Consider the following 144,179-nt stretch of genomic DNA (forward strand, 5'->3'; position numbering starts at 1 on the left):
GTGCTCGTTGCACATCAAAAAAGCGTAGATGTCTACTGCGTACTGGAAATGAATTCCACGTCTATGTAAAACGTGTTCACTGCATACAGATATACTTCATTCTTTTTCTTTATTGCTCTTTATATGTCCTTGTGCTGATTCCTTGGCTTTTTACAGACTTGGGCCAGAAAACACAAACATCTAGAAGCTAGCAGACAAATTCCTGACACTACCCACATCCTGCCCACAATACAACCATGTCTCGCTCACGAGTTCTGCTGTGCTAGACACAGTTAACCAACACATTTTTGAGGTTTCATTGCTTTAATTCAACAGATTTCCTTCGAATGACACGTACGGACATAAGGTTAATCTATGCATGATTAAACTACGTCACCTAATCTAAAGTCATGTAAAAATCTTCACCCGCGGGTGTGTGAGGCATCTGATAGTGGCCATAAGCATTGTTTCATAGTCTTATCCCGTAAGGCAGGTCAGCATATACAGTTTCCCATACTGATCACCGCAGGCTATCTGACATGCCATGGAGGAGGCATCGCTTCCCGTTAGCGGATAGGGTGACAGGCAAGTAACTGCTCCATCACAGTGGAAAACTCCAACCTAGAAAGACAGAGTTTACATTGGAGTAATGTGAAGTATAACAATGCGAGGATTGTACCCACACTAATGTCCACCCACCTGTGTGAAGGGGCTGCGTTTCCAAACCTTCACGCTGTGATCGGTGGACGCTGTGATAACAAGATTATCCATCACACTGAGGCAAGAAACAGAAGCTGCATGAATCTGAAAACAGAGAAGCACAGCCAGTTGGAAATAATCGGCCGTCACAAAAAATTCTAATCTTCATAGTAAAAGCAGAACATTAGCCAGTGATCTACATGAATGTGACACGCAAGCAAACCATAGAGTATACATCATTCTGTTGTCCAGTTTATCCTCATCTACTATATTGTATATAACATGGCCCTTAACAGACTATACACGCCAATTTTATGGTCAATCTGGTGCCCTCCACTTGCATCCCCAGCTGAGACTAGCGTTCCAGTTATCTTGGCATAGGAAGTAGTGATGAGCGAACGTGTTCAGATAGTGTTATCTGAGCATGCTCGTGAGCTAACCAAGTGACTTTGGCGTGCTTGAATAATGCTTGAGTCCCCGTGGCTGCATGTCTCGAGCAGTTATAGATTCCCTGCATGTGTTGCAGCTGTCTAACAGGCAATACCTGCATGTGTCAAACAGCTGCAAGACATGCAGCCACGGGGAGTCATATTTTTCGAGCATGCCAAAGACACTCAATTAGCACACGATTAGCTCTTATCCAAGCCCGGTCTCTCATCACTAATAGGGAGCAAAGCATTCATCTGAACCACTCCTCCCCTGCGGAGCATGTGACCAAACCTGTCCATCAGCCTACCTTATAACTATCCTTACAAATGTGCATATCTGATGAAGGATAAGCTATCTAAAATGGTGGGGGGAACAAAGTGGCCTGGCACCTGGGACTCGTCCGGCTTCTCCAGGAGACACCCCTGTTTGCTGCTGCATAGAGTACTATGTAATATATACTGACAATATTTTTTTTGCAGTTACGGCGTTTATTCTGCCAGTATCAAAGTTATGATGAATATCCGTTATTAGATTTAGAGTGGAGTTTACCTGTTTTTGTTCCCATATGTCAGATTTACTCAGACTTGAAGTTTCTGGGCTTTTAAGCCACAAGGTCCCAACAGAATCACATACACCTACAACAATAAAACAACAAATCTGATAATAACTACACACTTTCATTTATACAATCTACCTTAGTCGCAGGGACACCTCATATCGCTGGAAAATGAATAATGAAATGTTAGAAAAAGTTGCTCCAGCATTGTCATTTGTTGCGGAGTGCAACTACTTAATAAAATAGTAAACCGAAATGAACCTCTTAAATTCTGTTGCACTATACAATCCAATATTATACTATACACTGTATATCAAGTAAATGTAACGCTTAACTTAAAAAAAAATTCTATAATACACAAGATGCACACTTGTGGGGGTTGGCCACGGCATGTCTAACATTTGCGAGGTACAGCTTTCTGTTATGAATGGGTCACCGAGGAGGATGGCAGGAACAGGCTAAGCCACCAGAAGACCAGAGAGGTTGGTAACTAAGCAGATTGCAGACCCCTGATCCCATCCACACAACTAGCAGTAGCCGTGCAGTGTTCCTACGATGCCCTAGACACTTCGTCACAGCCGGAGGACTAACTAAGCCTAAAGACAGAAAGATGAAATCTAACCTGCCCCGGAGCAGATCCCCAAAGGAATAGACAGCCCCCAAACATATATTGTCGATGAGACACAAACACAGGCAGAGAACAGACTGAGCAAACTGTGGGGCCCAAGCTGTCTAGACAGGACAGGACAGAAAAGATACTGTCTGCAATCACGCACAAATGCCTGAAAAAGTCCAACACTTCTAGATATACAAAAAACGACCTCACCCCCGCTAGATCAGCACTCTGGTATAAACTGGCAGCAAAGCAAAAAGATACTAACATATCAGGGGACTGAACAAGCTGCAACATATGAAGCAGGGCCCAGCGCTGCCCCCAGCAGGGAGCACGCTGAACCCTAGCAGCAAAACAGAAAGCAAAAAAAAGACACAACCAGATTAGATGCAAAGTATTAGCAAAAGAATCACTTAGCTGAACCATGCAGATCAGGGAGGGGACAAAAGAACTCCAAATGCACACAGAGAAATCACCAGCAACCTCCATCGCAGCCAGCTCAATTATATGCTCCCAGCCAGTAATCCCAGGTTCCCAATTATTGTCATCAGGTGGAGAACTTCCATCCACCTGGCCAGCTCCACTACTCTCAGTAACCACCAGAGGGAGCTTCGGCTCAGAAATTCGAGCAAGGGAATTCACAACAGCTTTCTCTTCCGTGTCTCCCAATTGACACCATTTAGAGAAGAGGAAGAGATCATATACATGCAGTCATGCGGCGAGTGCTGGGAGTGTGGAAACAGCAGGATCCTCGTAGTGAGTACACTACACACAAATAAGGTTCCCTATGTCTCACAAATGTTGGACATGTCTTGGACAACCCCTTGATTAATCATTGTAAAACAAATCTGGTGCTTACCAAAATGTGGATGAGATGCAGTGATAATGCTGCCAGGGTGTAGCTTTTCTTGTGGAGGGTAGACAGGTGGATCTGGTAGGGAAGCATTAGCAACAGCCGCATCCTGCCAAAGGAAAAAGAATTCTTGATAAATAAGTGCATTTTCTATGTTATATCTTTATTAAAAGGGCTAGATATTTTTATGTAAATATAGCTTAAAGGGTTTGTTCAGTTGGAACTAGTTACCACCTATCTATAGGCTAGGTAATAAATTTGGTGGGCTCCCACTACTGGAATTCACACCGGTTGCCAGAATGGGTCACTTTTACCACCTTATTCATCCTCTATAGGACTGCTGGAGCGGTGGTCAAGCGTGTACACTGCTGCTCCATTCTGCAGGTAAGTGGAGGGCCTCTGGATAGGAGATGACTTGTTCCAAATAGACAACCCCTTAAAGTAATCTTTCTTAAATCCTTTCACACAGTAGCATTCTGGTATGTAGTATCAGTCTTTGTAAGCTAAAACAGCAAAGATGTGCAGATCATCCATTTTACTACTTCCATACACTTCCGTGTATTAATCACCTCTAGTTTTAGCGTAAGAAAACTAATGCAAAATATTGTCCAAAACATAATTGCCATACCTGCAGAGATCCAGTCTTGGCATTCAAGAGAAAATCTTTTCCTGACAGCGTGTGCAGCTTCAGCTTCTGTGAGCTGGTGAGGACAGCGGACAGTACCAAGGACTCTATGGCCACACTGTAAGCCTTCTTAACTCTGCAATTATTTCAAATGCACATTGGAAGAGAAGAGCTATCAGAGAAGTATAACGTATGTATTCCTTCATATCATTACCATTTAGGACTGACCTGAAGCCACCTTGTTTACTAGGGAACAAGCGCCACCGTGAAATGGTGAGATCACTGGACACACAGCAGAAGGCAAGCCTGGCCGTGAAAATAATTGAGGAAATGCAGGATTCACCACACTGCAATAAATATAAAATGATCAGCCAGGACAATGTCGCAATAGTCAGGGTAATTCACATTAAAAGGAATACTTTAGGCAAAACTAATGCGCAAGGGTTTAATGGTTAGTCTATGGCCCAAGGAATGGCGAACACCGTACATGACGCAAGGGCTCTTGGTTTGGTACCCCAGGCCCTGTACTAAGCATGACACATTACAGAGTTCCTTTTAGAACTTGCATTTACCTGTATCGTCAGTAGAGTTTTTTGCTGGTTCGAAACAAGAATGTCTCCACCCTCTCCTCCTGACACCACCAGTTCCCCATCCAGGGACCATGCAATAGCAGTAACTGCACCCTTGTGACTAGCGACCAAAGATGGGTCTGTAATTAAGAGAATTTAAATTTTTACCCATACAATGCCTTCTTTAGATATTTATACTACCCAAATCATTTTTTCATACCATTTCTGCATGGGGCTCCCCATAGCCGTATGGAGCCATCTTTAGCTGCCGTTACAGTCACATCAAGCTGATCATCTGCCGCCGACGATATTACAGCAGCTCCATGACCATGTAGAGTCTGTATCTGATCCATCTGGAAGATATATAATTCATAATGCAGTACATGTCGGTAAGCATAAATTCTACATCCCATCCGATGTTACTAAGACGTTGGATATAAAATGCTGTACAAGATATGTCTGGCTCACCTGAAGGGGACTCCACTTTAATACCATGGCATCAGAACCAGCAGTATAAACCACTAAGTCAGCATCATCTGAAATAAATGGTTAAAACAGATATAATGTGCATAGAGCTATCCAAATATAGAAATTATTGCATAAATTCTCAGCATTTGTCAAAACAAGCCAGATACTTTTTAACTATGGCTTCCTTCATGGTTTAGGATTTGACTTGTAAAATAATGTGATATGATTATTAAAAAAGATCTATGTCAAATTAAATTTTTCTCCTATAGAGAATATTTTAATTAAATTGCAAGTGATCGTAAAAGGATTTTCCAATGTAATAAAATGGCCTTCTCCATCATTTAATTCAACTTGCAGCCCATCCTAGTCCTCTGTCAGGGTGGACTGCTGTCTGAAGAAACACAGCTCCAGAGACCTATGTCTTAACTGAATGAGGAGATGTATCATAAGCGCCCATACAGGTGATGCTGGAGAAGTGTGTGATAGTAGAAGAAATAAATCTTCATCTTGGCTGGCTGCATACATGAAGAACTGAGCATGGAGAGAAAAAAAATCTTTGTACTCAATAAGCCAAAAAGATTTATTTCTTCTCATGTCAAAGCACTGCTCCTTAGCTCAACGGTATGTGTGCTTACAATTCTGGTCTTCAGTCAACTGAAACAAAGATCTCGGGAACAGTGTTTCTTCAGACTATAGCATGTCCTGACATGTCATTAGTACGGGCAGCTGTATGAATTACGTGACGTGACAAGGCCATTTTACTGAATGATTGAAGAATACCCTTTAAGTTTCTTTGCTGTCTAGTGTAAATCAAGCAACAAACACAATAGAAATCACATATAGATAGGCTACATTATTACTGCTCAAGTCATTTTTGTATTGCTTGCATATTGTACCTCGGCTATGTTCCGGCTCCCAGTATGCGGTGCTCTGATTTATCTCACTGTGGTGAGTTTGAATACAAGCGATCTCTGTCCCAGTAAGATCCCAGACTTTTAGGAAACCATCCCGGCCAGTAGTGACAACACGGTTACCCTTATTAGAGAAGTCAAAAAAGTCAAACACACCATAGCACATTAGTGATAATGGTAAAAAAGAACATTTACACACCATGCATAGAGCACTGCTGACTGCACTTTGATGTCCTGCAAATGTCAAGAGCAGGTTCTCATTCTGAATGTCCCACAGACACACAGATCCATCTCCTGAAGACGAGACCTGTTAGAATAGGTAGAAAATGGAGAACAATGCACTATAAAATATACACTGCTCAAGAAATAAAGGGAACACTAAAATACCACATCCTTGATATCACTGAATTATTCCAGATGCAAATCTTTATTTATTACATAGTGGAATGTGTTAAGAACAATAAAAGATTAAAATGATCAATGTAAATTAAAACTAATATCCCATGGAGATCTGGACTTGGAATGATACTCAAAATCAAAGTGCAAAATCAAATTACAGGCTGATCCAACTTCAGTTGAAATACCTCAATACAAGGAAATGATGCTCAGTAGTATGTGTGGCCTCCACGTGCCTGTAGGACCTTCCTACAACGTCTGGGCATGCTTCTAATGAGGTGGAGGATGTTCTTCTGAGGGATCTCCTCCCGTCCTGGATTAAAGCATCGGTCACCTCATGGACAGTCTGTGGTTCAACATGGCGTTGGTGGATGAATAAGACATGATGTCCCAGATGTGCTCGATTGTATTCAGGTATGGGGAACACGCAGGCTAGCCCGCAGCATCAATGCCTTCATCATACAGGAACTGCTGACAGACTTCAGTCACATGAAGGCTAGCATTGTCATGCATCAGAAGGAACTCAGGGCCCACTGCTCCTTTATCTGGTCTCACAATGGTTCTGAGGATCTCATCTGGGTACCTAATGGCAGTTAAGCTACTTCTGGCTAGCACATGGAGCGCTATGTGGCCCTCTAAAGAAATGCCTCCCCACACCAGCATTGTGCTTACAGCATTGGGCTGTAAGCACAACACCCACTTATGGACGTCGGATCCTCATAACACCCTCATGAAATCTGTTTCTGACAGTTTGAGCAGACATATGGATGTTAGTGGCCTGCTGGAGGAAATTTTACAGCTCTCTGGCACTGTTCCTCCTTGCACAAAGGAGGCGGTAGCGGTCCTGCTGCTGGGTTGTTGCCGTCGTACGGCCTACACCACATCTCCTGGTGTACTGGCCTGTCTCCTGGTATCTGCTCCATGCTCTGGACACTGTGCTGACACAACTACCCTTCTTGCCACAGCTCGCATTGATGTGCCATCCTGGATGAGCTGCAATACCTGAGCAACTTCTGTGGGTTGTAGATACCACCTCATGCAATTGTGCAGTACCTCTAGGAGTGAGAGCAATGACAAAATGCAAAAGTGACCAAAACAACAGCCAAAAAGTATGAGAACAGAGAAATGGTCTGTGGTCACCAACTGCAGAACTACTCCTTTATATAGGGGTTGTCTTGCAAACTGCCTATCATTTCTACTGTTGAATTTGCACAACAGCAGGAGAAATTGATTCACAATCGGTGTTGCTTTATAACTGAACAGGTTAATTTCACAGAAGTGTGATTGATTTGGATTCACATTGAGTTGTTTAAGTATTCCCTTTATTTTTTTTTGATCAGTGTACAAAGACATACATCCTTTCCCCCACTATGCAAAAGTTTTAAGTATTTGTTGAAAAAATTCTGTAAAGTGAGAATGCTTTAACAAATAGATGTGCCCTACATTTAGCATTGTTAGAAACCTAAAGAACTACACATGTCAGACATGCAAAACCTCAGAAAGCCTGAAAACTGTTCAGTCTTTTTCTGCTACATGTACAGTACTGTGCAAAAGTTTAAGGCTGTTGTGAAACAAATTTTGCAAAGTAAGAATGTTTTCTCAATTAACAATATGCAAAGAGAGTGAACAAAATAGAAATCTAAATCAAATCAATATTTGTTTTGACCACCCTTTTGCCTGCAAAACAGCATCAAAACTTTCATTCTTCTAGTTACACTTGCACACGTGTTTTGAAGGAACTAGGCAGGGAGGTTGTTCCAAACATCTTGGAGAACAAACCACAGATCTTCTGTGGATGAAGGTTTGTGGAAATCCTTCTGTCTTTTCATGTAACCCCAGACAGCCTGGATGATGTTGACATCAGGGCTCTGTAGGAGTCATGTTATCACATTCAGGACGACTTCTTTACAGTGAAGAGAGTTCTTAATGACATTGGTTGTATACCGTATTTTTCGGACTATAAGACGCATTGTTTTCCCAATTTTCCAAATTTTGGGGAAAATGGGGGTGTGTCTTATAGTCGGAATATACTCACAAATATACTGAGGCGGCAGCAGGAGTCGAGCGATTCTGCGGCAATTCCAGTCCGATCCTGCAGGGCCATGATCACACTCCCTTCCCTGGCTGGTCCAACCGGTTCGGCAGCGGTGCTCTGTGGTGAGGGGGGGTCCGTCGGCATTTTGTGAAAGCCCCGCACATCCATTGCTACAATGCAGTGGCCTCCGGGAAAATGGCCGCTGGAGGCAGCACATGCTCAGATTGAGATCTCGTTGCCGGAATCTCAATCTGCTGCGATGCGGTGGTCTCCAGGAAAATGGAGGCAAGGTCGGCGCATGCTCAGATTGAGCTCTCAGCAACGAAATCTCGTCCTAAGGTCTTGTCTCCCGAGATCTCATTGCCGAGATCTCAAACTGAGCATGCGCCGCCCCTGGCGGCCATTTTTCCGGAGGCCACCGCATCGCAGCAATGGATATGCGGTGCCTCCGGGCTTTCACAAGATGCCGGCGGAGCCCCCCACACCGCAGAGCACCACCGCCGAACCTGCCGCACCAGTCTGGGATGGGATTTGCCAGAGGCCACCGCATCGCAGCAATGGATATGCGGGCCTCCGGACTTTCACAAGATGACAGCGGAGCCCCGAGCTCCACCGCCAAACCTGTCGCACCAGCCTTGGATGGGATTTTCCAGAGGTCACTGCACCTACCGCACCAGCCTTGGGATGGGAGTCATATCACCGGACCACCGAACATCTTCTGTGACTCCGCTCCACCAGTGCTGTTGATCCCCCCCGGGTAAGCTGAATTTGGACTGTAAGACGGACTTCCATTTGACACATTAATTTCTTTCCCCTATTTTCCTTCTGAAAATTTGGGGTGCGTTTTATAATCCGAAAATACGGTATTTGTTGTCATTCTGCAGAATAAATTTGAAGCCAATCATATGCGTCACTAATGGTATTGCATGATTAGTAAGCATGTGTCTTTATTTCTCAGCATCAAGGACACCAAGAATTTGGCAATATTAAGAAGCATAGACGCAGTGGTCGGCCAAGGATATTTAGTGTTGCCGATAAAAGAAATTACGCTTACTTACAAAAGCGGAAAAAAGTATTTAGTCCGCCACCAATTGCACAAGTTCTCCCACTTAAAATTATGAGAGAGGCCTGTAATTGACATCATAGGTAGACCACAACTATGAGAGTGAAAATGAGAAAACAAATCCAGAAAATCACCTTGTCTAATTTGGCAACATTTGTTTTACAAATTATGGCTTAAAATAAGTATTTGGTCACCTAAAAACATGCAAGATTTCTGGCTCTCACAGACCTGTAACTTCTTCTTTAAGAGGCTCCTCTGTCCTCCACTCATTACCTGTAGTAATGGCACCTGTTTGAACTTGTTATCTGTATAAAAGACACCTGTCCACAACCTCAAACAGTCACACTCCAAACTGCACTATGCTGAAGACCAAAGAGCTGTCGAAGGACACCAGAAACAAAATTGTAGCCCTGCACCAAGCTGAGAAGACTGAATCTGAAATAGGCAAGCAGCTTGGTGTGATGAAATCAACTATGGGAGCAATAATAAGAAAATGGAAGACATACAAGACCATTGATAATCTCCCTTAATCTGAGGCTTCACGCAAGATCTCACCCCGTGGGGTCAAAATGATCACAAGAATGGTGAGCAAAAATCCTAGAACCACACAGGGGGACCTAGTGAATGACTTGCATAGAGCTGGGACAATCGTAACAAAGGTTACTATGAGAAACACACTACGCCGCCAGGGACTCAGATCCTGCAGTGCCAGACGTGTCCCCCTGCTTAAGCCAGTACATGTCTGGGCCTCTCTGAAGTTTGTTAGAGAGTATTTGGATTATCCAGAAGAGTATTGGGAGAATGCTACATGGTCTGATAAAACCAAAGTAGAACTGTTTGGTATAAACAAAACTCGTCATGTTTGGAGGAGACAGAAGGCTGAGTTGCATCCACAAAACACCATACCTACTGTGAGGCATGGTGGTGGCAACATAATGCTTTGGGGCTGTTTCTCTGCAAAGGGGCCAGGACGACTGATCCGGGTACATGAAAGAATGAATGGGGCCATGTATCGTGAGATTTTGAGTGCAAACCTCCTTCCATCAGCAAGGGCATTGAAGATGAAACGTGGCTGGGTCTTTCAACATGACAATGATCCAAAGCACACCGCCAGGGCAACGAAGGAGTGGCTTCGTAAGAAGCATTTCAAGGTCCTGGAGTGGCCTAGCCAGTCTCCAGATCTCAACCCTATAGAAAACCTTTGGAGGGAGTTGAAAGTCCGTGTTGCCAAGCGAAAAGCCAAAAACATCACTGCTCTAGAGGAGATCTGCATGGAGGAATGGGCCAACATACCAACAACAGTGTGTGGCAACCTTGTGAAGACTTACAGAAAACGTTTGACCTCTGTCATTGCCAACAAAGGATATATCACAAAGTATTGAGATGAAATTTTGTTTCTGACCAAATACTTATTTTCCACCATAATATGCAAATAAAAGGAAAAAAAAACAGACAATGTGATTTTCTGGATTTTTTTTTATCAGTTTGTCTCCCATAGTTGAGGTCTACCTATGATGTAAATTACAGACGCCTCTCATCTTTTTAAGTGGTGGAACTTGCACTATTGCTGACTGACTAAATACTTTTTTCCCCACTGTATCTATGATGTCAATTACAGGCCTCTCTCATCTTTTTAAGTGGGAGAACTTGCACAATTGGTGGCTGACTAAATACTTTTTTTCCCCACTGTAGCTTCAAAGTCGGAAGATTTCGAGTAATGTCATCAGCTCAAACTTGGCAGAAACCAGTGGGACCTAATTACACCCATCTTCTGTTTGGAGAAGTCTGGCCAGAAGTGATATTCATGCAAGAACATACTTTGTAAATGGAAATAAGGACAAGAGACTCAACTATGCACAAAAACATAGGAACTGGGATACAGCAAAATTGCAGCAACTGCTCTGGACTGAGGAGTCAAATTGTGAAATATTTGGCTGTAATAGAAGAGTTTGTTTGCCAAAGGTTGGAGACCGGTGCAATAATGCGGGTCTGCAGGCCATAGTGAAGCATGGTGAAGGTTCCTTGAAAGTTTGGGGCTGCATTTCATCTTATAGAGTTGGGGATTTGATAAAGATTAATACAAGCAGATAATTATTCATCATGCAATACCAATAACGGATGCAACTAGTTCCAAATGTATTTTGCAGCAGCACAATGACACCATACATACATGCAATGTTATTAAGAACTATCTTCAGTGTAAAGAAGAACAAAGAGTCCTGGAAGCTGTGATATGGTCCCCCCACAAGGCTCTGATCTCAGCATCAAGTGTGTCTGGGGTTTCATGAAGAGACAGAAGGATTTACACAAGCCTACCTCCACAGAGGACATATAGATACATTTCAGCATCATTTTCTGCATCACATAGTAATAATATTTTTGGTTCTCACCAACATGCCGTCATCTGTCCATGAACAGTTGGTCACCCAGTCCTTGTGACATGACAGTAGAGTGTGCGCAAGAATAGGAGGATTATGTGAGACGTCCCAGCAAAGAAGAGACTGTGACAGAATAATACTGAATTACTGAACATTTGCTGCATATTACATCTTATATCATTTCCATCGTGTCGTTATATGACACATCTACAATCTTATTTTGGATGGCGCAGTGTCACATGCCTCCTGGTCATTGCACCATCCTCAGACTTCGCTCTCACAAAATCACTACGATATATCTCTTCTTGATTGTATGGTTGCATATACAAGCGCCAGCTCTCTTCACATTGCTCATGTCTTCCACACTCCACTGTTTGCTTCTTACCCGGTCTTTCCCACCAGTAGCCAACAGGTCGCCACCTGGGCTAAAAGCGCAGCATGTGACAGCTGCAGTGTGACCCCGAAGAATAGACATGGGAGAGATGGATGGAACAGCCATCATAAGATTATCCACTGACCACAGACAGATGGAAACATCCTCTGGAGTAAGAAAACATCACAATTAATGAGAAATTCTATACTGAATTAACCTTTTAAATACGGGACATAATTCAATATCTGCTTTAACTATTCCTTATTCAATCAATTACATGACCCATATTGATCATGGTAACGTGGTCATTATCTTCAAGTATGAAGGCGTCAAAAACAATTTATATATCATATCAATGTTTTAACCCCTTGATGACCGGGGTAATTTTTGGAAATCTGACATGTGTCACTTTATGTAGTAATATCTCTGAAATGCTTCAACATATCCCATTAATATTGAGATTGTTTTTTGTGACACATTATACTTTATGATAATGATAAATTTAGGTTGATATGTTTTGTTTTTCTTTCAGTTATATAAATATCAGAAATTCAACAAAAATGTTAAAAAAATTAGCAATTTTAAAACTTTGGATGATTATACCTTTAATCCAGTCGTATCACACAAACAAAAATAATAAATGATATTTCTCTCATATCTGCTTTACATCAGCACCATTTGTAAAATGTTCTTTTATCTTGTTAGTATTTTTGAAGGTTTAAAAATCTAGCAGTCATTTTTCATTTTTTATTGAAGTGACTTTGGGGGTCCTATATATTGGAAACCCCCCAAAAGTGATACCATTATAAAATCTCCACCCCTAAACGTATTCAAATTTGCTTTAAGATAGTTCGTTAACCCTTCAAGTGCTTTTCAGGAATTAATGCAAAAGTGACATGACAGAAATGAAAACAATTATTTTTACCACCTACATTTTGATAAGTTCTGAAAAGACCATTGTAGCCAGCAGACAGTAAGGCCATTATTTGGCCATGAACTGCCATGACAAACATCAGGACCACATGATCTCAGGGTGCCAATGGGCTTAAAGAGGGAGCCTGAGCACTTTCTTAACCATTTAGATGCTGTAGTCAGCATTAACAGCAGCATTTAAGGAGTTAAACAGCCATGATCGGTGCCAACACTGATCGTGGCTGATGCAGCAAGTTGTCAACTATAGTGTACAGCTGACAATTGCTGGATTGTCATCTGTATGGGGATGCTATTCCCTTACATCTCAGGTCAGCAAAAAGACGTGTTGGTGGTGACTAATGGGTTAAAATAGATTTCAGCAGTTCTCACCAGAAGCTGATGCTAGAAACTGGGGGGATAATGCCATGGCCTCAACAGATCGCTGGTGTCCACACAGAGTAAGATGACAAGAAGACTGTCCTGATGATATGGTCCACACACGTATTAAGCTATCAGAGCTACCAGTAGCCAGTGTGTTATTAGAGAGCCACAGAAGACTGCCCACCGCCACATTCTGAAAAGCACACTGCGACATAAGTTCTCCTGGAAAGAAAGCAAAATACTTGAGAACATGACATTACGCTGTATATTTTCTATAAACCATAGAAACCTTCCCAGAATTTACCATTTTTAACTTTATAGATGTAAACTGAATCAGAATGATGTCCAACAGCAAACAGTCCCCTGTCAGGAGAGAGGGCTACAGAAAGCGCAGGAGATAGGGCAGTCTTCACACAACCGTGTGCATGTAGCCTTCCGAGTCCGCCAGACGACACCTGCACCTGTACAGAGAATGAGATTTGTCAGTAATCCTGGAAATGACAACTAGAGTCACCATTTCATGTTATGAAACCATTACCTTGCCATCTTCTCCACCAGTCAGGAGATATTCTCCATGCCTCAAAAAGTTAGAAGTCAGAGCATAGCCACTGTGAGCCCTGAAACGAGACAGGAGAACTTGGGCTTCCCACGACCACAAGGACACCCATCCATCAAGACTCCCAGACACCACTACATTGCCATCTGATGAGAAGGACACTGTTCTGACGGATGAGGAACCACAGAGAACCTGCAAGAAAAACGTCATTGAACCCCTCATTAATATGACCAAACAATGACTTATCATTGGGAATCCTCACTTACAGCACTTCTTTTCCAATTGTCCAGTTGAACTATAGATACTTTGCCATCCCAAGATCCCACAGAAACCACATGACGGTTAGGATGAAATGCTGCGCAGTTCAGAGGACTGGAAAAGGAGCTGGAGCCTATGAGGGTGCAACGACTTGTGTCCCATATCTGAAAACAAAGGGTTTTAGAATAAATGAAAAGAAGTACCGTAGATTTAAACATAAGAAAGCCTAAAATAAAAGTTCCAGACCGAGGAGTTACCTTGATATCAAAATCCAATGAACAGGTGACTATCTGCCTGCGGTCAGCACTAACACAACATCCTGTGATCTGTCGTCTGTGAGCTTCAATTTTGTGTATTCTGGGTAAAAAGAAGCAATAAGTAAAATATTTAGGTAGGATATACAGTATAGTATGTAATCCAGCCCACATAACACTCTTTGAGATCTATGACGTTTCCTATTGCTGTGCAGCCAAAACATCCAAACTGACTCCTGGAGTGTACAAAATGGCTTATGGAGTATATAGCCTAAGTATAAGTAGACATGGACAAGCTGGGTTTTGAAAAAGAAAAAAAAATTTTGTGGTCTTCTCATGTTTTTGCATCCCTTTTGGAAAATCATCTTCCTGACAGCAACTTGTGAATTAATCCTAAAAGGCCCCATGTAGAGAAAACCCTTATTTTATTACTCCCTTGATTTCATCCTTCTGGCTGAGAAATTATTATATCAGATTATTAAAAACTAAATTTTTACTTATAAATATTAACCCGTTCATCCTCCAGCCTGTTTTCATCTTCAAATAACAAACAAAAAACTGACTGTCACTTCCAAACAGAAACAAGGTGTGTATAGGTGCAAACTAAGAGTACACATCTCCACGTACAACTAACAAATAGAGTTGCACGCTGTGGCGCTACAGCATGAAAACATGAAACATATGAACTTTTAATTGCATTACTGCTCTAGAAAATAGGAAAAAATGAGAATACTTAGCGCATAAATTGGCCATTTCACATATACCCAGCAGCAGTGATAAGGCGATTCTCTTTGCTGGAAACCTGTCCTAATGCGAATCCTCTTTTAGGCTGAAGCCTACATTTATATGGGTAGACAGAATTCTGCTGTGATTAAAACCTCCAGAGGCTGATGGGTGGAGTTCTCGGTCAGAGAGCCTATGTATACAAATAATAAAAGACTGACAGTCACTTCCAACTTTATTTGTTGGTTACATAGGGAGATGGCCACTCTTAGTTCACACCTGTACACACCAGTTTTCTGTTTGGGAAGTGATGGTCAGTCTTTTGGTATTTGTATACATAGGCTCTCTGACTGAGCACTCCACCCATCAGCCTCTGGGGGTTTTAATAACCGCAGGTTCCTTTCTACCCATATTTTATTTTTATTGGTACCATTTCAGTGTACATAACATTTTTTTAATGCATTCTATTATGATTTTTGGGTGGCAGAATGAACAGAAATACAGAAATTCATGATTTTTTTTTTTACATTTTATTAACTGTGTGGTAAAAGTGATAAGGCAGATTTATTCTTCAGGTCAGTACGACTATAACAATACCACATTGATATATTTTTTGTTTATGTTTTGCCACTTTCACACAATAAAAACGATTTTATTCAAAAGATTTTTTTTGCATCCCTTTAGTCTGAGAGTTATAGCTTTTTTTTTTACTTCTAAGATGATGGAGCAGTATGGCAGCGTGTTTTTTTTTTCGGGACAACCTGACGGTTTCAGTGATAGCATTTTGTATTTCTATTCGACTTTGTGATCACGTTTTATTCCACTTTTTAAAGACAAAAAAAAAAATAATCTGAGGGCACCATTAATATAAATGGGATCATACAAGCGCATTACTGAAATGGAAATGTGCAAAGAGGAAAGAAGTATGCAAACGCTGTGATCATCAAAATAAGGAAAATACTTATTATTTTACAAGGCTAAATCTACACAAACAATGAAAATATGTAAAAGCCAAATGGATATGTAGAAAAACTAAGTGTATCCATAATAGGGCTAAGGCCTCACTCCCACATGCGTATAAACTTGACGACTGCAATGCGACAAAACATCAAATTGTACTCTGACCAATGTTAGAAAATGATTCCTTGCTCATTTGCGAGTTTTTCCTCAGCTTGGTTCGGAGTTAGAAGAAAAATCGCAGCATGCAGCAACTGTCTGCCAGAATCAGGTCGCACTCACCAATACAAGTCAATGGGTGCAAGAAAAAAAATTGCATGGCACAGGGACCATGCATGTACCAGTCGCCTTTTACGCACACATATGAAAGGAAACCCAACATTTCATCAGTCAAATACAGTAAATTCACAGCCCAAACTGTCAGAATTGAATATATACAATACAGTTGTGGCCAAAAGTATTGACACCCCTGCAATTCTGTCAGATAATACTCAGTTTCTTCCTGAAAATGATTGCAATCACAAATTCTTTGGTATTATTATCTTCATTTAATTTGTCTTAAATGAAAAAACACAAAAGAGAATGAAGCAAAAAGCAAAACATTGATCATTTCACACAAAACTCCAAAAATGGGCCAGACAAAAGTATTAGCACCCTCAGCCTAATACTTGGTTGCACAACCTTTAGCCAAAATAACTGCGACCAACCGCTTCCGGTAACCATCAATGAGTTTCTTACAATGCTCTGCTGGAATTTTAGACCATTCTTCTTTGGCAAACTGCTCCATGTCCCTGATATTTGAAGGGTGCCTTCTCCAAACTGCCAGTTTTAGATCTTTCCACAGGTGTTCTATAGGATTCAGGTCTGGACTCATTGCTGGCCACCTTAGAAGTCTCCAGTGCTTTCTCTCAAACCATTTTCTAGTGCTTTTTGAAGTGTGTTTTGGGTCACTGTCCTACTGGAAGACCAATGACCTCTGAGGGAGACCCAGCTTTCTCACACTGGGCCCTACATTATGCTGCAAAATTTGTTGGTAGTCTTCAGACTTCATAATGCCATGCACATGGTCAAGCAATCCAGTGCCTGAGGCAGCAAAGCAACCCCAAAATATCAGGGAACCTCCGCTATGTTTGACTGTAGGTACCGTGTTTTTTTCTTTGAATGCCTCTTTTTTTCTCCTGTAAACTCTATGTTGATGCCTTTGCCCAAAAAGCTCTACTTTTGTCTCATCTGACCAGAGAACATTCTTCCAAAACGCTTTAGGCTTTTTCAGGTAAGTTTTTGCAAACTCCAGCCTGGCTTTTTATGTCTCGAGGTAAGAAGTGGGGTCTTACTGGGTCTCCTATCATGCAATCCTTTTTCATTCAGACGCCGACGGGTTGACACTGCTGTACCCTTGGACTGCAGGGCAGCTTGAACTTGTTTGGATGTTAGTCGAGGTTCTTTATCCAACATCCGCACAATCTTGCGTTGAAATCTCTTGTCAATTTTTCTTTTCTGTCTAAATCTAGGGAGGTTAGCCACAGTGCCATGGGTTTTAAACTTCTTGATGACACTGCGCACGGTAGACACAGGAACATTCAGGTCTTTGGAGATGGACTTGTAGCCTTGAGATTGCTCATGCTTCCTCACAATTTGGTTTCTCAAGTCCTCAGACAGTTCTTTGGTCTTCTTTCTTTTCTCCATGCTCAATGTGGTACACACAAGGACACAGGACAGAGGTTGAGTCAACTTTAATCCATGTCAACTGGCTGCAAGTGTGATTTAGTTATTGCCAACACCTGTTAGGTGCCACAGGTAAGTTACAGGTGCTGTTAATTACACAAATTAGAGAAGCATCACATGATTTTTTGAACAGTGCCAATACTTTTGTCTACCCTCTTTTTTATGTTTGGTGTGGAATTATATCCAATTTGGCTTTAGGACAATTCTTTTTGTGTTTTTCCATTTAAGACAAATTAAATGAAGATAATAATACCAAAGAATTTGTGTTTGCAATAATTTTCAGGAAGAAACTGAGTATTATCTGACAGAATTGCAGGGGTGTCAATACTTTTGGCCACCACTGTATATAGAAATATGTCAGTAAATCAGTGCTTTGTGTGTGTAGTTTTCTGTACTTGCACTTAGATAAAAATTAAATAAATGAGAAAAATTATGTGGAGGCCCCCCTTATTTTTTAATAACCAGCTGAGGGAAAGCAGACAGCTGTTAGCTGGTGTTATTATTCTGGGAAGGGGGCAATATCCATGTGTAGCCTTTACTGGTTATTAAAAAAAAGAGGGGCCTCAAAAAAGTGAAGATGGGGTCACCCTTATCTTTTAGTAACTAGCAAAGGCTAAGCAGACAGCTGCAAGCTGATATTAAAGACTGGGAAGGGGCCATGGATACTGTCCATTTCCCAGGCTAAAAACACCAGCCCTCAGCCACCTCAGAAATGGTATATTCATTTGATGCGCCTAGTTTGGTAATTAGCCTTGGCTCTTTCGGAATATCCTGGTGCAGTGGCAATCGGGGTAATGGTTTTGGGGTTGATGTCAGCTGTGTAATGTCCACTGACATCAAGCCCAGTGGTTAGTAATGGATAGATGTCTGTTAGACACCCCCATTACTAACCCCGTAGTCAAAAGAAATAAATACACACACATACAAAAGCCATTTAATTATAAAAAGCACTCCCTGACAAATTTTCTCTTTTACCCATTTATTAGCAAAAAAAATCCACAGGGTCTGCTGTAAATCCATAATATGGACATCCCACTACAATCCCTGACTCTGCTACATCCGGAGGCTGTGTTGAGCAGTGATATCAGTAACATGATTGCTTACCACAGCCGCTGGAACACAGTAGCGTGTGAACCCAGCTTCTGTGATGAGCAGTGACGTCAGTAAGGTTACCGCAGGTCAAAGCCAGTGTTTCTCATGCTGTATTTTGCAGCTCACATAGAGGTTACTGTGAGAACCTGTCAGAGAGTGCTTAATACAATTAAAGGACTTTTGTGTGTGTATTTATTTCTTTTGACTATGGGGTTAGTAATGAGGGTGTCTGACAGAAACTTCTCTATTACTAGCCCCTGGGCTTGATGTCAATGGATATCATCCCCAAAACCATTACCCAGATTGTCACCGCACCAGGCCAATCGGAAAGAGCCGAGGCTAAGTGCCAGAACTGGCACATCTAATGGATGCACCATTTCTGGAGCGGCTGAGGGCTGGTGTTATTAGTCTGCGAAGGGGTAAATATATATAACCCCTTCCCAGCCTATTAATTTCAGCCCGCAGCTATCTGCTTGGCCTTTGCTGGTTATTAAAACTAGGGGGAAATCCAGCATCATTTTTTTGAAAGAGCTGAAAACTGCTGTTAACAAACGATCTCCATCAAACCTCACTGAGCTCAAGCTGTTTGCCAAGGAAGAATGGGCAAGAATTTCAGTCTCTTGATGTACAAAACTGATAGAGACATACCGCAAGTGACTTGCAGCTGTAATCGCAGCAAAAGGTGGCGCAACAAAGTATTAATTTAAAAGGGCCGAATAATATTGCACGCCCCACTTTTCAGTTTTTGAATTTCCACAAAAATTCAAAATAACCAATAAATTTCGTTCAACTTCACAATTGTGTTCCACTTGTTGATTCTTCACCAAAAATTTACAATTGGTATCTTTATGTTAGAAGCATGATATGTGGGGAAAGGTTGAAAAAACAGAGGTGGAGTACCTTTTAAGAAGCCAGGGTTACCTAAAAAAGGTTGAAATGGAGATAACTTGGAAGGTAGTTTACAAATCTTCCTACACCGCCTCCATGTTAATATAGTTTGCCATAATGTTGGGTGTTCCCGGACTTCAACAGGGAGTTCCTCAGTGCTCAGATGCATCATGGCAGTCAGTGAGATATATGGACAAAGTTGTTGTTCCAAGCTTACGTTAGTGAAATGAGAGATCACCCTTATCCAGTCTACAGTGTACCTAAGATTTGCTGCCAAATTATATCTGTTTATGTCTGGGAAATTAATTCCACCCTCCGCCCTTGATGCTTGTAATTTTGAGAATACTATACGTGCCCTACCTGAAACGCCCCATATAAATTTTTGGAAGGCTGTGTTTAACAGTTTGAGATCTGCTCGAGATATTAATAGGGGAAGGGTCTGAAAAGCATACATTTGTTTAAAAAACGCCACCATTTTAATAAGATGGCATCAACCTGAGAAAGATAGTGTGAAATGTTTCTAGGAATTTAGAAGATTTATTAACGATGATATTCGTGGTCTATAATTAATCCTATATAGAATTGATCGGTCTGCAGGAAGCTGTATGCCTAAATATTTGATAAATTCTTGGCTCCAGTGATATGGAAACAAAGGGTCAGACAACCTCCCCGATCTGAAGAGTGCCAAGGCCTCAGACTTATTATAATTAATTTTGAAGCCCGAACATTTACCAAAGTCCCTCAAGACCTCCATTATAGCTGGAACTGCTTGAATGGGATTGGCGATAAACAAAAGAATGTCATCAGCAAAAGCTGAAATTTTAACTGAGGTGGTCGCAACCCGTATGCCTTCAAACACCGTCAGATCTTGGAGAGTTCTCAACTGTATAAATCCTGACTGCTGAGGTGTAATCAAGTTTGGGATTATTTTTTGGATTATATCGGCTAAAATTTTTGTAAATAATTTATAACCAGAATTAAGTAATGAGATTGGTCTGTGCCCCTCAACCTACATATGGTCCTTGCTCGGTTTGGGAAGAACAGGGATGACTGCTTCATTGAACCGGTCCGGAAGACATCCACTTTTGACTATATTGTTGTATACCTCACAAAGGTGAGGGGCTACAGAATTTCCCAGAATTTTATAGTGTTTGTTGCTGAACCCATCCTTGGATAACTTTAAGGTGCTAATGACCTCATGAATTTCTGTGGGGGAAAATTAAGGGCTTTCCTGTGATCTTCATTGAGTGTAGGTGCTGTATTATTTTGTAGAAACTTTGTGTGTACACCCCCTCCCCCTCTGGCTCTGCTTTGTACAACGCACTAAAGAATGACCTAAACTCATTTACTATATACTCGTTTTTTATTAAGATATGACCATTATGTTGTTGGATTTTGTGTATTCTCGTGGATGTTTTTGTGTGGCCTAGTGAGAGATGCAAGTACCTTTCCCGGTTTGATACCCCATTTAAAGTATTTATGTTTCTGATAATCTAGATTGTACATGGCCATTTCATGTGCCAGAGTGTCCGTTTCCTCCTTGGCCTCTAGAATTTTTTGTTTTGTAAGAAGTGTATTCTTGGATTTAAATTCTTTATATGCTTGGGTTAGCTCCTTTGGTGATTCCAATGTATGTTCTAATATCCTCTTCTTTTTATGGCTAATGTAGGAGATAATCTGTCCTCTCACTACAGCTTTAGAGGCTGTCCAAAATAAATGTATTTCTCCGCAATGATCTTGGTTGTCACTGTTATAAACATCCCAAGAGACCTGAAGGTACTTTTTGAAATCATCCGAATGATAGAGATAAGAGGGAAACTGCCACCTTCTCTCTTGATTTATCGGGTTCCTTAAACTAGATTTAAAGATTATTGGAGCATGGTCTAAAATATGAATATTTAGAATATCTGTCTGCAGAACCAATGGTAATAGTGACGAGTGAAATAACCAATATTCTATCCTGGCATGTGAGTCATGTACATGAGAGTAATGAGAAAAGTCCCTCTCTATCGGGTGCTGTAGTCTCCATATGTCTATTAAGCCTAAATGATCTGACAATGATTGTATACAACCCCCCTGTGTTGTTTGTTGCAATGTCTAAGCGTAAAGCCCCCGTTACACTAAACGATGTCCCAGCGATCCCACCAACGATCTGACATGATGGGATTGCTGGGACATCGTTAGACAGCCCCAGTGATCAGGACCAGCGACGCTGGACGCTGATTTCTAATGTAATCGTCGGTTTCCAAGGTGAACATTGGGTATTTAGGAGCCACACGACTCCCGGATATCTGACGTTTACCTTGGAAACCGCGGCTCCTGGATACCCGACGTTTACATTAGGAACCAGTGTCCAGCGTCGCTGTTCGCTGGTCTCTCGCTGCCACACGCAGCGATGCGCGCTGGGCAGCGGGAGACCAGCGATCGAAAAACAGCCCTGGCCACTTGAGCACGATCAGCGATAACCGGCAGGGGGGCCAGTCGCTGATCCCCGTCACACACAGCGATCTCGCTGGCGAGATCGCTGAGGTGTCACAAAATCAGCGATCTCGCTAGCGAGATCGCTTAGTGTGATGGGGCCTTTAGATCTATCTAAAGAGACATCATGAGCCTCGTTAAAGTCACCGCCCACAATTATCTGAGATGTGTCCCATCCCGCTATACTCTCCAATAATTTGGTCTGAAAGTGTGGGTCTGGAGTATTAGGGGTATATATATTAATCAAGCTGAATATCATCCCCTCTATAGAAGCTCTGACAACGCGATATCTCCCCATTGGATCCTCCAACACATCTACAACATCATCGTTAAAGTTTTTATTGATAAGTATGCCTAACCCCTCGCTGTTTCTTTGAACATGATGCCTTAGCACACAAAGCATACTTCTTGCTCAGAAAAGAGGGATGACTGCCCATTATCCAGTGTGTCTCCTGCAAAAAAGAATACCTTTTTACGCTTAATTGGTGGGTTTAACCCATTGACATTCCACGAACACCAGTGGAGAGAGTAGATCGTGGACACCTCCTGATTTATCTGGTCAGCCATCTAACCCACTCCCGTGAGTTGAAACAGAAGTCTAAAATCCAACAAGTATGAATGAGTTTCCCTCCCATCCCAGCGAGTAAGTGTAGAAACCCTTGAACCAATAACATTATGTATGTGCACGCAGAGACCCACCCCTTCAATACCCCCAATAAAATTAACTTTTCATTTGTAACTACAGTACATTGCTCAAAAGCAGAATGAGCAAAACTTGGAGGACAAACTTGCCCAGAAAAAAAAAGCACAAAAAAAAAAAAAAAGATAATAAACAAAGTGATAATAAATTGCGACTTCACCATATTTGGGTTAAACTGAATTGGCATCATAAGTTCAGGTATTTTCATTTTCGAACTGCATCATCTGAGATTCTCCCAGGAGAAACTTTAGGGCCTTCATCAGATCATCAAAAATCCAGTTCTTTCCAGGCATGCCAAAGCGCAGAACTGCGGGGTATTGCAACTCAAAGCGGATTTTTTTGTCCACTAATATTTTTCAAGCAGAGTTAAAAGCCCTGCGCTTGGCTGCCAAGGTAGCCGAGTAATCCTGGAAAAGGAGAATTTCATTATTGTTATAGGATAAGGATTGTTTCCTTCTGTATGCCGACAGTATGCATACTTTGTCTTGGAAGTCTAGGACCTTGAAGATGACTGGTCGTGGTCTATCCTTTTCACCTCCTCTGGGGGGTCCCAGTCTGTGGGCTTTTTCAATGGCTATTACTCGTGATGTTGGTTGTATGTCTAGTATTTCCGAAAGCCATTTTGAAGTTATTTTTATTAAATCGGGAGGAATTGACTTTGGAAGGCTCACCAATCTTAAATTGCTGCGCCGAGATCTATTTTAAAGGTCATCCACCTTATCCATTAAGCTAGAGATATCTTTCTCCTTGTTGTTTAACTTTTCCTTGAGATCCTTGGTAACTTCCTCCAGATCCGAGATCCTTTGCTCAGCCTCTGCAAGACGTGATCCCTGAGCGATGACTTGTGAAACAACCAAGTCCAGGGAAGTCTGGAAAGCTGCAAGCCCATTATCCACTTTAGGCATTAAACAATCTATGAAGGCTTTTGCAATGGATTGTGAGTCTTCGCCGTTCGTGTCGGCGGATGTTGTTAATGGAGAGGTGCCAGCCTGATTGCGTGTGGAGACCCTGCTGCCTCTAGCATTCTTGCCCACAAATTTATCCATAGTATTCAGTGTGCCAGTAATAATAAGCAAAGAAGTCGGCAATGTCGCTTTAAAAAAAATGGCTACATCAGTACCGGAGTTAAAATGATTGACCTCAGAATAAACTTAGGCAATTAGAGTTGGTACTAAGTATGTCCAAAATCTGAGAAATTATAGGTAGAGTAGGGTAAATGCTGCCCCCTGCAGTGAGATGTTGGTAATGCTGCTACCCTTGAGCAAATGTCTCATAGAAAAAGAAAAAAAGAGGTACTTATGAGGATCAGCTTCACCCCTGCAATCTCCCTCACCTTTTTCTGCCTGGTGCCTTCAGTCCCTTTCTCCTTCTGCCTCTCAGTCACTGTCTTGTGTTTTCCTGAGCCAGGGAGTGCTAAAGAGTGCTGCAAAGGTGCCCCGCCTGCGCTCTGTGTCCCCCAGTCAAAGATGGCACCGGCCCACGTGGGTCTTCCTCCTGACATTCACCACCAACGGCCAGGGACAGCCACGAGGCTTAAGGCCCCGTCACACTAAGCGACTTACCAGCGATCCCGACAACGATATCAACATGTCAGGATCGCTGGTGAATCGCTATGTGATCGCTGGTGAGCTGTCAAACAGACAGCTTCACCAGCGATTAGCAGAGCGACGCTGCGCGTGTGGCATCGCTGTCTTCAGCACTGATTCATGTCAAAAATAGAATTAAAATAAAAAATATTGTTATTCTCACCTTCCGACGTCCCGCGCAGCATTCCCGCCTCTCTCCACGCTCCGGTCCCAGCAATCCTTTGCGAGAATTACCGCGATGACGTCCGTTCTCGCTGGTCATTCTTGCAAAGGATTACTGGGACCGGAGCGTGGAGAGAGGCGGGAATGCTGCGCGGGATGTCGGAAGGTGAGAATAGTAATATTTTTTTTTTATTATTTTATCGCTGATCGCTGGTCTCCCGCCTGTCACACACAGCGATGCGTGCTGGCCAGCGGGAGATCAGCGACGAAAGAAATGTCCAGAGGTTTCCAAGAGCGATCAGCGATACCGGCTGGGGGGCCGGTCGCTGATCGCTGTCACACATAGCGATCTCGCTGGTGAGATCGCTGTTGTGTCACAAAACTTGTGACTCAGCAGCGATCTCGCTAGCGAGATCGCTATGTGTGACGGGGCCTTTAATCTCCTCCTCCAGCCTCGGCTTATCTCCCTCCTGCAGCCGTCAGGTACGTGGGCTCTGGGGTCCGGGATCACAGCTGTTATGCGCCATCCAGGGCTCCGGGTAACCTCGTGGCGTGCACCTCCTCTGTCTCCTGCTCTGGGGCCTCCCTTGCCATGCGGTGCTGCCTGCGTCCTGTAACTCCAGGGTAACCTCCAATGAGGACCCTTGTCCAGCAGTTATCCTGGCCGTTCGATATCCCTGCGTGGGTGATTGGAATAGATTGTTTCCCGGCGGCCAGGGAGCGCTTCTAAAAAGTGGCCATCGCTAAGCTCCAGCTCCCGGAACTCTCTCTTTTTTTTTCCTATGGTGTTAACTGAAAGGGTTAACTAGTGTGACAGTTTTATAGTGTGGGTCGTTCCGGATACGGCTATACCAAATGGTGACCAGAAAAATGCCAACAGGAAAAATGCCCACAGGAAAAATGCCCACAGGAAAAATGCCCACATGGAAAATTGCCCACACGGAAAACTGCCCACATGGAAAATTGCCCACACGGAAAACTGCCCACACAGAATTGCCAATTGCATCATCACAAAGTTTCAGATCTATGATATTTGAGGTGCAAGGTGAGGATGTTCACATGATATGTGAAAAATGCCCACAGAAAATTGCCCACAGACATGAATACCCACAGGAAAACAGTAGCGAGTTATAGGTGAGATGCTCTGCAAGGCAGAGAGTAGCATAGATCTATAGGTTAAACCTCAATAAACCTCATTTGAATCCAGAAATATAACTGAGTCCAGACATATGAAACTGAAATAGCTGTTAACCAAAATTGTTATAAAGAAAAAAGGTTAGCATTAATAGGGGTGCCCAAACTTTAACATATGACTGTATAGGTGAGATGCTCTGCAGGGCAGGAAAATAATATACAATTATAGGTGAGATGCTCTGCAGGGCAGGAAAATAATATACAATTATAGGTGAGATGCTCTGCAGGGCAGGAAAATAATATACAATTATAGGTAAGATGCTCTGCAGGACAGGAGAATAGTATACAGGTATAGGTGAGATGGTCTGCAGGTCAGGAGAATAATATAGAATTATTGGTGAGATGCTCTGCAGGACATAGAATAGTATAAAATTATAGGTTATCCATGCAAAGAGAAAAGGTCGCACTCATCGAGATGCAAGTTTCACTGATTTATTGACATATCATAAACATGTCAAGTCGGGGGAGTGACATAAGGAGTGCAAGAAAGGCTGACAACGGCCGTTTCGCGCTGCTCGAGCGCTTCAACGGGTCAAACAGTGGGGGGAAGTGCCGGGTTCATATGCAAATCACATCACTCCGTACCTCCTCCCTCCACAGCTGCTGTCTAAATGACATTGGTGAATTAAAAACATGCTGAGATGCATTATAACATACAAAAGCATAAATACAACTTACTGCACAAGCAGAAAAAATGGTTACATCGAGAGATAAATTACAATGCATATTCATATATCGAAGACTACTGTTATTTTCATATGTCGAAAACTACTATTTTTTTCTTTTCTTCCTTCTTATGGAAAACATCTACAATCATATGTATTCAGAGACCAAACTGTCTCACTATTATTATAATAATGAACTATTAATATACTCACAGAAAAAAAAAAAAAAATAATAATTTCAAAAAAATTCTCCCCAAAAAATTTTTTTGAAAAATTTTTTCCTTCCTGAAATAAAAAATACAAATTGTGTGCAACTTAATATCTGTTTTTTCATAAACGACTATGTACATGCATAGCTGTGTCTTATTATGGATAAACACACAAATGGACTATCAATGACAAATCTCAATCCTAGCGGACAGAAACCGCTGCACTGAAAACGCACAATGTATATGTGCACGTATACTAAACGAACAAAAAACAAGTCACTAAACGATTCAAATGTTACGGGAAAGAAAACCCACCAAATTCAAAAAGATGTCTTTGCCTCAAATATGTGAAAGTTCATCAAACTGCGATAAGAGACTCCAGAAGAAAGGTACCAACCAGAAAAGCCACATGTATACATATGTGACCTAGTTCTCCTATCAACATCAAAGGAAATGAGGGAAAATATAAACTCCTTCATAAAAAAACAGCCATGTCTATTCTATCATTAAAACCCAGCGGACCTGTCGCCTGTGTATTCATAATCCACCTGGATTCTCGTTTTAATAAGATTTTATTTAAATGCCCTCCCTGCGGCGGTAAAACCACCTTCTCGATTCCTGCAAAGGAGAGAACATTAGGGTCATTTCCATGTGCATCTCTTACATGGTTAATTAAACGTGGGACTCCTTTTCCCGTTCTAATGGACTTAAAATGCTCACGAAAACGAATGTATAGCGGACGTATGGTTTTACCTATGTAGAAAAACCGACATGTGCAAAAAATCACATAAACTACATGGTCTGTCTTGCATGTGATCAAATCTGTTACTGTATGCGTGACCGCGCCCATGTGTAGTGTACGATCAGTACGATGAAATTTACAATAAGGACAATGGCCACACCTATAATTCCCTTGTGGTGTTCCTTGACTCAGCCAAGTGTCACACTTAGTGACGATCCGATTCTTAACCAAAATATCTCTAATTCTTGTACTCCGCTTACATGAGATAAGGGGCCCTCTAGATACTATGTCGCTTAAATCCCTATCTTGTGCCAAAATATGCCAATTTTTTCTGATTGCTGCTCGCATCTGACGATCCATGGGACTATATCGAAAACAAAAGGTAAATCTCTTATCATTTTCGACTCTTATTTTTTAGAGGCACACCTCCTCTAACATTATTACTGTGCTGAGATTTTACTTTTTCAAGTGTGGTATCTAATAGAACCTTAGGATATCCCCGTTGTCTGAACCTATTATATAACTCTCTAGATTGTGTTTCAAAGCCCTCCAAGGTATTATTTAAACGGTGGACTCTCAAAAATTGGCCATATGGCAATGAATTGATGGTATGTGATGGATGGAAACTATCATAACGCAATATGGAATTGGTAGCCAAAGGTTTCCTGTAAACTGACGTGCAGATTTAATTATCCTTTACTTCCAGCAAGACATCAAGAAATTCCAGCCGTGTCCCTCCAAAATTGTGTGTGAACAGCATGTTCATCTGGTTCACCTCATTTAGGTGACTGACAATCTTGTCAAAAGAATCTCTGGTGCCATCCCAGACAATGAACACGTCGTCCACATACCTAAGATCCAGTCTGATATGTTGAAAAAATTGTTTGACATTGTAGACATATTTTTCTTCCAGGGCACCCAAAAAGAGATTGGCGAATGTACATGCTGCCGTGGTACCCATCGCGGTACCCACATTTTGGCGGTACCACGTACAATCAAAAGTGAATGCATTGTGAGTAAGTATGAAATTCAAAGCTTCACAAACAAAATCCACAAAGTCCTGTTCTTTGCCTGTGGAGTTCAATATTTCTCTAATAGTATCCACACCCAACTTCTGGGGAATTCGTGTATATAAACTCTCCACATCTATGGATGCCAGCATGAAGCCGGGTTGCCAAGCAAAGTCCCGTATCACATGCAGAAAAGCATTGGTGTCCTTTATGTACGACGGGATCTCTCCCAATAAAGGGCACAGCAACCAATCAATATACTGGGACAGGGATTCCGTGACGGATCCTATTCCAGATACGATTGGGCGTCCTGGGGGACAAGAACCAGACTTGTGGATTTTGGGTACGTGGTACCAGTGGGGGCGCGTGGGAAACTCCGGCAGCAATTTCTCTGCCTTTTTCTCAGAAATAACATCCATCATGACATATTTCCTGAGTAACGACCTTAATTCCCTGATGTACCTGGGAGTGGGATCAGTCTTCAATCTGGTATATGTTACTATATCAGATAGCTGTCGGTGTGCCTCAGAAAAATACATATCCCTGGGCAACAAAACCGTGTTGCCGCCTTTATCTGAGGGTCTCACTATGGTATCAGACCATTCTCTGATCTCCACCATGGCCTTCCTTTCTGAGTCTGTCAGATTAGAAGGCACTACAGGATATACCAATGATTCAATGTCCTTTATAACTTGCATTTCAAACACATCAATAAGGTTACCCGGGGATATGGGAGGCATGTATTGTGAAGCAACACCCCCTGTAAGCGGTCTATTGATCAACTGTGATTCATTCATAATTACCCTATCTGAGCCTGTGATACTGAGTAGTAAATTGACATCTTCATGTAAATCAGCTAATGCTCCTGTGCCAGCCATGAAACCTAAAGGGCCCACCCTACATTGTGCTTCCCCAGATAATTTACTATCAATGGGGGGTTTTGCTGTAAAGTGTTTATGCAAATGATCTTCCTGATAGACTTAAATAAATCAATTCTAAATTCAGTCATATCGAAAGGCTGTGGTATGCAAAAATTAAGACCTTTAGATAATAATGCAAAATGGGAATCATTCAAAACATGTCCTGTCAAATTGATCACTGAAAATGGTTGAGAGTCCGTTATTACTTCTGTCTCCACGAGACCTGTTTCCTCTTGCGGTACCGACCGAAAACTCTTCCTCCTTCCTCTTCTGACTCTCCGCCTAAAGGGACATTAGATCCAGCTCGGGCTACTACACATGCTGATTGCTGGTCGGGTGAGGTAGTATTGTAACTGACCCCCTCCCCCACGCTGGAATCTGAATCTGTAGTGAGGTAATCTTTTTTTACTGGTGCCCGTTACTGTTTGTGATAGAAACGTTTATTTTTCCCTTTACCAAAATGCCCAAAGTTAGTATTAATATTGGATCGTTGTTTATTCCAATTAAAAATCTGACCACTGGCGAAATCATTTTTGTCCCGTAGAATTTTATCACGTTTTCTTGATTTAATTTCCGCCTGTATCGGTAGAAGTTTACTGTCCATCTTTTTATTAAACAATGTCCACTGATTGTCTGTCAGTCTGGATTTTAATTCCTCTTGTGCTTTAACAAGATCATGTTTTACTGTCTCATAATTATGTAAATTCGTGGCCAAAACTAGTTGCAACAAATCCTGTGAGCATTTCAATAGAATCTTCTCCCATTCTGTACGGAACGAAGTGTTATCACTAAAATTAGAAATATCTTTCCATACTCGTAGTCCTCGTGGTACTCGTCCACAATCGCTGTATGACTTTAATGAATTATTAGTCCAAAACAATTTTATCTCTCTCTCAGCCAAATTCATGAGTTTAAATTCTATTGATTTTGTGCTTAAAGTTTGCACCTCATCACAAGTTTCGCACTCCTTAAAATAATTGTCCACATCCTCCCGACCTGCTTGCAGGTTACTGCCCAGTGTGGTTACTTCTGACTCCATGTTAACTGACATGGTTATATATAATGTTCAAGCCGTTAAAACATCACTGTGAAAGGCAAAACAAGCGTGCACAGTCCTGGAACTAGTCCAATATTGAATCACAAAACTCAAGCTAAAAAGCGGACGGCACCGCTGTTACCGTGTGACTTCAAGTGATGTGCGGCATACACAAGCCCAGCAGCTGGGAATCTCGGGTGCCAGACCTGGAAACAGTCAATCCTGGGAATCCATGCAAAGAGAAAAGGTCACACTCATCGAGATGGAAGTTTCACTGATTTATTGACATATCATAAACATGTCAAGTCGGGGGAGTGACATAAGGAGTGCAAGAAAGGCTGACAACGGCCGTTTCGCGCTGCTCGAGCGCTTCAACGGGTCAAACAGTGGGGGGAAGTGCCGGGTTCATATGCAAATCACATCACTCCGTACATCCTCCCTCCACAGCTGCTGTCTAAATGACATTGGTGAATTAAAAACATGCTGTGATGCATTATAACATACAAAAGCATAAATACAACTTACTGCACAAGCAGAAAAAATGGTTACATCGAGAGATAAATTACAATGCATATTCATATATCGAAGACTACTGTTATTTTCATATGTCGAAAACTACTATTTTTTTCTTTTCTTCCTTCTTAGCCTCCCATATCCCCGGGTAACCTTATTGATGTGTTTGAAATGCAAGTTATAAAGGACATTGAATCATTGGTATATCCTGTAGTGCCTTCTAATCTGACAGACTCAGAAAGGAAGGCCATGGTGGAGATCAGAGAATGGTCTGATACCATAGTGAGACCTTCAGACAAAGGCGGCAACACGGTTTTATTGCCCAGGGATATGTATTTTTCTGAGGCACACCGGCAGCTATCTGATACAGTAACATATACCAGATTGAAGACTGATCCCACTCCCAGGTACATCAGGGAATTAAGGTCGTTACTCAGGAAATATGTCATGATGGATGTTATTTCTGAGAAAAAGGCAGAGAAATTGCTGCCGGAGTTTGCCACGCGCCCCCACTGGTACCACGTACCCAAAATCCACAAGTCTGCTTCTTGTCCCCCAGGACGCCCAATCGTATCTGGAATAGGATCCGTCACGGAATCCCTGTCCCAGTATATTGATTGGTTGCTGCGCCCTTTGTTAGGAGAGATCCCGTCATATATAAAGGACACCAATGCTTTTCTGCATGTGATACGGGACTTTGCTTGGCAACCCGGCTTCATGCTGGCATCCATAGATGTGGAGAGTTTATATACACGAATTCCCCAGAAGTTGGGTGTGGATACTATTAGAGAAATATTGAACTCCACAGGCAAAGAACAGGGCTTTGTGGATTTTGTTTGTGAAGCTTTGAATTTCATACTTACTCACAATGCATTCACTTTTGATTGTACGTGGTACCGCCAAAATGTGGGTACCGCGATGGGTACCACGGCAGCATGTACATTCGCCAATCTCTTTTTGGGTGCCCTGGAAGAAAAATATGTCTACAATGCCAAACTATTTTTTCAACATATCAGACTGTATCTTAGGTATGTGGACAACGTGTTCATTGTCTGGGATGGCACCAGAGATTCTTTTGACAAGTTTGTCAGTCACCTAAATGAGGTGAACCAGATGAACATGCTGTTCACACACAATTTTGGAGGGACACGGCTGGAATTTCTTGATGTCTTGCTGGAAGTAAAGGATAATGAAATCTGCACGTCAGTTTACAGGAAACCTTTGGCTACCAATTCCATATTGCGTTATGATAGTTTCCATCCATCACATACCATCAATTCATTGCCATATGACCAATTTTTGAGAGTCCACCGTTTAAATAATACCTTGGAGGGCTTTGAAACACAATCTAGAGAGTTATATAATAGGTTCAGACAACGGGGATATCCTAAGGTTCTATTAGATACCACACTTGAAAAAGTAAAATCTCAGTACAGTAATAAAGTTAGAGGAGGTGTGCCTCTAAAAAATAAAAAATAGTCGAAAATGATAAGAGATTTACCTTTTGTTTTCGATATAGTCCCATGGATCGTCAGATACGAGCAGCAATCAGAAAAAATTGGCATATTTTGGCACAAGATAGGGATTTAAGCGACATAGTATCTAGAGGGCCCCTTATCTCATGTAAGCGGAGTACAAGAATTAGAGATATTCTGGTTAAGAATCGGATCGTCACTAAGCGTGACACTTGGCTGAGTAAAGGAACACCACAAGGGAATTATAAGTGTGGCCATTGTCCTTATTGTAAATTTCATCGTACTGATCGTACACTACACATGGGCGCGGTCACGCATACAGTAACAGATTTGATCACATGCAAGACAGACCATGTAGTTTATGTGATTTTTTGCACATGTCGGTTTTTCTACATAGGTAAAACCATACGTCCGCTATACATTCGTTTTCGTGAGCATTTTAAGTCCATTAGAACGGGAAAAGGAGTCCCACGTTTAATTAACCATGTAAGAGATGCACATGGAAATGACCCTAATGTTCTCTCCTTTGCAGGAATCGAGAAGGTGGTTTTACCGCCGCAGGGAGGGCATTTAAATAAAATCTTATTAAAACGAGAATCCAGGTGGATTATGAATACACAGGCGACAGGTCCGCTGGGTTTTAATGATAGAATAGACATGGCTGTTTTTTTATGAAGGAGTTTATATTTTCCCTCATTTCCTTTGATGTTGATAGGAGAACTAGGTCACATATGTATACATGTGGCTTTTCTGGTTGGTACCTTTCTTCTGGAGTCTCTTATCGCAGTTTGATGAACTTTCACATATTTGAGGCAAAGACATCTTTTTGAATTTGGTGGGTTTTCTTTCCCGTAACATTTGAATCGTTTAGTGACTTGTTTTTTGTTCGTTTAGTATACGTGCACATATACATTGTGCGTTTTCAGTGCAGCGGTTTCTGTCCGCTAGGATTGAGATTTGTCATTGATAGTCCATTTGTGTGTTTATCCATAATAAGACACAGCTATGCATGTACATAGTTGTTTATGAAAAAACAGATATTAAGTTGCACACAATTTGTATTTTTTTATTTCAGGAAGGAAAAATTTTTTGAAAAAAATTTTTTGGGGAGAATTTTTTTGAAATTTTTTTTTTTTTTTTTTCTGTGAGTATATTAATAGTTCATTATTATTATTATTATAATAATAGTGAGACAGTTTGGTCTCTGATTACATATGATTGTAGATGTTTTCCATAAGAAGGAAGAAAAGAAAAAAATAGTAGTTTTCGACATATGAAAATAACAGTAGTCTTCGATATATGAATATGCATTGTAATTTATCGCTCGATGTAACCATTTTTTCTGCTTGTGCAGTAAGTTGTATTTATGCTTTTGTATGTTATAATGCATCTCAGCATGTTTTTAATTCACCAATGTCATTTAGACAGCAGCTGTGGAGGGAGGAGGTACGGAGTGATGTGATTTGCATATGAACCCGGCACTTCCCCCCACTGTTTGACCCGTTGAAGCGCTCGAGCAGCGCGAAACGGCCGTTGTCAGCCTTTCTTGCACTCCTTATGTCACTCCCCCGACTTGACATGTTTATGATATGTCAATAAATCAGTGAAACTTCCATCTCGATGAGTGCGACCTTTTCTCTTTGCATGGATTCCCAGGATTGACTGTTTCCAGGTCTGGCACCCGAGATTCCCAGCTGCTGGGCTTCTGTATGCCGCACATCATTTGAAGTCACACGGTAACAGCGGTGCCGTCCGCTTTTTAGCTTGAGTTTTGTGATTCAAAATTATAGGTTAAATGCTCTGCAGGACAGGGGGATAGCATACAGGTATAGGTGAGTTGCTCTGCAGGACAGGAGAATAATATACAATTCTAGGTGAGATGCTCTGCAGCACAGAAGCACATTTGCTTCTGCTTTTTGAGGGCAGGAGTCATGATAATGTTCTATTGGTTCTTGAACTACGTTGTCATCTTTTGTTTTGAGAACTGAATGGCACTCTGAAGAGCGATGCAGTCGGCATCTCCAAGTCACCACTGCGTTGATAGTATGAAATGCAAGATATTCAAACCCCAAGTAAATCATAACTTTGTTGTACCTCTGGCTAGAATACTTTAGATGAACTCAAAATACACTTTTATTGAAAAGAAATTAAAAAATATGGGGATAGAGCTATTAAAGTACATGTTTTAACCAACCAAAACACAATTGGCTGGCACACTGGGGTTGTACCAAAAGGAATGACACGATTGCCAATTGGAAACAATGGGGGAGGGGAAACGCTGGAAGGAACATGTGAAATGTCAACAAGGAAAGCCCGGTGACTTCCATGGGCCCCATTGAAATACAATACAGCACAACACAGGCAGCAAAGAAAATGCAGAATGGATTTCACCACGGGTCTCTGGGCCCAGTTTACTTCTCCGGGTTCTACAGGTTCGGTTCACTCATACCTAGTCCCAGAGTACAGATTCTGTTCTTACGAGCTGTCAGTCCACTGTGCTAAAAATAATTCCACTCTCAGTGTGGTGTGTATGGGCCTAGAGACCCTTAAGCAAATCCATTCTGTATTTTCTTTCATCCTATGCCTGCCTACAACCGGAGTATATGTGTATGATACATAACTACGTAGGATCTGTTCACCCTTACTCTTGGTAGTCATAAGTGGACAGGGAAGGAAGTGCAGGCACCCGATTCACTGCCACTGAAATCAATAGGAGAGCGGCGCTGCTCTGGCACTTCCGGCTCCTGTGTTGGTCAGTGACATCACTATGGAGACACATGGGTCAGTGGGTGCTCTTGTATGCTGACCTGGCTGTCTTTCGAGAGCCCGCAAAAACCAGGGCTCATCCCACTGAACGCCCGCACTCGATCCCCATGGGTAGAACACCACTCAGACAACACAGGGTGAGGGGAACACACATTGGTAAGACTATTGGTTCACCAATAGAAAAAAACACAGAGGCGCAACGACAGTGGTCGCAGCGATGAAGGCCACGAACAGGCACGGGGGTGCAGATGCCTGCTTCTGCTGGATCTCCATCCTCACTGAAGACACAGATCCAGATGACATGCATGGTGTTGCAGAGGCCCATCGGGTCCCTGCACTGCGATACATGCTGCACTGCGACACATGCAGTGGCTGTGAGCTGAGCTGACATCAGAGGTGCAGCCACAGGGAGAGGCGCATGACAATGGCGCACACTCCGATGTCAGCTGCCGGGCCGTGCGGTGGATACAAAAGGCACAGGGTGAGGTCGGAGCAGAGGAAAGGTGAGTAGAATGTTTTTGTTTTTAATTATGCATTAGGGGCAGAACGGGGACACATACACTAGGATTGGGGACCATGTATTGAAATATGCCAGAAATGAGCCAGAAGTGACCAGAAGGTATGCCAAAACTCTGCTTAAAATACCACATTTCTTTCTGTCAGCTCCACACTTACTCTTACCATGCTGAAATATGCTCTAATGGTTTTGCCTCCATTACTCCTGACTCTCCTTCGCTATCCACAGAACCCAGCACCATCTAACCAGGTAATGATCTCTCCTTCCCTCTTGCCCCCCCATCTGACCACCTCCACTGACCTGCTCCTCAACTTCAGATCGCTCCTAATAACACACAAAACACGTCTCCCACTCTCCTCCTCTCACCTGCTCTGCCTCTCTCTGCTTCTCCTCACTGCTGGCGACATATCTCCCAATCCTGGACCCCTACAGCTCACACCTCCCATTATTACCCCCTTCTATCACTCCCAATCCAAAATAAACACCCAAGATCTTTCACCACCCTGCTCCCTCTCTCTGTATCACTCTGAAATGCCCGCTCCGTCTGCAATAAACTCCATGTGATTCACGACCTCTTTACCTCTCACAATTTTTCCTTCCTTGGCCTCAAAACATGGCTGACACCCTCCGACACCACCTCCCCTGCTGCGCTATGCTATGGCGGCCTCCACTTCACCCACACTCCTCGCCCTGGCAACAGATATGGTGGAGGAGTGGGCCTTCTCCTTTCTTCCAACTGCACCTTCAACCCAATCCCACCTCTACCCTCTCTTATCCTCCCCTCTTTTGAAGTCCACTCTATCCGCATCTATTTTCCCTCTAACCTCCAAGTGGCTGTCATATACCGACCTCCAGGCCGCACCACTGCCTTTATTGACCAATTCTCCACCTGGCTCCTCCACTTTCTCTCTGCTGACATTCCCACCATCATCATGGGTGACTTCAACATCCCCAATGACACCCACCAGTCAGCAGCCGCAAAACTTCTGTCGCTCACTTGTTCCTTTGGACTTACTTAGTGGTCCTCCTCAGCCACCCACACAGACGTACACACATTAGACCTGGTCTTCACCCGTCTCTGTAACCTCACAACCTCCCCTCTCCCTCTATCTGACCACCATCTACTCACTTTCTCATCCCTGTCCTCCTCACCTGTCACCCATGTCCAGCAACACGCGCACCCCCACACATCTAGACACTCGCACGCTCACTGACTATCCTACCACTGTCCTCTATATCTTCACTCCACGACACAGACACTGCCACTAGTTTCTACAATGCCACTCTTGCATCAGCCATCAACTCGGTCGCCCCTGTCATGCATAACAGAGTGCGACAAATCAATAGACAACCCTGGCACAATAACACGAATAAAAAGCTTCGGCAAGCATCCAGAATTGCTGAACGGCGCTGGAAGAGAATGCATTCACCAAGACGAATTCACTGCACTCAAACAAGCAACACTCGCATTCAAATCAGCTCTCACCTGTGCTAAACAGGCCTACTTTACATCCCTTGTATCTTCCTTATCCCACAACCCCAAACAGTTGTTCAATACTTTTAACTCCCTCCTCCGCCCACCACTGCCCCCTCCAACTTCCCTAATATCTGCTGAGGACTTCGCCATGCACTTCAAAAACAAGATAGACCAAACACGGCAAGTCTTTATTATTCAACTACCACAACCCCTTTGTATACCAGACCAATGCCCAAACCCTATAACCTCCTTATCCAACATCACTGAAGGGGAGCTTGCTCATCTTCTCTCCAAATCACACCTCACCACTTGTGCACTTGACCCCATCCCATCCCACCTCCTCCCCAACCTCGCCACCACTCTTATCCCATCTCTAACCCACCTCTTCAACCTATCACTAACTTCCGGTACCTTCCCTTCTGCTTTCAAACATGCTACAATCACACCTATCCTCAAAAAGCCAACCCTCGACCCAACCGCTATATCCAGCCCAATATCGCTGCTCCCATTCGCTTCCAAACTCCTGGAGCAGCACGTCCACGCTGAACTCTCCTCTCATCTCTCATCTAACCTGCTCTTTGACAATCTACAATCTGGTTTCCGCCCCCATCACTCCACTGAGACAGCCCTTACCAAAATTACTAACGACCTACTTACAGCCAAAGCAAACGGACAATACTCTATACTCCTCCTTCTAGACCTGTCCTCTGCCTTCGACACAGTTGACCTCTGCCTCCTACTACAGATCCTCTCTTCCTTTGGCATCAAAGACCTTGCCCTATCCTGGATCAACTCATACCTCTCCAACCGAACATTCAACATCTCCCACTTCCATACTACCTCCTCATCCCACCCTCTCTCTGTTGGAGTCCCCCAAGGCTCTGTTCTAGGACCCCTACCCTTCTCAATCTATACACTTGGCCTGGCGCAACTCAAAGTCCCACGGATTTCAGTACCATCTTTATGCCGATGACACTCAGATCTACCTCTCTGGCCCAGACGTCACGTCTCTGCTGTCCAGAATCCCGGAGTGTCTATCAACCATATCCTCCTTCTTCTCCTCCCGCTTCCTCAAACTGAATGTGGACAAATCTGAACTGATCATCTTTCCCCCATTTCACAGATCCTCCTAACCTGACCTATCTATAACAATTGACAACATCACGCTTTCCCCCATACCGGAGGTCCGCTGCCTCGGAGTAACCCTTGACTCTGCCCTGTCCATCAAACCGCACATCCAAGCTCTATCCACCTCCTGCCCCCTCCAGCTGAAAAATATTTCCAGAATCCGTCCCTTCCTCAACCCTCAATCTACTAAAATGCTTGTGCATGCCCTCCTCATCTCCCATCTCGACTACTGCAACATCCTTTTCTGTGGCCTCCCTGCTAACACCCTCGCACCTCTGCAGTCCATCCTTAACTTTGTTGCCCGACTAATTCATCTCTCTCCTCGCTACTCCTCCGCTTCGCCCCTCTGCAAATCTCTTCACTGGCTTCCAATCCCTCAGCGTACCCAATTCAAATTACTAATATTGACCTACAAAGCCATCTATAACCTGTCTCCTCCATATATCTTTGAATTAATCTCCCGATATCTTCCCTCACGTAATCTCCGATCCTCCCAAGACCTCCTTCTCTCCTCCACACTTATTCGCTCCTCACTCAACCGCCTCCAAGACTTCTCCCGAATAGCCCCCATCCTCTGGAATTCTTTGCCCCAACACATCCGGCTATCAACCACACTCGGATCATTCAGACGGAACCTGAAAACTTATCTCTTCAGGAAAGCCTACAGCATGCAATGATCCCCGCTCCCCCTCACCACTACTGGAGCTACCGCCTCACCATCACTGGAGCTGCTGCAACCCCCCAACCTACTGTCTCCTTCCCCACCATCCTGTAGAATGTAAGCCCGAAAGGGCAGGGTCCGCTCTCCCCTCTATATCAGTCTGATTGCTAGTTTGTTTACTGTAATTGATATCTGCAATTTGCATGTAACCCCTTTCATGTAGAGCACCATGGAATCAATGGCTCTACATAAAAAAATATTAATAATAATAATATATACCAGGAAGTGGGCATATATACCAGGATGGAGACCATTTGGACCATACATACCAGGATGGGGACCATATATACCAGCATTGGGACATATACTGTATACCAGGAAGCGGACATATTCACCAGAATGATGGGCATATATACCAGGATGGGGGACATTTCACTACATAATGAAAGGGGCAATTCATATGCCTTTATAGAATTTAGAAAGCTACAGGGGCCCATACATCTCACCAACGTGTGTGTGTGTGTGTGTGTGTGTGTGGGGGGCAGGTCCAAATTTGGCACTGGGGCCCATCGGACTCCAGTTACACCATTGCAAAAACATACATTCTCAGCAAGTACACAAGGTGGTACAAGTGGCAGAATTTCACCTTTCTGCTGTGCCTTCTGGGCTTCCAGGAACAACTATCTCTGCCAGCAGCTCCCTGCTTGTGGTGGGCTCCCACTGAGATGATAATGTATTAGATGTGACCTGCAGTCCCATGTAACTCCACAGATAATAGAGTGATACTTTTGTGAGTACTGATAGCAGTGATAGCTCCTCTGGATCACATTGCTGCTGGTTCTGCATGTGCTGCTGTTTGGGGTTGGTGGGAGGAGTAAGGCAGACTCAGTGAGAGAAGAGAGCAGACTATATCTATCTATTGCTGATAATGACAGACTGCTACAAACACAGATCTTCATTTTTGCAGTTTTGCACTAGATCAACTGTAAATCACAAGTTATCACATATCATGTGAACATTCTCACCTTGCACCTCAAAAATCATAGATATTAAACTTTGTGATGCTGCAATTGGCAATTTTCTGTGTGGGCAATTTTCGATGTGGGCAATTTTCCGTGTGGGCAATTTTCCTGTTGGCATTTTTCAGGGAACCGCCCCGGACCCCCAGGCAGTGAAGTGGGCACCACTACTGTAGTGCCCTGCCGAGGACTATAAGCGTTCAGATACCGGCTTATGAGCTACCACTTCTACTGCTGCTTCCGCTGCTGTTGCCGCTTATACTGCGGTGAACGTTGCTAGGGAAAGTCTTATCCAGTTTATTGCATCTTCTTTTTCTACAATATACTGTATTGTTTTTCCCTGTTGGATTAAAGCTGTGCCTGGGTTGTGTTCCTGGACCCTTATTGCCTGTGCTGCATTGACTGTGGAAAAAAAAAAAAGTAAATTGCCTGGGATCACATCTGTCCTGTCTGTTTTATGTGAAAGGGGACGGGGTGCTCACTGACTGTGCCTTAGTGGACTCGCCCACGACTACCCCCCCATGCCATCTTGTTACATTTGGTGTCGACGGCAGGATGGACCTCCACAACCTCGCAACTGCAAGACTGCAAGAGAATACTCTTGGGACTTATGAATCAGTGATTGATGTGAAAGAGACAAAGATGGCGAAGACCGCTGCTGAGAAGATGATGGCCGTTGGCGCGAAAATGAGAGATGTTGCCACCTTTCGTAGGCTTCATGGAGAAGATTTGGCACCAAAAGGCAGGAGGTTACGCCTCTCTGTGGAAAAGGCCTGCCCTAAATGGTGCGGGCGAAGAAGTTCCCACCCGTGCAGCAGAATCCAAGGTAACGGTGGAACAGCCAAGTGTGACCCTGCCCACGAATGGGTGGAATCCAGCAGAGCAAGATGACGCGTCGAGGGGAGACGCTGTGATGGAAAGGAGAAGCATGTCGTTTCGCGGCAGCATCGGTCGCCAGGACTGGAGGTGATCCGTGGCCCGGGCGGAGACAGGCCTGCGCTTCGAGGCCTGGTGGTCGGAGGAGCTTGAGGAATGGCATCCTTTCCGGCATCTGAACAAGCGGCCGGTGGAGAGCGAGGAACCTGTGGAACTGTAGGAGCCGGAACCAGAAAGAGCCCAGAGGATATTAGAAGCTGCATTGAGGGGGATCTTTACGGCTACTATCAACGGTCCACGCGACCGCACAGGAGGACTGTCAATGGACGCAGCGGCGGTGAGTAGGAAGTTTCCATCTGAATGACCTGCCACCCTGACTGCTGCCCCTGCACCTCCTGTGGCCCCGCCGTCATCTCCAGCTGCACCACGTCTCCCGACTCCACCATCTCTCCTCCTGGTCCGTCCCTGTCCTGTCCGACGCCTGCTGCAAGTATGTGGAGGAACCACAGGTACCCACGGCGAGGGAGGCTCGGTGGATCCGGAGTGTCATCAAGAAGAAGAAGCAGCGGGAGCGCCGTATTGTCCAAGAGTTGCAGCGCCCTGGCGGAGAATCTATGACCAGATGAATGACCAGTGGCGTGGTCCGACATCTGGACATAGCCCGAGGATACGGCTTCATTCAGGAGACTGATACTGGGGCCAAAGTATATGTAAACGCTGGGTCCCTTACTTTCCACGGCTCTCTTCAGGTGGAGAACTGTGTTGCCTTTGTTAAAGAACAAGGGCTCAGAGGGCCATATGCGGTGACCGTGCGGATGGCCTCCGATTGGGAGCCAAGCCCACCGCAGGAGGCTCAATGCGATGAACGGCCGGTTGCCACGGCCACGGTTCCTGCAGCTGTGCAGGAGGAAGTGGCGCCTGGACAGAATGTGGCAGCCGCAAGTGAGTTGCCGGAGCAAGTAGCTCTGGCTGCAGTGGGACCACCGCTGGGGAGGGTGCCGAGTCGGAGGAACAGTGGAGACTCCTCCTCCAGCGGATCTTCATCCCACACATATATCGTGGTGCAGGGCCCGCATGCGGCCCATTATACCAACTAGCGGCCATGCATAGACTGAAGCGGCCCCTTTAAAAAATGTGAGTTGTGCTATTTGCACCTAAGGAACACAAGGGGACTATTCCGCGTCCCTGACAGGGCAGTGGGCCCTGCATAGCGCCCAGGATGGGGTGCCGGTGGTGGCCAATGTGGTCACAATGGATCAAAGTTGTCTTTCCCCTCCCACCTGGCTAATGGGGTTGTAACCCTATGAGGGTTGATTACTGTGAACTAGAGAACTGGACTGTTTTGTCCCTGGACACTGCCCTACTTCTAACCTTCGACTGGCCCCTGTTATATGCACCACACCACCGTCTAAAGTCCCGTGGTCCACTAAAAGGAGGGAGGGGGAAAGCTTTGCACAGGAGACCTGAGGAGCGAGCCGGGTCTGGATCAGGTGCGCTGGTGTTAAATGGCCATCGGGCCCCTTTAAGAGACTAAGCTCGACTTAAGGACTGTAAATGTTTTATGGACTGTTTTAACTGGAATGCGTTAATCTAGCCAAGGCCACGTTTGATCCACCGGTAACAACAGAGACTTTGTCCATTTTGAAGGGCTACATTGCGTTGCCTTTTCAAGAACCCTTACGGTCAAGGATGACCATGTTTTTTGGAAGGAGTGGTGTAAGGAGGTGGCGGAGACCCTCGTTTGCCTCCCCTCTCCTACACACGGAGCCCATGCGACCCTTTTTGTATGTTGAATATGTCATGTCTCATGAGTAATGTTTTTACGTCTGCTGTGTACTATGGTTTACTATGTAAGGTTCCATTTAATTCTGTGTATTGTAATATGATGTCTGTGCCCATGTTTTAGGTAGGGGCAGAAGAGGTTAAGGGAAGGAGGTTGGGAAGTTCCTGCTCCTCAGGCTTGCCCAGGGCAGGTGCTCAGCAGCGTCTGGAGCCATAAACTCCCCTGGAGAGGAGAGAGGGCTGCCCCGGACCCCCGGGCAATGTAGTGGGCACCAAGATGGTGTAAGTGCCCCGCAGAGGACTATAAACATCCAGATACCAGATTGTGAGCTACCACTACTACTGCTGCTGTTGTTGCCGCAGAAACTGTGGTGAACGTTGCTAGGGAAAGTGCGGGAAGTCTTATCCAGTTTAGTGCATCTTCCTTTTCTTCAATAAATCGTTTTCCCTGTTGGATTACAACTGTGCCTGGGTTGTGTTACTACTGCTGCTGCCGCTGATGTTGCCGCTTATACTGCGGTGAATGTTGCTAGGGAAAGTCTTATCCAGTTAATTGCATCTTCTTTTTCTACAATAAATCATTTTTCCCTGTTGGATTACAGCTGTGCCTGGGTTGTGTTCCTAGACCCTTATTGCCTGTGCTGCAGTGACTGTGGGAAAAAAAGGTAAATTGCCTGGGATCACATCTTTCCTGTCTGTTTTATGTGCAAGGGGCTGGGGTGCTCACTGACTGTGCCTTAGTGAACTCGCCCACAACTACCACCCCTTGCCACCTTGTTGCATAAGCACCACTGCTGGCTGTGACAGTAGGGTCTTAGCTACCACATAAGCCGAGTTCCTGGCAGCAGTTGCGCGGGAACAGCTCCCGTGTCGCGCACGATCACCATAAAATTCCTATATGTCAAGGGTTGGGAACCCTTTCTCGACTATGATGTATAGGTACATCAAAGGTCATGAAGGGGTTAAACTACATTATAGAGGTGTAGAATGAGGCTTCCTCTCATATACCGTAGACCCTTTCTATGGGTTGAAATCCCACCAAGGACAACATCTGCATGGAGTTTGTATGTTCTCCCCGTGTTTGCATGGGTTTCCTCCAGGTTCTCAGGTTTCCTCCCACACTCCAAAGACATACTGATAGGTAATCTAGATTGTGAGCCCCATTAGGGACAGCAATGATAATCTATGTAAAGCACTGTGGATTATGATAGCACTATATAAGCAAAGCATAATAACAAATATGCAAGTATGACCATCTTACCGGCACCCATCTGTTATGTTCCATATCTCCAATGAGCCATCATATGAGCCAACACAAAGCAATGAGTCAGAAATAAATGCACAACAAGAGACTCCATCACAGCCACTGTACATGGTTCGGATTTCCTGCAAAACAAACACAAGTAAATATAATCTGAGCTCTGCAGATACAAGTGCCAGAAACCAGCATCAACCCCAAAATAAATGTGTTTGGGTAGTCTAGTTTGAAGAGTAACAATCATTGGGTGCTTTTTCCTAACACTGCAGAAAAAGTGTTGTAGTAACAAACTTACTATATCATTGCTCTCCTGGTCTTTGCTTGTGATAGGTTTCTTTCTGGCTGGTGGTTCTTACAAGCAGGAGGCACAGGAGAGAAGTAAAGCAGCATCTCAAAGGAGTACACTGGGGACTATGAACTCAGGGAGTATAAACATTCTGAGTGTGCATATCGAAATTTATTTTTTAAATTTGCAGCAAATCATTGTAGTCACTCACTTACTATATCACTGCTCTCCTGGTCTCTAATATAAAGCATAAATATTATCTTCAGTAGCATTGTATGTATTGTGATAAATATATAAAAAAGGAGGACAGAGCTTGCCAGAAAGGTAATGTATCTGAGAGTTGTCAGGTAGGATTTGAGAGATAAGACTGATCTACTGTCTACATAGGAGATCCGGACTGGTAGTCACAGTGCTAAAAGTGTATGGATGTAACTGAGATGGAATGAACAAATTAAACAGCCAAAATATAGATGGCAAGTTATCATTATATGTGCAAAAATATTCATGAAGTGCTGCTTTAATTGTCAAACTGATTTATCGGTATTACCACATCTGTGGATTTGGTGCACTTACCTTATTTCTAACCTGTTACATAGAAAATAATTGACTCAAAAGTAAATTGAAGTAGTCACCTCTCCGCTGTCTGTATGAAGAATATGCAGTGAGCCATCACTAGTGCCCACTACTGCCAAGTCTCCTTTGCTACTCAGTCCAACACCACCTGGGGTAGAAGGAACATCCAAGGATTTGCTGCAGTGGAAATAGAAACTTCAGTTGATGACACAAAATGACAATGACAACAAAATCCAAAGTAGAATTCCATCACACACTGCCTTACCTGCTGCAGAAATTGACAGAGTTGGGCTTATTGTCCCATGCTGTGATGAGCTGGTCTTCTGAGCTCTTCCAGTCTGCCAAAACCTCTTGAGCTTGGGTGCAAACTGGAGAACAATCAGGCTCATTCAGAGCCAACTGATAAAACAGAGAAGGATTACGGGATAGAATGTGAATGGATCGCTCAATGAATTCTCTGAATACCCTGACTGGAAGTTCAGGGGTTGGCGGATCTGTCTCCATGTGTTCCAAAGATGAAGGTTTTTTTGAACGTGCAATCCCTGGATGAAAAATACATGGGTTAACATGCATAAATGCCAAAACACATTGCCTAACATAGGATGACAACAATAACTCAAGACTTATGTGACGCATAGATGGCTGAGGAATAACTGCATCCACTCACCATAGCTGCTGTAAACCTGGCACAAGTGTGGTAAGAGGCCCAAACTGGCATGTGCCCGCAGAAAAGGAAGGTGCACCAGAAGCTGACCAAGAGTGTGTAACTCCATGCCACTGAGCTGAGAGATTAAATACAGACATCTAATTGTGCACATTGGCATCCAAACAAAAACTTCCAAGACATTTTGTGTAGAGAAGACATACCAGGTGATGGGAAAGCTCACTCAGGCCTTCCGCATGGAGCACAGGAGAAGCATCGGGATTGTTAGGGGAAGACACGGTCCAGAAGTGTGCTATCAGAAAGAAAGAATTAGGCCGGGGTCACACTGGCGATTAAATCGGACGAATGCAATGCGATAAAAAATCGCATTGCATTCGTCCCAATGTTATTCTATGGGGCAGCTCCCATCATGCGATTTTTGATCGGATCCGATCCTCGGACCGAGACAATCGCAGCATGCTGCGATTGTCACTGATTTTCGGATCGGATTCGACAATACAAGTCTATGGGGCGAGAAAAAAATGGGACTAAAAACGGACTAGATGTGTGACTTGCAGGGACTCCCTGCAGCCTCAGTGACGTCAGCAGGAGTCCCTGCAATTTCATACAACGAATTAACCCCTTAAATTAACCCCTACAAGTCCAACATTTTACCCACAAACCCTCATCTAATTAATTGTGATAGACATAACAAAAAAACATGAAATGAAATGGTTAACTATATGTAAACCATGTGTCATTTCATGTCGGGCAGGAGAATAATTAAACAAAAGCCGGCAAATGTTTCTGCGGCTATTCTGCTATGATGAACTGTATGAATTTGTAATATATGTATAAATGTGTCTCTATGACATGTATAAAATACATATTATATATATATATATATATATATGTATATATATATATATATATATGTGTCTAGATCTATTCATTCTTTGTGTGCGGAAACCTGTCATTGGGCTCCATTATATGTCCATTTTGCTATCCTGCGAGAAAATCTCGCCAGACGGATGTCAAACGGATCCTTACATGCGATTAAAATCGCATCAAATAAGAAAAATCGCATCAAAAATGGATCAATGGTTAAGATACCTTTGTGTGATTTCGGACCGTTAAAATGGGACCGTTTTTTTAATGGTTGTGTGTGACTCCAGCCTAAGATTGACTTTTCATGATATAAATGTGATTAGGCAGAAGGGAAAAGGCTTCTGACCTGCCATAAGAAGATGCACTGCACGCACAACTTCTGGTCTTCCAAAGTAACGCTTCTCCACAGCTTCTCGTAAAAGACAGCTAAAGAGATGCAGCCTGGGGTCAGACGTTAAGTTGTGGCTCCAGAGACCGAGAACGCTGCAAAAGGGAAAGAAAACATCAGTCTGCTTTTCCCAAAAATCTGCTATGATGCAGATAGTCGATTCCCTATGACAAATGTGAAGATAAAGGAGACCCATCAGCTCTCCTATGTCTTTCAGTAAATATTCACACGTAAAGCACCATGGAATAAATGGCGCTATAGTAATAAATAATAATATTTGTATAGTCCATAGCAACAGCTCAGTATTGTGGTGTCCTCCTGGAAATGTATAAATTAGTTGATGTAACCATTTCCTTTGTGGGGTGTGTCCTTACACACTGTAAGGCTATGTGCACACGTATGCAGAAATTTCTGCATAAAAACGGGACTCCCTTCCCAGAAAGTTTTTTTTCCGCGCGTTTTCTGCGCAAAAAAACATGCGTTTTGTATGCGTTTTTTCCGCGCGTTTCCAGACACAGAAAATAGCTAGAAACGCGGAATTTTCCGCGAAATTAATGAGCATGCTGCGTTTTTTACCGCGAAGCGTTTTTTTGGCGTTAAAAAAACGCATCAATATGCACAAAAAGTGCAAAATGCATAGAAATTAATTGGAAGCTTATTTTAAGCGTTTTTTGAGCGGATTTTTTGGCAAATCCGCGAAAAAAAGCTACGTGTGAACACAGCCTAAGGGTGCAGTCAGATGACCGTATCAATTGAACAGAGATTGGACAGTAATGCTCGGACTGGCGGCAGGTTTCGAGACCCGAGAGTGACCGCTGCATAACAATATCTGAAGCTGCCATGCTCGGATAAGGAGAGCGGATGGCCAGTCCGTGCACTGCGGTTAAATCTCTGTCCAATTTATACATTTGCTTAAACACAAGAGCTAGCAGGTCCACTAGAAAGGAAGTGTTTGGACAGAACAGAGCTTCAATGGTCTCACCTTCTAAGTCCCCCGAGAAGCAGGGAAAATGTGGCCATGGGAAGATTGTCCGTAGAAGTGGCTGCCGCCAGCATTTCTGTCCAGTTGGTTGTGTAGATAGACCTAACCTGCTGCAGAGAACTCAAGATCCTGAGCAAATCTCTCTCCAAAAGTCCTGAAAGAGAATACAGATTACTGTTAGCACCAATTGCTAACTTATTTACATATACTCCAAAAAGGCTCCCCTCATACCTTTTCGTGAAATGCAAATGGAAGTCAAAGCGACAGTGACGGTGTCTGCGCCATGTTCTTCTTCTAAGGTACTTAGTCTCTTCTGAAGTAATTGTGGAAGGGTGGCTGGTAACTTCTGTATGTCCTTGGAGAGCTGCACAAGTAATCGGAGGGGTAAGAATGGATAATGTTATTACCTTACCACGAAATATATGCTGGGGAGGGATGTGTATGGGGTGGAAACGGACCTTCTCAAAGATGGCGTTCGCTCGCAGCTCCTCACAGGCAAGAGTTAGATACAGAGGGTCACGTGTCCCCTTCTTGGTCATCAAGAGACGCATCTGCATGAAATCATGGAAAAACAAGTATTGGTGGGGGAACATTCATGACAGTCAATGAGTTTCAGTGAATTACCACTGCAGGCTAGCTACAAAAACATAACTAAAAGATCAAGATTAATTCACCACTGTAAATTAAATTCTCTTATGAAATAGAATATAGAACCAATCAACACTAACTGGGGGTTAACCACATATAATTAAAAGGCACTAACCACTTCACAGATCCGCCCAGCATCTCCCTGCCAGAACGTTAGAAGTAAATTAGCCAATAAACATTAAAATTATTGGATCTTTTTGTCACACATGCTCAGCAGTTCTCTGGCTAAAATGGGATCCCAAGTAGACCCCTCTATCATAGCATATTTCTCCTCTGCTCTTAACAGGTTATTACAAGTACCATACTTTACTTTTTATGTGTTTTATTATTTAAAGAGGATCTGTCACCAGATTTCACACTATAAACAGTACACATTTATTAAGAAATGTCTTACACCTGTTGAGGCTGGTGTATTTATTTTCAAAATCCATGGCGGTTGCACTATATAATCTCTTTATGAATGTTTAGCTAAATATTCACCCTCCTAGTATGAATTGACAGCTCCTCAGTGTCCCTCCTCTCTGCTGCTGCAACCTCACACCGTTCACTATAAGCTGCAGCTGTCAGTAATGATCAGTGTGTGGAGATTGAATACACATGGATCAATTAAATATTTCATTTTATAGCTGGACTTTTAAAATCCTCACCTTAACACCAGGATTATACAGTCATGCTAACGCAGATTTTCAAAGTAAATACACCAGTCTCATCAGCTCTACTGAAGACTATGGTCTTTAGTAATTAAAAAAAAAAAAGTTTACACTGTGAAATCCGGTGACAGATCCATTATAATATTGCTTTCGGTTTTACAGTCGCTTTCAAAGTTGTGTGTATGGCCCTAGTTAATTGACAAGAGTTTCACTGGTAGGGCTCACTGACATGTGCGTAGAACACGGCCGATGTTATATATCTAATGTTTTATCGCATAGCACTCAGCACAATATTATATAATGGGGCAGTGCTGATCTGTGATTATGCCGAGTCGGCACGAGAAAACACTGTGGGTGCATCTGATGGTCGGCTCATGCGCACTCATACAAGTCTGTGGTGTGTGTAAAACATGGGACTGCACTCGGATTTCATACACGCACAAAAACAATGGAGAAGATGGAGAAATTAAATTCTCCGTCTTCTCCACACCTGTGCTGCAATTCTCTCATGCGAGAGAATCGGATCATACACAGGTGCCACTTGGATCAAACTCTGACCTGATAACAAGAGATCAGTAGAATCTTGAACAAATGCAAAACAAAACAAATAAGTAAAAAAGATTTCAAAATGATTAACAATTTGTGTTTATGTAGAAACTAGAGCATTCCTTAAAAGGGAATGTGTTATCCCCCCAAAAAAATTCTACAATTGCAAAATATGTAACATAATAATGCCTAATAATACTGAAAGTGCAGTACCATTTTGTTGGTGACTGCAGTGAGTATGAAAAAACGCAATCTAGGCATTTTGATTATTTTTTTTGTTAATTTATTTTAAATTTTGACAGACCATAATTTTGCAGATGCAGCAATACCATCTATTTTACTTTTTTAATATATTTCTAAAGAAGCATTCCTGTTATTTATTCCCTTACCTGTGTAAAATTGAATGTATTGTAGTGTAAAGGCACTGCTATACTCACCGACTGCTGTCTCCACCCTGCTCCCTGCGCCGCTCCTGTCTTCTTCTCAGTCATGTAACGGCGATTCCACCCAACTATGGTCTATGTGTGACCCAGAAGTCACTATTGCAGTGTAAGCCTATGGAGCGTCTGAACCCGGTAAAAGCGACTTCCCGCTCACACAGAGACGACACTCAGTGTAGTGTAAGTAATATCTGTATACTCTCTTTTGTGTCCCCCTTGCCCAGGAGCTGTGGTGTGATCAGACCATGTCCCTGTACGGTCAGACACAGCCAATACAAAGTACACAGCAGGGACACATTTATAAGATTATCTCAGCACAGGGACATTTTATTTAACACATCCAATTGTGGAACTTAATTTTAATCAATAGTTCTTGGAATAATAATAACTTTAGTTTGTGGGAAAATCCTTTTATGTGAGCTGTCTGGCCCAGATCACTGCCACTCAAAGCTTCTGCTCTCTAGTGTGTGTTTGCCTGTTTCCTGTGCTGCGAGTTCTGATCTACTGCTGCTGACCTTTGGACCGTGTTCTGACTATATGTTTGTTTTGCCCCTTTTCATAGAGCTACTATTTATCTGGTATTCTGACCCCGGACTTACACCTTTGTCTCTTCCCTTAGTTTACTACGTGCTCTCTTGATACTGTCCCCGGAACGTCTGACTAATCTGCCTCACAGCCTGTCCGAGAGTAGTGACTGGCATCACAAGTAAATTGTATTTTGTTTTAAACATAAATGCTTATAGAATTATTCAGAAAAATTAAGAATAGTGACTCATTCCCATTAAAGGGTACATAGAGAGCTGATCTTCTTAAGAAGGAGGACATTATACAGACAAAACACTACATATGGACACTCGAAGAATGTGAGCACCAACATCTGACCTGATTATTAAAAGCAGATTCTTCCAGCTTTTTTCCATACACCGCAAGCTTTCCTCTGACCAGCTCGGCCCGCTCACTGGGTTCCAGTCTGCCCAGCGGAATGAGAGTGATGGCCTTACGCTTGCTTAAAGTGCTACACAAAGAGGATCCCTCCGTTACACTCAGAACCAGGTTTATTCTCTGCAGAAACAAAATACAACTTGTTACCAACAACTATAATCCACTTTATAATATAAGATATTTCACCATTTTTGCAACCTTATTTTTAGTCTGAAATCATTTAAAGGGAATCTGTCACTCCATTTTAGCCCTATCAGCTGCCGGCACCGCCATCAGGGGCTTATCTACAGCATTCTGTAATGCTGTAGATAAGCCCCCGATGTAACCTGGTCCGATGGGTGTCGCGGTCCGCTCCGGCACCTCCCATCTTCTAGCGATGAAGTCCTCCTTCTTACTTCTGCCGAGGCAGACCGGACCGAGACACCCATCGGACCAGACCGGACGCCCGGGTGAATATAATCTAACTCGTTTTTCTTATCTTTCAGGTTACATCGGGGGCCTATCTACAGAATTACAGAATGTTGTAAGGATAATAAAAAATAGAGCTTCAGAATTGTGTGCACACAGCTACCTCGAGGGAAAATTGAGAACATTACGTGCTGCCATGTAGTCCTCTATATTTTCATGAGTTCTGTATAACTCTGCACTCATCAGTGATAGGCAGTTTTACGCCTACGCATAGTGTACTACATTTAAAAATGCAACATGCTGCCCAGTAAGTGACATATCGCTGCAATCAGGGTCTCTGCCCCTAAGTCATGCTGCTCTCAAATGTGGTAGCAAAAACTCAGTGGCAGACTCCCTTTAAGAATTATAATGTCCGTTTCTGTTTACAGCACAATGAAAAAAAGCAAAACAAAAAACACAAAAGAACAATTGCAGAATTTTTTGTATGATTTTTTTTCAGTACATTGAATGGTAAAATAATAGTGTAATTGAAAACTGTAATTCATTGCGTAAAAAAATAAATCCTCAAGTGACTGAAAAATAAAAGAGTTATGGCTTTTGGAAGAAGGGGATGAAAAAAACAAAATCGTAAAAACAGAAATTCGATCAGTCAGGAACAGGATAATCACACAGATAGTGATTTCCACTCTTTTAGGCATGGAAGAAATTATACAGCATTATTAAGCAATGATCTTGGAACTCTGCCATCCAGGCCATTTTTGCCCAGTCTCTTTCTTATGGTGGAGTCGTGAACATTGACTGAGGCAAGTGAGGCCTGCAGTTCTTTGGATCTTGTTGTGGGGTCTTTTGTGACCTCTTGGATGAGTCGTCACTAGAATCTTGGAGTAATTTTGGTCGGCCAGCCACTCCTGGGACGGCTCACCATTGTTCCATGCTTTTGCCATTTGTGGATAATGGCTCTCACTGTGGTTCACTGGAGTCATAAAGCCATTTCTAAAGCTTTGGAACCTTTGCCAGACTGATAGATCTCAAGTTCTTTGTTTCTCATTTGTTCCAGAATTTCTTTGGATCGCGGTATGATGTCTAGCTTTCGAGGTTCTTTTGGTCTACTTTACTTTGTCAGTCAAATTCTATTTAAGTGATTTCTTGATTGAGAACAGGTGTCGCAATAATCAGGCCTGGGTGAGGCTAGGGAATTTGTTTTGTGATAAACCACAGTTAATTTATGGTTTAAGGGAAGGGGAGGAGGAACAACTTTTTCACACAGGGCCCTGTGAATTTGGATTTATTTTTATCTTAATAATAAAGACCTTCATTTACAAATTGCATTTTGTGGTTACTTGTGTTATCTTTGTATAATATTTAAATTTGTTTGGTGATCTGAAACATTTCAATGTGACAAACATGGAAAAGAATGGGAAATCAGGAAGGGGGCAAATACTTTTTCACACAACTGTATCTGTGAAATCAGCACTGGATTAACTAGTTATAATCTGTTTATCAGCCTCCCAACTCTGCTCCTCTTCCCTCCAGAGATTATATGTAACATGGAACTTTACTGATCTGGCGCCCATCTTGTCGTGAAAAACGTGGATTTGTGAATTTTTGGGGTTTTTTTTCAGAATGAATGAAGAGTTTGGAGAGCATGGGAGGAGTGGAATAAGTGGCTCATGAGTGGAGAAAAAAAGCAAACTTCTCTAATAACATATGACAACATTTCTTATAGCCACATGTACGAATAAGTTATGCAGTTTCTTGAAAGTATAATTCCATTTTAATAACAGATAATATATATTTATTAAAGCTGGAGCATTTCACTAACTGCTTCACAAGTTGTCATTTTTGTCATTTTAGTAACTAGAGGTAAGATTACTACCTGAGGAAGGAGATCCGGGATCCAGTCAGAAGTCAGGGCCCCAGCATATCCACACAGGACATCGGCCCCATCAATGAGTAGTGTTAATGTGTCATTCCTTTTTAAAGAGCGGGAAATTAAAAGTAGTAGAACTTGAAACTCGGCTAAGGCGTCCCTGTAGCAGGATAATAAAAGTTTTCCATTTAGTGATGAGGTATTTGCTTTTTAAAGAAAATCAGACATCTGTACACCATATATATATATAGTCATGGCCGAAAGTGTTGGCACCCTTGAAATTGTTCCACATAATGAAGTATATCTCCCAGAAAATTATTGTAATTACACATCTTTTGTTATACACATTTTTATTTCCTTTGTGTGTATTGGAACAACACAAAACAATAGAGGAAAAAGACAAAGTGGACAACATTTCACACAAAACCTCAAAAATGGGCAGGACAAAATTGGCATTTTCTCAAAATGAGGGTAAACAACTTTATTTCAAGCATGGGATGCTCGTTCAACCTCACCTGTGGCAAGTAATAGGTGTGAGCAATATGAAAATCACATCTGAGAGCAGATAAAAAGGGGAGAAGTTGATTCAATCTTTGCATTGTATGTCTGTGTGTGCCACACTAAGCATGGAGAACAGAAAGAGAAGAACTGTCTAAGGACTTGAGAACCAAAATAGTTGAAAAATATCAATAATCTCATAGTTACAAATCCATCTTTAGAGACCTTGATCTTCTTTTGTCCACAATACGCAACTAAATCAAGAAGTTTACAACCCATGTCACTGTAGCTTATCTCCCTGGATGTAGACAGAAGAGAACAATTGATGAAAGGTTGCAATGCAGGATAGTCCGGATGGAGGATAAGCAGCCCCAAACAAGATGTAAAGAAAGTCAAGCTGTCCTGCAGGCTCAGGGTGTATCAGTGTCAGCGCAAACTATACGTCAACATTTGAATGAAATTAAACACTATGGCAGGAGATCCAGGAAGACCCCACTGCTGACATAGAGACATTAAAAAGTATGTGGCTGCATTCGTCTGTTGGCTGCATTGAGGCTATCCAAAGTTTGTTGAAATAAAGTATTAAAAAAAATCTTTACTGATATAAATTGTCCAATTGAGAACAAAAGAGTTCACCAGTGGTCAACAAAAATCAAAGTCATCAACCAATTGAGGGCTGCATTTCAGATTACCTCAAAATTCAAAGAAAAAGTGTAAACTATAGGTGGATCCAATTTGCCTGAAGTTTATCATGACAATTGATCATGTGAATCAGTAGTGTGTATGGTCACCACTGGCCTGCATGCTCCTCATGTGATGGCAGATGGTATAATGGCGGTTGAGGAATCTCCTCCCAGACCTGGATCAGGGCATCAGTGAGTTCCTTGACATTCTTTGGCACCATTTTGGTCATCACATGCACGAATACATAATCTCTGAGAAGTTTTCAACTAGATTCAAGTGTAAGGAATATGAGAGCCAGTCAATGAATACCATCAATGCTTTCATGATCCAGGAACTACACACTCTTGACAATATGATGCATTGTCTAACAATGACCCAGAAGATTTCATCTCAGTGCTTAAAAGAACGTAGGGTACTGTAGGCTAGCAAGTAGAGGTTTGTGCAACCCTTCAAGAATATACTACCCCAGACCATCACAGACACATTACTAGCCATGCTGGATAATGTTGTGGGCAGCCTAACTTTCACCATGGCATCTCCAGGACGTTTCACGTCTGTCACATATACTCAGTGGGAACCAGTTCTCACCTATGAAAAAAATTGTCAGCCAATGGCATAAGCAAGTTCTTGTGTTCCTTGGCAGTCAAGTTGCACAGTGCTGAGATGGTGCCCAAGTCCCACTACAGGATGCAGCGGTTTCTTTAAGTTTGGTCAGAAACATGCACACCAGTAGTCCACTTGCATTCATGCTCTGGCAGTGCTCCTCCCAGTCCTCATACATTGAAACAGATACTGAAATATTGGTCCTGCTGCTGGTCAGATGTCCCGATATCCGCTCCGTGCTCTTGGGACTGGGTTGAGAGACACAGCAAACCTTCTTACAATGACACATAAGTGTGCCATCCTGGAGGAGCTGAACTAACTATACAATCTGAATGAGTTGGAGGTACCACTTCATCCATAAAAAAGAAAATGGCACTCAGCTCCACTCCCTAAAGCATTAAGCAGACAATGGAAAAACTAGGTTTAAGAAGGTAACAGTCATGGTGGTGCTCTGTAACTTATTGAGGTACGGCAATCATCAAAAAGTATAACATAATCTTCCTTTATTTAGAAAGGTGAATATCATTGGGAGAGTGTATGATACGGTGCAATCAAACATGCTTTCTGTGACCCACGAAATGGCCGTTGCCCGGATTGATACCCTGTAATACACTATCTCCCATGAATATGCACTTTTATAAATAAAGGAAAATACTTTACATAGTTTGGCGAGTGTCGTATTTCCTTCTATCCCTTTCAGTTGCAGCTTCATGCTCCCAATAGAGATGACAACTAACAAAGTGCAAAAAGTAAAGAAGAATCAGTCAGGAAGGTTAAGGAGAGGGTAACTGTGGCCACCAGCTACAATACATTTCCTTTTGGGGCTTGTCTTGCTTTTTTCTCTCCAGTACTCCTACTGTCAGTTTCAATTTTCACCAAAGCAGATGAAACTGACTCTCAATCACTTCTGCTTCCAAACAGCACAGACTTGTATCCTTGACGTTTAGTTGAGTTTGGGTTAATAATGTGATGTGCAAATGTTCCCTTAATTTTTTGAGCAGGGTGTATAACCCATGACACTGAATGCTATTTTTCTGATTCCAAATTTAGAATGACTTTCAAAATATGCATTCTCCATGTGAGCTATGTGCTAATCTGGGGTTTGTTAGGAACTTGCATGGGAGGAGAGTGAAAATTCCCATGGGAGATTAGCGCTGGCTTTTCATGTTTAGTTTCAGTCTTAGAAGAAAACTTACACAGCATCTGGCACCAAAGTGCTGGATATAATAATTCTAGAATCACCTGATACATATTCCGAACTAGTTTACTTGCATTTGTGTGTTTCAATAATGAATGCTTTTGTATGTGCGATCATTTGTTTTCTCTACATTTCCTACAATGTTTATGACAATTGGAAGGCCTGAATACCCAAGGGAGTGTAATGATTTTTATGTCAGTTGTGAGGGGTTCACACACTCAGCTGTTTCACAAGGTAGACACAGGAACAGTTCTGGCAGAAGATCACCTACTGGTTTATTATGGACAGCATAAACCTTGGCAGGGTTCAGCAAAATAAACAGAGCATTTCTGGCATAACGGTAAAACAAACAAAGACACAGTCCATAAAATTCCTTTCCCTGCAGGATTCCCCTGCAGGTAACCCACACAGTCCTCAGCTCCTCCTTGAGCTATGTGGGAGTTCCTGCTCTCCCAAGATACAACAACAGCCTGACTCTCATATCCAGGTATTTAACAACCCATGTGATGATCATATGACTTTGGCATCACACAGGTCCTGTCAGGACTCTGCAGGTGGAGATATGGTGGACCTTCTCCCACCCACTCTATGAATGTCCACTAAAACCAGCCCATAACATAGCTTTCAATTAATCCTCTCAGCACATAGTGTCCTGGAGGCAAAACATTCTGTTTCTACATCACTGACTGCAGTATGCGCAGTGACACGTATCTCAATTCATACACTGTGCCAGTGACTGTCACACAGTATAAAAGGTGCAACCAACAAATGAGCGAATTTTCATCTGTCATTTGACCGCTGCACGTGTTTACACTGGACAACAATTGCAAACAATCCTTTGTATAAATGAAAGTTCAGGAGACCCTGTAAAAGCAATTATCGATAGAAGATTTTTAGGCATACATTTCAATACACGGTATGTATTTAAATATGCAAGTAATGGCCTGGCTGTACGGGCTCTTGTCCCCCAATAAAAAGGATGACTTTTGTAAAGATTAGATGTGCCAGTCATGAGAAATCTAGCATCTAGCAAAAGTGAATTGGGGGCATGTCAAGCAACAAACAGGGTAGCATGGAGGCTCAGTGGTTAACACTGCAGCCTTGCAGCGCTGGGGTCCTGGATTCAAATCCCACCAAGGACAACATCTGCAAGGAGTATGCATGTTCTCCCCATGTTTGTGTGGGTTTCCTCCGGGTACTCAGGTTTTCTCCCACACTCCAAAGACATACGGATAGGGAATCTAAATTGTCAGCCTCAAAGGTGATAGCGACAATGATGTATGTGGAGCTCTGCAGAATATGATGGTGCTATACAAGCAAAGCATAATAAATAACCAGATGACTAAGTCCACTTTCAGCCGGATTTGCATATTTCTTTTTCCCCTTTCTCACAAATGACACACTAGATCTCTACAATAAACATATTTTTACTTGGAGCTATGGCTTATATAGCAATACCATTTCTTCCATATGAAAAACGTGCTAACAAGATCTCTTTCAGTACCAGCTCCAACAAAAACACTTCTTCCATCATCGAAGATTTCACACGTTTCTAATGTTGCCTAGATAAACGCCAAATGTATAGAAACACAAACCTGTATGAGTTGAGGCTCTTGTTTTCTCTTTGCAGACGTTTATTCAGTTGCTTGCAAAAACGTTTTATCATGGTCTCTACATCTTTTGATCTTTGAGTTGCCCCCGTAAAATGATAGATCACTGATGCCGCACTTGCAAGTGTCAGTTGTGCTACAAGGTCTGCCTGCAATTGATATACAAGAGAAGGTGTTGGTTATAAGAACACTATACGTGGAACCCTTATCACATTCTCCAATGTCATATTCAATATTCACCCTGTGATCACACAATAAATCCCACAAGTATTCAACAGTATGTGACAAAAATTACCATAAAGACAGTTTTTCCTTGGCTCGGCTGTCCAGTCACCAAAAACACTCTTCCCGATAATGGAGATGCTCGCCTCTTCTCAAGAATCTGAGCACACACTTGTGTAATTTGTTTGTTTCTAGCAAAAGAATGTCGCTCTTGCCATTCTTGAAAGCCTTCCTGGGTTAGCTGATCTTCATCATCGTCAGATTCATTTGACTCTTCCTAGGAGAAATGAGCATTGATCTATAAATGATGCAGAAGACATATATACAAATATATGATGAAATATCATTTGCACATACCCCAAGATAATCATGCTCAATCACTTGCCAAACATCATGTAAAACTCTAGCTCCAAAGTCCTCAAGTGCAGACATTTGTGGCTTCCCATCATTTTCACCGCCCCACTGACAGGAGTACCTACAGAAGAAGAAACAAGAACCAGTAGCTTGTAAGCAGGAAGCACCATAAAGCAACGTTCAAGGTACCTACCATGGGCTGGAAACTTACACATAACTTCTCACACCGGGATGTTTGACAACTCTGTTCTTGAGGTCCAACATACGTTTTTCAGCTTCTTTAGATTCAGAAGCAAAATCTGGAAGCCAATGGCTGGGTACAGACCTGAATGGCAAAATAGATACAGAGAATATGGAAAATATGTACAAAAAACCTCTGAAAGGGAAATGAGATCTATCAAATTTCAACTCAGCTTCTAAATGGTACAACAATAAAAATGCTGTGTTTCATTAACATGATTAAAGCAATAATCCCTACCAAAACTGTGTGATCTTACTGTATACTGTGATCCCTATTCAAAGCAAGATCAAAACTCCCTATATCACATTAAGATCTCCTCCTAGAGGAGGAAGACCTGTGAAGACTCAGACGTCAAGGTTAGATTTCAGAAAGGCTGATTTTAAGGGATTCAGAAAGAGAATTGGAGGGATCCAATGGCTGGATATCCTTAAAGACAAAAATGTCCAGGAAGGATGGGAAATCTTGAAAAATGAAATTCTCAAAGCACAATTGTTAACAATTCCGAAAAGAGGGAAGAATAGGAAGCATTTAAGGAAGCCAGGATGGATGAACACAGAACTTAAGCACATGCTAAAAAGGAAGAAAAAAATGTTTATAAAATGGAAAGAGGGAGGCATATCTAAAGAAGAATATAATGCTGTCTGTAGAACCTGCAGGGCACAAATCAGATTATCTAAAGCTGACAATGAATTGAGGCTTGCAAGAGATGTCAAAAGCAATAATAAAGGATTTTGGGGATATGTCAAAAGTAAAAGAAAAGTCAAAGATGCTATAGGATTTTTACAGGATGAAAATGATGAAATGGTAAGACAGGATGTTGAGAAGGCAGAACTTTTAAATTCCTATTTTGCATCTGTTTTCTCTCAGAAAGGAAATGTGACATCAACTGTTCTTCACTGTCCTATTAAGGGTATAGAAGAATCCAGGATATCTATAAACAGAAAGATAGTGAGGAAACACTTAGCTAACCTAAATGAATTCAAGTCTCCAGGTCCAGATGAATTACACCCCAGAGTACTGAAGGAGATAGCAGAAGAAATTTTTGAACCCCTCTCCATAATATTTGAAAAGTCTTGGAGAACAGGAGAAGTCCCAGAAGACTGGAGAAGAGCAAATGTTGTTCCTATCTTCAAAAATGGGAAGAAGGTGGACCCAGGCAACTATAGGCCGGTGAGTCTGACTTCTATACCAGGAAAGATCTTTGAACAAATTATTAAACAACATGTATGTCAGTACCTGGATAAGAATGAAGTGATTAAACAGAGTCAGCATGGGTTTGTAACTAATAAGTCATGTCAGACTAACTTAATTTCCTTCTATGACGGAATCACTGATTGGGTGGATCAAGGAAATGCTGTAGATATAGTATATCTTGACTTCAGCAAAGCATTTGACAAAGTATCTCATACAATCCTTATTGAAAAAATGACTAAGTATGGAATGGACAAGGCAACTGTTAGGTGGATTCATAACTGGCTTAGTGATCGGACCCAAAGAGTGGTCGTAAATGGCTGCACATCCAGTTGGAAGAATGTCTCAAGTGGGGTACCACAGGGCTCTGTCCTGGGCCCTGTATTGTTCAACATCTTTATCAACGATTTAGATGAAGGAATTGAGGGTAAACTGATTAAATTTGCTGATGACACAAAGCTAGGAGGGATAGCTAATACTAGAGAAGAGAGAGAGAGGATTCAAAAAGATATAAATAAACTGGAGAAGTGGGCAGCAACTAACAGAATGGTTTTTAACAGGGACAAATGCAAAGTACTACATCTGGGCAATAAAAATGAAAAAAGCATATACAGAATGGGAGGAATAGGCCTAAGCAACAGCACATGTGAAAAAGACTTGGGTATACTAATAGATCACAAACTGAATATGAGTCAACAGTGTGATGCAGCAGCAAAAAAAGCAAATGCAATTCTAGGATGTATTAACAGAAGCATACAGTCTAGATCACGTGAAGTCATTATTTCCCTCTACTACTCTTTGGTCAGACCTCATCTGGAATATTGTGTCCAGTTTTGGGCACCACATTTTAAAAAAGACATCAACAAACTGGAGCAAGTTCAGAAAAGAGCAACCAGAATGGTGACCGGTCTGCAAACCCTGTCTTATGAGGAAAGGTTGCAGGATTTGGGATTGTTTAGTTTGTAAAAGAGAAGACTGAGAGGAGACTTAATAGCAGGGCTGTGGAGTCGGTAAGCCAAACCTGCGACTCCGACTCCGACTCCTCAATTTCCCTTACACCGACTCCGACTCCAACTCCGACTCCGACTCCACGACTCCGACTCAGACTCCCACACATATTGCTTATATTTAAGTGAAAAATTTATTGTAGTACAATGTGAACCTCAGACATTTAATCATTTCTATGATCCAATAATCAAGATATTTAGATAGAACAGAATATATATTGGTGTACTACCCGGTTTTCATTCTTTTTGGTAGAGATACGATATGGATAGACAGATATGGATAAATGGATAGATAGAGCAGATTTCTAATCTGCTTTTGCTATTGAAAACATTATCTATGAGCTCAAAAACCTTTCAGGTGATGCGGTTTTTTAAAAAGATGATCAGCTTTTGCAGCTGAAAAACGTATCCTCAAAAAACACAGGAAAAACGCTGTGTGTGAATGTAGCCTTAGATCAGGAATAGAACAGCCATTTATAGGACATTTCATAACTTTCCCAAACTCCTATGAAAAAATATTCAGCACATCCTGCATTGAATTACTGTACCCAATTTATTATATATTTTAGGAGTCGGAGTCGGTCCATTTTATACCGACTCCAACTCCGACTCCGACTCCACCAAAATGAGAACCGACTCCGACTCCGACTCCACGACTCCGACTCCGACTCCACAGCCCTGCTTAATAGCTGTCTACAAAAATCTCAAGGGCTGTCACATTGTAGAAGGATCATCTTTATTCTCATTTGCACAAGGAAAGACTAGAAGCAATGGGATGAAACTGAATGGGAGGAGACACAGATTAGATATTAGAAAAAACTTTTTGACAGTTAGAGTGATCAATGAGTGGAACAAGCTGCCACGAGAAGTGGTGAGTTCTCCTTCAATGGATGTCTTCAAACAGAGGCTGGACAGACATCTGACTGGGATGATTTAGCGAATCCTGCTTTGAGCAGGGGGTTGGACCAGATGGCCCAGGAGGTCCCTTCCAACTCTACGATTCTATGATTCTATGTTGTTCTAGGGGGTCTCACTAGCTCCCACCAAGCAGAAATTACTTCATACATGCCTTCTTCTTTCATCAGAATTCACAGTCATATATCACAATTGTTAAGAATGACAATCAATATGATATTCACAGTGAATAGTCACCCAGAACACACCAATCCATTTTATCCGCCACACAAAATTCCTGGAAATGAGCAAAAAAAAAATTCACTGCCCTGGTCTAGAAACCACTTTGGTGCATCATGGCAGCTGGACCTGGGCAGTACAAACTTCCTCGACCGCCACTTGAATGCTGGTACCCTGGGTGTCTCTTGCATTTACTAGGTCACTTCATAACATTGTGTCAGGCCAAGTCACTAGGCCTCATGTGAAATCATAACGTGTCAGGACGTTGCAGGGTCCTAGTAGTCGCTAAAGGCAACCAGGTTGCTGGCATACCACAGCCATGGTCTACCATTCACTTTGGTACTGTGTGGCAGCTGGATCATGGCAGTGCAAACTTCCATGGCCAGTTCTCAAATGTCAGCATGCTGGATACCTCTCTTGCGCTTACTTGGCTCCGGTGATATCATGAGGCCTCATGGGAAATGATAACATATGCCATGGAGTCACAGGGGCCTAGTTATCGCAATCGTCATCTAGGAAAACTGCATTTGTGTGCCTAGCAAGGAAGTTTTCCACTGCTCTGGCCCGAATACCATGGAGTCCTGAACTGGACACTGGACCAGGGTCTTGCAAATCTTTATTTCTATACATATGGAAACACTGCATGGGGCAAGTTCAGCATAAAGACATGGGGGCTGCACATTTCAAAAACAAGCCCCATCCTAAGAATATTAATGTCATAGTTATTTGCATTCTCAAGAGTTTTAGCATATTCTGATGAATGAAGATAAAGACATACAGTATATGAAGTATATTCCACATCATGTTAATTCTATACGGCTGATTGTGACCCCTGTTTACACTGCAACAAAATGGTTTCTACATTGTAGTAAGTAGTGGCTTCTTCATTCATGGATTACTTCCAGTACACACTCCAATAACTAGTTCAACTCCATCTTATTACCATTGGAACTTTCCCAACACAAGTGTCAGATACAAGTAGGCATGCTCATACTCTATTAGGTGATGACATATGATGACATCTAATTAATGTTACTCCTGAAACCTTGTATTACAATCTGCTATGACAAGGGACATATTCAGACTATTCATATATACATTTCTTCATCCTTATTTTACCTAATGGCGTCAGGGTTTCGAAAGTAGAATAAAGCCCTTGGGTGCCCTGATAAGCTGGTCTTACAGCTCTGCAAAAACTGCATAGCCTCCAACTCTGTGATGGATCGCCCTGCAGGATAGGTCTGAATCTGCCAAAGAAATAGGACAATAAAACACCACAAAGAGTGTATAAAGCAAGGAGACTGTCTCATAATCATTTATTCTGCCGGACTGTGACAATCAAGATATTTAGAGGAGAGGAAGCTATTTCAATGAATTTTTTTTCCAAACCTGTGAGTGTCCGGAATCATCTTAAAGCACAGGAAGAGGCGCTTACCCACTGATACTCAGGTAGGAGAGGAACCGAGTACTTATTGGGGACATGACCGTATCTTTCTCCCAGAATACCGATGAAGATTTGACTTCGAACAACTTCAGAGAGACATAGAGACAGCTGCCTAATGTCAAAAACATAGAAGTTACGGCAGAGAATGACTACAATGTTATTTCCACTGTCCTCACTGGTCCCTTCCATCTCACCTGTCTTTCTTAGTTTCCTCTTCTGTAATTCCCCACCGCAGATCAACTTCTTCCAGTGAGAGGAAGTGACACGCAGCCCGCTGACGCAGTTGTGGCATCACCTGTCCGATCAACAGATCTCTTTCTGAGTGCATATCCCGGAACGTGGAGGAGATAAACACACGGACACTGCGCCACCTTAAAAAAAGTGCAACGACTATAACCCTATATCACCAGCGCTATAACCAAAGTTGCAAAATGTATATTTAACTGAAATCTGCAATTTAGAGCGAGATTCTCAATCTTTTTATACTAGCGCCTCACCACCCAGAACACGGTGATGTCTAGGCTTTAGCGCTCATGGTAAAAAAATAACAACATTAAAACTTTCCCAATTCACTACTTAACTCTTTGTACAATATTAAAATACACCCAAAAGGAACCAATTATGTTGTTAAACCAGGAATAGCTGAAGCCATAGAATGTACAGTGGGGCTTATAATTCGGCCATGATTAAGAACCCATGCTGAGTTTGGAATACATTTTGTTTTGTATTTTTCTGAAAAACAAAAAATGCAATTCCGCCATTGTTTTCTGGGATTTGTTTTACTTGTATAGATTTTTATCATTATTATTTTACGTTGTAAATTCACAAATTTCTAAAAAAATAAATAAATAATTTTGCCATTTTTCAAAACGTTTTTACTTTCCACATCAGTGGAGTTGTGGAGAGAGTCTTTTTACTTGCGTGGTGAGCTGACGGTTTTAGGCTATGTGCCCACATAGCGTTTTTTAAACACTCAGGAAACGGGTTCTCCTTCCCAGAAAACGAGCGTTTTTGCCGCGATTTTTGCGCGTTTTTGATGCGTTTTTTTCCGCGCGTCTTTTGGACTATAGGAAATAGCCAAAAACGCGGACCTAAGCGGAAATTAATGAACATGCTGCGTTTTTTACCGCTAAGCGTTTCCTTAGCGGTAAAAAATGCATTTCATTGGCACATAAAGGCCAAAATGCATTTAAATGAATGGGATGCTTCTTTTAAGCGTTTTTGATGCGGTTTGACCCCGAAAAACGCATCAAAAACGCTTAAAAAAACACTACGTGGGCACACAGCCTTATTGTTACTGACGTACTGATCCTATCTCTATAAATGCTTAAGCCTATTTCACACATCCGTTTTTTGACGTCCGCTAAAGTGTGAAAAAACGGATTCATTTCCGTTTTGCCACAAACGGATGCTACCGGATCCGTTTTTTGAACGGATCCGCTTTAGCCACTAATGCAAGTCTATGGGAAAAAAACGGATTTTTTCTGGCGGATCCATTTTTTTCTAAAACGGCGGATTTTGACGGACGTCAAAAAACGGATGTGTGAAACAGGGCTTAACAGCGATGGGAGCTGCTAGAATGCAATGGCTCCATCATTTCCAATGTGGCCACGGCTGAGTACTGCAGGTCCACCCGCTATTCAAATGATTGGGGAGGTGGATCTGAAATACCTAACTGTGGCCACTATAGTTTTCATGGAGCTGCTGTGTTTCGGCAGGATACGAGTAACTCCAGCTGGCAGAGGCGCCAGTAACAGCTGATCGGTGAGGTGGCCTGGTGATACCCCGCCCCCCCACAATCAGGTTGACTGAATAAAAAAAAAAAATAGCGGCCAACCTTTTTAATGAATCGGACAACTTTTATCTGCTCAACCACACAAAACTTGTACTCCAGGCAGGGGCTGGCATATATTCCTGTTGACCACGCTTGGCCTCGACTCCTGTAGCTAAGATCTACCCACTTTTCAAGAAGTTTGCAGGGCTGACTATGACAAATTTTGGAACATTTCAAAACAGTTTTACAACAGAATTCTACGCTGTTTGATTAATTTTTCACGACTACCAATAACCATGAACACATGGATTGGGCAAGAGTGTGTATAAGACTCCACGAGGAGAGGGGATTATCTCTCTAAGGGGACCAAAGAATCAAGCATATTGACATTCGACATGTCTGATCAAGAAGGAGGAGGAAGCCCCACTCACAATCTCAGAGAGTTCAGCCAGCGTTAAAGGAACCTGTGCTGATAGAAGGTCTATCCATTATTATTACTAGTGATTTTTAAAGCACCATTAATACAAAGGAAAAGGGTTCCAGAAATATAATACATAAGTAAAACATATATACGGTAACATTCAGTAGCCAAACAGCGACACCCTGTTACGGAGGGGTGGAGGACCCTACCCTCACAGGCTTACAATACGTATCCATGTGATATTGTGACAAAATCACTTACTTCTGCTTGGGAACAGAGACGAGTAGACTACCCGCTGCCGCATGTCTCTTTTTAACATTCTCTGGGTCTTCTGGAATATTGAACCTTTCATCGATTTTCTCCACATGATCCAATAATCGGTCAGTTCCCCTCTCTGATACATATCTAAAACAAAAAAATCAAAGTTCATAAAACGTTAAAACTTGCATTATATTAATTAACCAAATCAAAGAAAAAAAACCATCAGGGCAAATTGCAAACAGGAGCATCCATTTTTTATTTACGATAAATGTGCCGGGAAGGCAGCAGTTCAAGCCTCTTTGTGCAGAATGCCTATCATTAGATTTTCATGTCAAGGTATCAAACTTTGTGATATGTTTTGGGGCTTGTACACATTGCATTTTTGTAACATTTTTTCCCCCAAATAAAAAAAAAACAGCAAAGTGAAAGAGATTTTTAACTACTTCTTGTGCACACGCTGCTTATTTTTTCCTTGCAGATTTGAGCCTTCCAAAATGTTTTTTAAAATCCGTAACATGTCAATTATTTCAGTGTTTTTTGCAGCATTTGTTTCACTCATTCAAAAGAAAGACAACGCAAGTAAAAGTATGTCAAAAATCACGCATTTTAGGCAGCACTTTTCCTGCCAACATTCTAGTTTGTGCAGCAGAAAAATCTGTTGCAAATACTGAATGTGTGAACATGCCCTTAAACACATTGTTAGTATTCACAAATGTCCTGGGTAACCAACTAGTCCATTTTGTATAAAGAGAAAACAGGGAGGATGATATAGATGCCACTACATCATGGTTTTAAACTGCACGAGGGGGATAGAAGCCCGGCAGCAGATGGCAGACACGTGACTACCCAAAGCATACAAGAAAACCTGTCTATTTAGCAAGCAATGGGAGAAAATCTACAGAAACCAGCGGTAGACACCCAACACTACATACATGTGCGGCATTCCCAGGTATGATAATGTCAGGATTCAGTCTGGTTCTGTTTTTCTAACATGTGCCACAGCCGAATTTAGTCTTTAAGTCAATACTTACTTCAACACCTGCTCTGTAAAACCGCACAGAGTCACGTCATTACACTGATCAATGGAGTCTTCGCTAGAAAGAGAGAAATAAGAGTACTGGTAAAGAATGCAATGTGACCAGCAGGCTACATTAGCACAGGAGAAATAAAAACAGTGTGTCAAGCTCATTCTGGGACAATAAAATTACCCATTTATTGTAAAATTTTAAAATCCATGGTAAAGTGGTGAGTACGACAGTGCATACAGCATGCGAAACGCGTTGATGACCATGTTTTACTAACTACTTTTAATATGGATTGATGACCATGTTCTACTCACCCCTTTTACTCTGGATGTTAAAAGTATGCAATAAAGAAGTGATTGTGTTGTCTGGGAATGAGCTGGACACAGTCTCGGACTAAGATGTCAAGGGACCAACAGTAACATCAACTCCATGGCCCCACTTTTCAGCTACATGAAAATATGACTTTAGTTTCTAGGGCAATATAATGGGTAGATGGTTAAATAAATTAGATTCTACCTTTGTCTGTACATAGTGCATCAGGTGTATTGTGCCAAGTGCTGCTCATATAAGAGGGAGGTTGCCCATTCATACACGGGCCCACCGGAGGATTCTACTGTTCTCTTGTGAGCCAGTCTTGGACTGGCTGGACATAAGTACCGTTTTATTTCTCTTTTCCTTATCGCACTGCAATGTTTCATTGATCATTCTAAAAACAGATCCATGTGTCTCTTCAGTGAGACTCAGAGCATGTCCTAAACTTCTCACTTTTTTCGGATCAGACTAAGCCATTAAACTCTATGGGGATCCATTTAAATGTGCAGCACATGAAAGATACAGTATATTTGGCACTTCAGAGGTCCATCCTAGTTTCACAGATACATTGTTAAGTGTCAATGGATCAATAAATGTTCAGGCTGACTACCTCCGACAGCTTTTAATAATGGATGCGAAAACAAAAAAAGAAAGACAGATGCATCATGGATGATATGGGAGAAAAAAAAAAAATGGTTCCTTTCCTTTGGATTTAAATATAGACGCTCGAGTAGCGTGAAACGGCCGTAGTCAGCCATTTGACACACTCCTTCACATCTCCGACGTGACATGTAATTCAGAGTCAATAAACATTCATCATTATCCCGCAGAGTGCGACTTTTTTCTCTTGGAAACTACATTCGTCTTGCTACGAGGTCAAGCACCCGGGAGTCCTGGATGTGAGCTCTCCGCCTGCTGCCAGCCACGGACCTTAGCACGGTAACAGCGGTGCCGTCCGCTTTCTTGCATTGACTATTTATATGTGCATATAGCTCTTTCAAAGACAAGTGCAGCAATATCTTTACATGGCCAGTCTGTCCCTCGGTTACTGAGAAATCAGTGATAGAATTGGTATGCAAAAGAGGCTGATGAACTATTGTAGATCTGAAGCATGTGTCACTCCAGCTCTATTCCCTACCTAGTGCCACCTCCTCCTGCTTAATTGACAACTCCGTTGCCTGAAGTCACAAAGCACAGAGGCTGTTGGTCAAACAGGAGGCGGCGGCGATGGGTGGGGAATAGAGATGGAGTGACAGAGGTATTCAGATTTACAACCTTATTTCAATATCAATTCAAAGGCTAATTTCTCAGAAACGGAAAAATGGGCTGGCCACGTAACGGTACTGCTGGACTTGCATGATCAAGAGTTATATACACATATAAATAGTTGGGAACAGTATGCCATTTCTTTTTGTACAAAATAGTAAGTAAGGGTCTCTAATTCCACACACTAGAACCAACAACTTCCAGCAGGTATTTTCATATCTTTCTACCAGTCATTGAAATCAACTGAGAGAATTTTTCCCTTCTCCTCCAAGGAAAATATGTTCAATTAGATAACATATTACATTCAGATGACAAGCAAGATTATCCGTGACATGGTGCTGTGAGGCCTGAGACAGAGGCGCAATCGCAGCCATACAGGACTAGAACAAGGCTGCAATATGGGAATGAGGCCTTAGTGTTTGGCGATAGCAAGAAGGATGAAAAAAAAAACACAGAGAAAGGAGAATAAGGAGTGTACCTTTTGAAGCCATTAGGCAGCACCGTCACACAGAGACAGTCCGCATTCACTACTCGTCGATAATGCTTCAGAACAGTCTTAAAATGTTCATTTAGTGGATTTTTCTCGAAAATTAGTAGAGTATCCACCTGCATAAAGGAACACTTCATTGTATAGTATGCTTTTATACATATGAAACAACACAACTACTTATTTTACCAATTATGGTAGTCTTAAAGGAGTTGGATACTTTATAAAAAAAAAAAAATCCTAAAAGCTTGTAAAAAGGTTATTGTGCCAAATAAACTTTACCCCAGCTCCTCAGTAGAATGTCCTTATATGTGTCAGGGCTATGTAAGCACTGCAGAGAGAGGTCTATGCTTACATAGAGGACACGATCAAAACTGCAGGGGCAAACGGATCATTGGTGAAACCTGTGCAGTCACTTATGGGCCCCAGAGGTAAGGGGGCCCACTACACGAAGCCTTCTTCTGAACAGCTGTGGGAAAGTATGATGATAGCTATATATTGATGTAGCACAACAGATTACAGACTTTTAGAAAGTTTAGGGAATCTTTCATAATGTGGCCTTCCCTTTCACGCGGCAGAACTTAATAGATGTAACGTCTTACCTTAGTACGTTTCATTAGAAGTTCTAAGAGGTATTCCGCTAAGGGGTCTCCTTCTTCATAGGGCAGGTGTGGAAGAGCTTGCATTTTCTGAATGGAAATTATGCCATGATTAACTTTATTACAGACTTACAGTATATACTTCAATGATGTGGGCAGGCATTAGCAGTGACCTTCTCCAAAGTAATGTATTACGATATAATACCATGTAATTCAATGTAATGTCATTGGACAGGAGTAGAAGAATAAAGGGGCTCCATGCTATGATTATTAGTCGTTGCATACCCTTCGCAGCCTTGTCTCCACAATCTCAGCTAAGGGACCGTATCAATAGTTTAAAATCAAAATTCTAAAATGTTGCTTCAAAGTTCAACCTCTTCTGATTATTTCTTTAATAGGTCATCTGTTTTCTGCATTTAAATGCCAGTTCTCTAAAGACACCACTTGAGGGAGCTTCAAGAGACTACTCATCAATCTGCGGCTGCCCCTGCTGAGGGATCTGACAACCCTTCGCAGCCCAAGCAACTATTGTTGTGTTATACCTAAAACAGAGGAGCAGATTAAGTGGATATATGGCTCTGTAGGTTAAAAGGATTGTCTCTTAAAGGGAATTTGTCAGGATTGTGCACAGTAGCCTACAGACAGTGTCATGTCAGCATCGTTATACTGGTTAACATGATACATTGGTTGATGAAATCTGTCTTGTGCTTGTTGTGTAATCTTTATTTTCAGTTTTGAGTTAATAATATGCCCGTGCTCTGGGGCGGCTTGTGTGTGGGGGGGTCTTTATGTGGTGCTCTGATTAGGTATTCATACTGATGGCTTATGACAGGTCAGTGACCTGCCCCCTACTTTATTATATGTATTGAAAAAAAAAAAAACAATCACCTTCAGCACACAGGCCCTGGCGTATAATGCGCATTTAATTGTTTTATTTAGCCATATACATGGATTCTGAAAATAAAAATTCTCAAAATGGATCTGGCCATCCAATAGATGCTACTTGCACAAGCGCCGCCGGCGCCATTTTGCTGGAGGAAAAAAATTATCTCCACCAAGATGCTGCCGGCGCCATTTTGAGAGTGTTTTTTTTTTTTTTTCTTCATAATCAATGCATATGGCTAAATAAAACAATTTAATGCACATTATACATGCGATCATGCTGTAGCGCAGGCTGCAGTGCCTGCCTGCTGAAGGTGATTTTGCTTTTGTTTCTTCAATACATATAATAATTAGGGATGAGTGAGTATACTCGTTGCTCGGGTAATCTCCGAGTATTTTGGCGCGCTCGGAGATTTAGTGTTTTTCAATGCAGCTGCATGATTTGCGGCTGCTAGACAACCTGAATGCAAGTGTAAAATTCCTAACAAATAGGCAATCCCCACATGTATTCAGCCTGTCTAGCAGCAGCAAATCATGCACCTGCGTCAACAAAAGGTAAATCTCCAGGCACACCAAATACTCGGAGGACACCCGACCATGCTCGAGAAAACCCAAGCAACGAGTATACTCGCTCATCACTAATAATAATCAGTATGTAAAACAGAGGGCAGGTCACTGATGGATCAGAGCATCACATGAAGACCTCCCCCTCCAGGCCCGCCCCGAAGTACGAATATATCATTAACTCAAAACTGAAACTAAAGATTAACCCCTTTCCTACAATGGACGTAATATTCCGTCCATGTGATCTGGGACCTAATTCCATGGACGAAATATTACGTCACAGTGATCAGCGGTGCCCACATGGTGAGCGCCGCTGATCGCGGCCGGGTGTCAGCTGATTATCACAGCTGACACCCGGCACAATGTGTCAGGGGCGGTCACGGACCGCTCCCGACACGTTAACCCCTGGCACACCGCGATCAAACACGATCGCGGTGTACCGGGGGTTAAAGGGAAGCATCGGCAGGGAGGGGGCTTCCTCCGTGCTTCCCTGAGCCCCCCACATCAGCGCAATGTGCAGCGCTGCTGTGGGGGGCTCCTTCCCTGCAGGTCCCCAGATGCAATATGGCGACGGGGACCTTCGGGGGGCCTGCAGGGAGCTAGCTTCCTCATGCCTGCAAAGCGCAGGCAAGGAGGAAGCCTGCAGCACTGCCTGTGACAGATCGCTGATCTGTCAGAGTGATCTGTGATGTGACAGATCAGCGATCTGTCCCAGGACAGTGATGTCCCACCTGGGACAATGTAATAAAGTTAAAAAAAAAAAAGTGTAAAAATAATTTTTTAAAAAAATCTCTAAATAAATTAAAAAAAATAAAAAATATTCCATATTAAATTCATTTTTTGGAAATAAAAAACAAACAATAAAAGTACACATATTTGGTATCGCTGGGTCCGTAGCGACCCGCCCTATAAAACTGTCCCATTAGTTAACCTCTTCAGTGAACCCCTTAAAAAATAAAAATAAAAAACGAAGCAAAAAATAATGATTTATTGTCATACCGCCGAACAAAAAGTGCAATAACGCGCGATCAAAAAGACGCATATAAATATCCATTGTACCGCTGAAAACGTCATCTTGTCCCGCAAAAAACGAGCCGCCAAACAGCATCATCAGCGAAAAAATTAAAAAAGTTATAGCTCGCAGAATAAAGCGATGCAAAAATAATTATTTTTTATATAAAATTGTTTTCGTTGCATAAAAGCGCTAAAACATAAAAAAAAGACATAAATAAGGTATCGCTGTAACCATACTGACCCGAACAATAAAACCGCTTTATCAATTTTACCGCAAGCGGAACGGTGTAAAAGCGCCCCCCAAAAGAAATTCATGAAACGCTGGTTTTTGTTCATTCTGCGTCCCAAAAATCGGAATAAAAAGCGATCAAAAGATTTCACGTGCCCGAAAATGATACCAATAAAAACGTCAACTCGTCCCGCAAAAAATAAGACCTCACATGACTCAGTGGGTCAAAATATGGAAAAATTATAGCTCTCAATATGTGGTGATGCAAAAACTATTTTTACAATAAAAAGCGTCTTTTAGCGTGTGACAGCTGCCAAATATAAAAACCCGCCATAAATAGTAAATCAAACCCCCCGTTATCACCCCCTTAGTTAGGGAAAAATAATACAATTAAAAAAATGTATTTATTTCCATTTTCCCATTAGGGTTAGGGCTAGGGTTAGGGCTGAGATGAGGGTTAGGGGTGTGTTGGGGTTAGAGTTGGAGTTAGAATTGGGGGTTTCCACTGTTTGGGCACATCAGGTGCTCTCCAAACGCAACATGGCATCTGATCTCAAATCCAGCCAATTCTGCGTTGAAAAAGTCAAATGGTGCTCCTTCCCTTCCAAGCTCTGCCATGCACCCAAACAGTGTTTTACCCCCACATATGGGGTAAAAGCCTACTCAGGACAAATTGCAAAACAACTTTTGGGGTCCAATTTCTCCTGGTACCCTTGGGAAAATAAAAAAAATGGGGACTAAATGATCATGTTTGTGGAAAAAATACGATTTTTTTATTTTCACGCCCGGGCATTATAAACTTCTGTGAAGCACTGGGGGGTTCAAAGTGCTCACCACACATCTAGATAAGTTCCTTGGATGGGTCTAGTTTCCAAAATGGTGTCATTTGTGGAGGGTTTCCGCTGTTTTGGTTCATCAGGGGCTTTCCAAACGCGACATGGTGTCCGATCTCAATTCCAGCCAAAAAAGTCAAATGGCGCTGCTTCCCTTCCGAGCTCTGCCATGCGCCCAAATAGTCGTTTACACCCACATATGGGGTATCAGCGTAATCAGGACAAATTGCAAAATAACTTTTAGGGTCCTGTTACCTTTGGGAAAATAAAAATTGGGGGTGAAAAGATCATTTTTGTGGAAAAAATATGATTTTTTTAATTGTACTGCTGTAGGTTATAAACTTCTGTGAAGCCCTTGTGGGTTCAAAGTTCTCACCACATATCTAGATAAGTTCCTTGGGGGGGGGGGTCTAGTTTCCAAAATGGGGTCACCACTGTTTAGGTACATCAGGGGCTCTCCAAACGTGACATGGCGTCCGATCTGAATTCCAGCCAATTTTTCATTGAAAAAGTCAAACGGCGCTCCTTCCCTTCTGAGCTCTGCCATGCGCCGAAACAGTGGTTCCCTCCACATATCAGGTAACAGCGTACTCAGGACAAACTGCACAATAACTTTTGCAGTCCAATTTCTCCTGTTACCCTTGGTAAAATAAAAAAAATTGAACCTGAAGTATTTTTTTTGTGAAAAAAAGTTAAATGTTAATTTTTCTTTGAATATTCAAAAAATTCCTGTGAAACATTTGAAGGGTTAATAAACTTCTTGAATGTGGTTTTGAGCACCTTAAGGGGTGCAGTTTTTAGAATGGTGTCACTTTTGGGTATTTTCTATCATATAGACCCCTCAAAGTGGCTTCAAATGGGTTTTGTTCCGTAAAAATAAAATGGTGTTGCAAAAATGAGAAATCGCTGGTCAAATTTTAACCCTTATAACTTCCTAACAAAAAAAAATTTTGGTTCAAAAATTGTGCTGATATAACATAAACATGTGGGAAATGTTACTTATTAAGTTTTTTGTGTGCCGTATCTCTGTGATTTAAGGGCATAAAATTTCAAAGTTGGAAAATTGCGAAATTTTCAAAATTTTCGCCACATTTCCGTTTTTTCACAAATAGTTTTCAAAAGTTATTTGAATGAAATTTTACCACTAACATGAAGTACAATATGTCACGAGAAAACAATGTCAGAATCACCGAGATCCATGGAAGCGTTTCAGAGTTATTATCTCATAAAGGGACAGTGGCCAGAATTGTAAAAATTGGCCTGGGAGTTAACGTGCAAACCACCCTTGGTGGTAAAGGGGTTAAACAACCACCACAAGATGGATTTCATCAACCAAGGTATCATTTTAATCAGCAGAAACCGTGCCAAACTGACACTGTCTGTAGGTTACGGAGCACAATCCTGCTGACAGCTTCCCTTTACGGCCACCATACACATTAGACTAATGTAAGCTGAACTTGCGGAATTCGACGGGCTCAGCTGACTGTCTAATTTTATATGAAGGCGCCGGCCGATTGATGGTTGGGGGAGATATCAACTGCACTTGTCTGATTTCGGACTGTCAATTGTATTGTTTTCTCTGATATCAGCCACCAGCAATCATGTCAGTCGGTGACTTTCTCATAGAAAAAAACAAGAGTGCTAGGCAGAGCAAGCGCTTCTGTGTATGAGAGCGTTGGCCGAGTTGACCATAGGCTGAATGAACGTTCGGCCAAAAGTCATCCAATGTGCATGGACAGCCACAATTACAATCCATCACAAAGCCACAGGGTAGCTGATAAGTACAGTATCGCTAGGAGTCCCACCAAAAGCAGGAGCCCTGTGTCTCACTAAGGTTGCACATGCATGATGCTGCGCTATTCATTACCTATGAGAGTCAATAGTCAAATACTGGTCATTCAGCTTCATAGATGATGAATGAAGGACATCACACATTTGTTACCTCAAAAAACAGACACAGGACCCCTGCTCTTATGTCCAGTGGGGAATCAGCCATTTATTGCGATAATGTACACATTTACTTGCTTTCCTTTTCTAAAAAGGCAGAACATATTGGCTAGAACAATGGTCTCTTTTTTCCCGACATATGAGAATCTACTGTATATAATGTGGAGCCTTAAAGTATTGAATGTGTTGCTTGATATTCTACCCTTTCTTTTCTGGTCCTACTTTACCTCAGCTTGTTCTTTGACCTGGCTCACTCGTTCAAGGAGTGGACTTGATGAGTGGTCAGCCAAGGCATAGCAGTGGCTAGTATACAGGATCAGCTGGGCGTTTTCTGCTGTGTCCTTCACCATGAGGCTTAATAGTAAACCCACATCTAGGAGCTATGAAGAGGAGAAAAAGATATATGAGCACTGAATCAAATCACTAAACCAACATTTCAAGCATCAATATATTGAGTCACGTATCACACGCTACTTACTCAAGCATACATTAAAGGGAACCTGTCATCTGTTTTGGCCGCTATAAGACGCGACCACCACTTTTCAGAGCTTATCTACAGCATTCTATAATGCTGTAGATAAGCCCCCGGTCTGACCTGAAAAATAAGTAAATAAGTTTTATTATACTCACCCGGGGGGGTGGTCCGGTGTGGTCTGGTCCATTGGGTGTTGCAGGTCCAGGGCCTCCCATCTTTTTGCGATGCCGCCCTCCTGCTTGCTTCCTCGCTCCCGGCATCACACTTCTGCACAGGTGTACTTCTCTGCCCAGTTGAGGGCAGAGCAAAGTACTGCAGTGCGCAGGTGCTGGGAAAGGTCAGAGAGGCCCAGCGCCTGCACACTGCAGGAATCTGCTCTGCTCTCAACAGGGCAGAGAAATACGACTGTGCAGAAGTGCGATACCGGGAGCGAGGAAGCAAGCTGGAGGACGAAGTCGCAAGAAGATGGGAGGCGCCGGACCCGGACCTGCGACACCCATGGGACCGTACTGCCCCTCCGAGTGAGTATAATAAAACTTATTTTTATTATCTTTCAGTTTGGACCGGGGGCTTAGCTGTATAGAATGCTGTAAATAAGCCCTGAAAAGTGGTAGCCACATCTTATAGCGGCCAAAACAGGTGACAGGTTCACTTAAAGTGTGCAAACAATTTTTATGTCCCATGACACTAGGAATACTATGCTTTTCTCAATAATAGGACTTAATATTTGCCCAGTTAGAGGTGAAACATCATGACATATTAAATACTAGAGCACATAGGGCTTGTTCACATGCAGAGCACTTGCTGTGGACAACTCAGTGTTTTACAGTACCAGCAAAGAATGAGATTTTTGAAATCTCCTACACAAGCTACTTATTTTTTCCTTGTGGATTTGAACCATCACAGGCTTTTTTCAAATATACATCATGTCAACTTTCTGCGTGTTTGCAGTGTTTCTCGCTCATTCAAATGAATGGGGGAAAGAGATTAAGTAATGCGCATCAAAAACACAGGCAAAAACTAATAAAAATGCACATATTTTACGCATTGTTTTTCCTACTAACACTGCAGAAAAATCTGCTGCAAATACTCAATGTGTGAACATATCTATATTGCTGTTTATCACTAACTTTGTATAGTGTAATGCTCATTTCCTTGGTTAGTGGCCTCCTCTGCAAGCAGTCTCATTGAGAATGAAAGGAGCGGCCGTGCGCATGATCGACCAGTGCTCTATTTACAATGGGTTCTTCAGGACCCCGATCCTCAGGATCAGTGGGTGTCTCGGCAGTTAGAACCCCAGCGATCGGGAAGTTATCTCCTTATCATGTACATGGGGGATAACTTCCAAAATTGAGAATACCCTTTTAAAACACTCATACACATGATATGAAAGTCGAACTGAAGTGGCTACCCAGCTTATGTAAATGGGGGTCTCCAGAACTTGGTATGAATTTCAACACCTGATCCTTTTGTTTTCAGAGATAAACTGCTGCCAGAAGTGTCTGGTTGTGAGCAAATATGTTCTGAATCGTTTGCCGAATCTGAATTTGCCATATTCATGTCACATTGGTACTATGTTTGTGCCGAATTTATGTTTGACGATCGATTCGGAACATATTCATTTTTACTCCCATACACTCCAATGACATTCGGCTGTGTTCGGCAAATTCTGCAAATTCAATATTCGCTGCAGATTGTAATCGGAATGAGTTTTGAAAAATTCGCTCATCTTTAGTTGTGATCTTCACCTCTCTAGCCATTGAAAAAACGCGATCGCTCAGACAAATACTGCAGGGTATGGCAGAGTCTGGAGCTATCTCCATCTAATACTATAGGTAGTTCTGGCCGATTGCTTTCATTCTGAAGAAAATATAGAAAACAAAAGTTAAACAATATGTGATGACTTACTGAGGGTGTTGACCTAGTGGAAATTACTTCACTGCTTATAGCTAGCTCTTTGGCTCCATGACATGATTCATACATCGAGTAGTCCACAAGCATGAGGATTACTGTACGTCCAGGTATTGGTGGGATATTGTGACGTGCTGATATTTTAATGGCTTCCTCCAGCGATTTCTTATACCTCTCCACAACACCTTCATTAAATTTTACCACCCTTCAGAAAAACAAAAGGAAAAGTGAGAGACAGAAAGTCAATCCATTCCTGTGAACCAGTCATCGGATGTTATGCTCTAACCTGGCTTTCCTCAAGGCTTCTTTCTCTCTTTTAAGTAGGCGATGGACAACTGGGAAAGCCAGACATGCTCTTAGCTCGCGTCGAGAGAAATGCTTGCGCGCAAGCAGCGGAATAGTGGCCTTTTCCTTGCGAAAGATTTTCCGGAGAAGGTCGCTATTGGAGGGGAACGGTTCCTCTGCAGGAGACGAAAGAGAAAGTTCAGCTATTACCTTGTAGCAATACATTAAGTATTTGTAATTTCTCTCAGATTAAACTCTATAGAATAGGATTTACATTCAGGCATCTGTTTTTGTTCCCCACGGTTTTGCTGCATTACTCTATTACTAGAATACATTACATGTTGGTTGATACTTTTATTAGAGAAATGCTACCAAAAGTAAGGCTATGTGCACGCAATGCGTTTTTGCGGCGTTCTTTTCAGCGCGGAAATGGTCCAAAAATGCAATGGAATCCTTATGCAAGCTTAGTCAATGACAACCCTGAAGTGTTGTGCACATGAGCAGTAAATTTGGTGGCCTCTTGTGATTTTGTAAACTCTATAAAAGCTATTTAGAGATGTTCCATCATAAAATAAAGCTCTCTGCTTACATTTTCTTTCCACACCCAAATCCTTCTGAAATGTGCCACATGTTTTCATAGCTAACTAATGGTTTTGTGGGTTGCCAGAACTTCTAAATTCAGTCATAGACTACAGTTTCCATTTTTCCATGCATGGAATAATGAAATACTCCCACTCAGCAAACAAGGTAGCTCCATAACTTCCTGCCCACTTCCCCCACTGTAAGGGTGCTTTTACATTACATTCAGGCACTCGTTTGGTGGCACCGTCAGGGCTTACATCTGAACCACCTGCAGAACAAGGTCAGACATATGCACCGAAGGGGCCATAGGTTATAATGGTGCTGATAGAGTGATTGTGTGATTTGTCGTGAATCATCATTTTCGGGCATGTACACCTACTTGAGACGGACACCCAGACACAGTCTATTGTGTCTGAGTGTCTGCCTACAGTGGGCATACATGTGTAAGTCATGTACTGGGGTGGGCTCCTCAGGATACAGTAAAGTCAGGAACAAGAACAACGACTAACACCAATTCAAACACCGAAAATACTTTGCTCAGACAGGAGGTTGTCGCTGGATCTCTCTCTGTCCTCAGTAACTCCCAACTGTCTCTAACAAGGTCTCCCCTCTCCTTCCTGTGACACTCATACAACTGTCAACTGCCTCTGACCCTGCAGTCTGTTGCTGGGCAGACTTAACTTTTTAGTTGTGCTTAGGAAACAGCAGACTCTTGTGGCCAAATAATGGCATTTCAGTGAATGTAAAGCAGTATCTTGTCATTACTGACAGCAAGCAGGAGATTAAACTTATATACAACAGGTACAATGTTTACACTTATATGGACACAGATATGCACATCTATACCATGCTGGTGAGCCAGTGCTACACCGCATGTACAAGGGTTTACTGTCTGCCTCTTTAACCAGGTACATATCTCTGGTCATGGGCAATTGGGGCTGTTTCACCATCTCAAACACGCGCACGATCGCTCTACCGTCACCATTATAATGTATGGCTCCCTATAAATTAATGTGAAGCAGCTTTTTCTAGAAATCTACTTTGTATTTGGAAACATATGAATAAGTTGCCAAGTAAGTTTTACCATTCCTCATGTCAATAGGGGACATCAGCTGTAGTTAAACAATGTCACACTTTAAAGGACATAATGCTGTTACAGTGGGGAAAAAAAGTATTTAGTCAGTCAGCAATAGTGCAAGTTCCACCACTTAAAAAGATGAGAGGCGTCTGTAATTTACATCATAGGTAGACCTCAACTATGGGAGACAAACAGAAAAAAAAATCCAGAAAATCACATTGTCTGGTTTTTTTTCATTTTATTTGCATATTATGGTGGAAAATAAGTATTTGGTCAGAAACAAAATTTCATCTCAATACTTTGTGATATATCCTTTGTTGGCAATGACAGAGGTCAAACGTTTTCTGTAAGTCTTCACAAGGTTGCCACACACTGTTGTTGGTATGTTGGCCCATTCCTCCATGCAGATCTCCTCTAGAGCAGTGATGTGTTTGGCTTTTCGCTTGGCAACACGGACTTTCAACTCCCTCCAAAGGTTTTCTATAGGGTTGAGATCTGGAGACTGGCTAGGCCACTCCAGGACCTTGAAATGCTTCTTACGAAGCCACTCCTTCGTTGCCCTGGCGGTGTGCTTTGGATCATTGTCATGTTGAAAGACCCAGCCACGTTTCATCTTCAATGCCCTTGCTGATGGAAGGAGGTTTGCACTCAAAATCTCACGATACATGGCCCCATTCATTCTTTCATGTACCCGGATCAGTCGTCCTGGCCCCTTTGCAGAGAAACAGCCCCAAAGCATGATGTTTCCACCACCATGCTTACAGTAGGTATGGTGTTTGATGGATGCAACTCAGTATTCTTTTTCCTCCAAACACGACAAGTTGTGTTTCTACCAAACAGTTCCAGTTTGGTTTCATCAGACCATAGGACATTCTCCCAAAACTCCTCTGGATCATCCAAATGCTCTCTAGCAAACTTCAGACGGGCCCGGACATGTACAGGCTTAAGCAGTGGGACACGTCTGGCACTGCAGGATCTGAGTCCATGGTGGCGTAGTGTGTTACTTATGGTAGGCCTTGTTACATTGGTCCCAGCTCTCTGCAGTTCATTCACTAGGTCCCCCTGCGTGGTTCTGGGATTTTTGCTCACTGTTCTTGTGATCATTCTGACCCCACGGGGTGGGATTTTGCGTGGAGCACCAGATCGAGGGAGATTATCAGTGGTCTTGTATGTCTTCCATTTTCTAATTATTGCTCCCACAGTTGATTTCTTCACTCCAAGCTGGTTGGCTATTGCAGATTCAGTCTTCCCAGCCTGGTGCAGGGCTACAATTTTGTTTCTGGTGTCCTTTGACAGCTCTTTGGTCTTCACCATAGTGGAGTTTGGAGTCAGACTGTTTGAGGGTGTGCACAGGTGTCTTTTTATACTGATAACAAGTTTAAACAGGTGCCATTACTACAGGTAATGAGTGGAAGAAAGAGGAGACTCTTAAAGAAGAAGTTACAGGTCTGTGAGAGCCAGAAATCTTGATTGTTTGTTTCTGACCAAATACTTATTTTCCACCATAATATGCAAATAAAATGAAAAAAAAAACAGACAATGTGATTTTCTGGATTTTTTTTTCTCAGTTTGTCTCCCATAGTTGAGGTCTACCTATGATGTAAATTACAGACGCCTCTCATCTTTTTAAGTGGTGGAACTTGCACTATTGCTGACTGACTAAATACTTTTTTTCCCCACTGTACATGGAGAATGGTAACACCCATTAGGAAATGTATTCATAATTTTCAGTGAATTGACTTCTAAAAAACATTATCCAGCATTGTTATCTTAGGGGAAATTCAACAGTGTATCCTAAAAAGAGTACGAAAGGCGAGCTGACATCTCGAAAAACATTTAACATCTGATAGTTCTCATCTGTGGAGGTCTGAGTGCTCAGATCCCCACTAATTACTAAAGTGAATGAGCAGAAAAGCTTAGCAATGTTCTCCTTCTAAGCTGGAATACAAACTTTAGAGTCTCTATTCATCCCTTCTTTAGCATCAAAGTTTTTTTTAAATAAAATTAAGGCCTACATCCATGGTCTGGTCTGAGGACTCCTGACCTGAACTTAACCTCATGTATGCTTGTGAGGCTATTGAGCTGAGGTCAGGAGACCCATGGCTTAAACAGAAATTGTGGAGCCTACTTGGACTGAAATTTGGATCGTGTATCGACCACTCTCATCACAAACCACATATATTAGAAGAACAACTGACCTGCTTTCTTTAGCTGACGGTCTAGATCCTGAATGACTTTGTAAGCAGAAAGAAAGCGAAATGGAAAAAGACGGCTTTTGATGACCGAATTCTAAAAAACAAAAATTGGAATTAGTCAAATAATTGCAATGATCATAGACTCGTCATATCAGCAAAATTCAGTTTTGATACAAGCTTGTCATACCTGGTTAGACAAGCGTGAATTCACTTCATTATGATGTTTTTCACTGATACCTGCTCGGATCAGATTCCTCAGATTCCTTAATAACGCCATGAAAGGCACTTTACGATTGTCTGTGAAATAAAGCAAAAAGATGTAAATGCTTTAGTACAATGCCTAATTGTAAGAATATTTGCATCCATTGATTATTGGTACTCACCAAGCAAACTCTCCCATACGGGACCTGTATTCCCTTTCTGACTTAATTCCCTTTCCCATGTTTCTGGTTGCTTTAATTTCATTCTCTTTCCTGAGAGTTGGGACTGCCATGGACCTTCAAGACCACTGCGTGAGTAGGAGTTCAGATCTTTGGGGTACCTATAAAAAAAACCAGAAAAAGTAAAATGAAACAAGGATGAAGTTACAAATGGCACAAAGTAGAGGGAGAAAGGCAAGAAAAGAGGAGGTTGAGAACTGAAGGACAAGACAGATGAGGAGTAAGATTACAGAAAGAAAAAAGAGAAAGAAAAAAAGAGAGATGTAGTAACCTGCATCCGAGGAGACTCATGACATGATTAGCTGGCTTAGAAATATGTAATCTCTGAATCAGGTTCTTCATGGAGAACTTGTCTTTAGTCTTTTTTCCAGCTCCAGCAGGAGGGGGAGGTTCGTCCTGAGAGATATGTTTTACAGAAATGAATATCACACTATGCTCTTGACTGATAGTCATCATGATAAAGTCTCTCTAGGATGGTGAAACTCACCTTCTTTTCTAGAAGTGTGAATAAGGCTTTCAGTTTTAGCAAGCTTCTACCAGCCTTAATAGCTCTGAAATCCTAAAATAAAGAAATCAGTCAGTCAAGAGAAAAATTTATGTTTAAAAATGCAAAATATATATTCTTTCTTTATACCCAGTGTTACATGACTGCCAGGAACCTCATCAATTCACAGAGCGAATGATAGGGGTCAGGATAAAGAAACATCAGCCATGTTGGATTTCAACATGCCCCATCCATTGTTCCCACAGGAGCTGTCAGATGGGTCTGGTAGCAGCCTAATCCGCCCAATTCAATGAAGCGGAACAGTGGTTTAAAGTAGTGTCTGAAGGAATAACAGCTTACATGATTGCAGCCAGCTAAGTTTTATTCTGAAACCAAGAGAACATATGTAAACATACTTGGAAAAGCCATCAAGAACTACTATATGTGTCTTTGATGACTAGTCCAATGCAGTCAACGGCCTGCTTCTCCCTACTCCGCAGTACCAACAGATCTCTCAGTGTCAATCAACTTGGGAGAGGAGGGAAGAAGCCAACTGTGGACCACACTGAGCTAGTCAGTGGAGACACATTTTTCCCAGCCGGTTTTCAGAGACTGTTTATTCTGAAACACTGCAGCATTACAGGGAAAAACATACAAGTCTGCAGTCATGCAGCCAATATACTGCTTGTGGTTCAGGCAGCATGAATCTGTTGACAGGTTCACTGTAAGTCTCTGTTCACATCACACTTGAGGTCTATATGTCACATAGGTTTGAATATATACGGCTAAATCCCATAATTTCTGTTGTCTAAAATGTATAAACATGATATGGTTTATTTTTTCTTCTGCCATATACCGTAGTTGTATAGGCTACACTTTTCAATACAACTTTAAAAAGAAAGAAACAAAGAGGGGAAAGAAAGAGAACAGAGAGAGAAAGAACAGAGAGAGAGAGAAAGAACAGAGAGAGAGAGAAAGAACAGAGAGAGAGAGAGAAAGAACAGAGAGAGGAAAGAAAGAACAGAGAGAGAGAAAGAAAGAAAGAAAGAGAGAGAACAGAAAGAAAGAGGGGACAGAAAGAAAGAAAGAACAGAGAGAGAGAGAAAGAAAGAAAGAGGGGAAAGAAAGAACAGAGAGAGAAAGAAAGAACAGAGAGAGAAAAAGAAAGTGTAGTTGTATAGGCTACACTTTTCAATACAACTTTAAAAAGTGGTATATCAACACTTACCGGCCAAATGCTGAAAAGACAAACATATACACATAAGAAGTGTGTGTCGACCACACAGTTCAAACATTATGTGAATAGAGCTTAAAGGGAACCTGTCAGAATGATTATGTAATGTAAAGTAAAGACATGGCTGTAATGAGGCTGTAATACTGATTACTTTGATACCTTTGGTGAAGAACCCAGCTTTATTGTTCTATTTTAATCGCCATTTGAAGTTTTCTGCCCATTAAATTCTGTTGCACAGGGGCCGGACTGTACACTGGGTCTTCTCCTCTATGTCCGTGATTCCTTGGCCCCTCTGGACTGTGAAAGACCTGCCTCCTCTGTTTGAGATTTCAGCAGTGATCTGTCATTTACAGACTGTAGACAGGTGGAGGAGCCGGGAATCACAGAAACAGAGGAATAGACCCAGTGCACAGTCCAGCCTCTGTGCACCGAAATCTAATTAGCAGAAAACCTCAAACAGTGATTAAAGAAGAACAACAAAGCAGATTTCTTCACCAAAGGTATCAATGTAATCAGTATTACAGCCATGTATTTACTTTAGATTTCATTACAAAATTGTGCTGATAACCAAGTCACATAGTGTGGAAGCAAAAAAAAAAAAAAAAAAAGTTGTTTGGATGACACACTCTTACCCTAGTCTTCTTCTCGTTCTTTTTCTTGGAGGCATGTTTTCCACGCTGCTTCCGAGTATTGTATTTTGCAAGCTGATATTCACTGAATGCTTGAAACTTGAGGGTCAATGCTCTACGGAGGCAGGAAGGCAGTGGAGCTAGTTTATCTCCTTCCCCTGCTAAGCTCTGTAAATTAAAGAGAAATTGAAGGCTTAAAATTAAAACTATATTCATCCAATACAACAGTCATGATATTTAGATAGAGATTAGATATGCATTTTAATAGTGTTTAATACACATTTCTTTTTACAAAAATTCAAACCTGGTACATCCGTGGTACGTCCATCCAGTCACTTGGTAGCTGCACAGAAGAACACAAGTACCTACGTAGATGTGGTTGACAGGGAGGAAGAAAAGCAGACAGGGCGAGTAGAAAATTGGCAGTAGTCCGTATATTGAGCTCTTGTCGTGTATAAAGAGCAACCTGCAGAGACCAAATAATTATCATATCAGCTCCGAAACAGATGATTATAACCCACTATTTGCTTCCTTGCAACTACCCTCATATGATATATCACCGTAAATACTGGCTGATACTATGGACTACTTATTTCTTCTTACCTTTAATATGAACTCTGGATCAGATTGTGCAATATCTTCACACAAGTTCTTAATATCAGCCCGCGTAACGTCTGACGAATCAGTGAACTTGGGTGAATTTACCAGTGAGCAACATACAGCAGAAATTAAAGCCATCTGTAAAATATAGAATAAAAATGCAACAAAATACATATTATATTAAATGCACTCGAAAACTTGGATATTTCACCTGAAAAGGAGCAATTAGCGTCTACCTCATGGGGTTTTTGCCTTTCTCTGGATCAACATGTTAAGCTATAGGGAAAACTTGATGGAATTATGTATATCTTCAACCTTAAAAACCAATGAAAATAACTCTTCTGAAAGCTTCTAAATTATGCTTAGTAGTGGCCTCAGCAGGGAAACAAAGGGTTTACAGCTAGGTAACAGAAATATAAAAATAAGACTGACCTTCTTCTGCTTGACTAAGTTGTCTGACTTCTCAATATCAAGAATGTTAGGCTTTTCCTCCATATGTTTCACTTTTTTGGGGGCAAGGCTTTCAGTCTCTGAAGGTTGAGGAGATTGTGGTGGCCAATACTCCATGGAAAGCTAGATGGAAAAGCACACAATCTATAAGCTTTTCAACGCATCAGCTTGTTGATATCACCACGAAATTCTATGACTTTAATATACCTCAACTTGTGGCATAGATATTTCACTGGTCCGCTCCTCTTGTTCAAGGGATACTGGAATAAATGTGTTATCTTCCACATCATCTTGTATTTCAAGCTCTTTTGTCTCAATAGCAATTAAAGAGGATTGCAGTAACACAGTATTGCTTGAGTAATGCGTAGAGGCTTCAACATTAGGTATCGAAGTAGAATTTAGTTTTGTGGTCACATCTGTAGGTAAAGGTGACACAAAGATTTCATCCTGCTTAGTGGACAATGGGATTCTTGAAGTATCAAGCTTAGTAGTCAAAGATGAATTAGGAGATATATCCACCTCAGCAGAGAAGGCGCTTACTGCACATTTAGTGGACAATAAAATGTTGGAGGTAAGGGCCGAAGAAGCAACCTCAGATGATAGACAACTATTGGTGGTTGAAATTGTGGTTGAGGTTAGTAGGCCCGAAAATGATGTAGATAAAGGTTTATTGTCTAGAGATGAATGAGAGATCATAGAAGAGCCGCTATTCAAAATAGAGTTAAAGGTGGATGAATGGTTTGATGGTGAAAAGGATTGAGAGGACAATTTCAAACTATTGGATAAAATGGAATTAGTGGTCATAAGAGGACCAAGAGGTCCTTTTTCCCAGGATGGCTGAAGCAATTCATTTGAAGGTGCACTGAGCTCCATCTTAGATTGAATGGTTGTGCCCAAACGATCACAACCAGGCAAGGTTAAAGCAAGTCTTCGCCGAGGCTGTGATATCTGCCTTGTCCCACGTAAGCCAGTATTCTCCAGAGGAAAGCCAAAGTCAGAAGAAGGCATGATGCAAGTTCTGGACCTAAAATTGTAACATACCATATTAGATGAAAAGCTAATTTACATGTGGAAAGAAAACATCTATTTACTGCAATTATGGATGACTGCTATTTACCTAGTCAGTACACCATGATACAGTGGGTACGGAAAGTATTCAGACCCCTTTAAATGTTTCACTCTTTGTTTCATTGCAGCCATTTGGTAAATTCAGAAAAGTTCATTTTTTTTTCTCATTAATGTACACTATACCCCATCTTGACAGAAAAAAAACAGAAATGTAGGAATTTTTGCAAATGTATTAAAAAAGAAAAACTGAAATATCACATGGTCATAACTATTCAGACCATTTGCTCAGTATTGAGTAGAAGCACCTTTTGAGCTTGTACAGCCATGAGTCTTCTTGGGAATGATGCAACAAGTTTTTTACACCTGGATTTGGGGATCCTCTGCCATTCTTCCTTGCAGATCCTCTCCAGTTCCGTCAGGTTGGATGGTGAAGGTTGGTGGACAGCCATTTTCAGGTCTCTCCAGAGATGCTCAATTGGGTTTAGGTCATGGCTCTGGCTGGGCCAGTCAAGAATGGTCACAGAGTTGTTCTGAAGCCACTCCTTTGTTATTTTAGCTGTGTGTTTAGGGTTTTTGTCTTGTTGGAAGGTGAACCTTCAGCCAAGCTCAAAAGGTGCTTCTACTCAATACTGAACAAAGGGTCTGAATCATTATGACCATGTGATATTTCAGGTTTTTCTTTAATAAATTTGCAAAAATTTCTACATTTCTGTTTTTTTTCAGTCAAGATGGGGTGCAGAGTGTACATTAATGAGAAAAAAAATAACTTTTTTTGAATTTACCAAATGGCTGCAATGAAACAAAGAGTAAAAAATTGAAAGGGGTCTGAATACTTTCCATACCCACTGTATATCTGCATAACTTACCAGCATAAAGCATAAACAATTCTTTACTGGTTACTGTCGTTACTGTTAGGTTCAACTGATGACTAATGCACATTTATTCTGCTGCATATTATATATAAATGAGCCATGACTATCCTGGAGACAAGTCACTTGTCACTTCCCCAGATAGTCCTGCTTAGGATCCTCTATTCAGAACCCCTGGGCATGATTGGCACCCTTTACCTCTCATGGCGGGATTACCGGCATATCACTTGCATATGCAAGACTTCAAGTGAGCTTGCGAAGAAGTATATTGTATGAAAAAAAATACCCGGGCACCTTATGAGCCTTCCCAGTTACTTGCATTATAATGTTTAGAGTGTCTTCAGAGTGGAACAATGGTCAGGTCACATCTTTTAACAGCTTTGTGTTTTTTCAAGCCTAAAAAAAAAGCGTTAAAAGACGCTCGAAAGACTGAATGTGAGTCACTTCTCACCAACAAGCCGTGAGTCAGTATAGTCAAGGAGCCCGAGGTCAAAAGCCAGGAGGTTATGTCATAAACAGAAGGAAAAGTAAGGTGTAGGTACCGCGGCGCCATTTTGCTAGAGGAAAAAAAAAATTAGGCTACATCAAGATGGCGCCGGCGGCGCCTGTGCAGTAGCATTGTTCCGAGAGATAAATAAATTCAGAAATATAGTTTTATTATAAAAAAAAAATTTGGTAAAAAAAAAAAAATCTATTTATGAATGTGATTTTTTTCAAACCATAGTTCTATGCAGTGTGGGGGCTGGTCATTGAGGGGTCAGTGGTCAGAAGTCATACTGATGAATAGCTAATCAGAGCACCACATGTAGACCGCCCTCCACAGGCCGCCCTGGAGCACGAGCATATCATTACCTGAAAATAAAGATTAAACAACACGCACAAGATGGGTTTAATCAATCCAGGTATCATTGTAATCAGTATAACGGCGCCAACCTGACACTGTCGGTAGGTTACTGTGCACAATCCTGCCAACAGATTCACTTTAACATATTCTTTCATGGCGGTCAGTTCAGGCCCAGACAAATTGCAAATCCGAGTTTTAGGTAATTGGCATCAGTGAAAAGATTAATTAGTTCAATTTAACAATCTCTTTCTGACACCAATCAATAACAAGATCGTGAATCTGCAACCATGGAAGCTCAAGTACCAACCCAGCAGGTAAATTATCCAAAACAAAAGAGGCGATGGATTTAGAGTGGAGTGCTCTCACTTGGAGTGTGAAATCCAGTTACCTTCTTGACCAGATTCCGGGCTATCGGTGTCTTGCCAAGGGAGAAAATTTGAATGGGTCCTTCTGAACTAATTGTCCCTAACCCTAACTTCAGAACCAGTCCCAAATCAAAAAAGTTGGCAGCAGACCCACAGTCAATGAACACCAATGTTGATAACGGGTTCTTGAAGGATAACACTGTATATCTTTTATTTTCTCCACAACACGAAGAATGGCAACTCTAATTTCCAATGGCTCCATCTCCAATAAATGGACCTGCTCCGGGGAAGTATAAAGGCCAGCCTGTTCACCATGTCTCTCACGGAATCTGCGGTCTATTTGTATGGCCTGGGTCATGGCCTCAACCAGAAAACAAGGGGCATCAATGAAGGACCAGAACATTCTTAAGAGTTTCGGAAAGGCCTTTGTGGAACTGGCACCTGCGAGCTGCATCGTTCCACAGAACTTCAGTGGACCACTGCTGGAACTTAGTACAGTAGTCCTCAGCTGTGTGGTCCCCTGTGCCAAGTTCATGATCATAGCCTCAGCAACCTGGATTCTGTCAGGTTCATCATAAATCAGGCCTAAACTGTCAAAAAAAGATGTCAACAGAAGACCGTTATGGGACTTGTGAGGACAAGAAAAATGCCCAGGTCTGAGGACCCCCACACAGTAGGGACCTGATTATTCCCACCAGCTAGAACTTGTCCCCTGATGACCAGTGGAGCAGGGTAAAAAATAACCTACAACTCACCCTGAGTACCCAAACTGATCTTTCTCTCCCGAGAATTTATCAGGTGGGCCATTACAGGTTCAGGAGAGACCAACTGTACATCACTGGGTACTGACATCACAGCGGGTCACCCTACAAATTGATATACATCTACACTGGTTGCATGTATAGCAATTTTAGATACAATTTTAATACATCTACTATATAATTGTCTAATTCTGTCTGTCTGTAACGGAAATCCCGCCTCGCTGATTGGTCGCGGTCTAACTGCCGCGACCAATCAGCGACAGTCGCTTAGTCGTCACGGCAACACGGCCACATCGCTTATTGTACAGGCACATTACAGCCGTTAAAGGCATCACTGCTGCGTCGCTCATTACAGTCCAGTACATATTCTAGAATACCCGATTCGTTATAATCGGGCCACCATCTAGTATGGAATAAAAGTTAAATTTTAGTTAGACATTTTCTTTTTTTCTTCTATATTGGCTTCATAACCTACTGATGGTGTACATCTATGTGTAACCTTGTCCTTTGAGAATGGATTAATCATAAATTTAATTATCTGACCATGCAGCTGATATTGCGATGACTCCACATGCTGGCATTCTTTAGCCAGATCCTGACTCATCTGGTCACTAAGAGTGTGAACAGGATCCATAGTAGCGAAAAAGAAAAGCATATAGGCCAGAAGCAATGTGAGACTGAGTCACTTCTTATGGACAAGCCGTGAGTTGGGATAGTCAAGGAGTCTGAGGTCAAAAGACAAGGAGGTTATGTCATAAACAGAAGGAAGAGACAAAAGGTGCAGTCAGATAACGGTCCGAGGATAAAAAAAAACCAAAAAAACAGGAGGATAGTGGATCAGAGCAAAAGATTTAAACAGACGGATGGTGAGAACGAAGTCGAAGGTCAGGCAACGAAAAATCAACAAACGGAATACAAGGCACAGAGCAATAAACCACACAAAAGCTGAATGTATGTCTGGCATAGGTCTTGGATTAACAGTCCAGTTAAGTAGCCTGACAATTATTTGGGACATTGAACACCTGGAGACAGCAAGCACCTCCCAGTCTCAGATTGGACGGCAGAGCTGTCAATCAAAACACCAACAGCATGCCCCTGCACCAGGCTGGATGACAAAATTACTGTCATTGTGAACCGTTATGCAAGTGCCATGCCCACTCCGCAAGCCACAGGGAAAGAGCCCCTGGTCCAGGGACACACAACAACAGTTGTAACACACAGCTTGGCCTCACATACATTGCACACACACCTCTGCTGCAGGAGGGACCCTCTGATCTCATGTATAGGGGTTACTATACTTCCCCCAGTGATGTGATATAACAGCCTGCTCTGTGACACAAGCTGATACTTCTACTCCAGCACCAGCACAGCCCTGCGTCTGACTCCTCCTCCCAAGGACGTGACTGGTCACATGGTTGTGACATCATCACAGGTCCTTTAGCTGCCCAGGATCTCAAATCGACTGAGAGTTCAGGCAGGGCAGAGAGGAAAAAAGCATCAGCAGGTGGCGCAGGGCGGTGCCATCCTCTTCGGCAGCAGTGACCGCCCCTCTCTGGAGTTTCACTCTGTCTGCGTTACTTGCAGCGGCCAATGTGCTGATTGGGACATAAAGCCCAGAAACTATCCGGACCCGGGTATGATCTGTGCACCAGCTGCTGGCCTGGCAAGAAGGAGGAAAGAAGAAACCCACCACACACAGGCAGAGCCCCTGCTGTCAGTCTGCGCTGGAGAAGAGCAGCGACATGTACACCAGCAGGAAGAGGTGCAAATGCGTGCAGAAGGAGTAAGTCACACCCATGCCCTGCTACAGGTCCCAGCAGGCCTAATAGGGGTTAATGGAAATGACATGAGAGCGGTGGAGGGCCACTGCTGGCATGGAGGGGATGGGGCAGCGCTGTCTGCACGGTGACACTACCTGCCACTGTGTGTATATAAATGCTGTGTATAAAGAAAGAGTGGGAGGTGCAGGAGGAGGCTGTGTAAAAAGTATGTAAGGCTAGTTTCACACTTGCTTTTTTTTTGCAGCGCGTTTTTCCCGCAAAAAAACGCATTGAAAAAACGCATACATAAGCATACAACTGCTGCGTTTTTTTCAAGCATTTTTATGAGCATGCATGAAAAAACGCAGCGTTTTTAAGCGTTTGTACGCGTTTTTAGTGCGTTTTTACCGCGTTTGCGTTTTTTTCCAACATTTTTAGGTGGCCCCTCACACTACCCAAACCATGACTTTACTAACCCTAACCCTGACCCTAACCCTAACCCTAACCCTGACCCTAACCCTAACCCTGACCCTAACCCTTAACCAAATCATACTTAACCCTAACCCAAACCCTAAACCCTAACTAACCCTAACCCTAACCCTAACCCTGACCCTAACCCTAACCCTAACCCTGACCCTAACCCTAACCCTAACCCTGACCCTAACCCTAACCCTGACCCTAACCCTTAACAAAACCATACTTAACCCTAATCCTGACCCTAACCCTGACCCTAATCCTTAACAAAACCATACTTAACCCTAACCCTGACCCTAACCCTGACCCTAACCCTAACCCTGACCCTAACCCTAACCCTGACCCTAACCCTTAACAAAACCATACTTAACCCTAATCCTGACCCTAACCCTGACCCTAACCCTTAACAAAACCATACTTAACCCTAACCCTGACCCTAACCCTAACCCTGACCCTAACCCTAACCCTTAACAAAACCATACTTAACCCTAATCCTGACCCTAACCCTGACCCTAATCCTTAACAAAACCATACTTAACCCTAACCCTGACCCTAACCCTAACCCTGACCCTAACCCTTAACAAAACCATACTTAACCCTAACCCTGACCCTAACCCTAACCCTGACCCCAACCCTAACCCTAACCCTAACCCTAACCCTGACCCTAACCCTAACCCTTAACAAAACCATACTTAACCCTAATCCTGACCCTAACCCTGACCCTAACCAAACCATACTTAACCCTAACCCTGACCCAAACCCCAACCCTAACCCTGACCCTGACCCTAACCCTAACCCTAAACCCCCTTAACTAACCCTAACTCTAACCCAAACCCCTAAATTCCATGGTTAAAAAAAAAAAACGCATATGCAAAAAAACGCATACATGAGCATGCCAGTGCGCACATATGCGCATCCATAGGCTATAATGGCCATTTTTAGCGCAAAACGTGCGCATATGTGCGCATGCGCTTTTTTGCAGGGCCAAAAAATGCAACATGCTGCGTCTGGAAAATACCAACGCACACCCCAAAAAAACGCAGCGCATGAAAATCGCATACATGCGCTTACCAGCGCGCAGGTATGCGCACCCATGTTAAATATAGGGGAAAAAACGCATGCGCAGGTATGCGTTTTTTTCCAGCGCTAAAAAACGCAAATGTGAAACCAGCCTTAAAGAACATCTAAACAAGCCTGATACATAGTGGTAACATGTCCTGTGGACTGATGCAGTTAAAAATTCTCTCTTTGGCCACAACGATCAAAGGTATGTGTGGAGAAAAGAACATCTCTCCAACCATTAAGCATGGGGATGGATCAATCATGCTTTGGAGTTGTGTTGCAGACAATGGCACAGGGAACATTTCACAGGTAGAGGGAAGAATGGAGTCAATGAAATTTCAACAAATTCTTGATGCAAACATAACACCATGTGTAAAAAAGCTGAAGATGAAAAGAGGATGGCTTCTACAAAAGGATAATGATCCTAAACACACATCAAAAGCCACAATAGACTACCTCAAAAAGTGGAACTTGAAGGTTTTACAATGGCCCTCACAGTCCCCTGATCTGAACATCATTGAGAATCTGTGGCTAGTCCTCAAAATAGCAATGCATGCAAGACGACCCAGGAATCTCACAGAACTGGAAGCATTTTCCACAGAAGGATGGATGAAAATCCCTGAAAGAAGAAATGAAAGACTCTTGGCTGGCTACAAACAGTGTTCACAAGCTGTGATACTTTCAAAAGGGGGTGCTACTAGGGTGCCCAAACTTTTGCATCGGCCCATTTTTGTAATTTTTAAAATATAGAAGATAAATATGTATTTTTTTGCCTAAATATAAAGGAAATGTGTCATCTTTAACTTTAGCCCATTTAGAGATCATTTAATCTTCAGCTTGCTCAACTGTTCACAATAACAGTAATTTTGACCAGGGGTACCCAAACTTTTACATGACACTGTATTATAATTGGAATGATAAGTCACTCGTATGGTGGGGAGAATTGTGTGTCTGCTCTTAGTGCACTTAGTACACAGCGTATGTCACCGTAGTAGCACAGGCAGCCTGCCAATCATCCGGGCACAGAACGCCATGTTCCTAAATGTGACAGGCTGGGGCAGAGGTCCACTGCGGGCTGTGTAGAACGTCTAGGACCCCAGAACTGGACACCCCGTGTAATCTCACTGTCCACCACTAGAGGGCATCACGGCTAGATATCATACTCCACAGCCGTGTCGCATCATTCCTGGGCTGAGGCAGGGGTCCACTGCGGGCTGTGTAGAACGTCTAGGACCCCAGAACTGGACACCCCGTGCAATCTCACTGTCCACCACTAGAGGGCAGCACGGCTAGCTATCATACTCCACAGCCGTGCCGCATCATTCCTGGGCTGAGACAGGGGTCCACTGCGGGCTATGTAGAACGTCTAGGACTCCAGAACTGGACACCCCCATGTAATCTCACTGTCCACCACTAGAGGGCAGCACGGCTAGCTATCATACTCCACAGTCGTGCCGCATCATTCCTGGGCTGAGGCAGGGGTCCACTGCGGGCTGTGTAGAACGTCTAGGACCCCAGAACTGGACACCCCGTGTAATCTCACTGTCCACCACAAGAGGGCAGCACGGCTAGCTATCATACTCCACAGCCGTGCCGCATCATTCCTGGGCTGAGGCAGGGGTCCACTGCGGGCTGTGTAGAACGTCTAGGACCCCAGAACTGGACACCCCGTGTAATCTCACTGTCCACCACTAGAGGGCAGCACGGCTAGCTATCATACTCCACAGCCGTGCCGCATCATTCCTGGGCTGAGGCAGGGGTCCACTGCGGGCTATGTAGAACGTCTAGGACCCCAGAACTGGACACCCCTGTGTAATCTCACTGTCCACCACTAGAGGGCAGCACGGCTAGCTATCGTACTCCACAGCCGTGCCGCATCATTCCTGGGCTGAGGCAGGGGTCCACTGCAGGCTGTGTATAACATCTAGGACCCCAGAACTGGACACCCCGTGCAATCTCACTGTCCACCACTAGAGGGCAGCACGGCTAGCTATCATACTCCACAGCCGTGCTGCATCATTCCTGGGCTGAGACAGGGGTCCACTGCGGGCTATGTAGAACGTCTAGGACCCCAGAACTGGACACCCCGTGTAATCTCACTGTCCACCACTAGAGGGCAGCACGGCTAGCTATCGTACTCCACAGCTGTGCCGCATCATTCCAGGCCTGAGGCAGGGGTCCACTGCGGGCTATGTAGAACGTCTAGGACCCCAGAACTGGACACCCCATGTAATCTCACTGTCCACCACTAGAGGGCAGCACGGCTAGCTATCATACTCCACAGCCGTGCTGCATCATTCCTGGGCTGAGGCAGGGGTCCACTGCGGGCTATGTAGAACGTCTAGGACCCCAGAACTGGACACCCCCATGTAATCTCACTGTCCACCACTAGAGGGCAGCACGGCTAGCTATCGTACTCCACAGCCGTGCCGCATCATTCCTGGGCTGAGGCAGGGGTCCACTGCGGGCTATGTAGAACGTCTAGGACCCCAGAACTGGACACCCCCATGTAATCTCACTGTCCACCACTAGAGGGCAGCACGGCTAGCTATCGTACTCCACAGCCGTGCCGCATCATTCCTGGGCTGGGGCAGGGCGGAGACCTGACATTCTCTCCATGAGGACGGGAAGTTCCTCTTCTCTAGTAGTCACACACACTCGGCCGCCGCCACAATACCTCCTGAGTGCGGCCCTCCGTCACCACACACCGCACAGATCCACTCGGGCAGCGGTTCGTGGACCTTCCTGATCACTCGCAATTTCCTGCTTCCTGCTCTCTCCACAGCCAATCTCGTCACACCCACGCTCAGAGGTCACATTCTATTGTGGAGATTCCAGTGAGGAGGCGCAGGAGAGTGCTGCTGTCTACCCCACTGGTGGGACCCCAGCGCTCTCACACTATCTCTTCTGCCAGTGGGTATTAGGGGAGGGGATGGATTTCTCTTACGTCTGGATGGGACAGGATTTGGGGCGGTGAATCCCACCCCGGTGTTAGGGTGTGTGCACACGCTGCAGATTCTGCTGCGGATTGATCTGCGCGGATTTAGCAAAATCCGCAGGTCAAAAGACCTGTGGTTTATCTGCGGATTAGCCTGCGGTTTTGCCCTATGGTTTATCACCTCTATAATGGAGGAGATGGTAAACCGCAGCGGAATCCGCAGAAAAGTGACATGTCAATTCTTTCTGTGGATTAGAAACTGCAGCAAAAACTGCGCGGAAAAATCTGCACCGTCTGCACTGCGGCTTCCATTTCCCATAGGATATTATGGTACTGTACACCGCAGCACCAAAACCGCAGCGTGTGCACACACCCTTCTTGTTCTCAGGGACGGTAACCCCATCATTGCTGGTGTCTTATGGCCGGTTACACTGTGTGATGGCGGTTTCTGCGATTGTCCGGTGACTGGTAGCCTGATACGGTATGTGCCCACGATCAGTAAACGCGTGTTGAACGCTCTACTTTTGCAGTGTCCAACCCTCAGCGGCGCCTTCGGCTCATCCGCTTAGATGTGCATCTCTCTAGATGGCAGCATGTCAATTTACCTTGTGGGGATGCGAGTCTCCGCAAGAGAAATGTCACCCATACAGTATATTGGACGCTGTGAATCTGCACGGCTCAGGGATCACATGCGGATCCACCTGCGTTCAATAAACAGCAGCACTTTGGACGCAGCAGACATGCTGCATCAAAACCGCTGCTAATTAATGTACTGATTGTCTGCACATACCCTTAAGGGCACATTAAATGAGCAACCTGAGCATGACCGCCTCATGGAAATCTACACTGCCGTTCAAAAGTTTGGGGTCACTTAGAAATTTCCTTATTTTTGAAAGAAAAGCACAGTTTTTTCCAATGAAGCTAACATTAAGGCTATGTGCCCACGTAGCGTTTTTTTCCTGAGCAGAAACGCATGCCCTTGCCAGGGAAAACGCAGGCGCTTTTTGACACGCGTTTTCCTATGCGTTTTTGCAATTACAGTGTATGTATGCGGAATCGCATGCGATTCCGCACAATTAATGAACATGCGTTTTTTCCCGCTAAGCGTTTCCGCAGCGGAAAATAACGCACCATTAGCACTACTTGTGCGTTTTCCATTCTATTACATTAGATGCTTTTCTTAAGCGTTTCCGCAGCAGAAACGCTTGTCTAAAAGCGCTGCGGAAACGCTTAAAAAACGCAACATGGGCACACAGCCTAAAGGATTCAGAAATACACTCTATACATTGTTAATGCGGTAAATGACTATTCTAGCTGCAAACGTCTGGATTATAATGCAATATCTTCATAGGTGTATCGTGTAAAGAGGCCCATTTCCAACAACCATCACTCCAGTGTTCTTATGGTACTTTGTGTTTTCTAATGGTGTAAGAAGGCTAATGGATGGATAGAATACCCTTGAAAACCCTTGTGCAAGTATGTTAGCACAGCTGAAAACAGTTTGGCTGATTAGAGACGCTATAAACCTGACCTTCCTTTGAGCTAGTTGAGAATCTGGAGCATTACATTTGTTGGTTCCATTAAACTCTCAAAATGGCCAGAAAAAAAGAACTTTCATGTGAAACTCGACAGTCTATTCTTGTTCTTAGAAGTGAAGGCTATTCCATGCGAGAAATTGCCAAGAAAGATTTCCTACAACAATGTGTTCTACTCCCTTCAGAGGAGAGCACAAACAGGCTCTAACCAGAGTAGAGAGAGAAGCGTGAGGCCCCGCAGCACAACAGAGCAACAAGACAAGTACATTAAAGTCTGTAGTTTGAAAAATCGACCCCTCACAGGTCCTCAACTGGCAGCTTCATTAACCCCTTAGTGACGGAGCCAAATTGCAGATTAATGACCAGGCCAATTTTTACAATTCTGACCACTGTCACTTTATGAGGTTATAACTCTGGAAAGCTTTAACAGATCCCGCTGATTCTGACGGTGTTTTTTCGTGACATATTTTACTTCATGTTAGTGGTAAAATTTCTTCAATATGACTTGTGTTTATTTATTAAAATAACAATGGCGAAAATTTTGCAATTTTCATTAATTTTTATGCCCTTAAATCAGAGAGATGTCACAAAAAATACATAATAAATAATATTTCCCACATGTCTGCTTTACATCAGCACAATTTTGGAACCACATTTTTTTCTTGTTAGGAAGTTATAAGGGTTAAAAGTTGACCAGCGATTTCTTATTTTTACAACAAAATTTCCAAAACCATTTTTTTAGGGACCACCTCACATTTGAAGTCACTTTGAGAGGTCAATATGACAGAAACTACCCCAAAGTGACACCATTCTAAAAACTGCACCCCTCAAGGTGCTCAAAACCACATTCAAGAAGTTTATTAACCCTTTATGTGCTTCACAGGAACTGAAGCAACGTGGAAGGAAAAAAATTTACATTTAACTTTTTTTTACAAACATTTTACTTTAGAACCAATTTTTTTTATTTTCATAAGTGTAAAAAGAGAAAATAAAGCAAAAAATTTGTTGTGCAATTTCTCCTGAATACGCCGATACCCCATATGTGGGGGTAAACCACTGTTTGGGCGCACGGCAGGGCTTGGAAAGGAAAGAGCGCCGTTTGACTTTTTAAATGCAGAGTTGGCTGGAATTGAGATTGGGCGCCATGTCGCGTTTGGAGAGCCCCTCATGTGCCTAAATAGTGAAAAAAAACACAAGTGACACCATTTTGGAAACTAGACCCCTAAAGGAACTTACCTAGATATGTGGAGAGCACTTTGAACCCCCAAGTGCTTCACAGAAGTTTATAATGCAGAGAAGTGAAAATAAAAAAAAAATTTTCCTCAAAAATGATTTTTTTAGCCAACTTTTATTTTCACAAGGCTAACAGGAGAAATTGGACCACAATAGTTGTGTAATTTGTCCTGAGTATGCCGATACCCCATTTGTTTGGGGGCAACCACTGTTTGGGCGCATGGGAGAGCTCGGAAGGGAAGGAGCGCCATTTTGGATTGCAGACTTTGATGGAATGTTCTGCAGGCGTCATGTTGCATTTGCAGAGCCCCTGATGTGTCTAAACAGTAGAAACCCCACACAAGTGAACCCGTTTCAGAAACTAGACCCCCAAAGGAGCTTATCTAGAAGTGTGGTGAGCACTTTGAACCCCCAAGTGCTGTGATTTAAGTACCCTTAACTACTGCCGTTAAAAGGCGTATCGGCGGTCGTTAATGGGTTAAATAGTACACACAAAATGCCAGTGTCAACGTCTACAGTGAAGAAACGACTCCGGGATGCTGGCCTTCAGGGGAGAGTGGCAAAGGAAAAGCCATATCTGAGACTGGCTAATAAAAGGAAAAGATTAATATGGGCAAAAGAACACAGACATTGGACAGAGGAAGATTGGAAAAAAGTGTTATGGACAGACGAATCCAAGTTTGAGGTGTTTGGATCACACAGAAGAACATTTGTGAGACGCAGAACAACTGAAAAGATGCTGGAAGAGTGCCTGAAGCCATCTGTCAAGCATGGTGGAGGTAATGTGATGGTCTGGGGTTGTTTTGGTGCTGGTAAAATGGGAGATTTGTACAAGGTAAAAGGGATTTTGAATAAGGAAGGCTATCACTCCATTTTGCAATGCCATGCCATACCCTGTGGACAGCGCTTGATTGGAGCCAATTTCATCCTACAACAGGACAACGACCCAAAGCACACCTCCAAATTATGCTAGGACTATTTAGGGAAGAAGCAGGCAGCTGGTATTCTATGTGTAATGGAGTGGCCAGCGCAGTCACCAGATCTCAACCCCATTGAGCTGTTATGGGAGCAGCTTGACCGTATGGTACGCAAAAAAGTGCCCATCAAGCCAAACCAACTTGTGGGAGGCTTTTTATTTCAAATAAAAATCTTTTTTTCGAACCTTGTCAATGACTGGACTAGATTTTAAATTCATTTGGCAACTCATTTGATTAATAAAAGTATGAGTTCTCATGGAAAACATACAATTGTCTGGGTGACCCCAAACTTTTGAAAACAGGAGGCAGGGATTTATCCAGGAAAGAATATAACAATTCTCAGCAACATAACCATTAATATGAGTCATACAGTAGGACTAGTGTAACATTTCTTTAACCTGTATACCTCATATTAATAGGTCATACAGATCCTGGGGGTGACAGATTCCCTTTAACCTATCAGCACGATTATGTAATGTAACGTAAAGACATGCCAGTAATGGGGCTGTAATACTGATTACATTGACGTCTCTGGTGAAGAAATCCACTTTGTTGTTCTTTAACCCCTTCCTGACATCCGACGTACTATCCCGTCCACGGTACCCGGGCCCGTATGACCGTGGACGGGATAGTACGTCTACCGCGATCAGCGGCGCCCACGTGGTGAGCGCCGCTAATCGCGGCCGGGTGTCAGCTGATTATCACAGCTGACACCCGGCACTATGTGTCAGGGGCGGTCAAGGACCGCCCCCGAAACGTTAACCCCTTGCACACCGCGATCAAACATGATCGCGGTGTACCGGGAGTTAAAGGGAAGCATCGGCAGGGAGGGGGCTCCCTCCGTGCTTCCCTGAGCCCCCCATGGCAGCGCAATGTGCAGCGCTGCTGCGGGGGGCTCCTATCCTCCAGGCCCCCGAATCCAAGATGGCGACGGGGACCTGAGGAAGCTGGCTTCCTCAGTGCCTGCAAAGCGCAGGCAAGAGGAAGTCTGCTTCAATGCCTGTGACAGATTGCTGATCTGTCACAGTGATCTGTGATGTGACAGATCAGCGATCTGTCACAGGACAGTGATGTCCCACCTGGGACTATGTAATAAAGTTAAAAAAAAATTAAAAAAAAAATGTAAAAATAAATAAAAAAAATCGCCAAATAAATTAGTAAAAAAAAAAAAATATTCCCCAATAAATTCATTTTTTGAAAATAATTAAAAAAAAAACAATAAAAGTACACATATTAGGTATCGCCGCGTCCGTAATGACCCGCCCTATAAAACTGTCCCATTAGTTAACCCTTTTAGGGAACCCCTTAAAAAATAAAAATAAAAAACGAAGCAAAAAATAATGATTTATTATCATACCGCCAAACAAAAAGTGTAATAACGCGCGATCAAAAAGACGCATATAAATATCCATGGTACCGCTGAAAACGTCATCTTGTCCCGCAAAAAACGAGCCGCCACACAGCATCATCAGCGAAAAAATAAAAAAGTTATAGCTCACAGAATAAAGCGATGCAAAAATAATTATTTTTTATAAAAAATTGTTTTCATTGCATAAAACCGACAAAAACATAAAAAAAGACCTAAATGAGGTATCGCTGTAACCGTACTGACCCGAAGAATAAAACCGCTTTATCAATTTTACCACACGCGGAACGGTGTAAACGCACCCCCCCAAAAGAAATTCATGAAACGCTGGTTTTTGTTCATTCTGCGTCCCAAAAATAGGAATAAAAAGCGATCAAAAAATGTCACGTGCCCGAAAATGGTACCAATAAAAACGTCAACTCGTCCCGCAAAAAATAAGACCTCACATGACTCAGTGGGTCAAAATACGGAAAAATTATAGCTCTCAAAATGTGGTGATGCAAAAACTATTTTACAATAAAAAGCGTCTTTTAGCGTGTGACAGCCGCCAAACATAAAAACCGCCATAAATAGTAAGTCAAACCCCCCGTTATCACCCCCTTAGTTAGGGAAAAATAATAAAACTAAAAAAAAAGTATTTATCTCCATTTTCCCGTTAGGGTAAGGCTGTGTGCACACGCTGCGGATTAGGTGCGGATTCATCCGCGCGGATTTTGTAAAATCCGCAGGTGAAACCGCAGGTCAAAAGACCTGCGGTTTTACCTGCGGATTGCTCTGCGGTTTTGTCCTGCGGTTTTTCATCTCCTCATTAGAGGAGATGGCAAACCGCAGGAGAATCCGCAGAAAGAATTGACATGTCAATTCTTTCTGCGGATTGAAAACCGCAGATAATCCGCGCGGAAAATTCTGCACCGTCTGCACTGCGGTTTTTGATTCCCATAGGGAATCATGGTACTGGGGTCCGCAGCAGCCAAAACCGCTGCGGAACCGCAGCAAAATCCGCAGCGTGTGCACACAGCCTTAGGGTTAGGGCTAGGGTTAGGGCTCAGATTAGGGTTAGGGGTGTGTTGGGGTTAGGGTTGGAGTTATAATTGGGGGTTTCCACTGTTTGGGCACATCAGGGGATCTCCAAATGCAACATGGCGTCTGATCTCAATTCCAGCCAATTCTGAGTTGAAAAAGTCAAATGGTGCTCCTTCCCTTCCAAGCTCTGCCATGCGCCCAAACAGTGTTTTACCCCCACATGTAGGGTATCAGCCTACTCAGGACAAATTGCAAAACAATTTTTGGGGTCCAATTTCTCCTGTTACCCTTAGGAAAATAAAAAATTGGGGGCAAAAATATCATTTTTGTGGAAAAAAATGATTTTTTTATTTTCACGTCCGAGTGTTATAAACTTCTGTGAAGCACTTGGGGGTTCAAAGTGCTCACCACACATCTAGATAAGTTCCGTGGGGGGTCTAGTGTCCAAAATGGGGTCACTTGTGGGGAGTTTCAATAGTTTAGGTACATCAGGGGCTCTCCAAACGCACATGACACCCGCAGACCATTCCATCAAAGTCTGCATTCCAAAACGTCACTGCTTCCCTTCCGAGCCCCGACGTGTGTCCATACAGTAGTTTTCTCCCACATATGTGGTGTCAGCGTACTCAGGCCAAATTGGACAACAACTTTTGGGGTCCAATTTCTCCTGTTACCCTTGGGAAAATGAAAAAATTGGGGACTAATTGATCATGTTTCTGGAAAAAATACGATTTTTTTATTTTCATGCCCTGGCATTATAAACTTCTGTGAAGCCCTTGGGGGATCAAAGTGCTCACCTCACATCTAGATAAGTTCCTTAGTGGGTCTAGTTTTCAAAATGGGGTCATTTGTGGGGGGTTTCCACTGTTTAGGTACATTAGGGGCTCTCCAAAGGCAACATGACACTCGCAGACCATTCCATCAAAGTCTGCATACCAAAACGTCACTACTTCCCTTCCGAGCCCCGACGTGTGCCCATACAGTAGTTTTCACCCACATATGGGGTATCAGCATACTCAGGACAAATTGGACAACAACTTTTGGGGTCCAATTTCTCCTGGTACCCTTGGGAAAATAAAAAAATGGTGACTAAAAGATCATGTTTGTGGAAAAAATACGAATTTTTTATTTTCACGCCCGGGCGTTATAAACTTCTGTGAAGCACTGGGGGGTTCAAAGTGCTCACCACACATCTAGATAAGTTCCTTGGGGGGTCTAGTTTACAAAATGGTGTCATTTGTGGGGGGTTTCCACTGTTTAGGTACATTAGGGGCTCTCCAAAGGCAACATGACACCCGCAGACCATTCCATCAAAGTCTGCATTCCAAAACGTCACTACTTCCCTTCCGAGCCCCGACGTGTGCCCATACAGTAGTTTTCTCCCACATATGGGGTATCAGCATACTCAGGACAAATTGGACAACAACTTTTGGGGTCCAATTTCTCCTGGTACCCTTGGGAAAATAAAAAAATGGTGACTAAAAGATCATGTTTGTGGAAAAAATACGAATTATTTATTTTCACGCCCGGGCATTATAAACTTCTGTGAAGCACTGGGGTGGTCAAAGTGCTCACCACACATCTAGATAAGTTCCTTAGGGGGTCTAGTTTCCAAAATGGTGTCATTTGTGGGGGGTTTCCACTGTTTTGGTACATCAGGGGTTTTCCAAACGCGACATGGTGTCCGATCTCAATTCCAGCCAAAAACGTCAAATGGCATTGCTTCCCTTCCGAGCTCTGCCATGCGCCCAAATAGTGGTTTACCCCCACATGTGGGGTATCAGCGTACTCAGGACAAATTGCACAATAACTTTTAGGGTCCTGTTACCCTTGGAAAAATAAGAATTGAGGGTGAAAAGATCATTTTTGTGGAAAAAATATGATTTTTTAATTGTATGTCTGTATGTTATAAACTTCTGTGAAGCCCATGGGGGTTCAAAGTTCTCACCACACATCTAGATAAGTTCCTTAGGGGGTCTAGTTTCCAAAATGGTGTCATTTGTGGGGGGTTTCCACTGTTTTGGTACATCAGGGGTTTTCCAAACGCGACATGGTGTCCGATCTCAATTCCAGCCAAAAACGTCAAATGGCATTGCTTCCCTTCCGAGCTCTGCCATGCGCCCAAATAGTGGTTTACCCCCACATGTGGGGTATCAGCGTACTCAGGACAAATTGTACAATAACTTTTAGGGTCCTGTTACCCTTGGGAAAATAAAAATTGGGGTGAAAAGATCATTTTTGTGGAAAAAATATGATTTTTTAATTGTACCGCTGTACGTTATAAACTTCTGTAAAGCCCTTGTGGGTTCAAAGTTCTCACCACATATCTAGATAAGTTCCTTGGGGGGTCTAGTTTCCAAAATGGGGTCACTTGTAGGGGGTTTCCACTGTTTAGGTACATCAGGGACTCTCCAAACGTGACATGGTGTCCGATCTGAATTCCAGCCAATTTTGCATTGAAAAAGTCAAACGGCGCTCCTTCCGTTCTGAGCTCTGCCATGCGCCGAAACAGTCGTTCCCCCCCACAAATCAGGTATCAGCGTACTCAGGACAAATTGCACAATAACTTTTGCAGTCCAATTTCTCCTGTTACCCTTGGTAAAATAAAAAAAATTGAACCTGAAGTATTTTTTTTGTGAAAAAAAGTTAGATGTTCATTTCTTTTTAAATATTCAAAAAAATTCCTGTGACGCACCTAATGGGTTAATAAACTTCTTGAATGTGGTTTTGAGCACCTTAAGGGGTTCAGTTTTTAGAATGGTGTCACTTTTGGGTATTTTCTATCATATAGACCCCTCAAAGTGGCTTCAAATGTGATGTGGTCCTAAAAATAAAATGGTGTTGTAAAAATGAGAAATCGCTGGTCAACTTTTAACCCTTATAACTTCCTAACAAAAAAAATTTTGGTTCCAAAATTATGCTGATGTAAAGTAAACATGTGGGAAATGTTACTTATCAAGTTTTTTGTGTGCCGTATCTCTGTGATTTAAGGGCATAAAAATTCAAAGTTGGAAAATTGCGAAATTTTCAAAATTTTTGCCAAATTTCCATTTTTTTCACAAATAAACGCAAGTTATTTGAATGAAATTTTACCACTAACATGAAGTACAATATGTCACGAGAAAACAATGTCAGAATCACTGGGATCAATGGAAGCGTTCCAGAGTTATGACCTCATAAAGGTACAGTGGTCAGAATTGTAAAAATTGGCCCGGTCATGAACGTGCAAACCACCCTTGGGGGTGAAGGGGTTAAACACCAAGTTTTCTGATAATGGTATTTGGGTGCAGAGAGGCCGACTGTACACTGGGTCTTCTCCTCCCTGTCTGTGATTCCCGTCCCCTCTACCTGTGGTACACCCTGCCTGCCTCCGGTCTGTAAATGACCGGCCTCCTCCATTTCAAATCTCCGCAGTGACCCATCATTCACAGACCAGAGGCAGGTGGAGGGTTTGAGGAAACACAGACTGAGAAGACGATCCATAATACAGTCCGGCCCCGAGATCTAATTAGCAGAAAATTTGAAATTGTGATTGAAGAAAAACTACAAAGCGGGTTTCTCCACCAAATGTATCGATTTAATTCCTTTGTGAGTTAGCGGTTTTGTTTTTTGCTCTCATTTTTCCCAGAGCCATAACTTTTTTTATCTTTCTGTCACTATAGCCTGTTTTTTTGCGGGACAAGTTGTACTTTTGAATGACACCATTGATTTTACCATGTAGTGTACTGGCATACGGGAAAAAAAATTCCAAGTGCCGTGAAATTTAAAAAAAAAGTGCAATGCCACAATTGTGTTTTAATACAGTACACTATAGGAACAAAAAAAGCGCAAACAGGGTCTTATCCGGGTTAATATTAAAAAATATATAAGAAATTCACTCACCTATTGTAGCAGAGATCAGGCATATACGATTAGTAGTCAGCTGCTGCACGTCCAAAGGTCAAACAAGTGACCGCTGATACAGTATATCAATTCTTATGGAAATAATTTATGGACTTCCATGCGCTGCTTGACAAAATACAGGATTCCAATTATGGTGGATCACTTAATCTACCGTACTAGATTAGGAACAAATCTTCCTTTTTCATTGTTTTTTCTTCCTTTGTGATTTGTTCCTAATCTAGTACAGCGGATTAAGTGATCCACCGCTTTTTTCCAACTCTTTTCCTGCAGCGAGTTCGTTTTTTCGTTGAGATATTTTCTTTTTTCTTTTCTTCTTTTTTCTTTTATTCCTTTTTCTTTTTTTCCTTTTCCTCCTTGTTTAAATTTTATCTATAATATAATAAAGGGATATTGTTATTTTATCAGGTAAGGATTAATGATTTTGTAGTTCTATATGTTTGAACTTTGACCTCTTGCAAAAGAACGTGACTATTGGTGCCAATTTTCAAATATGGAGTGTATATAGTCTTGAGACAACGCTATCTGCTCATGTTTGTCATCCCCTGAGGAAGAAGTAGTTCTTACTTAGAAACGCGTTGGGAATAAATGATTGATCTTCCACCATAATTGGAATCCTGTATTTTGTCAAGCAGCGCATGGAAGTCCATAAATTAGTTCCATAAGAATTGTAACAATTGTGTTTTAGGTTTTTACTTACCATTTTCACTATATGCTAAAACTGACCTGCCATTATGATTCTCCAGGTCATTGCAGATACCAAACGTATAAATTCTTCTTTTATTTAAGTGGTAAAAAAATCCAAAGTTTGTGAGAAAAAAGAATGTCATTTTCCGAGACCCGTTGCATCTTCATTTTTTTGTGATCTGGGCCTTGGTGAGGGCTTATTTTTTGCACGTAGAGCTGACATTTTTATTTATATAATTTTGGAGTAGATACAATGTTTGATCAGCTGTTAGAACAGTTTATTGCAATGTTGCAGCGACCAAAAAAATATTCCTCTGGCATTTTGATTTTATTTCTTGTTACACTGTTTTCCTTTCAGATTAATTTACTTTACATTTTGATAGATCGGGCATTTCTGAATGCAGTGATACCAAATATGTTTATTTCTTAATATTCTTTTATTTTAAATGGGGCAAAAGGGGGATGATTTGAACTTTTAGGTTTTTCTTTTAATTTAAATATTTTTAAAAATATTTTTTTCCTACTTCAATAGTCACCTTAAGAAACTTTAAGCTGCGATCTTCCGATCACCAGAGCTACACATAGCAGGGCTTAAGCCTATGAACGCCTGCGACGAATAAGGGAATACATTTGAATCATTGAGGGTGCGACACCAGGCACCCTGCTGATCAGCTATTCTCTACACCCACAACATCTGGATGCTCTTAGTTGCGGTGCTGCACAGCTCAGTCAATGGTATAGTGTCCACAGCTGGGTAAGAAACATCCACCCCCTGATGAATTGAATAGGAAGCGGATGTGTGGTACCCAGCGGCAACCATCATGCCGTTGATGCCTGTTCTGTGCAGCTCTGCAACTGAGTACTTCCAGCTCGCCCCTGAAACAGTTGATTGGCGGGGATGCAAGTTTTCTCAACCCCATCATTGAGATGTTGTCCTATCTTAAGTATAGGTCATGAGTGTAAAGGCCCTGTCACACTAAGCGACTTACCAGCGATCCCGACACCGATATGAAGGTGTCAGGATCGCTAGTAAGTCGCTATGTGATCGCTGGTGAGCTGTCACACAGACAGCTTCACCAGCGATCAGCACAGCGATGCCGAGCGCCCGGCATCGCTGGCTATCGCTGTAGAAAATAGATTCAAAATAAAAAATATAGTTATTCTCACCTTCTGACGTCCCGTTCAGCCATCCTGCCTCTCTCCACGCTCCGGTCCCAGTGAGCCTTTGCACGAATGACCGCGAGATGTCACGGTCTCGAGGGATAACAAAGTCTCGCGGTCATTCATGCAAAGGATCACTGGGACCGGAGCGTGGAGAGAGGCAGGATGGCTGAACGGGACATCGGAAGGTGAGAATTACTATATTTTTTATTTTTTTTATTATTTTTTTACACCTGATCGCTGGTCTCCCGCTGTCACACACAGCGATGCGTGCTGGCCAGCGGGAGACCAACGACCAAAGAAATGTCCAGAGATTTCTTGCAGCGATCAGCGATACCGGCAGGGGGGCCGCTCGCTGATCGCTGTCACACACAGCGATCTCGCTGGTGAGATCGCTGTTACGTCACAAAAGTTGTGACTCAGCAGCGATCTCGCTACCGAGATCGCTTAGTGAGACGGGGCCTTAAGTCTCTGACTTAAAATCACTGCTATTAAAATCCTACCCACCTGAAGACAGCCAATTAAATCAATGAGTGGGTGGGTTTAGGCTGCAGAACGCAGTAATTTTCCTACCAGCAAGAGTCATTTAGAGACCGTACTTAGCTCTCACTGGTGGGCCGGTTCCCATTATTCACAGGAAGATGTTTACTTTTTGTACCGGATCATTGACGAATGACCCATCACTATAGCCAGGCATGTTTCATACTGAAACGTTGCAGCATTTCAGAAAAAAACATGGTTTAAAGATCTGGCCAGGGACCATAGGCGGAGAAAAAACTTGTCCAGCGCTGGCTCCGGCTCGCTTCTCCTCGCACTGCTCTAGTTGACTGTCAGGTCTCTCCCGATGTTCACACATGGGAGAAATCAGCTAGAGCAGTGCAGAAGCTGGGGGCTGCACCAGACTAGTCTCGTCTCTGTTACAGTTGAGCACATCGCTTTGTGCAAACACGGTCCAGGTCAATGCTCTATGGATGTGAACAGAAACAGTGCAAATTTTAAAAACTTCTCAGATCCCAATCTCTCAATCTTGTCTTATGATGTTCTGTGTGTCGTCACCTGTGCGCCACACATCACACCAAACCTACTAATCAATTGCCACACCGAGGAACCTAAACGGTTAAGAAATTCACGCAGGTACTGTCCACGGTCAAAATGACCAATGTAGACTTGGATTGTGCTCATCCTTAGTTTGTGCCTATGGTCCCTGGCCAGATCTTTAAACCATGTTTTCACTAAAAGAGCGTTTCAGAGTGAAACATACCTGGCTGGTGTGCAGCTATGCTCTGATTCATGTGCCCTGTGGTTTATGCAGCATGAAGTAACTGGATTTACCTATAAAAACTTATCCTGTGCATTTTCTTCATAGGTTCATAGCTCTTCTTAGCTGAGCCTGCCTTATTCCAGGCAGATACCAGCTGTGTTACATAGGTGGCTCCTGCCTGTAACCGCCGCAACTGGAGCTTTTTCCGATCGCTGCAATTTAATCACTTAGATGCTTCTGTCAGTCTCTTTTTCCACAATTGTTTTTTTTTTTTTTTTCTTTTCACCATCTTCACTAAATGCTAAAATTGATCTGCCATTATAATTCTCCAGGTCATTACGAGTTCACAAATACCCAACATGTATAGGTTCTTTTTTTATTAAGTGGTAACAAAAATCCCCCCCCCAAAAAATTGCCATTTTTCGAGATACGTAGCGTCTGGGCCTGGGTAAGGGCTTATTTTGTAGTGCCAAGGTGAAGTTTTTATGGATACCATTTTGTGGTAGATATGATGTTTTGATTTCCTGTTAATGCCTGGATGCTGCACCAATGTTCCGTGTGCCCATCAAGACCTTGAGCTTAGAGGATCCATGAGCCAGCCGTATGTACGAAAATATCAAGACATTAGTGTAGGTCTTGGGAGCCTTAAATAGGCCTAGGAAGTTCAGTACATGAGAGCACGTTGGGCTACTTGCAAATTGCGACGTGGAACACAGACTGGAGAAAACCAAACGGACCGGGACATGCACGTATCAATTTCTTTTACAAATTTTAGATTTTTTTTAACCACACAACAAAAACAAACTGGACATATGTGGTATTGCTGTATTCATACTGACCTTGAGACTCGCGTTGCCAATAATTTTTACCATTCATTGAACGCCACAAAAACCAGTGATAAAATTGTGTTGTTTTCACAATTTCAACACACTTAAGGGGGTTTTACACATAGCGATATCGCTAACAATATCGCTAAAGCATCACCGATTTGGTGACGCAGCTATGTGTGATACTTACCTCCGACCGGCTCCCCCGCTGTCCATCTCTGATCGCGCAAGATTGCTCAGCTCCATTTCTCGTCGGGCGCTTCCTTCTGGCGCCGACGAGCGACGCGTGGACGCGGGCGGGAGGACGTCAGGATCGCGCGTCTGAAAGGTAAGTATCGTCTGCTGTATCGCTGCTGCATCGCTGTGAGATCTGCCTGTGTGGCAGCTCACTAGCGATCATTTAGCGATGCACCAGCGATCCTGACCGGGTCATATCGCTGGTCGGGATCGCTGGTGCATCGCTAAATGTAAAGGGGCCTTTAGATTTTTTTTTCCTGTTTTCGAGTACACTGTATGGTAAAATGGATGGTGTCATTCAAAACAACAACTTGTCTGGCAAAAACCAAGCCCTTTTATTGCTTGTCGCTTGACAGCCTCAATAGATTAAATGGGTTGTCCACTGCTCGGACAACCCCTATGTTTTCCCCAACTAAAATAACACCTATACACACCTTTTTTGCGGGCACCATTCCTTCCAGGGCTCGTGTAACATGTCATGTGATCACTACAACCAATCAGCGCTGGCTTCACTCTCTCTTTTGGATGTATGTAAAGGAGCTATAGGGGAAATCACTGCAAAAATAGGTTCTTATCCAAGAGACACAATAAGCTTTTTCTCAGATTAAACTAACCTGATTAAGGCTGGATTTCCTTAAGCTCCGCCTACTTCCGCTTGCGACCTGCATACCTATCTTTAACACTGGGTACACAGGGACATGCATTGAATACGGATGCGTCCACGTGCGGCGTTTTGAAGTGCCCTTCGAACACAACATATTGCATTTTCTTGCGTTCGGCGGGCACGTCAAAACACCGCACGCTGACACATCCGCATACAACGCATGTCCCTGTGTACCCAATGTTAAAGATAGGTATGCAGGATGCATGTGGAAGTAGGCAGAGCCATGCGGAAGTAGGCAGAGCTTTAAGGAAAGAAGTCTGCAGCACCACGCTGCGGACTCAAACGCTAATGTGAACCTTAATGGATGGTTTCCGTGCTGCTAAAAGTATTGAGATGTACAGTATATCCCGGTAAAAGTTGAAAAGGTGGTGGTTTATTTGACACATTTCGAAGTACAGTTACTTCTTCCTCAGGAATGTCCACATGACAAGCATAATGCATGGCATAGACACGGGTCTCCCAACTGGAACATGACAGTTTCATGTTCATATTGGGGTTGGGAGACCCATGTCCAGTCCATGCATTTTGATCGAAAATGGGGCCAGTTTACACAGACATCTGTGTGAACCCTTACACATTTTTATGTGATATTCTAGTATTGGGTATCTGTTGCTCTGCTCAATAGTAAAATTGCTAAGCTAAATGCCCCACAATTTTGTCTTAACTCTTTAAGAACCCGAACATTTTTGCACTTTCATTTATTTATTTTTTTTATTTATTTCATTCCCTCCTAAGCCAATTTTAATTTTTGCATTTTCAATTTTCCTCTCCCTTTTTAAATAATTACAACTTTTCTATTTTTTTTGTGCTGGCATAGGCATATGAGGGCTTGTTTTTATGTAGGTCAATAAGTATTTTTGAGTGACACCATTCATATTACCATATAAAGTGTGGAGCAATGTGTGGTGTCTTGTTTTTTGCTGGTGATTTATTTGTTCAATGCATTGATAGCTTTATATTGCATTTTTATGGCGTTATTGCGCTGGCCAAAAAAGGCAATTGTGTTGTAATTTTTATTCTCGTTACAGCGTTTACTAGTTGGCTTAATTAATTGTATATTTTTATAGATCAGACTTTTCTGGATGCATATATGCAAACATTTTTTACATTTCTCTATTATTAACTGGGGAAAGGGAGGGTGGATCTTTTCATATTGTATAACTTCTTTTTCTATTTTTTTTGTTAGTACCCTTCAGGGTCTTGATCCTGCAATCATATGATCATTTGTACTATGTATAGATATTGCTGAATAAGCCAGGGTCACACTTGCGTGTGCAATGCGAGGAACGCTCCAATACCCTGCACTGCCACCGGCACTCGGACCGGAGTGTGTGGCTGCATAGAAATACATGCAGCCACACATTCTGGTCCCGAATGCTGGTGGCAGTGCCGGGTATTCATGCGAGAGACTCGTGCAAGTTTCTCACATTGCATACACAAGTGTGACCCCGGCCATATAGTGAAAATCAGTCTTCATTATCATCGATCCGCAGGCGGACATCACAGGAGAGATCACATGATTGGCATTGGCTGTTCACCTGGCCCTGGCTATCATAACGATTCATTAGCTCCTTTCGATCATGTCTAGGTTGCATTGTGGCACTTACATTATGCTGTCATTACATAGTAACTGTCATGATCCAGGCTGGATCTGACAAGTTAAATGGACAAAGTGAACTTTTTTTCCTTTGGCTTGGTGCCAAAGTGGGTTGATTGCCCCCGGTGGCCATTAGAATTATTACACGTGGTGTCGTTCATTCTAAGTTGCCCCGGTGGTAGTGAGCTTTAGTGCACTTTAGTTTCTTTGGTTTAATGTGCACTTAATTACAAATCAGGTGTTAGGCTCTATAAAAGCGGGTCAGGTGGGTTTGATGACTGTTGGTGATATTGTGTTCGTCATTTGGGAAGCAAGCCTGGATGATGAAGGAGCTGAACATGAGTCCTGCGTAGCCCAGCCAGAGGGGACGAGTGACAGCTAGGTGGTCTGCATGAAGGGCTGGCATGGCGTGGTGGAGTCACAGTTTATGGTGTTGGCAGGAAGTGCTTGCATGGCTTGGTGGAGTGACGACTATGGAGAGAGTTGCACTCAGCATGCGGAACTTGGTTGCTGAGAGCTGGACTCAAGCATGCTTGACTTTTTGGGCAGGAGCTGAACTAATCTTTGGGACTCTGTTACTGGACAGCTGCAACTGGTGGTGGACTCTGCTCCAAGGCTGCACTATGGTGAAGGATCCAGTTATGGTGATGGATCCGGGTGGAGGAGAAGATGCACACAGGTGGTGGGCTCTGTTGCTAGGAGTGTACGCAACAGAGTAAAGCTAAGTGGTGTTTCCCCTGTTTTGTCATCTTTTCTCATGTGTGTTTTAGTGCAGTGGTGGGATTATTTTCCGCACCGACCTATTCCCTAGTGAGGGTTTAGGTCAGGACGAGCTAGGGTTTTTAGGTTCCTGTTGCGCGCCAGGTGCGGAACCGGCATAGGGAACGTTAGGAGTGCAGGGACACTGGCTCAGGGGAGCTCAGGAGGTCTCCACTTCCCTATTCCCTATCGCAGGGCCCACCATTGTTAATGTTTCGCAGGTTTCCCTTATTGTTTAAATTCGCCTTACTGGAGGCGGGGTTTCCAGACTTGTATATAAGTGTAATGTCTAAATTCGCTAGTTGGAGGCGGTGTATCCAGCTGCACGTGTTTATTATTTAAATTCGCCCCACTGGAGGCGGTGTATCCAGGGTCACGTGCGTCACAAGGGCTCGCCTTGCGGTACTCGCTGCGTCCAGACACACGTGATCGTGACAATAACATAGTTATTAAGGTTGAAGGAAGACTTTAAGTCCATCTAGTTCAACCCATATCCTATCCTAACTTGCCCTAACATGTTGATCCAGAGGAAGGCAAAAAACCCCATGTGGCAAACAGTAAACTTCACATTGGGGAAAAAAATTCCTTCCCGACTCCACATACGGCAATCAGACTAGCTCCCTGGATCAACGCAATATTAAGGAAACTAGTGTATATACCCTGTAATATTATACTTTTCAAGAAAGGCATCCAGGCCCCTCTTAAATTTTAGTAGGGAATCACTCATTACAACATCATATGGCTGAGAGTTGAATAGTCTCACTGCTCTTACAGTAAAGAATCCGCGTCTGTTATTATGCTTAAACCTTCTTTCCTCCAGACGTAGAGGATGCCCCCTTGTCCCCGTCACAGGTCTAAGAGTAAAAAGATTATTAGAAAGGTATTTGTATTGTCCCCGCATATATTTATACATTGTATAATATTGATTGACTCCTGCTCTCACTAATTAGCGGTAGCAGGTGTCGGATGATGGGAGCTGTAGTCCCATCAGCTGGACACCAGTTACCAAAGGTGAACTTTATACCTCCGATCACAGTTGAGCACTCACACTGTCTTTGACATCGTGGGAACCGCAGCTCCCTGACCGGCGGGGGATGATTTCACCGCCAATTAGAAGCGGTTTTGCCGCACTGCCATGCACATGACAGCGCGACAAACACCCGCTGTTCGGGCAGCCGAACCCGATCAGTAAGGGTATTGCAAACGTTGCGGATTTGGCCCTGCGGATCCGCACCAGGTTTTCATGTGGTGTACAGTACCACGTAAACCTATGGAAAACCAAATCCGCTGCGCACATGCTGTGTAAAATTCCACGCAGATTTGTTGCAGTTTATTTTCCACAGCATGTCAATTCTTTGTGTGGAATCCGCAGTGTTTTTACACCTCTTCCATTATAGGAATCCGCAGGTGTAAAAACGCAGACGAAATCCACACAAAATCTACAGAAAATCTACAGGAAATCTGCACTAAATCCACAGGTAAAACGCAGGTCATTTTACCTGCGGATTCAGCCAAATTCACGTGGAAAAATCCACAGCCAAAGCTGCAACGTGTGCATATACCCTTATATGGACTTCCTGGTGAAGTCCATGTTCGATGTCCGTGCCCGAACAGTAGGTGTTCGGTACGGACACTGAACTTTACGGCTCGGGTTCGCCCATCTCTACTTAGGAGTCACGGATAAATACTGCTCCTTATCTCACTTAAAGTGATAGTACTGCAGTATTCAGCAGCTGTCACTAATCAAATTTATGGTGCCACTGTGTTCTGTCCTTACCACGCTTTTGTCCTTACCTATGGCTAATGATTTGGTAAAGCCTGTATTTATAGGAAGGTCGGAACCAAATGTGATGGATGGAATTAAAATCACAGCATGATGAAGGGCGGAGTGCTCAGTCAGAAAGTTAGCATACAAATTACAGAAAACTGACAGCACATCAAGAACTAGTCTGAATAGGTGCATACCAAAAAACAGCTTACATATCAAAATGAGGAAATGGTTGCACTCAATTGCGTTAAGGCATATCAATATGAAATATAAGAAGTGTGAATATCGTAATGGCTTTGGAAAATTTAGGAATAACACATGAGATACTTAGCACAAAATTTGTCCAGAAAATGTGAGCCCATTCACCAACATTAGGGGGGGGTCGGCTTATACGCGGGTTGGCTTATACACGAGTATATACGGTATCTTGTCAGAATGTTGCAAGAGAACTTGGCAGTGTTCCTGCAGAAGTTAATGGCAGAGTAACTGAATAACTAGTCAGAATGTTCGAAGATAACTACCTTAAAATGTACCTATTGAAGAAGAGAAATGGAAGCATGTGACCCAAAGAAGTGGGAAGGTCAGGAGGCAGTCAGCACACATATTGCTGAGAACCTTTACCACGCAGGACAAGTATGGAGATGTACATCTAAAAAGTGATTTGTCCACAAAGAACACCTCAGTAAGATATCAGAAGCTCCTTGAAGGGAAAAAAAGAAGCTCTGTTCTGGAGAAAAAAAGGAGAGTGATGGTCGTGGGGGATTCCCTGCCGAGAGGAACAGAAGTCTCTATCTGCCGACCGGACATTACCTCACGAGAAGTATGCTGTCTTCCAGGTACCCAAATCAAAGATGTCTTTGGTAGAGTATCAAGACTCTTCATTGCTACAGATGACCACACATGACCACCAATACATGTAGGAATAAATGACAGCAAAAAAGGACTTGAAAACTATATGCAAAGAATTTGAACACCTAGGCCAGAAAGTAAAGGAACTGGGAGCGCAGGTCATTTTCTCATCCATCCTCTCAGTGGATGGACATGGACTAATGAGATTGAAAAGGATTCTACAGGTGAAGAACTGGCTATGCTAATGGCGCTGTGAGCAACGATTTGGGTTTCTTGACCATGGAGTGAATTACCTGTATGATGGACTCCTTGCTAGAGACGGGTTGCACCAGAGCAATATGGGATGGGAAATATACAGCTAGAAAAAATTTTGCAGCTAATAAATTCTTTAGAAAACCCTGCTATTAGAAGTGGAAATAAAAAGCAAAAACAACAAATATTGAATGAAAATAGAGGAGCAAGAAAAACAGACTACAAACTAAAATGTGTTTAAACAAATGTACAGAGCATGGGAAACAAACAAGGAGAATTGAAGCTGGTAACACAGAAATAGAGATATGATGTCATAGGAATCGTTCAAAATTGGTGGGATGATACACATGATTGGAATACAAACATTGAAGGCTACAACTTTCTTATTGGAAACAGGATTACCAAGAGGGGAGGAGGTGTTGCATTGTATGCTAGGAAAACGAATGTGTCATGGTTTGGACAGGGTTAATGCCCTGCCCTCTCAGGGTTAATTGTTGTGGCCTCCTTTTGGATCTGGGAGGGATATTTATACCCATGCTAGACTAGCGTTCTCTGTCAGTTATACTCCTGCCCTTGGCTGAGTTAAGTTGAACCTGGTGTTTTGTGTGTTTGTGCCTGCCTGCATGTATGTTTCCTGGTTCTGATCCGGTCTGTCCCTCACTTTGCTATTGCCTGTTGATTCTGTACCTCGTTGTTCGGCTCTTTTGGTAATTGACTTTGGCTTGTCTCCTACCTACGTTTTTATCTCACACCTTTTGTCCTGTGCTGTCCTTCTGTTACTGACCTTGGCTAGTCCGACCCCGCTCCCGGCGTTGCCGGTTCTTACTCTCCACCTTGTGCTCCCCAGTTCACACGATGACTAGTTCTAGCCTTTAGGACCGTCCTGCTCTGGTCACGTGACCTGCCTGTCTGTGTCTCTACACACCGTCGTTTCTGCCTGCTACTTTCTCCGTCCCTCCCCCTCTGAAGAGTGTGCTCGGTAAACACAGTCTTCTTCGGTACTGCCCTCTCTCTCTCTCCAAGTATGCCACTTGGACAGACTGAAAATATTTACACTAGATGTTTCTGTTCTCAAAAAAGTGTATGACATAGTGATCACGGGAAATTTTAACTATCCAGATATTTGTTAGGAATCTCAGACAAAAGTAATGGGTCTAGAAAATTCTTATGTTCTCTTGCTGACAACTTTATCTTTCAAAAGGTAGAAGAGAGAACAAGGAGGACCTGCAATCTTGGACCTAACTTTTACCAACAGGGAGAAAATGGTTGAGGAAGTAAAGGTGGCTGGGAATTTAGGAGATAGTGATCATGCTGTCCTCGAATTTTGGATTACAAGAGGAGGAAGACAAGCAAGGACTCAGACTTTAAAGTTAGAGTTCAGAAATGCAGATTTTAATGGACTCAGAGGGTAGGAAAGATCCAATGGCTGGATGGTTTAAAGGACATAAATGCCCAAGAAGGATGGGAGATTTTGCTAAATGAAATTCTCACTACACAATCAGTAACAAAACCGATAAGAAGGAAGAATTGGAAGCATTTAAAGAGACCAGGACAGATGAACACAGAACTTAATCACTTGTTAAAAAGGAAAAAAGAAAAAAAAGAAATGTATGTTAAATGGAAAGAGGGGGGCATATCTAAAGAAGAATATAATGTTTTTTTGCAGGGAATGCAGGGCAAGTGTTAGAAGAGCTAAAGCCAGTAATGAAGTGAGGCTTGCAAGGGAGACCAAAAGCAGTAAAAAAGGGTTTTGGAGGTATGTCAAAAGAAAAATCAAAGCTGCAATAGGATTTTTACAGGACAATAAGGGTGAAGTGGTTAAAAATTATGTTGAGAAGGCCAAACTTTTAAATTCCTATTTTGCATTTGTGTTCTCCAACACAGAAAATATAACATCAACTGATCATTCGTGTACTATTGATGTAATAAAATAATCCACACTATCTATAAACAGAGAGATGGTGAGAGAACACTTAGCTGATTTAAATTAATTTAAATGTCCTGGTCCAGATGACTTATATCCTATAACACTGAAAGAGATACAGTGCCTTGCGAAAGTATTTGGCCCCCTGGAACTTTTCAACCTTTTTCCACATATCATGCTTCAAACTCAAAGATACCAAATGTAAATTTTTGGTGAAGAATCAACAAGTGGGACACAGTTGTGAAGTTGAACGAAATTTATTGGTTATTTTAAATTTTTGTGGAAATTCAAAAACTGAAAAGTGGGGCGTGCAATATTATTCGGTCCCTTAACTTTCAGTGCAGCAAACTCACTACAGAAGTTCATTGTGGATCTCTGAATGATCCAATGTTGTCCTAAATGACTAATGATAAATATAATCCACCTATGTGTAATCAATTCCCCGTATAAATGCACCTGCTCTGTGATAGTCTCAGGGTTCTGTTTAAAGCACAGAAAGCATCATGAAGACCAAGGAACAGGTCCGTGATACTGTTGTGGAGAAGTTTAAAGCCGGATTTGGATACAAAATGATTTTTTTATCCAAATCCGACAGGCAGAGTTTGTACCAGAGTGCAGCAGGCAGGATTTGCACCAGAGTGCAGCAGGCAGGATTTGCACCAGAGTGCAGCAGGCAGGATCTGCACCAGAGTGCAGCAGGGACTGGTATGCAACCTTACACAACATAGACTGAAAAACAGGAAGGTTGCTAAGGCACCTCCCCAGTAGGGAGGAAGCAATATATACACAATGCCTCTCGGCCATTGGTTGGGGAGGAAATAGCATGTGCACGCGCTGGCCCTCTAAGAGGATAGGAGCACATGCGCTCGTGTCCTAAGGACATGGTTGGAAGCCCAGCTGGTAGCTCTGCTGGAAGTATGCAGACCATGGGGTAGGGAAGAACCGACTGCAGCACAGGTGCATGAAGTGACATGCCGGAGACCCTGCCTGTCAGAGCAGTGCTCTGGCATGGTGCTAACAGTACCTCCCTTTACGCCCCCACCTCTTCATGCCATTGAGGAAGTTCCGGAGGAGAATCGGAGCATGGATGCTTTCCTTAGGCTCCCAGGACCTCTCTTCAAGACCAAATCCTTTCAAGTCAACAAGGAAGAAGGTCTTGCCTCTCACCTTCTTCATGGCCAAGATGCTCTCCACTTCAAAAACATCATTCGAGGAAGTTGGCATGGGCGTGGTACTGGGATCCTTGAAGAAGATATATGGAAATAATTCGGAATCCGTAATGAAGGAAGCAACTTGAGTTTATAGGATACCTCGTTGATCCACTTCAGCACTTCGAAAGGACCAATAAAATGAGTACCCAACTTGTAAGAGGGAACCTTCAGCCGGGCGTACCTGGGCGAGAGTCATACCTCATACCTTGTCGCCGGGGAGGAAGCACGGAGGATCCAGGCGTCTGCATGTCTCTTCATACGGGCAGAGGATGCTACTAAAGTGGCTTTGGTGTTCTCCCACAACTTTACAAAATCCTTGGAGAGGGACATCTGCTGCAAGGACATCAGAAGAAACAGTCACTGGAGGGGAACCTTCGGTGTGCCGACCGAACACAATGTAGAAAGTAGACTCTCCTGAGGCTTCACCAACATGATGGTTGTACGAAAACTCAGCCCAGGGAAGTAATTTTTTTCTTCATCATTGGAAATATGGCAACCAGTCAGGATGTAGTTCCGTGCACCTGCAGGTCAAGTTGGTGAGCTGGCTAAGGTCTTGGACCTTTTTTTTCTATATAGAAGTAATTTCAAACAATCATTGTAGTGGGCATTGACAAAGTGTCACAGGTAGTTGCCCAGGATCTGGTTGACATGCTCCACTTGCCCATTGGACAGATGGTGATAGGCCGAGGAGAATTCCAAGATGATATCCAGATGTTTAGAAAGCTCATCAGAATCTGGACGTGAACTGCGAACCTCGATCGGACACAATGCAATGAGGAAATCCATGCAGGTGAAAAATATATTTGATGAAGCTGTCAGCCAGTTCAGGAGCGGACGGAAGAGCAGATAACGAGGTAAAATGCACCATTTTGGAGAAGCGATCCACGACTACCCAGATGACGGTGCAACCTTCGGATACTGGCAAATCTGTAATGAATTCCATTGCTATGTGCTGACATGGACCAGATGGCATGGGTAACGGCTGGAGAGAACTGGTAGGAAGTCGTCTGGGGACCTTATAGCGTGCACAAATCGGACAGACAGCAACATAAGCATAGATTTCTCTCCTCATGGATGGCCACCAGTAGTAGCGAAAGAACAATTGTAGTGTCTTCTTTTTTCCCGCATGACCAGTCACCTTGGACGAGTGGCCCCATGACAAAACTCATTCCTCGGATTCCGCCACAAGGGTTTTTCCTGGAGGAATTCGCGGCAGGCTGACTGGAATGACATTAACCATCTTGGATGGTTCGATGATAAATTGAGGATCCTCCTCTTGGTCCCCGGACAGAAATGAGCGAGAGAGGGCATCACCTCTGACATTCTTGTCACCAGACCTGAAATGCAATAAAAAGTTGAAGCGGGCAAAAAACAAAGACCACCTGGCTTGGCGTGGATTAATTCTCTGGGCAGACTGGAGATACACCAGGTTATTATGGTCCGTGTAGATGACCACTGGATAGACTGCACCCTCCAGCAGGTATCGCCACTCCTCCAAAGCCATCTTAATGGCGAGTAACTCCAGGTCACCAATGGAGTAGTTACGCTCTGGAGCGGAGAAGGCCTTAGAGAAGAAACCGCAGGACACATGGCGACCCGAAAAAGATTTCTGATTTCTGAGTGAGCACAGCTCCAACCCCTAACAAGGATGCGTCCACCTCTAGGAAGAACTGTTTGTTCAAATCCAAACGATGCAGAATGGGAGCGTTGGAGAAGGATCGTTTAAGAGAGGAAGGCTTCCTCAGCCTTGGAGAACCAGTTCTTTGGATTGGCTCCTTTTCCGGTCATAGCAAAGATGGGAGCGGTCAGAGTGGAGAAGTGAGGAATGAATTGTCGATAATAGTTAGCAAAGCCAAGGAATCCCTGTATTGTATGACTCCAATGGGCAGCGGCCATTTAAGGATGGAAGAGACTTTCTCAGGATCCCTCCTGAGTCCGGTATCTGAGATAATGTAACCAAAGATGGGAAGGGCAGACTGTTCAAAAACGCACTTCTCATACTTGGCGTAGAGTCGATTCTCCCTAAGATGCTGAAGAATTTGCTGAACTGCTAGTCTGTGGGAGGCCAGATCCAGGGAAAATATCAAAATGTCGTCAAGATACACAACAACGCAGGAATAAAGCAGGTCCTGGAAGATAATATTGATGAACTCTTGAAAAACTGCTGGTGCATTACTGAGACTGAAGGGCATCACTCGGTATTCATACTGTCTGTCCCTGATGTTGAAAGACGTCTTCCACTTGTCTCCTCGGCGAATGCGGATTAGATTGTAGGCGCTTCTTAAATCCAATTTGGTGAAGATCCAAACACCTCTTAATCGGTCAAACAACTCATAGATCAGTGGGATATGGTATTTATTTTTTCACCGTGATCTGGTTGAGACCCTGACAATGTATACAGGGTTGGAGTGATCCATCTTTCTTTTTAACAAAGAAAAACCTGACCCTGGCAGGGGAGGAGGACTTCTGAATGAACCCCATGGCAAAATTCTCCTGAATGTAGTCCGACATAGCTTGAGTCTCAGCTGGGGACAGAGGGTAAATTCGGCCTCTAGGGAATCAAGTCGATAGAGCAATCATACGGCCTGTGGGGTGGCAAAGTCTCTGCTTCCTTTTTGTCAAATACATTGGCAAAGGACCAATAGGCAGACAGCAAACCGGGCATTGATGCTAGAGAAGACGGGGCCTTAGCTGGACGTACTAGAGTCAGACACTTCTCATAACAGGAATGTCCCCAGCAGAGCATCTCTCCAGTTCTCCAGTCCAACACAGGTTTGTGATGTAGTAACCATGGTAGGACTAAGAGAAAGGCATGAGACATGTGGGAAAGAACATAGAAGACTATACTTTCAGTATGAAGCATTCCAATATGGACCTCAAGTGGCTCAGTAGCTAGACAAACCATCTCCCAAAGAGTTCTCCCATTGATGGATGTTATTGCCAGAGGGTTTTGGAGCACATGAACTGGGATTTGGAACCAATCCATTACAGCCTGGAGGATTAAATTTCCTGCTGCCCCGGAATCCAAATACGCAGACTCAATAAATTGTGATTTACCGGTTGTCACGGCCACAGTAAGGGTCAGGGGTAGAGAGATGTCTTTTCCATCTAGGGAGGCCTCTCCTACCGACCCTAGATGCCACCTTTGCTCTGTCCAATGGGAAGTGGTGAGGAAGCAGTTCAAAATGTAGCCGGCACTGATTGATGAACCCGCGGCAGAGCTTCGAACTGCCGTCAGAGCTTGCTGGAGCTGAGAAGTCTCCAGAGAAGACACGGCTGCTTCAACATGCGGAAACTCTGGAGAGATGTTTAAGGCCTCAAATTTGGTAGTCACGGACCGCAATTGCATGGACAGCTCCTCCTGCGTGTCTTTATGTCAGCAGAGCTCTTCGTACATGGTCCGAACAGGCAGGATCCGAGGTCCATCAGGGTCTATGGCCTGAGCAAACTGTGACAGACGTGGTCTGTGGAACCACTGTGCCACGGACCGCGGAGAGCCTGGAGGGGCATGACTAAGCGAGCACCTGACTGTTCACTAGAGCCTCTGATGGTGAGGTTAGACTTGGCTCCTGATGAACGCCAGGAGCCACTCCAGGACAGACCAATGGATGCGCAGCAGCTGGACCCAAAGGACAGACTGGATGGAGCAGCAGGTAGAGTTTGTATCAGAGTGCAGTAGGCAGAGTTCGTATCAGAGTGCAGCAGACATGATTTGCACCAGAGCGCAGCAGGTAGGATTTGCACCAGAGTGCGGCAGGGACTGTTATGCAACCTTACACAACATAGACTGCAAAACAGGAAGGTTGCTCAGGCATCTCCCCAGTGGGGAGGAAGCAATATATACACAATGAGCCTCAGCCATTGGTTGAGGAGGAAATAGCAAGTGCACGCGCTGGCCCTTTAAGAGGGCGGGAGTGCACGCGGGTGTCCTAAGGACATGGGTGGAAGTCCGACTATAAGCTCTGCTGGCAGCATGCAGAGCATGGGGAAGGGAAGAACCAACCGCAGCATGGGTGCATGAAGTGACACACCGGAGACCCTGCCTGTTAGAGCAGGGCTCCGGCGTGGTGCTAACAAGTACTTGGCTAAGAATACAGTAATTAATCAGACCCAGCATGGGTTTGTACTAAACAAGTCACGACAGACTAATCAAATTTCCTTCTATGATGGAATCACTGGGTGGATCAGGGAAATGCATTAGATATACTATATCTTGACTTCAGTAAAGCATTTGATAAAGTATGTCATATTATCCTTATTGAAGAAATGGCCAAGTATGGGATTGACAAGGCTACAGTTATGTGGATTCATAACTAGCTCAGTGATCATACTCAAAGAGTGGTAATAAATGGCTGCACATCCAATTGGAAGAGTGTTTCAAATGGGATACCACAAGGCTCTATCCTGGCTCCAGTGTTGTTCAACTTGTTTTAAATGATCTAGATAAGGGAATTGAAGGTAAACTAATCAAATTTGCACAGGATGCAAAGCTAGGAGGGTTAGCTAAAGGGGGTTTTACACATAGCGATATCGCTAGCAATATCGCTAAAACGTCACCGATTTTGTGACGTTATAGCGATATTGCTAGCGATATCGCTATGTGTGATACTTACCTCCGACCGGCTCCCCCGCTGTCCATCGCTGATTGCGCGAGATTGGGCGGCTCCATTTCTCGTCGTCTGCTTCCTGCTGGGCTTCCTGTTGTGTGAGACGAGCGACGCTGGACGCGGGCAGGAGGACGTGTGGATTGCTGTGTGTGAAAGGTGAGTATTGTCCGCTGCGCCGCTGCTGCATCGCTGTGAGATCTTTCTGTGTGAAAGCTCACTAGCGATCATTTAGCGATGCACCAGCGATCGCTGGTGCATCGCTAAGTGTAAAAGGGCCTTAACACTAGAGAAGAGAGAAAAAAGGATTCAGAAGGATCTAGATAAGCTTGAACAATGGGCAGCCACTAATGCAGTGGTTATGGAAAATATTCACACCCTTTTAAATTTTTCACTCTTTGTTTCATTGCAGCCGTTTGGTAAATTCAAAAAAGTTATTTTTTTTTCTCATTAATGTACACTCTGCACCTCATCTTGACTGAAAAAAACAGAAATGTAGAAATTTTTGCAAACGTATTATAAAAGAAAAACTGAAATATCACATGGTCATAAATATTCAGACCCTTTGCTCAGACGCTCATATTTAAGTCACATGCTGTCCATTTCCTTGTGATCCTCCTTGAGATGGTTCTACTCCTTCATTGGAGTCCAGCTGTGTTTAATTAAACTGATAGGACTTGATTTGGATAGGCACACACCTCACAGCTGACAGTGCATGTCAGATCAAATGAGAATCATGAGGTCAAAGGAACAGATCTGGCTAAGGTTACAAAAGAATTTCTGCAGTGCTCAAGGTTCCTAAGAGCACAGTAGCCTCCATAATCCTTAAAAGGAAGAAGTTTGGGACCACCAGAAATCATCCTAGACCTGGCCGTCCAGCCAAAATGAGCAATCGTGGGAGAAGAGCCTTGGTGAGAGAGGTAAAGAAGAACCGTAAGATCACTGTGGCTGAGCTCCACAGATGCTGTAGGGAGATGGGAGAAAATTCCACAAAATCAACTATCACTACAGCCCTCCATCAGTCGGGACTTTAAGGCAGAGTGGCCCAACGGAAGCCTGTGACAATTCTTGGCTGGCCCAGCCAAAGCTCTGACCTAAACCCAAGTAAGCATCTCTGGAGAGACCTGAAAATGGCTGTCCACCAATGTTCACCATCCAACATGATGGAACTGGAGAGGATCTGCAAGGAAGAATAGCAGAGGATCCCCAAATCCAGGTGCAAAAAACTTCTTGCATCATTCCCAAAAAGACTCATGGCTGTACTAGCTCAAAAGTGTGCTTCTACTCAATACTGAGTAAAGGGTCTGAATTCTTATGACCATGTGATATTTCAGTTTTTCTTTTTTAATAAATTTGCAAAAATTTCTACATTTCTGTTTTTTTCATTCTAGATAGAGAATGGGAGAAACAGAACTAAGCAACAGCACATGCAAAAAAGACTTGGGTATACCATACCATATATATCATATAGATCACAGACTGGACATGAGTCAGCAGTGTGATGCAACAGCAAAAAAAGGCAAACAAAGTTCTAGGATATATTAAGAAAGGCATAGAGTATAGATCACGTGAAGTAACACTGGCGAACAAAATGTCCATGCCTCCACGGTACATACAAACATTCTCTCTGTACCTCTGCTGTCATTCCTATACATACAGTTTGACCAGCTCAACCAGCATCAGTGGCTAGTGGTGTGACGTGCAGTAGCAAAGGGAACTGGAAGTTTGGAGCCAATCTGGGTGGTTGTCTTCTTGCTCATGGAAGCGGAGATGCATCCTAGTGGCTAGGTGTATAAGGGCTTCGAGCGAAGATGGTATGTCTCTGCCAGCCAACTCGTCCTTGATTCGATCGGCAGACCCTGCCAGAAGATCACCACCAGTCCTTGATTCCAACCCAACTCCACCTCCAAGGTATGGAAGCATAAGGCATACTGGGCCACTTTATCCGTGCTCTGCCTTGGAGACAACAAGGATGAAGCAGCAGAGGAGGTATGAGCTGGGACCACAAAAACTGTACAGAAGATTTCCAGGAACTTCCCAACATTGCCGGTCTTTTGCCGTTCTCTGGACCTCCATGCTCCCAAATGGGGTTTGCTCGGGCCAGGGCTTGTCCAGATAGCAGAGAGATCATAAAAACTATCTTGGTCTGGTTTGAAGGAAAGAGATGAGCGGGAAGTGTGAAGTGGATCTAACACTGATTAATGAAGCCACGCTCTCCTTGGGGTCTCCATCGTATCAAGATGGAAGTGGAAGCTGGAGAAATAGGTGGTTGAATCTGCTGTGTGGAGAGAAAACTTAGGTTTGTGAACTGGGGTTCACATTTCCCTATTGGTTGTCAGGTGGGGGTTTTTTTAGAAATAGTTTTAGGTATTATTCATACAAATGTTTCTAATGAAAACCATGTTACCTCATAACAAAAAGGAAAGGATTAGAGGTAGTCTACAGCTATACAAGAGCTGCCATAATGGTCTACTGTAGAGCTGTACAGCCTATGAATACTAGCATACAGACTTTGTGCAGAGAACTGGATTAGGCCTTAGCCTTACTGTGTAATTAGTCAAGAATTTCAGTACCAAGTGTGATACAAGATTGATAATGTGAATTAGCTTGACAAAAGTCAGTAAAGTGGTACCGCGGTACTCCTATATATGGTGCACAAGTAGGATCCTATCCCTTGTAAAGTAGTGAAAAAAACTTAGGCGGAAGGTATATGCCAATGCGGTGGGTGAGCAGTGAGCACTGAAATTCTCTGATATACTATGTGTCACAGCTTGACAAAAGGGACATGAAATGTGTCCTATGGCAAATTACGTTTTATTTAATTGTGTCCCTTTCTATTCCGTGAAATATGTAAATCACACATTCACAGTAAAAAGGAATTACAAGTGAACAATACAAAAAAACCTACTTATAGCTAAGGACAAAGATGCCCTTATCACTTCGGAACTAGGTGCGCTACCAATATAACCAATATAGTGGCAATATCCATAGTTGTCATATACACGTCTCTTTCTTGAACTATGGATATTGAATGGTATGGGGTGTTTTTGTTAGTCCATATTGGCATGTATATCTGGACATTTTCAAGACATATACACTGAATGTAATAAATAAGGCTATGGCTTTTTCTATTGCGTAAACCATTAAACAGCTAATGATGGTAAGTATATACTACTCAAGTGATGAATGGTTGTTCTACATAACATAATGATTTTTAGAGAAATTAATGAAAGCACGCAAGAGGCTATTTTTTACATTTCTCAAAGGGATTTATAGCCCTAGGGAGTTACTTTAGAGTATGTAATACACATGCCAAACAAGGAAACCCTTATTTATGGACTACATCAATTATACAATAACAGATGTATATACGGTTATCATACTTGTATACATACATCATCATAGCTGATTAGAATTGTCAAAGCCTGCGTAGAAGTGGATTGATTTTTATAATTAAAGACAGATGTATGGAGAATTGATATTATTTAGACATTTAAGCAAATAAGACGGCTCATCATGTACATTTCCTTACAGGTATAAAAAAAGGACTACTGTAGTGCTGAGTACACTTTTGGATGGTATGTATGGGTTTCATCTTTCTTGGTGAAGGACAGGTTGGTATGTTAACCTGCACTGAAATGGAATTTTGATAAAACAATAACTTCTTTATTAACCTTTAGAATGTCTCTATTCCTTTCTGTTAAATCTGAAGGCATTTTGCAGTGTTTTTCTGACTGTTTTTAGGTTTTAATTGTGTTGTTTTGTTTTTTTTGCTGTTTTACAATTAAGTTAAGAAACCCCGAAAAATTGTATGTAAAAAGGAGTCCAATGGTCAATGGTTTTTCTGTTTATTAAGAGCTCCATGAATTTCAAGTGTTTTTTCTTTTAATTTCAATACAATTGTAAAATGTCTTATTTCTGGCTTTCTATAGAGAAGACTAAAGGAAAAATGCCTGAAGTAACACCATTCTCAAACATTTTGACAAAAAACAGCCAACAAATCGCATTGGCACCGTTTTACTAACACTTTTTAAAGTTTTAGACAAAACAATTTGTTTTCACGCAATCGGCATTTATCACCTTTCTACCTGACAGGGGATATATGTTTCATCCTAGGAATAAAGGAACACTTGTTTACTTTTATTTGGTCGGTGTAAACTAACCGCCAATCACTCAACGAATTACCAAGACGCTTGTCCCTAAAGTGAAATGATTTTTAACATTTCTGAAAATCATTGTTCTTCGCAACACATTGTCCTGTGGAGGTGCAGTTGACCTGTCTAACCATGCCATGTAGCCAATAAGTGGTCATTTAACTCCACAAGTCAAGTCGCACCCTTAGATTGATTTTTCAAAGGTTAAGACAATATTATTTTTTAAATAATGAGATTTGCAGATAGACTATTTAGCATTTCATCGAAAGAAGGTAGGGTAATGTGTCGTAGATTAATCCAGGAGTGGATACAGAAAAGAGGAGCAGTGTTTGTCCTTTATACTTAATTTATCTTTATGATCCACACTGGGATTTGGCCTCAGAAAACCTGAACGTGTGTGTCCTCACCATTTGGTTTTCTGAAAGTAAAATGATGATTTAAAGCTAAAAAATGTTATTTACTAGAAGGCCAATTCCAAAATACCCTCCACTGTCCTCTAGGTAGAAACTGAAGACTGAGTTAGCCTTGATAACTTGACCACCAAACAGGCGCTAACATTACCCACCAGAATAATTAATACAACTTTTAGCTGTGCACGCTCAGGATGCTCATGCCAGTGTTTCTATATCAAGTTCTCAATGTTTGCTTTGAGTGAAATATGATGTTAGAAAAAGATATCTTGTGTCAGTTTTGATTTATTAATACAATTATCTTTTATAACCCTCTTATAATGTATAAAAGTAAATGACCCTTGAATTAATATCTATCTATAAATGTATGTAAAAGTGTTTTAAAAGGTTTTAAAGCAATTTCTTAGGCAAACCCCTACAGTATATTTCCTCCCAAAGCAACGGGGAATTATCTGTATAATATAGCATGCAATCAAACATGTAAATACTTAGACACCATGAACCACACTCAACACCCTCAGTATGCTTGAATGTTTGATATTTTTCTGAATTCCTTATGTTTTATGTGATAATATATATATATTTACAGTTTTAATATTTTTTTTATTTCTAAAGGAATTTTGAATAGATAAGTATTAGTTTTGTTTTTGGATTTCTCTAGATGAAATGGCAGAGGTAATGAATAGCCTAAACATCAGCTACATTTCTGAATTCAGATTAGTGGGATTTCCCCTAGTGCACCAAGCCAAAATTGTTCTATTTGTCGTGTTACTTTCTATTTATCTGTTCACAATCACATCAAATGTTATTATCATTTACTTGGTCAAATTTGATCATCACCTTCATAAACCTATGTATTTCTTTCTTGCCAACTTCTCCTTTTTAGAGGTTTGGTACATTTCAGTTACTGTTCCCAAAATGTTGTCTGACTTCCTTGATCAAGACAGGAAGATTTCAAGAGCTGGTTGTCTAACACAATTTTATTTTTTATTTTTCTTTGGGTCTACTGAGAATTTTCTACTTGTCGTAATATCTTTTGATCGCTATATTGCCATATGTCACCCATTGCAATACTTTACCATAATGACTGAGAAGTTTTGCAGGTTGTTGGCAGTTGGTGCTTGGACTGCTAGTATTATTGCTATGATATGTGTTACTATACCCGTCAGCCGACTGACTTTTTGTGGCTCTAATGAAATTGATCATGTGTTTTGTGATTTCTCACCGTTGGTCAAACTTTCCTGCAATGGTGCCATGTTGAGTAAATTCACTTACTTCCTTGCTGGGGTTGTAATGATTGGATGCTTCGCCCTTATCATGTTATCTTATGTGCACATTATAATGACTGTTATTGCTACTTCATCTATTTTGGAGCTTCAGACTGTGCTTGCTACCTGTTCATCACACTTCACTGTGGTCTTTATGTACTATGGAACAGTCTTGTTTATGTATATGAGGCCCTCAGTGGCAATAACTTTCCATGCAGACAAGGTAGTGTCAGTCTTCTACACGATTTTAACACCTTTACTGAACCCAATTATCTACAGTTTGAGGAACAAACAAGTGAAACAAGCCATGCAGAGATATTTTAAGGATTTGATTAAAAACTTGAAGATAATTAAATGCTGGGAGCACGTATGCAGTGTGACACACAATCATATATGAAGAATTTTGAGATAGTGATATGGTTACCACCATAAGTGATAGATACATCAACGTTGTAGACCAGAAGTGGGAACAACATATCTTGTTGCTGATCATTGCTCCATTCATCCATTCTGGATGTTCCCAGAAAGCAGAACATTTCTTGTTGCTGCTCAATGCTACATCCATTCTGGATATCCATATTTAAAGCCTGCAGCTTGCTGTATTTGCTGTTTTCTCTTAAAGGGAACCCTTCCCATTGAACAAGCAGTCTGAATTGTGGCCCACAGGTAAGTGAAATAAATAGACATTCTCATACAGCTGCTTGATCTGTCATCCTACATCATTGGAGGGCCACCCTATTAGATAGGGTTTTTAAACTAATTATCAAATGAATCATAGACTTCTCAGCTGATAAGGATGAAGGACCCAAAACCTAAGGTGGGTTTATGTGGAATGATCTGTGACTTTGAAGAATAGGCAATTTGATACATATTTGCTGACCGGTGGTCATTTAGATGGCTGTTTATACATACAGATTGCATCTCCCAAGTGCATAGAACATTAAGTAATAGATCATTTTCTGTGTATAGGCTGTCATTGTTCTCAGCAGCACATGTTCTATTTACACAGGAGGGTGTGCTGGTAAGCATAATAAATTTTTAAGAAATCCAAAAGATTATTTTACCTAGTGAACGAGTGTTTTGCTTGTTTGCCGGGTGATCAACAGCTTGATCACACTGCCCAATTATCGGGAAACCAACGTTCCATGGAATTTTTACAAGAAACAAAATGAGCATAAACCCTGCGGTAACTAAATAAGTAAAAAGGAAAAGTCCATTTAAATAATATAGGGTTCTTAGTAACGCTGTTTTTTTTAAATAAAAAATAGCATAAAAGCTGTCCCACCACAGCAAGTGACCCTATTTGGGGCGGTTCTACACTGTATAATATTAAAAACTTTACCATGTATCAGAGTTGAACTCCATGTGTAAATAAGAGCAGACGAAGGACTGGGTCCCGAATTGTGAACACCAGCTGTCACGACTCTGTTTTCGGGTGTCCCGGGACCAGGGGCTCCTTCCCTGTCCCTAACGCTAGGGACGCACTAGCTTGCCCTATTTCTTGGATTACTTCTGATGGTGAAGATGCTGAGGCCACGTACCTTGCCTTAGTTCCTGAATCAGCCCTCAGTCTCTACCCTTCTCCCATCCAGGGAAGAAGGGAGTAATAGTGTACAATAAAACACCAACCAGACTAACAAGGTAATACGAACGGGTAACAAAAAATACCAAACATACAAATGTAGTCACACAAGTAACAGAGGAAAACAACTGTGAGTGGAGGATGGGGTTAAACCAATATAGGGTCTAAGTTAGGAGAAGTGACTAGCTTGAATTCGGTGTAAATTTGGATTTGTCTGTATAGTTCTGTGTGAAATAGGGACTTGACTTAGAGGGTTACACAATTGTTCAGTGTTCTTTTTTTAGGTAATTGACATTGAGTGTATTTAACCCACCATAATTTTGTGCATCATATCAGTGTTGAAATCATTACGCATATTGTGCCTCTTGAAGTAATCATTAAAAGGAACCTGTCAGGTGATACACACTGACTAAACTGTGGGCAGCAAGTATCATTCACTGGCAGTGTGATCACAGACATGTATGTATTACTCTGAAACGCTGCAGCGTTTCAGAGAAAAACATACTTTAAATAGCTGCCAGGGACCCAGGGCCAGTGTTGGGGGCAGGCAGACCAGGCAGCCGCCTAGGGACCCCATTCCTCCAGGGGCCCCGAGCCAGTGGTGTGCTGCTAACAGCGGCACACCACAGAGCCGCTATGGGGCCCTTGAGTAAGAGGGGCCCAATGCAGCGCCCCCCGCATCGTGCATTCAATTTATCGGCATCATAGATGCAGATACAGTTGAAAGCAGAGATGGAGGAGAGAGCGTCATGTGACGCCCCCTCTTCCATCACTCCCCCCTGCCTCTGATTCAGCGTGTTTCAGCAGTGGAGCTGATGAGACGCTCTGCAGAAGCCAGAGCAGCAGGGGGACAAGGAGGAGAGGTAAGTATTGTTTGTGTATGTGTGTGTCTGCTGCACTATGCTGCGTGTGGGGGGGGCTGCACTATACTGTGTGTATGGGCAGCACGGTGGCTCAGTGGTTAGCACTGCAGCCTTGCAGTGTTTTGCATTGTAATCTCTACATGTGTCTTTTTTACTGTACATCCTCTGACATCTTGCTTGAGAGGAGTTTCAAATGTGACATCACAGGAGGCTGGGTGATAGAAGCAGTGAGTGATATCACAGAAGGCTGGGGCTGGGTGATAGAAGCAGAGAGTGACATCACAGGAGGCTGGGGCTGGGTGGTAAAAGCAGTGAGTGACATCACAGGAGGCTGGGGCTGGGTGATAGAAGCAGAGAGTGACATTACAGGAGGCTGAGGCTGGGTGATAGAAGCAGAGAGTGACATCACAGGAGACTGGGGCTGGGTAATAGAAGCAGCGAGTGACATCACAGGAGGCTGGGGCTGGATGATAGAAGCAGAGAGTGACATCACAGGAGGCTGGGGCTGGGTGATAGAAGCAGAGAGTGACATCACAGGAGGCTGGGGCTGGGTAATAGAAGCAGCGAGTGACATCACAGGAGGCTGGGGCTGGATGATAGAAGCAGAGAGTGACATCACAGGAGGCTGGGGCTGGATGATAGAAGCAGAGAGTGACATCACAGGAGGCTGGGGCTGGGTGATAGAAGCAGAGAGTGACATCAAAGGAGGCTGAGGCTGGGTGATAGAAGCAGAGAGTGACATCAAAGGAGGCTGGGACTGGGTGATAGAAGCAGTGAGTGAGTGAGTGACATCACAGGAGCCTGGGGCTGGGTGTAGAAGTGTTGAGTGACATCACAGGAAGCTGGGGCTGGGTGATAGAAACAGAGAGTGACATCACAGGAGGCTGGGGCTGGGTGATAGAAGCAGTGACTGACATCACAGGAGGCTGGGGCTGGGTGATAGAAGCAGTGAGTGAGTGAGTGACATCACAGGAGCCTGGGGCTGGGTGTAGAAGTGTTGAGTGACATCACAGGAAGCTGGGGCTGGGTGATAGAAACAGCGAGTGACATCACAGGAGGCTGGGGCTGGGTGATAGAAGCAGTGACTGACATCACAGGAGGCTGGGGCTGGGTGATAGAAGCAGCGAGTGACATCACAGGAGGCTGGGGCTGGGTGATAGAAGCAGCGAGTGACATCACAGGAGGCTGGGGTTGGGTGATGGAAGCAGTGAGTGACATCAGTGCTGCCCTTTAATTATGAAACGTCACAGGACGTACAGTAAGAAAAACGACTATGTAGACAGGGAAAAATGTAGTGTTGTGTAATAAAGCTCATGACAAAAGTGGTTAGGGTGTAAATGTAGTTTGTTAGAAAATAGATTTTTGGTGCCAGACCACCCCTTTAAGATACTGTAAAAAGGTAAATATATCACGTACCTGAACACAAAGGAATATATCATAAACTGATACAGACTACAGCCTTAACATGGTGACATACACTTTTACAAGAACAAGACTTAGGCTGGCTGACAAATGTATAAATTAGGTTGATTACATGATACAGTTTTAATATGGGAAAAAATACAAATATTTAATATCCTTGAGACCAATCCCCTTGGTCCTCTGATAAATTAGCAATTACATTTTCAACAGCTGATCCCAGACATATTATCAGGAGACATAAATAAGCAACAGACCTTAAGCCGTATAGCTAAAGAGAAAGTTCACTTCTTTTTTCTCTTGTCTCCCAAGTCTTTGTCTCTTGTGCATATGACTTTGTATTTGGTGCTGCTGTTTGCCTGAGTACTGTGTACACATGGCATGTGATTTTACATGCTACTGAAAGAAGACATTTGCACTTGATTGTATTATATTCCTTTTGTCATATGTTTCTTCCATTACTAATAATTGACTATTTTCCCACCATTTTTATTCATGCATTTTTGTGGGTTTTTTTTTAAATTTGTGATGTTTATTAATAAAGGATACATTTTTAATGTTTGAGAGTTGGCCTGCTTGCTGTGTTTTTGTAGGGGTTTGCACGAAACATAAGTAGCAATAACCAAGACATGTATATTTATGCATTTTAATTGTAGTAAAGTGTGCATGTAGTATAAGGTGTGGTTGCACAGGTTCTTTTTATAGGCTACGTTCCCACAATGAGCTTTTTGTGAGTTTTTCATGTTGCCCGGGCCCGCATGTCAATAGTTAACAGCCGCCGCCAATCAGAGGCTGGCAGCTGACGTCAGCCGCAGTGCGCATGTTGCCGGCGTCTGACATCATTGTCAATCGCCGGCGAGTACGCGCTTCAGCTGCGTGGAGGGAGCTCCACCGTAGGAGTACAGCAAGGTAAGGAGAACATTTTTTTTTTTTTTTTTTTAATTTAAAGCGGCAAGCTGGGGGCAGAATATGAAACATGGGGGCAGAATGTGAAACATGGGGGCAGAATGTGAGACACGGGGTCAGAATGTGAGACATGGGGCAGAATGGACATAGGGGCAGAATGTGAGACACGGGGCAGAATGGTCAAATGGGCAGAATGTGAGACATGAGGCAGAATGTGAGACACGGGGACAGAATGTGAGACATGAGGCAGAATGTGAGACACGGGGACAGAATGTGAGACATGGGGCAGAATGTGAGACACGGGGACAGAATGTGAGACATGAGGCAGAATGTGAGACACGGGGACAGAATGTGAGACATGGGGCAGAATGTGAGACACGGGGACAGAATGTGAGACATGAGGCAGAATGTGAGACACGGGGCAGAATGGACATAGGGCAGAATGTGAGACACGGGGGCAAAATGAGAGACAAGGGGGCAGAAAGGACATGAGGCAGAATGTGAGACACGGGGGCAGAATGTGAGACACAAGAAGGGGCAGAATGTGACTGAGACACAGGAGAGGGCAGAATGTGAGACACAGGAGAGGGCAGAATGGACACAGGCAAAATGGACATGGGGCAGAATGTCAATCACGGGGGCAGAATGGACATGGGGACAGAATGTGAGACATGGGGACAGAATGTGAGACACGGGTTCAGAATGTGAGACATGGGGCAGAATGGACATAGGGGCAGAATGTGAGACACGGGGCAGAATGGTCAAATAGGCAGAATGTGAGACATGGGGCAGAATGGACATAGGGGCAGAATGTGAGACACGGGGCAGAATGGTCAAATAGGCAGAATGTGAGACATGGGGCAGAATGTGAGACACGGGGACAGAATGTGAGACATGAGGCAGAATGTGAGACACGGGGCAGAATGGACATAGGGCAGAATGTGAGACACGGGGGCAAAATGAGAGACAAGGAGGCAGAAAGGACATGGGGCAGAATGTGAGACACGGGGGCAGAATGTGAGACACAAGAAGGGGCAGAATGTGACTGAGACACAGGAGAGGGCAGAATGTGAGACACAGGAGGGGGCAGAATGGACACAGGCAAAATGGACATGGGGCAGAATGTCAATCACGGGGGCAGAATGTGAGACATGGGGGCAGAATGGACATGGGGACAGAATGTGAGACATGTGGGGAAGAATGTGAGACACGGGGGCAGAATGAGACACGGGGGCAGAATTGACATGGGGCAGAAAGTGAGACATGGGGCAGAATGTGAGACAGGGGGGCAGAATGTGAGACATATGGGCAAAATGGAAAAGGGAGAATGTGAGACAAGGGGGAAGAATGTGAGACACGGGGGCAGAATAGACATGGGGCAGAATGTGAGACACTGAGGCAGAATGGACATGGGGCAGAATGTGAGACACGGGGGCAGAATGTGAGAAACAGGAGGGGGCAGAATGTGATGGCGAGTCACAAGATGGGGCAGAATGTGAGACACAGGAGGGGGCAGAATGGACACGGGGCAGAATGGACACGGGGCAGAATGTGACAGTAAAACACAGGAGGGGGCAGGATGGACATGGGGCAGAATGTGAGACACAGGAGGGGGCAGAATGCGAGACACGGGGCAGGATGGGAGACACATGGTGCAGGATGGATACGATGTATTAAGTTAAAGGGGCCGAATAATATTGCACGCCCCACTTTTCAGTTTTTGAATTTCCACAAAAATTTAAAATAACCAAGAAATTTCGTTCAACTTCACAATTGTGAAGAGCTGCACATGGACACCAGCCCCCCCCCCCGCACCACAGAGGAGAGTGTGTGAGGCTGTGTGGCTGTGTGTATGTGTGAGGCTGTGTGTATGTGTGAGGCTGTGTGTATGTGTGAGGCTGTGTGTATGTGTGTGGCTGTGTGTATGTGAGTGGCTGTGTGTATGTGAGGCTGTGTGTGGCTGTGTGTATGTGAGGCTGTAAATGTGAAGCTGTGTGTATGTGTGAGGCTGTGTGTATGTGTGAGGCTGTGTCTATGTGAGGCTGTGTGTATGTGTGAGGCTGTATGTATGTGTGAGGCTGTGTATGTGTGTGAGGCTGTGCATGTATGTGTGAGGCTGTGTGTATGTGTGGGGCTGTGTGCATGTGTTGGCTGTGTGTATGTGTGAGGCTGTGTGTATGTGTATGGCTGTGTGTATGTGAGTGGCTGTGTGTATGTGAGGCTGTGTGTGGCTGTGTGTATGTGAGGCTGTAAATGTGAAGCTGTGTGTATGTGTGAGGCTGTGTGTATGTGTGAGGCTGTGTCTATGTGAGGCTGTGTGTATGTGTGAGGCTGTATGTATGTGTGAGGCTGTGTATGTGTGTGAGGCTGTGCATGTATGTGTGAGGCTGTGTGTATGTGTGGGGCTGTGTGCATGTGTTGGCTGTGTGTATGTGTGAGGCTGTGTGTATGTGTATGGCTGTGTGTATGTGTGTGGCTGTGTGTATGTGTATGGCTGTGTGTATGGCTGGGTGTATGTATATGGCTGAGTGTATGTGTGTGGCTGTGTGTATGTGTGAGGCTGTATATGTGTGTGGCTGTGTGTATGTGTGAGGCTGTGTGTGCATGTGAGGTTGTGTGTATGTGTGTGGCTGTGTGCATGTGTGTGGCTGTGTGTATGTGTGTGGCTGTGTGTATGTGTGAGGCTGTATGTGTGTGTATGTGAGGCTGTGTGTATGTGTGTGGCTGTGTGCATGTGTGTGGCTGTGTGTATGTGTGTGGCTATGTGTATGTGTATGGCTGTGTGTAAGTGTGTGGCTGTGTGTATGTGTGAGGCTGTATGTGTGTGTATGAATCATAGAATCATAGAGTTGGAAGGGACCTCCTGGTTCATCTGGTCCAACCCCCTGCTCAAAGCAGGATTCGCTAAATCATCCCAGTCAGATGTCTGTCCAGCCTCTGTTTGAAGACTTCCATTGAAGGAGAACTCACCTCTTCTCGTGGCAGCCTGTTCCACTCATTGATCACTCTAACTGTCAAAAAGTTTTTTCTAATATCTAATCTGTGTCTCCTCCCATTCAGTTTCATCCCATTGCTTCTAGTCTTTCCTTGTGCAAATGAGAATAAAGTTGATCCTTCTACAATGTGACAGCCCTTTAGATATTTGTAGACAGCTATTAAGTCTCCTCTCAGTCTTCTCTTTTGCAAACTAAACATTCCCAAATTCTGCAACCTTTCCTCATAAGACAGGGTTTGCAGACCGGTCACCATTCTGGTCGCTCTTTTCTGAACTTGCTCCAGTTTGTTGATGTCTTTTTTAAAATGTGGTGCCCAAAACTGGACACAATATTCCAGATGAGGTCTGAGTAAAGAGGAGTAGAGGGAAATAATGACTTCACGTGATCTAGACTGTATGCTTCTGTTAATATATCCTAGAATTGCATTTGCCTTTTTTGCTGCTGCATCACACTGTTGACTCATATTCAGTCTGTGATCTATTAGTATACCCAAGTCTTTTTCACATGTGCTGTTGCTTAGCCCTATTCCTCCCATTCTGTATATGCTTTTTTCATTTTTATTGCCCAGATGTAATACTTTGCATTTCTCCCTGTTAAAAACCATTCTGTTAGTTGCTGCCCACTTCTCCAGTTTATATAGTTTTGAATCCTCTCTCTCTCTTCTCTAGTATTAGCTATCCCTCCTAGCTTTGTGTCATCAGCAAATTTAATCAGTTTACCCTCAATTCCTTCATCTAAATCGTTGATAAAGATGCTGAACAATACAGGGCCCAGGACAGAGCCCTGTGGTACCCCACTTGAGACATTCTTCCAACTGGATGTGCAGCCATTTACGATCACTCTTTGGGTCTGATCACTAAGCCAGTTATGAATCCACCTAACAGTTGCCTTGTCCATTCCATACTTAGTCATTTTTTCAATAAGGATTGTATGAGAGACTTTGTCAAATGCTTTGCTGAAGTCAAGATATACTATATCTACAGCATTTCCTTGATCCACCCAATCAGTGATTCTGTCATAGAAGGAAATTAAGTTAGTCTGACATGACTTATTAGTTACAAACCCATGCTGACTCTGTTTAATCACTTCATTATTATCCAGGTACTGACATACATGTTGTTTAATAATTTGTTCAAAGATCTTTCCTGGTATAGAAGTCAGACTCACCGGCCTTTAGCTGCCTGGGTCCACCTTCTTCCCCTTTTTGAAGATAGGAACAACATTTGCTCTTCTCCAGTCTTCTGGCACTTCTCCTGTTCTCCAAGAATTTTCAAAGATTATGGAGAGGGGTTCAAAAATTTCTTCTGCTATCTCCTTCAGTACTCTGGGGTGTAATTCATCTGGACCTGGAGACTTGAATTCATTTAGGTTAGCTAAGTGTTTCCTCACTATATTTCTGTTTATAGATATCCTGGATTCTTCTATTCCCTTAATAGGACATTGAAGAACAGTTGATGTTACATTTCCTTTCTGAGAGAAAACAGATGCAAAATAGGAATTTAAAAGTTCAGCCTTCTCAACATCCTGTCTTACCATTTCATCATTTTCATCCTGTAAAAATCCTATAGCATCTTTGACTTTTCTTTTACTTTTGACATAGCCCCAAAATCCTTTATTATTGCTTTTGACATGTCTTGCAAGCCTCAATTCATTTTCAGCTTTAGCTAATCTAATTTGTGCCCTGCAGGTTCTGCAGACAGCATTATATTCTTCTTTGATTTGCCTCCCTCTTTCCATTTTATAAACATTTTTTTCTTTCATTTTAGCATGTGCTCAAGTTCTGTGTTCATCCATCCTGGTTTCCTTAAATGCTTCCTATTCTTCCCTCTTTTCGGAATTGTTAACAATTGTGCTTTGAGAATTTCATTTTTCAAGATTTCCCATCCTTCCTGGACATTTTTGTCTTTAAGGATATCCAGCCATTGGATCCCTCCAATTCTCTTTCTGAATCCTTTAAAATCTGCCTTTCTGAAATCTAACCTTGACGTCTGAGTCTTCACAGGTCTTCCTCCTCTAGTTATCCAAAATTCTAAAATAGCATGGTCGCTACCTCCTAGGGTCCCAGACACTTTTACCTCCTCAACCATTTCCTCCCTGTTTATAAGGATTAGATTCAAGGTAGCAGTTCCCCTTGTTTTCTCCCCTACCTTTTGGAAGATAAAGTTGTCTGCAAGAGAGGATAAGAATTTCCTTGACCTGTTAGTTTTGCCTGAGAGAGATTCCCAACAAATGTCTGGATAGTTGAAATCTCCCATGACAACTATGTCATATTTTTTGGAGAACTTGGCCATTTGATGCATAAAGAGTTCAAACATACTGTTTATCTCTGTGGTGGTAATCTGAGGTACTTTCTTTGTATCAGCATATATGTATTGAAATAACTTTATCAGAATTGCTTTAGTCTTATAAACTTGAGCATTATATTTAATAAATTTTGTGTGCCGCGGTTATTCTACTGTACAATATGTTTTTTAACTCTGAGCACCTAAATTGGCAGTGAGCACCCCGTTCTCTACAGTATTCCTCATACATGCCCTCATACATGCTCTTCATTTTGTGTCCTCAAATCTCCCCACACACATTAAATCCCATCCCCACTCCAAATCCCCCCATCCCCAATCCCCCACACACATTAAGTACCCCCCATCCCCACTCCAAATCCCCACACACACATTAAATCCCCCATCCCCACTCCAAATCCCCCCACATTAAGTATCCCCCATCCCCACTCAATAACCCCCGTCCCTACACCCAAATCCCCCCACACATTATGTACCCCCCACTCCAAATCCCCCCACTCATTAACCCCCCACACATTAACCCCCATCCCCACTCATTAACCCCCCACACATTAACCCCCATCCCCACTCATTAACCCCCATCTCCACTCATTAACCCCCACACATTAACCCCCATCTCCACTCATTAACCCCCCACACATTAACCCCCATCTCCACTCATTAACCCCCACACATTAACCCCCATCTCCACTCATTAACCCCTCCACTCATTAACCCCCCCTTCCCCACTCATTAACCCCCATCTCCACTCATTAACCTCCCCACTCATTAACCCCCATCCCCACATTAACACCCCCATCTCCACTCATTAACCTCGCACACATTAACCCTCATCTCCACTCATTAACCCCCACACATTAACCCCCATCTCCACTCATTAACCCCTCCACTCATTAACCCCCCTTCCCCACTCATCAACCCCCATCTCCACTCATTAACCTCCCCACTCATTAACCCCCATCCCCACATTAACACCCCCATCTCCACTCATTAACTTCGCACACATTAACCCTCATCTCCACTCATTAACCCCCCACACAACCCCCATCCCCACTCATTAACTCCCCACTCATTAACCCCCATCTCCACTCATTAACCCCCATCTCCACTCATTAACCCCCATCTCCACACATTAACCCCCATCCCCACATTAAACCCCATCCCCACATTAACCCCCATCTCCACTCATTAACCCCCATCTCCACTCATTAACCCCCATCTCCACACATTAACCCCCATCCCCACATTAAACCCCATCCCCACATTAACCCCCATCTCTACTCATTAACCCCCATCTCCACTCATTAACCCCCATCTCCACACATTAACCCCCATCCCCACATTAAACCCCATCCCCACATTAACCCCCATCTCCACTCATTAACCCCCATCTCCACTCATTAACCCCCATCTCCACACATTAACCCCCATCCCCACATTAAACCCCATCCCCACATTAACCCCCATCTCTACTCATTAACCCCCATCTCCACTCATTAACCCCCATCTCCACACATTAACCCCCATCCCCACATTAAACCCCATCCCCACATTAACCCCCATCTCCACTCATTAACCCCCATCTCCACTCATTAACCCCCATCTCCACACATTAACCCCCATCCCCACATTAAACCCCATCCCCACATTAACCCCCATCTCCACTCATTAACTCCCCCCCATCTCCCATCTTCGGTGATTCTTCAGCTCCACAGTGGAGCACACTTACCACCTCCACCAGCGTTTGCTCTGGGCGCCGGCGAGTGACGTCAGCAGCGTGAACACATGACCTGATCACGCTGCTGACGTCGCTCTGACCCGGCGGTCAGAGCTTCAATTGTACTGGCGTCTGTGTAGACGCCAGTACAATTGCTGCCTTGGAGCCGGCGCAGCCTCCTTCTCTGCCGTCAGAGAGAACAGCCGACTCAAAGGACGGGGAGTGGCAGAACGCAGCCGCCGGGGGGAGACACTGTGGACCGCTGCATTAGGCATGACTGCGCCCCCCTGCTGGCTGCGCCCGGGGCAACTGCCCCGGCTGCCCCCCCTGGATACGCCTCTGGCTGTGTGTACGTGTGAGGCTGTGTGTATGTGTGTGGCTGTGTGTATGTGTGAGGATGTGTGTGTGTGTGAGGATGTGTGTGTGTGAGGATGTGTGTGTGTGTGTGAGGATGTGTGTGTGTGAGGCTGTGTATGTGTGAGGCTGTGTGTGTATGTTTGAGGCTGTGTGTGTATGTGTGTGACTGTGTGTATGTATGGATGTGTATGTGTATGGCTGTGTGTGAGGCTGTGTGTATGTGAGGCTGTGTGTGGCTGTGTGTATGTGTGGGGCTGTGTGTATGTGTGTGGCTGTGTGTATGTGTGTGGCTGTGTGAGGCTGTGTGTATGTGTGAGGCTGTGTGTATGTGTGAGGCTGTGTGTGTGTGAGCTGTGTGATACGTGTGAGCATAAGCTGTGTGTGTGAGCTGTGTGATACTTGCATGTGTGATACATGCATGTGTGAGCTGTGTGTGAGCTACTTGTGTGTGTGTGAGAGCTGTGTGATACATACGTGTGTGAGCTGCGTGTGTGATACGTGTATGTGTGATATACGTGTGTGATACATGCGTGTGTGCGTGAGCTACTTGTGTGTGTGAGCTGTGTGATACATGCATGTGTGTGAGCCTTGTGTGAGTGTGAGCTGTGTGATACATGTGTGTGAGCTACTTGTGTGTGTGAGCTGTGTGATATGTGTATGTGAGCTTCTTGTGTGTGAGCTTTGTGATACATGCGTGTGTGTGAACATGAGCTGTGTGAGCGTGAGCTGTGTGATGCATGCGTGTGTGAGCGTGCGCTGTGTGTGAGCTACTTGTGTGTGTGATACATGCGTGTGTGTACTGTGTGATACATGTGTGTGTGAGATACGTGTGTGATATGTGTGAGCTGTGTGAGATACGTGTGTGAGCTACTTGTGTGTGAGTGTGAGCTGTGTGTATGTGAGCTGTGTGTGAGCTGTGGGTGAGCATGAGCTGTGTGAGCTACTTGAGTGTGTGAGTTGTGTGTGAGCTGTGTGTGTGATCGTGAGCTGTGTGTGAGCTGTGTGATACATGCGTGTGTGATACGTGTGAGCTGTGTGTGTGATACATGCATGTGTGAGCTGTGTGTGTGCTACTTGTGTGTGAGCTACTTGTGTGTGTGAGAGCTGTGTGATACATACGTGTGAGTTGCGTGTGAGTGTGAGCTGTGTGATACGTGTGTGTGAGATATGTGTGTGATACGTGTGTGATATACGTGTGTGAGCTGTGTGTGAGTGTGAGCTACTTGTGTGTGTGAGCTGTGTAATGCGTGTGTGTGTGAGCTACTTCTGTGTGTGAGCTGTGTGTGATACATGCGTGTGTGCGTGAGCTGTGTGTGAGCTGCTTGTGTGTGTGAGCTGTGTGATACATGCATGTGTGTGTGAGCGTGAGCTGTGTGATACATGTGTGTGAGCTACTTGTGTGTGTGAGCTGTGTGATACGTGTGTGAGCTTCTTGTGTGTGAGCTTTGTGATACATGCCTGTGTGTGAACGTGAGCTGTGTGATGCATGCGTGTGTGAGCGTGCGCTGTGTGTGAGCTACTTGTGTGTGTGATACATATGTGTGTGTGTGCTGAGTGATACAGGTGTGTGAGATACGTGTGTGATATGTGTGAGCTGTGTGAGATATGTGTGTGAGCTACGTGTGTGTGTGTGTGAGCTGTATGTATGTGAGCTGTGTGTGTGCGTGAGCTGTGTGAGCTACTTGAGTGTGTGAGTTGTGTGTGATACGTGTGTGATACATGTGAGCTGTGTGTGATCGTGAGCTGTGTGTGAGCTGTGTGATACATGCGTGTGTGATACGTGTGAGCTATGTGATACGTATATGTGTGTGTGAGCTGTGTGATACGTGTGTGTGAGCTGTGTAAGCTACATGTGTGTGTGATGCATGTGAGCTGTGTGTGATACGTGTGAGCTGTGTGTGTGAGCTGTGTGATATGTGTGTGTGTGTGTGTGAGCTAAAGCAAAAGTTGGCACAACCTGCTAGTGTTCTACGATTTGGGTGAGGACATTTATTGTATGTGGGCTGGTGATTTTTTTTTGTGCCAGGGCTGCTTTTTGGTCTCAGTCCGACCCTGTGTGTCACTCCCTGAATGCAGATATGTACCCCACCACTAAAAATATAAAGTGATAAGCAGCACTGTTCCCACCATTAACTATAATCTCCACCGCCCAATAATATAAATTATTTAGTCCGTGACTCCCCCCAATTAACTGTAATGCTATGTGCACATGGAAAATATGCAAGGTTTTACAGTACAAGCAAAGTGAATAAAATCCTTGATGTCTCTTCCACACGCTTCTTATTTTTTTCCTTGCAGATTTGCAGCAGATTAAAATCTGCATAATGTAAATTCTTGTAGCTTATTTCACTCATATTAATGAGTGGGGGAAAATACGTAACAAAAGCATGTCAAAAACGTTGCAGAAAAATGCAGAATTTTCAAATCCTGAACATGTGCACATAGCCTAAGTTCCTGTCCTGTACACCCCATTTATTATAAGTCCTTGATAGCATCATAATGAATTTGGGGGTGGGAGAAGATGCCATCAGGTACCGAGGATCCTCCGCCACCTCCCAAGACATTACAGGTCCCCAACAGCGTCTTCTCCCAACTTTCAATTCATGTTAAAGTGTCCTATGCATCTTACCCCTCTCCTCTCCCACTACACAATAAATTTTAAGTCCCTGATAGCATCATAATGAATTGCGAGATGGAGGAGGATGCTATCAGGGATGTGGCACCCTCCACCACCCAATTCATTTTACATCCATATTTAATGTACTCCTCCCCCCTGGTCATAAGTCCATTATAAGTCCCACTTCCTCTCATCCCAATTCCCACTCCCCTTATTGTCCTCTTTCACTCTCACATCCCATCATTGTCCTCTCCCCCACCTTCAACATTGCCCTCTCCGCCACCTCCATCATTGACTTCTCCCCCACCTCCACCATTACC

The 144,179-nt window shown here is 43.1% G+C and overlaps 1 protein-coding gene across 1 annotated transcript; it reads right to left on the bottom strand.

Moving 5' to 3' along the window:
• Positions 1-284: 284 nt before the first annotated feature.
• TEP1 (telomerase associated protein 1) lies at positions 285-95,311 on the bottom strand. Its single transcript, XM_073554754.1, has 54 exons — positions 95,175-95,311; positions 85,502-86,318; positions 85,277-85,417; positions 84,848-84,982; positions 84,549-84,710; positions 84,248-84,412; positions 82,385-82,456; positions 82,169-82,293; positions 81,841-81,998; positions 81,645-81,754; positions 81,461-81,551; positions 77,604-77,778; positions 77,315-77,522; positions 75,159-75,311; positions 69,466-69,552; positions 68,855-68,982; positions 66,805-66,867; positions 65,774-65,917; positions 63,512-63,688; positions 63,309-63,429; positions 62,993-63,120; positions 58,512-58,625; positions 58,304-58,421; positions 58,020-58,223; positions 57,710-57,873; positions 53,138-53,291; positions 50,794-50,973; positions 48,086-48,178; positions 47,859-47,991; positions 47,628-47,781; positions 46,604-46,740; positions 45,594-45,682; positions 45,394-45,508; positions 44,992-45,268; positions 44,786-44,903; positions 43,871-43,995; positions 14,312-14,411; positions 14,063-14,218; positions 13,779-13,988; positions 13,545-13,701; positions 13,250-13,462; positions 11,960-12,114; positions 11,587-11,697; positions 5,902-6,009; positions 5,688-5,826; positions 4,792-4,859; positions 4,544-4,676; positions 4,327-4,463; positions 3,983-4,101; positions 3,758-3,890; positions 3,136-3,238; positions 1,657-1,742; positions 679-783; positions 285-600 (listed from the first exon to the last, which is right to left on the bottom strand). Exons 2-54 carry the CDS (start codon positions 86,300-86,302, stop codon positions 457-459), a joined length of 7,896 nt encoding a protein of 2,631 aa, XP_073410855.1. The 5' UTR covers positions 86,303-86,318; positions 95,175-95,311; the 3' UTR covers positions 285-456.
• Between the last annotated feature and the right edge of the window lie 48,868 nt (positions 95,312-144,179).

This window comes from Dendrobates tinctorius, unplaced genomic scaffold (assembly GCF_039654945.1).
Source record: "Dendrobates tinctorius isolate UK_male_01 unplaced genomic scaffold, ASM3965494v1 ptg000213l, whole genome shotgun sequence".
Taxonomy (NCBI): Eukaryota; Metazoa; Chordata; class Amphibia; order Anura; family Dendrobatidae; genus Dendrobates; species Dendrobates tinctorius.

Coding starts and splice junctions, on each gene's coding strand:
- TEP1 (XM_073554754.1), bottom strand. CDS start 86,302: ATGCCTTCTTCTGACTTTGGCTTTCCTCTGGAGAATACTGGCTTACGT. Junction 14,219..14,311: donor CATTGGATTTTGATATCAAG/GTAACTCCTCGG, acceptor CTTTGTTTTCAG/ATATGGGACACAAGTCGTTG. Junction 4,102..4,326: donor AAACTCTACTGACGATACAG/GTAAATGCAAGT, acceptor TATTTATTGCAG/TGTGGTGAATCCTGCATTTC.